The sequence below is a fragment of the Petaurus breviceps genome, unplaced genomic scaffold (assembly GCF_028583685.1).
Source record: "Petaurus breviceps papuanus isolate PSGF00001 unplaced genomic scaffold, PetGlider_PUasm1.0 174, whole genome shotgun sequence".
Lineage (NCBI taxonomy): Eukaryota > Metazoa > Chordata > Mammalia > Diprotodontia > Petauridae > Petaurus > Petaurus breviceps.
Genome location: NW_027185761.1, coordinates 12,629,668 through 12,773,846, shown reverse-complemented (window position 1 = coordinate 12,773,846; position 144,179 = coordinate 12,629,668). Strand labels below are relative to the sequence as shown.

The following is a 144,179-nucleotide window of genomic DNA, read 5'->3' as shown; positions in this document are numbered from 1 at the left end:
CCCTCAACAACCTGGTTTCCACCTACATTTCCAAACTTATTTCTTATTATTCCTCTTCATGTGCTGTCTCTTCTAGCCAAACTGGGCCAGACTTGACCTTCTGTCTCTGTCTTTGCACAGTGCCTGAAATACTCTCCCCCCCCCCCCCCCCCCTCTGCCTGTCAGAATCCCTGGCATACTTCAAGGCTCAGCTCTGGTGCTCCCTCCTAACCAAAGCCTTTCTTCATCCACTTCACTTGCTGATACTCTTTTCTTCCTGAAGTTATTTTTAAAAATTTGTCTATGTGCATATTATAGTTCTCCAGTAGAATATAAACTTTTAGAGGCCAGGCAAGGACTTCTTCATCTTGTCTTTGTATCCTATCTCCAGTACCTAGCACATTGCTTGGCATAATACAAACATCTAATAAATGTTCATGTAATTGAATAGTAGCTGCTTAATAAACATTCTGAATGATTAACAGCTAAGAATTATTCTCTCTGTTTTCAGAGCACTAACAAGGGTTTCCCTTAACACAGCCCTCTCTTATACTCTGAAGGGAACCATGGGTCTGGGCCTGAAATTTATGCAGCTGTCCATAAGAAGCACCTTTGTAATTATAGGACCCAGAGTGGAAAGGAACCTCAGGTCATCTACTGATGTCTTCATTTTATAGATAGGAAAAATGAGACCTAGCAAAATAAAATGACCACCTGTGTAGCAAGTATGAGAGAGAGCGGAGTCTGGAAAAAATGCTGGATTTAAAATCTAAAGCCTGAGTTCAGCCTCAGCCATGACACTTAGAGCTAGCTGTTTGATCAGTCAGTAGTAAGCACTTACCAAGCCCCTCTATTTGCTGGTTATTGTGTTAGGTGCTATGGGATATGAAAACAAAAATGGCAGTCTCTGCTTTCAATAAATGTGTATTTTGTTGGGGGAAATCCATGCACACATATAAAGTACCTATGAAAAGATTCCTGAATCATTTTGGGGCAAGGGGGGAACTTTGGCAGCTGGAGAGATCAGGAAAGATCTCATAAGGGTTGTCACTTGAGCTGAATTTTGAAGGAAGCTAGGTATTCTAACCAGAAGTGAGGAGGGCGTGCACTTCAGGCATGGAGAATGGCCAGTGGAAAGGCGTGGGTGGAGAAGAGCGATGGAGAGCCAAGTGGGAGGTACAGGGAGCCTAGTTTGGCTGGAGCTTAGAGTGCAGGAAGGGAGGTAATGTATAATGAAACTAGAAAGATTGGGTTTAAGTTGTGAAGGGTAATAAAAGACAAATAGACGGTTTTATTCATTTATATTTTATCCTAGAGGCAATAGGGAGCCACTGGAGTTTATTAAGTAGGAGAGTGGCATGATTAAAGAAAAATCTCTCAAGTGGAAAGACAGAGGCCATTGCAATAATCTTTTAGGGACTTGAATGAAGACAAAGGGTTAGATTCGAGACATATCATGGAAATAGAAAGGACAAGATTTGACCACTGGTTAAGTGAGGTGAAGGAGAATGAGGAATCAAAGATAATTCCCATGGAAGCTGCCAGACTCTTCCATGTCTCCAGTGCACCTCTGCCTCTTAAAGTTTTTATCTTCATTCAAGGCTCAGCCCAGGTGCCACCTCCTAAACTAAAGGTGTTAGTACTCTTTCATTGGAATTACCTTACATTACTTTTACTTGTCTGTGTAAGTGCTGTCTCCCTGAAGTAGAAAAGAAGTTCCTCGAGGTCAGAGCCTCTTTTGTCTTTGTCTTTCTCTCCTGTCAGCATAGAGTAGGCCCTTAGTAAATGTTGGTTCAGTTAAAGTCACCACCTCTCTGTGTCTTGTATCCTCATTTACAAAATGGAGGAAAATTGGGGGAATGGGACCAGGACAGCATAGTATGGCAGCTGGATCCCTGGATTTAAAGTCAAAGGACCCAGGTGTGAATCATAGCTCTCCTATTGATATTTTCTCTGTCTTGATTTCTTTTCCTGTTAAATGGGGGGGGGGGGTTGGACTAGATCTCTAAGATCTCTGCCAGATCAAAGTCCTGTAATCCTATTGTGGGGTGTGGGAAACTTTCTAGGGTGATTGTGTAAAATAACATCTGAAAAATCTCTTCTCTAATCAAATTGTTAAAACTACAGTCTGCCTCTCCAGCTGGAGATGAAATTCTAGAATGCAGCAGGCTCAACAGGTAGATATATGGAAGCAGAACTCCAGGAATCAGTACTGGAATAGAGTATGTGGTTTGTTTGTTTATTTGAAATAATCATTCTTCCCTAACTGCTCTGGAACAAGTGACTATAGAACAATGTTTGGGTTGGCTCAGTGCTGGAAGTTTATGATGAGTGTTGGGTGAACATTCAGGTGAGTAGTGAAGTCTATACAGAGAGCTTTTCAGCTGCTGAGACTGAGGGAGACACACACACACACACACACCAGTTAGTGGCCCCCTGACTTTCTCCAGAATAACAGAACAGGTTATATCATTCCTCTAAACAAAACCTTTCAGTGTCTCTCTAGTGCTTATGCTGTCAAGTACAAAGCCCTCTGCTTAGACCTTAAGGCCTTCCAGCTATGACGCTCTATGTTCTGGGTCCTTTCCTATGGTGACATTCTATATCCTAAGGTTCCTTCTAATTTACAACACTCTACAATGCTGCAATTCTAATATGTGTATAAAATAATGTTACCATGATCATTGACTTGAGTGAATCAGTCTGTTCATGTATAAGCCTCAATATAGGTTAAACAGTCAAAAACTTTCAGAATTAGGGCAGCGTTCACTGGACAGTCTGACATGAAGAGGAATGCCTGGCTTTCCTTATTCCCAAGTTTCAAAATATCCTCATACAAGTCTTTGATCTAACTAAATCACTCATTTTGTCATTTAGGTGGTCAATGGATAGAGCACTGGCCCTGGAGTCAGGAAGACTTGAGTTCAAATGTGGCCTCAGATGCTTGCTAACAGTGTGACCCTGGGCAAGTCACTTCATCTCTATTTGCCTTAATCCACTGGAGGAGGAAATGACAAACCTCTCCGATATTTGTGCCAAGAAAACCCCATGGACTCCAGCATCAGTGTGCTATGGTCCTGGGGGTCATGAAGTCAGATGCTACTGAATGACTAAACAACAATTAGGGTAGAGTAGAAAGAAGCCTGCGTTTTTAATGAGGAGTCCCAAATTCAAATTCTGACTGCCACAGAGCTGTAACTAGGAATTCTTGTCCTGTAGGCAAATTTGCTTGTGGGACAGGGATAGACAGTGGGCTTTGGAGTCCAAAGACCTGGGTTAAGAGCCCAGTTCTGCAACATTCTAACTGTGTCATATTGGACAAATTGACTTAATTCCCCATGTCTCAGTTTCCTTATCTGTTAAATGGGAGTACTTGCCTTCCTACTTCACAGGATTATGGGGATCAAATTAGATATACTGGGCACAAATTACTATCTAAATAAGACCTAGTTTGATGCATAAAGGATAAAAGCTCAGCCCACAGTGCCTATTGCCAGATGGCAACTTAGTTTTCTCTAGTGATTTATAGCTTTGATTATTTTCTTCGGTTGTCAATATATTCCCTCCAGATTTATATTTAAAGTATGTTTGAAAGGGAAAAATACACGAATGCAAGAAAAACAATGTATTGACCTAAATAGAAGCTGAGATATGACTGATAATTTGTATTTGAAATGGCATAACTCTCTGGACAGTTAACCAACAATTTTCTATAACCCTTTCCACAATCTGTGGTCTTCTGTACATGAATGAAGAATCTAAAAGTTAACACATTTTAGAGCAAACTGATGAAAAACAAATTGTGTAGCATGTGCTATGTTATTCTTTCCTTGGGTTTAACCCTCCTCCCTCTCCTCTCACCTTGGTGCCCCAAGTAGAATACTTGTCTGAACTTGAACAAAATGTGATCTGGCTGTGTCTGTGAGCTCAGGGAAATGAATCACATGGTCCCCTACCTCTGTTGCTTGAGTTGTGCTCTCAGATTTCTGAAGTACCAGCTGTATATCCTCAGCAAAGCTAATTTTTCTTGCTGAATATGCTTCTGAAATTTTTGCAATCCTATGAGGCTTATGGTCACCAAAGAGTTTACAGATTCCACATATTGGTTCATCATCATTCAGGCACATCTGAGATTGAGAAAAGAAACCACCATCAAATCCTTGATTCAGCTCTGAGTCAGAGCCCATTTCCCCATAAAAGATTCCATCAGTGAATGGGAGACAGAGTAGCCCTGAGACGAGGTTTTCCTCTGTACCATATGCTATGACAGTTAACTGAACAGGAAGTATGGAGGGCTGCCCAGACTTGTGAGGTGGTGGAAAAATCACTGGTTTGGGGATTAGAAGATCAAAGTTTAAGTCCCAGCTTTGCTGCCTACCAGCTAGGAGGCTGTGGGCAAGCTATTTAGCCTCTGTGGGCCTCAGGTTCTTCATATCCATTTTTGAAACAGGGATAGTAATCTCTTGCTGACTATTTGCCTAGGATGTTGTGAGAAAAGCCTTAAGCTTTAAACAGAAATGTCTTGGTTCAGAGCACAGCAAATTTAAGATGGCTGCATCTGCCATTCTATGGGATGGCTATCAGAATATAAGTTTTAGCCACGTACCTTCTCCCACCCCTGTATGTCAGTCTTTGATAATGAGTGTCTAGGGCTCTGTCCATGAATAAATTTCAGGAAGTCCATGAATTTGGATTGGAGTGGGGCAGTCACATAGAGATTTACATTTTTATTTTTACTAACCTTTGGTTTCCGAGTATCACTAGCTTGGTTCAGACATGGAAATTTACAAAGTAATATTAGTTACCTCACAGTTTGTGTATAGCTCTATGGTAAGTTAAAAGAATCTGTAATAGTCTTCCAGGACATTTCTCAATACATCTATTTATCCCATGATCAAAAACCCAAACTGTCTAAGACAAATCAGAGTATCTTGCCATTTTATCCCAGAAGCAATTACACTGAGCACTGCAGATATGCTTGTCAATGGCCGTTACCTTTTAGCCTCAGTCTTACGACATTTTCTACTGTCACTTTGACTCTTTCTTTTATTCTGTGTTGTTCTTATTGACTATGAACTGTTTCTGGTTGAGGTCTTAGATAGAACCAGAGGCAAATTAACAAGGCTCTTTCCAATGTCATATGTTTTGGGCTGAGGGGGTGCTAACTTTGGAATTAACCTCTTTCTTGGTGGAACTTAAGAAAGGTAAACTGAGGTGCAGAATTCTGAGTTTTATCAGTTTATTAGCAGAGCATGAACTTGTTAACAAAGTGGGCCAAATGGTTACCTCAGTTAGGCCAATGACCCAAAGGAGGAGGCACAGCTCCTTTCCATATGCATAGAACAAAGAACAGAACTGGGTAGGTAAGGAAAATAATGTGATTGGTTACATGGCTGGTAGCATCATGGGGGCGAGGACAACACAGTTGGTTGAAAATTGGGAAGGAGAGGCTAGCAACAACTCTCTCCTTCCTTCCTGTGACTAAGAAATCTTTATGTTTGAATCCATCTGTAAGGTTAGAGAGCATGGACTAGACTTCTTTTGATAACAAACCAAACATCCTTGAAGGATAGCTTGGTGGTATAAAGATACTAGACTAGACTCCCTGGTGTCCACTTGTATCCCTTAAGGATAACAGATTTCCTTGAGGCAAGAATAGAACAGTGATTACCAGGAAAGCTGAACTTCTAAACTTAGCACATAGGCAAAGAGACAAAGGAATGTGACTTGAGCAATCATACAAAATGGGGCAGTAATACAGAATTGGATCAATTATAGAATAGAATCAATTATAAAAATGATATAGAACCAATTTAATTTCTTCACCTTAAGAACAATATACCCTAAAATGTGCACAAGGATTTCTGAGTTCCTAGCCACTCAAATGAAAGCCTTTACAATTCAGAATCCTTCTTCTTGCCTGGCGGTTGTAGTTGTTTGGGCACTGTAGAACTCAGTTCTAAGATAAGGATCTAAGAAATTGGGGAAGCCTGAAGATGAGGAGTCATTCCAGAGCAAACAGGTTCCTGATCTCTTCTCCATCCTTTTATCTGCCTACAAGATGTTGCCACAAATTTGGCCTCAGTTTGGTAATCAATGGACACACTCTGCCCTTGTCTTAGGAAATCTTTACATAATGATTAGTGTTATTAAATTTTTGAAGCTAGGATTTAAGTTGATAACAAATTATCCTGAAACATTAGGCCAACCACAACTATTTTCCCTAAGAATGGGGAAATTGTATTACTAAGAGGATATTGGTCGCCCCCAAGGAGGACATTGATAAAAAGAAATTTCTCTGAACTTTCTTCCCTGAAACTGAAATATTTGTAGCAGCACTTTTTTGTGGTAGCAAAGAATTGGAAACTAAGTAGATACCCATTACTTGAGGAATGAATAAACAATTGTGGTACATATGTTACAGACCTGCCAAAGGATTTCAAGTGGCTTGAGAAAAATGTACAGTTGCCACTGCACCCACTCTCCTGTTTGTCACTTGACCCATGGCAACCAGCCATTGTCAGTCTGTCTCTAGTCTAACCTGTCTGCTTCCCAAAGAAGTTTAGCCTCTTTTAATTTTGGCCCCCGTCTACTGCCAAGTTGTACAGGTCTGATATGTTACAATGCCTCAAGAACCAGTGAACATGATGAAAACAGAGAAGCATGGATAGACTTAAATGAACTAATGCAGAGTGAAGTAAAGCCAAGAAAACAATGTACATAGTAACTTCAGCAATGTAAATGGAAAGAACAGAAACAAAATAACTGAAAGTGAATGTTTCAGAATGTAGAAGGGGAAAAAAACCTAGCTTGGCTCCCAAGAACTATGAGAAGATAACTCCCCACTCATTTGCAGAGATGAGAGGTCCATGGGTATGTAACACTGTATGTACTTTCAAACTTTTTTGATGTGTTGATTGGTTTTGCTGATTGTTTTTATCTTCTTCCTCTATTTTCTTTTATTTAAAAAGATATTCTTTGGTTTATATATAATGGTTCTCTGGGGAGGAGGAAAGGGAGAGATAACTGGGAGAAATTTAGTTGATGGGAAAATAACTGGAAGAAATTTAGGTGATGGGAAAATAAATGATATCAATAAAATTTTACTTTTGACAAAAGGAGAAGGGAAATGTGTTTGCTAGCTTGACCTAAGACTTGGAGATCTCAAAAAAGTCTTGGAGATCTCAAATGAGAATCCTACAGTGATCTTTATCACCACAAGCTAAGGCCAGGATTTTTTTTCCTTTTCTTTTTTTGGGTTGATTGTTTATTGTACTGACCCATTTGATTGTTTTCACTCTTGATAATAATTCTACTTTCCTCCAGCAGCCATGGCTAATGGGTTGAGAACTACTATTTTACAACATTTCTATGAGAAAATACATTCCAAATTCTAAGCAACCAATTTACACTTTTTTTTTTTGGAAACATAGAACTGACTACATAACCAAGATTGGAAAAAATCTTATAATTGTCTTCAGGATGGTTGAGAAGTGGTACCTAAACACAACTGTATATGTGGGAATATGTCATGTTAATAATAAGTAATAAAATATATTCTTCTAAAATACACTTTAATAGAAAGCTGTGATTGTGAGGCCAGTTATTTTCCTGTCTTACCCCCCAACCTTACATCTCATAACTGGCCTGTTTCCTGCCCTACCTGCCGCTGACTGGGACAAATTAACTGCTACCATCATGTTGTGGACCATTTGGGGTTGCCATATTAACGAAGCATAATGGACTTGGAGGAAGGAAACTCCAAATTGGAGTCCTCAGTTTCCTACTGGCAAAGTGACCTTAGGTATATTACCCTTTCAGAACCTCACTTTTTCCATGTGTAAAATGGGGATAATCATCTCTATATTATGTACCTCACAGTATTACTATAAACATTAAAACCCTCTGTAAGGGTGGTTTTTTTATGTCTGATAAAGTAGGGCATAGACAAATGACCTGAAACTAGCTGTGTAAAGACTAATTGACAAAGAATTTCTGGCTTAAGGAACAGCTTGATTCTCTCAGACTTCTCTTTCCTTGCCAAGTTATCACTCTAAAGGGCCTTGTACTTACTATGTGTAATGGGAGTCAATCAATTAATCAACAAGATTAATTAAAGCTTAGCATGTGCCAGACACTATACTAAGTGTTAGGAACAGAGGAAAAAAGCAGAGGATTTTGTGATTTCCCCGTTATTACAATAGAACTGCTGTGGCTTCTGCTTTCAGGGAAAAAGGCTGCAGATGGCACTTAGGTGACCAACTTGGGTGGTAGTTTTTAAGTCAGAAACATGAATATTTAGTTACTCACTGCAAGATTGGCAAATGTGACAATGAGAAGACAAATATTTTGCTCAATGATCCATTTTGGCACTTCTGATAGTGTTTCCATTATTATTTCAGGCCCCTTGCCACCATCCATTTTCATTCTGCCTCTTTTCTGCTTACGAGGTTAAAAGTCTACAGGGGTAAGGAACCTCTGTGGCCTTATAGGTCCCTGGGTGTGGCCTTTTGACTGAGTCCAAGTTTTACAGAACAAATCCTCTTAAGGGAATTTGTTCCATGAAGTTTGAATTCAGTCAAAGGGCAGCACTTGAGGACCTAGAGGACATAGGGCCTCAAGGCCACAGGTTCCCCACCTCTAGTCTATAAGGTCCCTAGGTGCAGAGATTGTGCCTTTTTCATCTTTCTATCCCTATCTCCTAGAACCACTGTATTTTCTACTGTGTTAAATATGTATGTGTTGAATTGAATTCCACAATGACTTCCAGTGGCTCATCAGAAAAATACTGGTTTGGGAAGCAAAGAACCTGGGTTTGAATCCTAGTATTGCTTTTCACTACTTGAGTGACCTTGGGCAAATCACTTAACTTACCTGGACCTGTTTCCTCGTCTATAAAATAAAGGGGCTGAACTAGAGGACCTTTTAAGGTTTTTTCCAGTTCTGAATACTAAAACCTGAAAGTCTTCTTTGTAACTTTCCAGGCTGTCCACAATCTAGCCCCTCTCTGCCTTTCCAATCCCACTTTAAAAAAAAAGAGTTTAATGAACAATTTTGAGTACCCACATATGCATAGCATCCTCATGGTGAAGTTTGTGCTTCATTGAGCCAGGGCAGAGTTGGGGGTAGGGGCAAGCCAGGTATGCAGCTGCCTAATACACAACATGTGAAGGAGCTGGGTAAACAATGAGGGACACAATAAAATCGCTTTTTATACATACATATGTTCCTAATGCCAGAAAATTCCTCTCTTTGTGGCATATAGCATTTTTATCTTGTAATAAATCAAGTCATATATGTACAATGATGTCGCCAAGCTTTTAGTGGACAGAAACACAGTGGATGGGGGCAGGGGACCACAATTTTCAAACTTGGCCTGAGGTGTACAAAGCCTTGTACCTGTTCTAAATGAGAATTCCATCTTCTTAATGCTCTCCCAAGCCCTAACATATGCATCATTCCATTTTCACCAATATCTCACTCCTATCGTCATTCTGTTCCCTTCACTTGAATGCACCCCCCCCCAGCTCCTCTGTCTATCTTAAGTCTTGTCCATCAAAAGCCAACTTAAATCTGCCTTCTCCATGAAGCTTTCCCCAACTACTCCAGCTATGCAGACTTCTCTCTTCCTTCTTTGGACAGTTATAGAACTTTATTTTTATCATGCACCTTAGTACTGACATTTTATGTTGTATTATGCTGTGGCCTTATTTATACCCTGAGAGAAAGACAAAGGAAGTACTTGGCAATGGTAATTCCCCAGTAACTACAGTTTGCTCTCTGTTGACTTTTTTACTTTCCTGAAGCAGACTAGAACCTCAGCCATTTATCTTCAACAAAACTGGATAATTTTGCCTCTGCAAGTTGAAAGGATTTAGTTAAACTTTTTATTATGTTTTAATGTATCTTTAGGGGAACCAGAGGGCTCTGATAATTCTGTCTCTTTCTGCCTTCTTCCCTCCTTCCTTTCCTCCCCTTTTCCTTCCTGAGGAGAGAGAGACATCTCCTGCAGAGTAACCAACCACTCACAGACCAATCCCATTGCTGATCAGTACAGAAGCATTTTTTAAGCTTTGGCCACTATGCCTGGCTCTGATCATTATTTGGAAATATTTCTTCAACTTCTTCTAATAGCAAAGCTTTTCAGGTACATTCATTCATTTAATAAATATTTAATCTTATGTAAAGACCTTTTGGTAAATGCCAAACAAGATATAAAGAAATAAAACTTGTCCTCTGCTTTCTAGTATGGGAATGCCTTTCACTGTAGTGTGAGAGTCAGGGTGTGTATAAGAAATCAATATGATAATACAAAGTACTATCTAATAAGTTAGGAAGCCAGGAAGAGAGCTGGAGTAGAAGTCAAAACATCTGCTTTGGTCTCAGTTCTGTCTTGACTAGCTGTGAAACATTGGGCAAGTTATTCACACTCTCTGGGCTTGTTTCCTCATCAGGGAAATGGAAGGTGGCTTGGATGATTCTAGGATCCTGTCCTGTCCTGAAATTTTAAACACTATATTGATAGTCCAGACAATAAAAACTATGGGACTTCAGAGGAAGGACAGGTCACTTCTGACTATGGTGATTGAAGGAAGGGATTAATGGAGGAAGTGATATTCAAACTGGACCTTGAAGGATGGGTAAGATGTACTGGTATTATAAATTGTAAAGAAGAGAACAAAGAATTAGTTTATTTGGGAAAGTACAATCCTCCTATAGTTCCTGGCAAATATTCAGACCACTTTGAATGAGTAAAATTACCGGTTAAAGATTGATTAGTTGGGCAGCTGTGTAAAAGGAAAACGTAAGATGATACCAGATTCATAATTTCTCCATGTTTTTTGCACATTTGAGCGAGCTGGTTTTGCTCCTTGGCATGGATAGTCTCCAGTTCATCTTTAAATTTTTCTAGTATGTTTTCTGCCAGAATGTTCCTCTGCAATCCATTTGTCCCCCTTCCTCTCAAATATATGACCTAAAACACAAAAGGCATCATGAGTTTGCTCTGCTACATCTCTTCTTGCAGAATCAAAATACAGCATTGTAATATAATACCAAGCAAAGGCAACTTCCCAAGGTTCAGAATACCAGCATAGGTGCTCTCCATTTTATTCAGTGACAAATTAAGAACAGAGGGAATCAAAATATGACATCATTCAAAATACAGCATTTACCAAGTGTGATTCAATAATCTCCAAGTACTACCCCACCCCAGGATATTACATTCATTTAATCAATTACAAAGTCCCTCTTCTAAATACTACTCCACCCCTAGGCTGTATCTTCATTTAGTACATCACAAAGCCCCTCTTCTCAAATGGAGATTAGTTTCCAATCATAAGTAAAGTACATTCATTTGTTCAATCATAGAACACAAAAAGGTCAAAAGTTCCCCACCCCTGGATCACAATTGAATCTACCCCAGAGTTACAACAAGTTTAAGCACAGCACTTAATACCCAAATGGAGGTCTTTTCTTCATCTTGACACTGAGGCAAGTTCTCAGCAATCTTTGTTCCTGGGGAGACAGGGCTTAGCAAATCCACAAGATACATTGCCAGTCTCTTCATTAATTCATTCTCTGTCTGCAGAACAGTCCTAGGACCCCTGAAAACATTAGCAAAACCCTCTTCCAGGATTTCTATAAACATACAACAAGAAAATCCTTCTTCAGGGCTTCAGAACCAACAGCAAGGTTCCAACACTTCTGCAACAACAGCACTGTCCTTCACCAGTGGACAGAATTCACTCTCTGTCTGCAGAACTGTCTCAAGAGCTCTGAACCAACAGAAAGGTTCCCAAACTTCTGCAACAACAGCACTGTCTTTCACCAATGGACAAATCTGGCAAAAACAACATCAAAACAGACAAAGTACCAGCATAACAGCCATGTCTCCTCAGTCTTTGGCAGCTCTGGGTGGCAGGTCTCAAAAGTCCTGGGCAATTCAAAGTGGCCCTCAGCAATCCTCTCAGTCTCTCTCTGCCTCCAAAAGAGTGCTGCTTCCAAAAAGTTCTTCTGCCTCTCTCTTGTGTCTCTCCAAATTTATGTCACCAGCTCCTCCCAGTTCAGCCTTCTCTTTTCACATCAACAAGTCCATCCCACAAGTGGGATTAACAAGCTCTGGGTTTTAACACAAAAAACCAAGCCAACACAGGGGAATCTTTAAATTACATTACTATTACAAGTATACACAAGATAGAAGAATATACCTCCATTCTACATCCAGTAGACTGCCTAAAAGATTTTTTTCTTGCTTTTTGGAGGGAAATTGGGGTTAAATAACTGCTTAAAAGATTTTAGAAAACAAATGTGGTTGAAAATCTCTTCTTCCAAAATTATACATCACAACACTGTTGCATACTTCCCTCCAATGACTCTATTTTATCAGCTGCTGAGAAGGTGATGTAGTGTAGAGATTGACCACCAACCTAGGGCTCAAAATACCTGTGGAATTTGATTCAGTCCTGCTTCTCACTATGTGACCATGCTTTGGTCGAGTTGCCTCCCCTATCTTGGCTTCCACTTTCTACTTTAACATGAGTAGGTTGGGCCAGATGATTTCTAAGGTCTTTTCCAGCTCTATCATCCTAAAAGTCTTTGAACACTTGGTGCCATGAGCTATGTGGTGTTTGCTACCTATGTGTTAAGTGATGCCTCTTTTTATTTGTCCTTAAAAAGAACCATACCTTTTAAGGTCATGTGAGGACCATTAGCTGTACTATGTAAGACTGAGTGAATACAGCAATACTCATCCTGTTCAAACACTTTATAATTTGTAAATATAAAAAATGGTCCTCCTCAATTCCTGTCTATCTAGTCTGCTGAAAACGGTTTTCTTCCCATTCCATTTCTACTGTATCTTCATTTTCTGAGCTCCAGTCCTATATTGATTGACAGCTGGATATTTCTGTAAGATGGTTAAAAAGAAGGCAGAGAAATTTACCAGAGTAGAGAGATGGAAGAGTTTGGTGAGGAGATTGTGGCCAGAGTTTGAGAACTAAAAAATGATGTAGTTTTATGACTGTGCCAACAGATAAGTGGAGTAGAGATGCAGGTGCCTAGAGTTCAATCAACAGTGACTACTATGTGACAGACACTAAGCAAGATACTTTGAGAAATTATGATGCCAGAGTGTCAAATAGAGAATTATTTTTCATTTGGTAGGGAGAATAAAAATTAAGTATTTATTGAATGAATGAAGCATTTATTAAGTACAGGAGCCCAGGAAATGGAGAGATGGAGACTAGTTGTCCTAAAAAGGAGGAGGGAGGCCTATGAATAAGCAATAGAGTTATCTCCTACAACTCTGCCTTGAAGGTTTTCTTGGCTGAATATTAATAGCATGTATTGGGTCATTCTAGGAGATAGGTGTGACAATGTAAATGTTCTGGAAATTTCCATCAGGATTTAGGGAAATAGAGATTCCACTGAAAACATAATTTTGCATTATATATTTTTTCATTTGGAAAACCAAATTTCTCACCTTCATTGCCATACACAATTTAATTTCCAAACTCCATCCCCAACCTCTGCAGCCCTAACTCCTTATCTCCAACATTCCAGTGTGAAACTATTTTCCAAATCCTTATAAAGTAGGGAAAGAAAAAGGAGTTAGTAGGCACAGAGACCCATGACTGCTCTCATCTTTCTACAAAGGTGTGGCTGATGGAAATTATTGGTCTCAGCATGACTCAGTATGCTCAGTCTTTTACACCCACTCTCTGTTTAGGTTAGAGGAGAGAACATTGTACTCAGGGGCCTGTTAACTACACATCTGGGTACTTAATAAACCACCACTCACAGAGCTACTTCCTCCAAGTACCACACCTCCACTTCAGTAGGAATATTTTAGTACAAATAATTTGGTGACATTTTTTGTTTTCTGGAAACTTTATGAAAAGACCAATAGTAAATTTATTTTCTTGGACTTCTCATCATATTAAATATGAGTGAGAAGATTAGCTTGAAGTTAAAAGTAGTTAAGGGAAAGGTTAATCTTACTTTCCTGCAGACTGGACAGCAAAACTGCCCATTCACATGGGTGCAATTCTGGCAGAGAAGGATCTGCTCCAGGCACTGTTTGCAGAAGTTGTGAGAACAGGAAAGGACAAGGACAGGTGGGGTGAACAAATCCAAACACACTGGACAGGAGAGTACCTTCCCCAAAGCCTCCATGACACACCTAGAAGTCAATTGTCTCTACCAAGCAGCCCTGTCATGATCTTGGGTTCTAGAATGGGGTTGGAATACATCTCCATGGAGAGTGGGAGCAACAGTGTGACAGCCAGACTATATACCAAAGCTTGAAGTCTAGAAGAGCTTCTCAGACTTACCTGGGAAGTCAGAACTTTCCTTTTCCTTCCTGATATTCCGTATGAGTGGAACCCCAACCCAACCTCCCATTTCTTAGGTATATATACCTGCTAGTTAGGTGTATATATGTAAAAAAAAATCAGGTCTGCATTTTCTCCCTCCCTTCTCACTCAGAAACAAGAAAAACAAAACTAGTTTTGAACATAATACAGTCAAGCAAAACAAATTCTTCCATTGACTGTCCATTCCCCACCTCCTTGCAATATCTCAGTCTGTACTCTGAATTGATGAGTTCTCTATCTGGAGGTGGGTAGCATGTTTTATCAGGAGTCCTCTAGAATTGTGGTTGGTCATTATGTTGATCAGAACTTCCCAGTCATTCAAAGTTTTAACCTTTACAATATTTCTGTTGTATAAATTGTTCTTGTTTTGCTCACTTCATTCTGAATCAATTCATATAAATCTTCTCAGCTTTCTCTGAAACATCCCCTTTATCATTCCTTACAGCACAGTAGAATCCATCATATCCAAATACCACAGTTTATTCAGTTCTTTGATATATCTGGGGTATAAACCTAGTAAAAGTATCAATGGGTTAAAGGTTATGCATAGTTTAATAGCTTTTTGGGAATAGTTCTAAATTACTTTTTTTTAAAGAAAATGTGTTCTTTATCCAAGCAAAACTTGCTAATCTTGAAGACAGGATGTGTGGAGACAATTTAAGGATTATAGGTCTCTCAGAAGAATACAAGTAAAAAAATTTGAACACCATGATGCAGAAAATAACATAAGAAAACTGCCCAGAACTTCTGAATACAGAAAATTCAATCCCAAAGGAAAGAATTCATAGATCTCAAAAACAAACAAAAACCTACAAGACTATAAACTCCAAAACACAAAATTCATTTCAGAAACAAGTTCTTCAAGGAATCAGGAGAAAAAAACGTTAAATAAAAAAGAAAGGAAATTAAGATAACAAAAGACTATTTTTTGCCCACAAGAAAACACAGGGGAGTTAAAGAACATATTTGTAAGAGCAATGGAGCTCAGGATGAAGCCTGAAAAACTGAATGCTGAGAAATTTTAATGACCTAGGGTTGACCCCAAAGAAGATGACATCAAATATTCCACCTCCATTCCTGGCCTGATTTCTTTACAGAGTAGGGTAACATAGGTATGGGGTGCTGCATATAACATTTTTAGAATATGTTTAATTTTGTAGAACATTTTTGTTTCTTCTCTTTGATTATAAGGGATGGCTTCCCGAAAGAAGGTGGAGAAATGAAATATCTTTTGTTTTTACATAATCAAAAAGTCAGTCTGAGTTAGATTTACACCACAGTGAATCTCATTATAAGGGATGCAAACATCATTCAGCACTTGGTACAGAGCTGTAAAAGTAATGGAATTTTTTTTAATTTCAGGACATTTTATTTTATTTTTTTTCTCCATTTTTCAAATGCTTCATTAACTTCTGATTTACATCATTCATTTCTGCCAGATTTTGAGTTGCAAATTTTCTCCCTGTTTTTCCCCTACTCACCACCCCCAAAATAGCATTCCCACAGGATATCCCCTCCTCTAATCTGCTTTCTCCCATATTTTCTCTAATACCCCTTTCGACTTTTCCAGTAGGGCATGGTGGATCTCTATGCCTCAGTGCCTGTATATCTCATTTCCCAATTACAGGTAAAATAGTATTAAAAATAGTGTGTGTATTTAAACATTTGATTTTAAAACTTTGAATTCCAGATTCATTCCCTTCCTCCTTTGTCACCCACCCTTACTGGGAAGATAAGCAGTTTAGTATAGGTTGTACATGTGTAGCTAATGCAAAATAATAACATAGTAGATGTATTGTAAAAGACTGCCTATATTTCCCTCCCTCCCATCCCACCTCCCACTTGTTCTATTCTCTACTTTGATCCCATCCCTTTTCAAAAGTGGGTGCTTCCAACTTCCCTCACCTCCAGCCTGCCCTCCCTTCCATGCTCCCCCCCTCATCCCCTTCCCCCCTTTTCTCCTGTAGGGTGAGATACACTATTTAGTGTGTATTTCATTCTCTCCCCAAGACAAATTCAATGAGAATAAGGTTGACCCATTCCCTTTTGCCTTCCTATTCTTCCCTTCCATTGTAACCATTTTCTCTTGTCTCTTCTTTATGAGATAGTTTACCCCATTCTGTCTCTCCCCATCTCTCATTATATTCCTCTCTCACCTCTTAATTTCACCTCTTAAGCATCATCCCTTCCTGTTAGATTGGTCCTGTGCCCTCTATCTATGTATACCTGTAAACATATATACACACATTCACATATGTATTCATATGCCCATATACCCTCATATATAGACATATATTTCTATTCCCTTCAACTATTTTCATACTGACAAAAGTTTCATCCATTACAATTATTGTTTTTCCATGTAGGAATGTTAATAGTTCAACTTTGATAAGTTCCTTAAATTTCCTTTCCCTGTTTACCTTCTCATGCTTCTCTTGCTTCTTGTATCTGAATGTCAAATTTTCTATTCAACTCTTGTGTTTTCAGCAAGAATGCTTGAAAGTCTTCTATTCCACTGAATGACCATATTTTCCCCTGAAACATGATATTCAGTTTTGCTGGGTAGGTGATTCTTGGTTTTAATCCCAGCTTCTTTGACCTCCAGAATATCATATTCCAAGCCCTTCGATCCCTCAGTGTAGAAGCTGCCAAATCCTGGGTTATCCTGATTGTGTTTCCACAATATTCAAATTGTTTCTTCCTGGCTGCTTGTAATATTTTCTCCTTAATCTAGGAATTCCAGAACCTGGCTATAATATTCCTAGGGGTTTTCTTTTTGGGATCTTTTTCAGGGATCAGTGGATTCTTTGAAGCTCTATTTTGTCCTCTGGTTCTAAAACATCAGGGCAGTTTTCTTTGAGAACTTCCTGGAGGATGATTTCTAGGTTCTTACTTTGATCATGGCTTTCAGGTAGTCCAATAATTTTTAAATTATCTCTCCTGGATCTATTTTCCAGGTCAGTGGTTTTTCCCCATGAGATATTTCACCTTGTCTTCTATTCTTTCATTTGTTTGGATCTGTTTAACAGCATCTTGATTTCTCATGAAGTCATTAGCTTCCATTTGCTCCAATCTAATTCTGAAGCAATGATTCTCCTCATTGACTTTTGATAGTCTTTTTCCATCTGGCAAATTGGGCTTTTAAGGCATTCTTCTTCTCATTGCCTTTTTGAGCCTCTTTTGCCATTTGAGTTAGTCTATTTTTTAAAGTGTTATTTTCCTCAGTCAGGCTGTTGACTCTCACTTCATAATTTTCTTGCATTGTTCTCATTTCTCTTCCCAATTTTTCCTCCACTTCTCTTATCTGCTTCTTAAGGTCCTCTATGACCTGTAACCAGCTCATATTTTCCTTTGAAGCTTTTGGTGCAGGAGTTCTGACTTCACTGTCTTCCTCCTGTTTCATGCTTTGCTCCTTTTTGTCCCCCCAAAAGAGTGTAATTTTGGAATCTTCTATCTGCTTTGTTTCCTTTGCCTGGTCATGTTGCCCTGCAGTCATTTGACCTCTGGGTTTTTTGCCACAGTAGGACTCTGCCACCAGACAGGGGAGCTTTCGTCCCAAATGCTGGGGTTTTCTCAGCTACCAGAGGTATTAGATGGGTGCCCTCTCTGAGGTCTCCACATGCTGGCTGGACACATGCCCCAGGGCCTCCACCCTAGACTGCAGTCCAGATCCAAGTAGGTTAAAGCAAGAGTGATTACCCCTCAGACTGGTCGCTTGGTCCCCCTACAGTCTGCAGGCCAGGAGCTGAAGCTGCCACATGGCACTGGCTGGCTGTGCCAGGCTTCTCAGCAGCTTCTCTCCCTGGGGGAAAAAGCTGATGGACTCCCACTTACTGGGTCCCAAAGTCCAGACTGCACTGACCTCTCACTTTGTCCTTTGCATCTATATGTTGATAATTCTGGAAATGGCCACAGCCGCTGCTGATCTGGAGTCTCTCCTGCCGTCGACTGGTCAGGCCCACCCTGGGACTAAAACCTCCGGCTCACGCAGTCCTGGTCTCAGCTCCCAGAGCGCTGCACTGGCTGATTCCTGCCGGCCTGCTGGGCTGTCCTCAGCTGGAGGTTAGCTTCTCTGTGTCATTTTGTGGGTTCTGCAGCTCCAAAGTTTGTTCAGATTCCCCTTTTTACATTGATTGGGGAAGGTGGAATCTGGAAGCTGGAGGTGCTCAGAGGTTGTGCTTCTACTCCAAATTACTTTTCACAGTGCCTATACCAGTTTACAGTTTCAGGAACAGTGAATTAAAGTACTTGTTTTCCCACAGCCCCTCCAGCATTTGTCACTTTCCAATTTTGTCAATTTTGATGAATATGAGGTAGTACCTCAGAGTTGTCTAAATGTATATTTCTTGAATTATTAGTGATTTAAAGCATTTTTATATGGCTATCGATAACTTGGATTTCTTCCTTTGATATTTGCCTATTTATGTTCTTTGACTATTTGTCAATTTGGGAATGTCTCTAATTCTTATAAATTTGAATCAGTTCCCTAAATATCTTCAAAATGCAACTTTTATCAGAGATATTTGCTGGAAAGATTTTTTTTCAGTATTGATTTTTAAATAGTATTATCTTTTTTTCTATGTTCATAGGAGGGAGGACAAAAGGAGCAGAACATTACCATACATCCACTGAGTGATTTTTTAAAAAGTTTATTGAATTATATTTGAATCTAAACCACCTAATTAAAATGATAGACATATCTTAAAAGATGGTTAGTGAAGTAGAAACCATGTGGCAGGAGAATCAGCTGAGGAAGCTGGGGATATTTAGCTGAAAAAGTGAACATTTGGGAATAGGGGGGCAAAGCATGCTCATGGTCACCACCTTCAAATCACTAAACCGGGGATTCTTCACAGTTTCATTGTCATAGATCTCTTTGGCAATATGGTGAAACCCATGGACCCCTTCTCAGAATAAGATTTCTGAATACATAAAATTAAATACATAGGGTTACAAAGGAAATAGTTCCCAAAATGTTTGAACGAAAAACATATTTAAAGACTCCAGGTTAAGAACCCCCTTGATTAAAGAGTTATCATATGGAAAAGGATGAAACTTATTCTTCTCTGTTCTAGACATCAGAACTAGAACCAATGGTTAGAAATCAAAGGGAGGAAGATTTTTTGATTAAGTGAACATTTATTGAACACTTACTATGTTCCAGGAAGGACTTTCTGAGTTGTTGAAAAAATATTATGGATGATTTTCAAAGATGGCAAGTTTCCCATCACAGAAGAGCTTCAAGTGAAAAGCTTAATGACTGTCAGGAACTTTGTAGATGGCATTCATACTTTGCCTGTGGGTGAGGCTGAGGCTCGTACTGTAAAATCTTATGATTCTATAAAATACAAATGGGACTTTTTCTTTGTATTTTAACCCAAACCTTCTCTTTTAAGGTAGTAGCTTTTGATTTTGAATTATATGTGGTTTTTTTCTCCATCTTTCTCTTACTTTTCACCCTACCGTGATAAACTTTTTCCTCACTTGTCCCATTTCTTATCCCATTTCTGATGTATTTCTCTAGCTCTATTATATCTATATAACATTGTGTCTTCTTGTAAGTGACTCAGATATCCACAAGAAACTTCCATGAGCACATTCTTTGTCCTTACTAATTTGCACATTTAAATTATATTTTCATCACAACCTTTCTCTCAAGTTCCAAGAACTTTTAAAATTGCATGTCATTAATCTTCTCAGATTCCAGTGGATAACAGCTCTCTCTGGTCTCTTTCATATTACCTGTGTACAGAAAGGTAAAGGCTTTTCAGGTGGGTGTTTGCAACCTGAAGAAGTGATAAGATCTCACAGATATAGCTTGTTCATGATCAAGGAGGTAGTTGAATTTACTCTATTCCTCCCCTCCCCCACAACTAAAGGTCTTCAAACAAAATCTAGATGATCACTTTCCAGGCATGTTGAAGAAGGAAGCCTTTTTTCAGGCATGGGTTGGAATAGATGATAACTGAGATGCCTTCCAGCACTGAAATTCCATGATTCTGTGAAGATAGGAGTAAAGGTGATGCATTTCAAGAAGTTCTTACAAATTGCTTCCTTTCCCCTAAGCCAGTGTAGAAAAATATATGCCAAAGGGATACCTCTTGAATATAAAAGTTTCCCATTAATCAATTAAAAATATGAAAATAATGATCATCTTTCTCATCCTATCTAGTTTCATGAACCCTGGCTTATGTGGCTATGCAGAGAAAGGATTTGGCTTATTTGTGTGGATTAAAGGAAGTTTATCATCTCTTGCTTAATATTTCACCAAAGTATCATTTCACATTTCCTTATTAGAGGGTTCATTTGATCCAAGGGAATTTCTCACAAGCCATAACTGTTCAGTATACTTTTTCCTCCTTCAGTCAAGAACTGTGATTTTATTGGGGGAACTCTTTGTGGACATCAATTCAGATAGGCAACTCCTCCATAATTTATAGTCTCATAGACTTGGAACACCAAGACATTAAGCAATTTGTTCACAATTATACACCAATATATCTCAGAGGCAGGACTGGACCCCATGTGTTCCTAGATCCAAGGCTGGCCCTCTAATGATTATACTACACTATTAGCTATTATATCATATCTTACCTTTTTATGTCTAAGAATTTGTGTAACCTCCAATAAGAGTGTGTCTTTAAAAAAAAATTAAGTCAAATGAGTTGAAAGCCTTTTAATAAAACTATAAGCTAAAATCTAAATTTTTGTGCCTTATAATTAGCAGTTACCAAAAGTCACTTGCCAAATAAAGATATCCTTGAATAAAAATAAGCATGTGGTTTATTATGTGACTGTGACCAACAAATTTCTTTTTAACCTTTAAATATAGAAAACAAACATCTGGTGAATTATTTTGTATTTTGAATGGGTGGTGGCCAAAAAAATACAAGCATTAGTCAGAAGCTAGGAAAAAATGTTTTACTTCTAACGAGTAATATTTAGAGACAGAATTGAGGAGGATATTTAGTGGCATCTGCAAAAGAACAGATTTTTTTCTTCTTGTACACAGCATCTTAAATTCTCAGCAGCAAATAAGAAAATCTTGATATTTAATACTAGTCCAAGACCACTTAAAGATACTTTAGTTTGCCGTGTGACCTTGGGCAAGTCACTTAACCCCAATTGTCCTGCCCTCCCCCCTCCAAAAAGCAAAAAAAAAAAAAAAAACTTTGGTTCATAATGTAACATATAGAGTTAGTTGATGTTTAGAAAAGAAAGACTGTTGTAAAAAAATTTTGCATCTAGATTTCCTTAGACTAAATCTAAATACTCGATGAGGAAAGATTGTAAAACTTTCAATAGATATGCCAATCCATTTCTCTACTGAAAACAACATGTAAGAAATGCACTTAGAAAATTAGTGAAATTTCTCAGGACACCCTTTCATGGTGTTTTAATTCTCTTCATGCTAATTGAAGAGCTGAACCAGTGAACAAATCTTTGAACCAATCCATCATTCCTAAGATATTTGATTTTAGATTGAACTTGTTCATTTCTGATCTCAGACTGCCTTTCTTCTGCTGACAATACTTTTAATATAACCAATTGGAATTCAGAGCTGTCTCTAGTTGTCTAGCCTAGGTCAATCTAAAGCTACTTATTTCAGCATTTGGACTATTTTTGCAATAAGCTTCACTTATATGGAACATTGTAAATAACCACATGGCTTTTCTAGAGGCTCCATAAGAGCATGGAGATCCCTGTATTACCTAAACTTTGCATAGTCCCTTCTAATCTAGCACAGTGCTTTATGCCTAGTAGGCCCTTAAATATTTGCTGAATTGTTGAAGCAAAAAGGTCCTGAGCAGCCATATCCATGTTGATTTATTTTTTCAAGGCCAAGACCTCTGGTTCTCACTAAGAATCTATTGACTCTGCTTTGGACAAAATTCTAATCAGTTTGGTAATGTGGTTGCCAAATTTAGAGATTGGAAGTATTGTACCAGAATTGGGTTGGGAGCAAGATAGGAGGAAAAGGAAAAAGACACTGGTCACGGAAGCGAATAGAATACCCAACAAAAAGCAAAAAGAAGGAGCAGCTAGGTGGCACCGTGAATAGAGCACTGACCCTGTAATCAGGAGGACCTGAGTGCAAATCTGGCCTCAGACCCTTGACACACTAGCTGTGTGACCTTGGGCAAGTCACTTAACCCCAAATGCCCTGCCTTTCCCTCTCTAAAAAAAAACAAAAACAAAAACAGAAGAACTTAAAAAATATAGTAGCCTGGGGCTATTTAGTGTAAGGACAAAGAACCAGCCCCACAATCACAGTAAAAAACTAATGTCCACAATGGTGACCCCAAAGGTACCAAGGTCAAAAACAGATTTACCTCAGCCATTAGCAAAGGAAGAGAAGTAAATATGTTGTCTTGATACTGGGCCCAGAAGATTCCCATCATCTGAACATACTCACTGTTGTTTTGTTGGCATGTGTTTTCTTGAAGGGCACATAAAAGCAGAGAGGTTAACAGTTTGTAGGTAGCTCTAAGTAGTTATATCTTCTTGGAATTTTCTCCCCATTTTAGCCACTTCCAAATCCTACAGATGCAACGGTCATTGTTGGATGTCTGTTCTGTACTGATTGAGACATGTGTTTAAGCCCAGGACTCTAGTCCCGGGGAATTGGGGGTGGGGGTGGGGAGGGAAATCACCTTGAGGCTTAGAGTCAACAGGCAAAGACCATCTAGGCAGTGTTTTCAGGGATTAAGTGATACCTGCAGGCCTAGGGAAGCTATATATAGGTTTCTGAACTGGGCCTACTTCCAAAACTTATGTGATAGATTTTGTGATAGGTTTCAGAAGGAATGTGATAGATTTTAGAAACAGTTCTACTACTAATGGTTAAACTGCCATATGTTCCAGTTATCTGGAAAAATATCTTTATGCAATGCAATTTAACAAGCTTTTATTAAGCACCTACTATGAAGGTGGTAGAGATACAAAGATGAAACCAAAATAGTCCCAGCCTACTGTCAAGGATCTTACAAGTATTCAACAAGTTCACAGAAAAATAAATACAAGGTAATTTAGAAGGTTGTGCTATTAACAATTAGAGGGATAAGGAAAGGCTTTGTGTAAAGTGGCTGTTCAGGACCTTTCTGTTTCAAGGCTTGAGCTGAACATTGAAGGAAACTTGGGATTTTAAGAGGTGAGGAGGGAGTACATCTGAGGTACAGAAATGGGAGATGGCGTGTTGTTGAGTTCAAGAAACAGCTAATGGACCAGGTTGACTGGAACTAGAATGTGATAAAGTTAATCATATGAAATAAATCTTAAAAAGTGGAGAGTTTTAATAACAATTGTGGACTTTTTTTTAATCTTAGAGGTAATAAGGATCCACTAAAACCTTTTGGTTCCTTATACATTACAAGCACAGCAGTGGGAGAATGTCTGTGGAAATGAGTTGGATTACACAAAACCAGTTTATTTGACTAGTACAAAGAAGCACAGGAAACATATGTTCTAATCTGTGTCTTAAAAATATTGGTTTGGCAACTTTTGTGGCTGATGATTTGGAGAAAGGAGAGAAAATCAGTGATCCTAATTAGGTGGCTATTGCATTAGTCCAGGCAAGGAATGATGAATGAGGGTAATAGTTGTAGAAGATAATTTACAAAATTTGGCAATTGACTAGATTGAGGGAGGGGCTAGTTAAAAACAAGGATGAATGGAATGATGAGAATAATTAGGGAAGTTTGAAAGAGGTTGGGTTTGGGGAGGAAACAATTAAAGTTCAATTCTATAGATGTTTGAAATGGCTGGTGGGATGTCCACATGGAGGTGTCTTTCAGGCAACTGGAATAGGGGGACTAGAGTTTAAGAAAGAGATAAGGGCTGAATATATAGATTTGGGAGTCATTGAGGTAGCAGTGATAATTGAGTCCATGAAAGTAATGAGACCACTGAGAGACTGTATATAGAAGGATTAAGAGAACCCTAAGTAACATCCATTCTTGATGAAAAGATGGGATGATGACCCAGCAAAAGAGACAAAGAAGCAGTCAGATCATAGATTCAGAACTTTAGAGCTAGAGGGACCTACTTCAACCCCCTTATTTTATATTTGAGGAAACTGAGGTCATGGGGGGGAGTAAATAGCAAAGTGGTAATTCAAAACTAGGTTCTTCAACTCCAAACCCGTGGTCTTTCTACTGCAGGAAGACCAAGAAGAGAATATGGTCATGTCATGGAAGCCAAAGGAAGAGAGTATCCAATACGATCCTGACATTGCTAGTAAACAAGGTGCTTGTGCAAAATTAACCAGACCAATAGTAATTAGGTGAGTGCTTGTTTAATTATTCTTTGATATCTTGCTATAATTCATGGAATTATAGATTCTAAAAGCTGGATGGGACCTCAGAGGCCATTTAATGCAAACTTTACCTTACCTTGGATATGAGGTTCTCCCGGAACCCCCCAACCTTGTAGGTGTTAGATATATACTTATTTGTGTACATTCCCACCAAGTAGAATATAAATTCTTTGCAAGTAAAGATGCTTCATTTTTGTCATCTCTGGGACCTAGCACAGTGTCTTACATGGAGTATGTGCTCAATAATGTTGAATTGAATTTATTCCTCAACAAGTGGTCATTAAAGTACTTTGGAGAGGGGGAAGTATTACTTCATGAGGTAGTCACTGGTCCACTTTTGGATGGCTCTAATTGTTAGGAAATGTTCTTCATAATGAGATGAAATTTCCCCCTCCAAAACTTCTGTTCGTTATTCCTTTCTGACCTCTGGGGTAAGCAGAACAAGCTTAACCCCTATTCTATATGTCAACTACTCAAATACTGGAAAACAGCCATTATATCTACTCTAAGTCTTACCTCACCCGAGATAAATATCCCTATATCATTTATCCACATGGACCCCTTTGACAGTGACTGAAACCTATGGACCCTTCTCAGAATGATGTTTGAAATGCATGAAATAAAATATGTAACATTATAAAGGAAACCAGTTATTGGGAAATACAATTACCAGGATTTTTTTTTTTGAAAGCTCATGGGTCCCAGGTTTAAACCTGATTTATCCAATCTTCATATGCCCTAGGGTCCAGTCCTTTCACCCTCCTCCTCTGGAAACACTACAGCTTGTCAAATGCAACATTATTTGACTACTCCGGGTGTGATCTGAGTAGGTACATTGGGTAAATAAACTGATTTTGTGACATCCAATTCATTATCATATATACTCTCCCACTGCTGTGCTTATAATGTTTAAAGAGTCAATTTGGTCAAATGGGAAATTCTATTCAGAAATTTCTCTCCTGCTTGATCAGCATTAGGAGTTCACTAAGCCAGCCAGTCATGATCTTCCACAAACATGGCATGGACCCAGGTAAAACACATTGTATGAAAGGGTGGATTGGGCTTCTCGATGATCACCAGAAAGATACCAGTTATGTCCTGGTGAAGCCAGTCCAGTAGAGGTCCCTGAACTGTGCCTTGACTGGTTTTTAAATCTGACCAGTCTGAAACTGGCTCCATCTCCAGATCCAGACACCCTGGTCTGGGAGACAAACATAAAGCCGCCCCCCCTCCCCCAACCCCTACCCCACGGCAAAAAGAAAGGACTACCTAAGAGCTTCCTGGCTTATGGAGACAGGATAGCTGACTTATTAGATTATAAACTCCTTGAGGGTAGGAACACTATCATATTCATCTTTGTATCTATCACAAAGTTGATATTAAATAGATACTAAATGAATTATTGGGCTACTCTTTTTCAAGAGTAGGGTCTTTATCAAGACTTGTTTTACAACCCTTCTATTTTGTGGGTACATGTATAATAGGGACTTTTTGAATTATACCTACCCCAACCAAAATACTTACTGATTTCAATGAGTAAAATGAAATGCCAAATGATTGACTTGCCCACTGCAGTTTTGCTTTATTTTTTTTAAGAGAATGGCAAAGCAGTGCAACCAACATTCAGTGAAATTTAAACCCTAAATGGAAAAACACTAACATGTGCTAACCAGACTATATCAAACAAATAAAACAGAACAGAACCCACAATTTTATATACTTTCATGAGAGCAGTTGTCACAGAGTCAGCAAAGTTTTATCAAGTACTGATCGTGCTGGACTATTTCAATCAGTACACATTTATTAAGTGCCTATTATGTATTAATCACTGTGTTAAGGGGAGGGGGATACAAAAAGGCAAAAGACCACCCCTGCCCTCAAGGTGCTTACAATCTAATGGTGGAGTCAAACATATACAAAGAATTATATACAAAGCAAGCTATATACAGTATAAATAGGAAATAACAGAGGGAAGGCACTGGAGTTGAGGGGTCGGAAAGGGCTTCCTGGAGGAGGTAGGATTTTAGTTGGCTTAAAGACACCAGAAAAAAATGCCTGGAGAGGAGAAATGGAGTGTCTTCTTTGGGAAACAGCCAGGAGACCAATGTCACTGGAGAAAAGAATTTGGGTCAGGGAATAAGTTTTAAGACTAGAAAGGCAGGAGGGATCTAGGTTATGAAGAGCTGTGAATGTCAAACCGAGCATTCTGTATTTAATTCTGGAAGTGATAGAAAGCCACTGGAGTCTATTGAGTAGGGGAGTGACATGGTTGTATCTGTGCTTTAGGAAACTCACTTTAGTGGCTGAATGGAGGATGGGTTGGAGTGGGAGAGACTTGAGTTAGGATGACCCTTCAGCAGGCTATTGCAATCCTCCAGGTATGAAGTGATTATGGGACTGCAGTATCCAAGGAGAGAAGGGGGTGTATTCAAGAGATGTTGCAAAGGTGCAATTGAGAAACCTTGACAACAGCTTGAATATGGGGGAATGGGGTGTGAGAAGATAGTGAGGAATCCAGGATTAATATTAGGTTGCAAGTCTGAGGGACTGGGAGGATGATGATGATGCCCTCTGTAGTAATAGAGAAGGTAAGAGGGGGGAAGTGTTTAGGGAGAAATAACATGAGTTCCACTTTGGACATATTGAATTTAAGATGCCTACTGGACATCCAGTGTGAGCTGTCTAAATGGCAATTGGGAGATGCAAGATTGGAGGTCAGCAGAGTTTGGGGCAGGATAGGTAGATTTAAGAATCATCAGCATAAAGATGGTGATTATATCCATGGGAACAGAGATCACCAGGTAGAGTAGCATAGAATAGAGAAGCTGGCCCAGCTCAGAATCTTGAGGGGCACGGACGGTTAGAGAGTGATCTGGAAATGGATTCCAGCAAAGGAGAATGAGGAGTAGTCAAATAGGTAGGAGAACCAGGGAACTGTGGTGTTTTGAAATCTAGAGAGAAGAAAAGGAGGGAGTGATTAAAAGTGTCAAAGGTTGCAGAATGAGAACTGAGAAAAAGCCATTGGATTTGGCAGCTAAGAGATTATTAGTAACTTTGGAGAAAACAGTTTTGGAGGAATGATAAGGTTGGAAGCTGGACTGTAATGGGTTAAGAGAGAGGAAAGTGCAGATGACCTGTTGTAAATAGCCTTTTTGAGGAGATACAGGATGATAGTTAATGGGGGTGGAAAGATCAATTGAGGGTGTTTTTTTTTTTTCAGGATCAGGGGAGGCATGCTGGACGTTTGTAGGCAGTAGGAAATGAGGCTGCAGAGAGGGAAAGATTGAAAACAAATTAAAGAGTGGGGATGACCTAGGGGGCAATCTGTTGTTGATAAGCAGAGGAAGAAGGGAGAAGGGGGGATCTCTCAGTGAAGGGCCTCGATTTTTTTTCTGTGAAATATGAGGTGAGGTCTCAGGGAGAGGGAGGGTAGAGGAGTCATGAGAGCCTTGAGAAGAAATGAAAAGGTTTGAAAGAGCTGGTGTAGAGAGGGGGATAGTGAGTTTATAAGGGAGGTGTAATAGGATTTTGTTAACAGCAGTGAAGACCCAGTTCACACTGTATAGCAAAAATTTGTTGTGGATCTTCTCAGAACTGTTGCATGATTTTCTCCACCTTTTAAAAGCAGCACAGTGTAACTAGCTAGACTGGCAGATTGGAGGAATGCCAAAGATATAGTTTACTTAAATTTTGGCAAAGCATTTGACAGAATGCCTCATATTATTCTTGTGGAAAAGATAGATATGGACTGGATAATAATACAATTATGTGGATTCAGTCCTGGTTGAATGGGTAAACTCAGAGTAGTCCACTCACATTTTCATGTCAAACTGGAATGAGGACTAGTGGAGTGCCACAATTACCTGTGCTTGACCCTGTGCCTTTAAGTTTTTAAAAAACTAATGCCATGGATAAAAGCACACTTGGTATGCTTATCAAATGTGCAAATGACAGTACTGGGAATGATAGCTGATACACTGGATGACAGAGGTAGGCTCCAAAGAATCTAGTTTGATGAAATTTAATAGGGTTGAGTTTTACATTTTGGTTCAGAAACTCAACTTTGCAAATAAAAGTTGAGGGAAGTGTGTTGAGGTAGCAGTCCATCTGAAAAGAGCATTCGGGGGCTTTAGTGAACTGGAAGATCAGTAAGGTGAAGCTGATGCCAAAAAAGAAAACGCAACCTTGGCCTGCATTGGGAGGCCTGTATTCCAGGAAGGTACTCCAGTGCATTCTGCTGTAGTCATTCCCCATTCAGTCCTGTTTTCAGTTCTGGGTGCCAAGGTTTAAGAAGACAACAATCATCTTGAGAGAGTCTAGAAGAGGGCAGGACTGTGAAGGGTCCAGGGTCCAATTCGGGTTAAATTAACTGGGGCTATTTAGCTTGAAAGACTGGAGGGGACTGGATAGCTGCTATATTCAAGTACTGGAAGGAGTGTCTCATGAAATGGGGATTAGACAATTTTCTGTTTAGTTCCAGAGGGCAGAGAACAACAGGGTAGAAGTGGCAAAAAGGAAAATTTAGGCTAGATATAAGGAAAAACTTCCTACCAATTAGAGCTATTCAAAAGTAGAATGGAATTCACCACTAGAAGTGGTAAGCTACTCTTCACTGGAGGTCCTTAGGATAGCCGCTTGTGGGGTGTGTTAAAGTGGGAGCTGTTTGGGTAGTGTTTAGCCTAAGTGACCTCTTCCAGCTTTCAAACTCAGTGATTCTATAATTAGGGTTATCCAAAAATAGATTGAACTGCCTTAATGGGGAGTGGGTTTCTTCTCATTGGAGAATTTCTGGCAAAAGCTGATCAATTGTCAGGTATCTTGCAGAGAAGGGATTCTCTTTCAGGTTTGGACTAAATGACTACTTAAGAACTCTTTCAACTCTGAAATTCTTTGACTCTGTGACTCCCTAATAGGAACTATCAGTTACAATACCTTGTGTTGGCATATTCTTTGTAAAGAAATTGTTGTGGAGTTTGTATAAAATAATTCTTCCCTCCTCGGATTCCCTGAGTAAATCATCTTTCCTAAAAGAAAGCATTTAATTAAGAGAGAATGCTAGTAGAATAGAGCACAAGATAATGGTTTTCTATTGCTATGTAAATTCCAAAGGATATATGAAACTCTCATTTTTAATGAAAGGTATCTTATGACACTATTCTCTTAGAGGGACTCTTTTTATAGCTCTCTAAAATGGCTGAAACAGATTCAATCATGTTGTTTTAATGGATGTTAGCATAGTAGAAAGAAGGTTGACCACTGGACCTTTATGAATAATCACTCCATTGTGATTGCTTATAAATCAGTCTTATTGTGTGTATTTCAGCTAATCAGAGATCAGCTCATCCATAAAAGCACAATTAAAATATAATGCAGCACTGTGAATAGGAAAGCTTATGATAGGCTGAATTCTTCTCCTGCCATTTTTTATCAGTAAATAATGGTCAGCCATCTAGCACTGTGTCTACTTAACTTCCTTCTACTACAGAGCTAATCTGCCAATTTCCCGATAAAGCATTAAGGACATTTACACTACATTCTTGGGCTTATCTGCATTCAAAATTTATTATTGCTAGCTAATTTGGAACAGACACAAAAAAGGTCCTGTGTGTATGCTCTCATTTTGAATGAACTCCTTACCTATGCTTTTTCACTCAGAGCTGTTTGGGTATGATGGCACAGAGAGAGATTGTGAGGAAGTTGAAGGTACAGAGGGCAGACTGTTTGCAAAATACTCACAAAGCTCTCAGTGAGTTTAAAAGAAGATGGCAATGTACAACTCAAGAGAAAAATATCTTAAAACAACTTAGAACTAGTCTGAAATAGAATAGGACCAGAGCTTATCTATAAGCATTCTCCACTTCGAAGAAAATGGAGAAATTGTGCCCAAATTGGCTTGTGGTATCTGTCTAAAAGAACGAAAAGCTTCATCCTTTATAGTGAATCTAATCCAAAACATACACACTATTTCTCAAGGCTAGTCTAGTAAATGGGCTTAAGATAGGACTAAAAATATCAGCAGAGTTGTTAGTGCTTTTGAGCTAAATTAATAGGCAGAGATAAGCAGTCATTGGATGGATTCTTGATTTTGATGTTTAAAATAGCGGTGGTTTGTTAACTGAGGGCAACAGCAAATTCTAGAACTACAGCTCGATAATCAAGAACAGCAAAAGGAGGACAGAAAGTTCTATCAGTTACAGCAAAAGCAACATATGCTGAAGGCCTTTGCAAACAAAGTACAAGCAAAGTTTCCCCCTTTGGTCAGAAAACAGGACATTTCCAGATTCAGTGTAGTATAATGGGGGTGATTCAACATGATGGAAGAACCCTAGTTCTATAATCTCTCTGCTGCTTTTTACCAGTATGAACCCGGGCAAATCACTTAACCTATCTGGCCTCAGTTTCCTCATTTGTAAAGTAAGATGTCTGTACTAGATAATCTTTAACATCCCTTCCAGTTGGAAACTTTATGGTCTGATGACTCCTAAAACATTATAGTTACTCCCCCTCTCCCCCCCCCACTCCCACTTTACAGATGAGGACATTGAGGCCCATGAGGGGAAGCGACTTTAGGCAAAGACACACAGCAAGCTGGTGCAAGGGCTGAGAGGAGAGCTCAACCCTACCTAGTCTTGGATCCAAGAAGAAAGCTTATTTAGATGGTGGGTAAACAATATTGTCTCTATGTTGATACTGAAGATAATCAGTTTTTAACAAGGTACAGTTAAGACCGTGGATGTTTACATCATCTTGGATAATTTTTTTTAACCCCAAATCATTATTTGTTCCCTTTAAGAACATTTTATCATCTCTTCTCCCTCCCCTACCATGGGCTTACCAGTGTCATCATGATGCTCATTGTGATAGGAAAGAGCAGACTAAAAAAGTACACTGCTACTATTTGGGGTTCTATTTTCCATTTTTATTAAAATTAATACAATATTCAACTACAGCCTGATTTCTTTTAGCTAGTCATTTCACTCAGGTCCTTGGCATATACTAATTTACATGACTGGTTTACATCTACTTTTTGACCACAGAATACTATAATAGCATCAGGAATATACCATATTTGCTCTTCAAATTGAAATTAATATTGTGTTTGTAAATTATCAATTTGTCAAATGAATCATGGGTGTCATTTGCCCATATAGAGAGAGCACAGGGCTTACAATATTTGCATAAAAATGTATTCTTCTATAATCTTATTGTAACTTTGACTAAAACAGAGGTTATTTTTGGTTGTTCATCCCACCCCCCAAAACTCAGGCACTTGAAAATGAGGAATTTCAGGAATGACTTGGTCTATAGGAATGGAAGAAAATCCAGTTTATTACAAATTACTGGAATGTCCCCTCAAACAACTGAGTTAGTAATGTGGAAAATTACCATTATTTCTTAGCTTGCTAAATTTGTAATATAAAAGTGGAGGGGCATTTCAACTACTGTAATTCAATCAAGCTTTCCCTGAAATTATCTTTATTTTAAGATAGGTGGTGCCATCTCCCCACCTTTCCTTGGAGTTTTTCAGTAAATATCAACAAAATAAGGGGGTGAAGCTAGTTTCTCCTGGAAGCAACTTCAACTCTTGTCTTCATTACTATGACTACTATTAAAATGCCATTCCTATAATTGACAGTTTGCTAGGAACTAGAGCAAGAAGTCAACTTATCCTACATAACATCTCTCAGCTGGTAAATGAAAAACACAGTCTCTTTGGACCAAATTTAATCTATTATAATCCTGAGATGATAGAAACTCATCTTAATAGGGTAAACTTCTGGAACTAAATGGTCCTGATGAGACAAGGTCCAGAGCCCCAGAACTAGAAATGAGATAGAAGACAGTGAGGATAAGATAAGAGAGCTTTGCTGCTAAATCCATTGAGTATCTCTGCCTAATATTCTCAGTCCCATTATCATCTCAGCCTGTTACCTCCTGTCAGGAGATAGGGAAATTTCCCTAATGGCACGGGGGGTTTGTAGATGGAACTCTACATGAGGCTGAGTAACCATACCTGTTACCAATTCCTAGAACAAAAAAGTCTTTAATATCTGTTCATGCCCTTACTCTACAGGACAGAATATACTGGGGCCAGTATAGGGCACTGAAAGATGCCTCTAGGATTCCATAATCCCATGAGAAATTCCTGAACCACAGTTTCCTTTACTGTGAAAAATGCTTTCAACGGTCATGGGCCCACACATTTTATGAAAGCTTGGTCTATCTCTTAGGAAAATCAGTCAGTCCCTCATTCTATTTTCTTATTAAAGATAATTTGAAGATAAGCTTGTAGCTATTTGGCTAAGCAGTTACCCAGTACAGAGGAAATAAGGCTTTAGGTCCTGAGAATGGATACTGCCTTCCTGGGATGGCAAAGGCTGGTGTGCTGCAAAGTTCATCCATGGCCCTGACAAATAAAGCAGATCTACTTTTCCCAAATACAAAATTACCAAATCAAGTTACATTCAGTCTTTTAACATCAAATTACTTATGTTGAAAAAATATACCTTGAAATATTTTGCCATATTAAAAACAAAAAAAAACTCAAACAAATAAAAAATCCTTTAAAAATCTTGCAACAGAAACATCTGTAGTCACAAATATAAAACAACATTTCAAGACACTTGGTGACTTATTTAAGTTATATGTCAGGAAGGAATGGCTATATAGTGTTGTTTTACTATTAAAGTATCTATTTCTTAAACTCCAAAGATGCTTTAGTCATCAAGACAACTGTTTCGGAAAGTAGAGTCAGTTATCCACCACAATGTAAAACAGAAAAACATTAATGTAAACATCATGTACTTCAAATGTTAATACAAAAATATCAGCTCAATTCACTAAATAAAAGGAAAATGGCACTGACTTGATGGCAATTGTTCAAACACAAAAACAAAGCTTGTGGATATATTTTTTTTCAGAATCAATAAATAGCGTCAAAATAATATCACACAATACAAAATGATACCACTTTAAATGAAATGCCACAGTAAAATCACACACACACAAAAAAAACCCAGCTCTTAAGAACTTCAACATATTCACATATGAACATAAATGTTATCAGGGTCTTCAGGTTAGGTTAAAATAAACATTGAAGGAAGAAAAAGCAGCTGATTAAATACATCCTTCTTGGGATCCACAGAAGACCCCCCAACATAGAACTGTAAACATTAAGACGTGTGTTCTGATCCTTCTTTTGTAATCTTTCTTTTTTCTTCTAATGCGTGCTTAAATATTTTTTTCAGGGTGTGGTAAACCACTGGTCCATTTTCAGAATCAAAATTAATCTGGTAACAAAGAAAAACTATATTAATAGAGCTCATTTATAAAATATTTTCTTATTAAGGTCAACGAAAGGAACAAAGTACATTTTGCCTCTAAATTATTTGAAGAGATGGAGAAAATGCTTTCCTAATCTATGTTCAGACCTCACACAAAATTATATACAATTCTCATAAAATATAAACAGAATGAATTTCAGATTCAGTTTTTTTGGTTATTTAAAAAAAATTGTATCTGTGATCTTCATTGGAGGAGGGAGCTTTGGGCAAGGAGCTCCTTGCAAAAATGCAAATCAATTATCACAGACTCCGTAACAGTTACTCAGGATACGCCTTGAGGCACCCCAAAGTGAAGTGACTTGGTCAGTGTCCCACAACTAGTCTGTGACAATTTGGATGGGAATCTTCACACACTTGTTTTAAATCAAGAACTATACCAGACTAGGTCTCTTAAAACAGCAAACATTTGGGTGAAAACTCAAAAATACCATCTAATATATTTAGTACCCTGCAGACAGCAGAGAAATAAATATAACTGAATGTATAGGTAATTGTTTATAGATTATGAATCAAGCATTATGTACTTTTCCTTAAGCTTAAATATTCCTAATGAAATAAAAGTTAGCTCTTAACAATAAGAACTTGTTTCCTGAATAAGATACTCTACCTCTTCTCTCTAGGCATAGGTCCTATCCTGGCTGGCCCCATGTGTGGGCCCTCTCCTTCCTCCACTTAGCTCCTCTCTACCTCTGGGCTTCCCTGAAGTCTCCTTTCTACAGGAAGCCTTTCTAGTACCTCTTACTTCTCTCTCATGATTATTTCCAATTTATTCAGTAAAAAGCTCACTCATATAGAGTAACTTGCACGTTGCCTCCCCTGTTAGATTGGGAGCTCCTCAGACTGTCTTTTATCTTTCTTTGTATATCTAGCACTTAGCACAGTGCCTAGCACAGAGCAAGCACTTAAATTTATTGACTACTATTGATCATGTTGGCAAAGTCCATCTTCTTCCTCTCTACCTTCCCTTGTATTATCATTCAGTTTTCATTCAATCTGGTTCTGTTTGCCATTATGATATAAAACATAACTTTCCAAGTATAATAGGAAATCTGAAAGTCTTCTACAGTTTAAATACGAATAGATTTACATAATGTTAGAGCTGGAAGGAATTTTGGAGATAAGCTAAACTAATACAACCTCCTAAGTTTACAGATAAGGAAGCTCAGATCCAGATACCTTTAGTGATTTTCCCAGAGTTATTCAGTTACTTCTAACAACTGAGGGACACAGATGTTTGGTAAAATTTTCCATTTTTAACACAAATTATTTTTACAAATTAATAAATAAATGTATAGTTCTTGAAAGAATGGCTTGTATTTCTCCAGATGCATGTATGTATTAATTTAATACACATCCCCCAAATATATTATGTTTAGAATCCATCTACCATAGAAACACCATGAGTTTCCTTTCTTTAAAATATTTTCAATATCAACCACTGGGGGGCACCAGATAATTTAACTGAAATTTTTTTTCCCTTTTAATTCTGAGACTTTCCCCTCAGAGTAGTTGAAACAGCCTCCTCCCCCTTCAAACATAGAAAGGATCTGTATGGAAAATAAATAATATTTATTTTTTATTAAGATTTTCCAGGCCAAAACACAGTACTGCCTAATCAATGTTGAACATGAAATATTTAAAAATAGTTTCTTGTTTTAATCCAAGGCAGAACAGACTCAACAAGATTCTTTGACTTCTGCTGAGCACACTACTTTCAACATATTTTTAAAACTCTAAACATTCAATTGCTTCTCTCTTAAACTAAAAAATAAACTCTTCTAAAGTTCTCTTTTAATAAACCCTATCATTACCCCCAAGGTTTTCCTAATATCAGTTACCCATTCTTTGGCCAAAATTATATTAATTTTGACTACAAATTTTAAACACAGTTCCTTCAAAGTGAATATAACTAATGACAAATTTCTAAATTTCAGTTCAAAGACCCTGTTATCCATCTAATATGAGCTGAATAAAACTGAATTATTTGACAGGGAGTAAAGGGAGTGTTATTTACCTTGGTGAAAGATTTAATGGCATGGGCAAGGAAGGCGTCTTCTACATCAGCTGGAATGGTCTGCAAATTCACTACACAGTGCAAGATACAAAGAATAGTCTGGTGTTGCCCCTGTTTAGAAAAAAATAAATATAAGTTGTTTCAAAATCTTCTGCAAGAAACAAATCATTAGGTGCAGAGATATAAATAAGACTGAAACCAAATCTTATCTTCCAAAATTATTCAAATAAGTCATGAGTGCTATCTAGCTAGCATTATATGTCTTTAAGGTTTGCGATGTACTTTACATATTAACCTTTTATCTTTACAACAACTCTGTGAGGCAGGTGGGTTATTATCCTCATTATACATATGAGGAAACAGAGGCTGAAAGATGTTAAGTGATTTGTTCAAGGTCACATAGATAGTAAGGGTTTGATGCTAGATTTGAGGTAGGTCTTCCTGATGTCAGGTCTAGTACTCTTATCAGTTCTTCCACCCAATTGTCTATATTAAATACACATTAGTATTTTTCAATGTAATTTGAAGAGTATGTAATACCAGTTTGATCAATAATGAGTTGTATATTGTATAAAAATTCCAAAAGAATATGAAGATAAAAAACCATCCCATAGAATATGCCCGAGGGGGTGGAGTCAAGACTGTGGAGTAGAAACAGGACTTCCACAGGGCTCCAGCTCTCACCTCCTCCAATCCATGTAAAAAAGGTGACTCTGAAGAAATTTTGGAGTTACAGAACCCACAAAATGACACAGAGAAGCTAACCTCCCACTAAGGACAGCCCGGCAGCAAGCAGCCAGCACACTCTGGGAGTCTACCCTGGCCCTGAGTGAGCCAGAGGTTTTAGCCTCAGGGCCGCCTGACCAGCCCCTGGCTGGAGGGACTTCAGATCACCAGCAGCTGTGGCAGTTTCCAGAATTATCAACACATAGATGCTAAGGAAACAGTGAGAGGTCAGTGTAGTGTGGACTTTGGGATCCAGTAGTTGGGAGTGCGGTCGGCCTCTATCCCTGGGGTGAGAAGAGGCTGAGGCACCACAACCGTGCAGCTGCCCCCACATGGCAGCTTCAGCTCCTGGCCTGCAGACTGTAGGGGGACCAAGCATCCAGTCTGAGGGGTAATCCCTCTTGCTTTACCTGGATATGGATTGCAGTCTAGGATAGAGGTCCTGGGGTGTGTGTCCAGCTTGCCAGAGTGTGTGGAGGCTTCAGAGAGGGCACCCAACTAATACCTTCAGCAGCTAAGAAAACCCCAGCATTTGGTACAAAGCTCCCCTGTCTGGTAGCAGAGCCCTACTATGGCAAAAAGCCCAAAAGTCAAGGAATAGAGTGGCAACATGAGCAAATGAGGGAAGCAAAGTAAACAGAGCAACTCAACTTTGCACTCCTATTTTGGGGACAAAAAGGATCAAAGCATGGAACAGGAAGAAGACAGTGAAGTCAGAACTCCTGCACCAAAAGCTTCCAAGAAAAATATGAGCTGGTTATAGGCCATAGAGGACCTTAAGAAGGATTTTGAAAATCAAATAAGAGAAGTGGAAGGAAAATTGGGAAGAGAAATGAGAACGATGCAAGAAAATTATGAAATGAGAGTCAACAGCCTGACTGAGGAAAATAACACCTTAAAAAATAGACTAACTCAAATGGCAAAAGAGGCTCAAAAAGGCAATGAGGAGAAGAATGCTTTAAAAAGCCCAATTTGCCAGATGGAAAAAGACTATCAAAAGTCAATGAGGAGAATCATTGCTTCAGAATTAGATTGGTGCAAATGGAAGCTAGTGACTTTATGAGAAATCAAGATACTATTAAACAGATCCAAACAAATGAAAGAATAGAAGGCAATGTGAAATATCTCATGGGAAAAACCTGAAAAATAGATCCAGGAGAGATAATTTAAAAATTATTGGACTACCTGAAAGCCATGATCAAAGTAAGAACCTAGAAATCATCCTTCAAGAAATTCTCAAGGAAAACTGCCCTGATGTTTTAGAACCAGAGGGCAAAATAGAGGTTGAAAGAATCCACTGATCACCTCCTGAAAAAGATCCCCAAAATAAAACTTCTATGAATATTATAGTCAGGTTCTGGAATTCCCAGATCAAGGAGAAAATATTACAAGCAGCCAGGAAGAAACAATTTGAATATTGTGGAAACACAATCAGGATAACCCAGGATCTGGCAGCTTCTGCACTGAGGAATCGAAGGACTTGGAATAAGATATTCTGGAGGTCAAAGGAGCTGGGATTAAAACCAAGAGTCACCTACCCAGCAAAACTATCATATTTCGGGGGAAAATATAGTTATTCAGTGGAATAAAGGACTTTCAAGCATTCTTGGTGAAAAAACCAGAGTTGAATAGAAAATTTGACATTCAGATACAAGAAGCAAGAGAAGCATGAGAAGATAAACAAGGAAAAGAAGTCATAAGGAACTTATCAAAGTTGAACTATTTACATCCAAACAATAATTGTAACTTATGAAACTTTTCTCAGTATGAGAACAATTGAAGGGAATAGAAATGTGTGTGTGTGTGTATATATATATATATATATATATATATATATACACACACATACATACATATATACACACACATACACATATATATGTCTATATATGAGGGTATATGGGCATATGAATACATATGTGAATATGTGTATATATGTTTACAGGTATACATAGATAGAGGGCACAGGACCAATCTAACAGGAAGGGATGATACTTAAAAAAGGTGAAATAAAGAGGTGAGAGAGGAATATAATGAGAGGAGAAGGAGAGACAGAATGGGGTAAACTATCTCATACAGAAGAGGCAAGGAAAATGGTTATAATGGAGGGGAAGAACAGGAAGGCAAAAGGGAATGGGTCAACCTTATTCTTACTGAATTTGACTTAGGGAGGGATTGACATACACACTAAATAGGGTATCTCACCCTACAGGAGAGTAGGGGGGAAGGGGATGAGAGGGGTGATGATGGAAGGGAGGGCAGGCTGGGGGGAAGGAAAGTTGGAAGCACCCACTTTTGAAAAGGGACGGGATCAAAGTAGAGAATAGAACAAGTGGGAGGTGGGATAGGATGGAGGGAAATACAGTCTTTTACAATATATCCACTATGGAAATGTTTTGCATAGCTACACATGTACAACCTATACTGAATTGCTTATCTTTCCAATAAGGGTGGGTGACAAGGGAGGAAGGGAATGAATCTGGAATTCAAAGTTTTAAAATCAAATGTTTAAAAAATATATATATAAATATATATACTATTATTATTAATATTATTTTACATGTAACTGGTAAATAAGACACTGGGGCATAGAGGTCCACCGTGCCCTACTGGAAAGTAAGAGGGGGTATGGGAGAAGATATGGGAGAGAACACACTGGAGGAGGGGATATCCAGTAGTATCGCTATTTTGGGGTGGTAGGTAGGGGAAAAATGGGGAGAAAATTTGTAACTCAAAATCTTGTGGAAATGAATGATGTAAACTAGAAGTTAATAAAGTATTGGATTTAAAAAAAAATATGCCCTAAATAGTTCTGGAGTGGTGGAGGGAGGAGTATTCACTTTTGTCTTTCTGTTCTGCGTGCTTGGCATGTGCTGCCTTACACAGAGTAGGTGCTTAATATGTTTATTGAATTGCACTGAATTTTAAGCGTTTTTCCATATTCTCATTTTTTCCCATTCTCACTTTTCCTGGGCATAATTGTTTCAATTAAGCTATTATTAGTGGATGGTAAACCATACTAAAATTTGATATAGCCCTCATAATTAATCAGTTAGTCAACAAACATATATGAAGTACCTGTGTGATGAAATCAGGTGCTATGATTAGAAAAGAAAGGAATAAGAAGAAGACGGGAGAAATGGGTTAAGAAGGAAAGAAACAGTCCTTGTCCCTCAGGGAAATTATAATTTACTTGAGGGAAGAGTATATGCCCAATAAACAACCAAAGGCTGGAGTCAATAGTTTGTGGGAGATGCTATCAAAGGGATGCTTGTTCAGGTACTGGTATTATCTGAGGGCCTCTGAGGTCCATTCTAGCTCTAGGATTCTGTGAGTAACACTTGTCAGAGAAATGAACACAAGTGCCACATTACCTTTTCTAGTAAGGAAAGTGCTTCTGAGGCATCAGCACAGTTGTTGACTAACAGCTCGACATCCTCTTTGGTTATAACAGGTTCCTTTAGTTGTTCTACCCAGGACCACATCAAGCCACACAGTATGAAAGGATCTCTTTCTCCACATATTCTTTCCCAAGCCCCATCTCGAGAATTCAGTTCTTTCTAAAAATGAAAAAAAGGAGGGAAAAGGTAAAAGAAAATGGCACTATTTGACTCAAGTTTAATAATCTGTGTATTTGGATCTCTAATAGGAATTCTGGAGCCTGGAGCCAAGTCAGAAAATGAAAGGCACCCTTCAAATCAACTTTTTAAGACAAACTCAAATAAATGAATGGGTAGGAGGGACCTCAGCCCTTACAACATAAAGTTCCTGTAGTGGGATACAAATTGGGAGACCCTAACAGTGGATGCCATGGACTGGAACTGTGGGGCACCTGTAATGATCCACAGAGGGAGGGAGGAGAAGGAGAAGCAAGCTGGGAAGGAGCTCAGCTGAGAGGCAGCCATAGGGAGGAAAACAAGGGTACCATGTGGTTCCTTCTTATTTTAACGAATTCTTCTTGCTAAGTAGGTGATAAACTCAACTGTTTCTACCTAGGTGCTTTTAGTACCCTCTAAATTTCATGCCCTAGGGTTAAGCCCAAAGGTCACAGACCCCAAATCATAGTTCTGTCAATAGTCTTTGTTATTCTGATATTTGTTGTTCCTTCTGTATTTTAACCCAGGAAAGTAACAAATTTCTCATAATGGAATTCATACTGAAGAAGTATTAAAAATTCAGAAAGTTTGTGTAAATTACAGTGGAATTTATGAAATAGCTTTTGAGTCTGAATAAAAATAACAACAGCTTACATTTATGAAGTGTTTCAATGTGTCAACTAACAATGCTTTGGAAGCAAGTGCAGCAGATCTTTGTCTACTAAAAATTTTTTTTAGAATCATAATGTAATCATGTAGAACATGATGAAAAACCATGCTGTATTCTCGTAGGAAGAAAACAACTTGAAGACCTTGACAAAAACTACATAAATTTGGAAATAACCAAAATGTGAGGCTTTATACCTTACTTAATTTGGGAGCTATGAGTGGGGGTAGGGAATGGAAGGGATCACATAAGAAATAAGTGATATACAAACTTCAATAAATTTTTGAGAGCATCCAAATATATGTTTTAGTAAATAAAATGAAGCCTTACAGTACTGGGGTCTTATTTAATTACTCTCAAGCTTTCCAATCATTTTTATTCATTTGCAATTATTTAGCCTAACATATTCAGAACTACATAGGTAGTGAGAAATCTAGCCTAGTTAGTAAACCAGAGATAAAATATCAATTTCCAAAGAATCAAATCAACTAAAAGGATCCAATGGTTATTTCTAATCTTGGCAAATTGAGTACAATACTGATATATTCTGAAATCTTTCGAAATAGAACTAGATTTGTATTAGGTAAAAGTATATTATTAAATCTATAAAAAAAAACAACAACCTGTCAAACACCTTGACCTTTAAAAACAAAACAAAACAAAAAACATTGTTGTTCTTTGGAAGTACTTTTTTAAAATATCACAGTAAAATAAATAACATTAAGTCATCCTTTGAACAGAAGTGACTTCTCTGTCTTACTGTCCTTTGGTTCAAGAAAAGACAAATTAGATCCTAAGGCAAAGGAAACAGAAATACCCCAAACAGATCTTCAGTGGGGTGTCAATACCATGTAGCCTTGTTTGTGAAAAGTCTTTCCATAATTGTTCCCAAACCCTAAATCTCTCTGGTTTCATGGTGTCACCTAAAGAAATAATGAGCAATGAGGTTAAGGAAAAAAAAATATGGGAGTTCTAGGTGACACCACAGTTTAACAGAGAGAAATAGGAAATAAAGATGACTCTATACCTAAACACTTAAATGCTTAATCTGTTAAGATGGTTGGTTATTCATAGAACCAAAGAAATTGCCCTTCTAATGAATAAAGAAAGCTTCACTTCGGCAAGTGCTTTCTCCCCCATCAGTTTTATGAGTTCTAATTTAATTACTAATGTGTCTTGATGAGGCCACACACTGAGGTCATGTCTATTTATTTCTGAAGTCTAGGTATATAAAATGATACTGACACTTTCATGCTAAATGATGGATAGGTACTTAGTACAGTGCCTTGCACAGAGTAAGCACTATGTTCTACCTACTTATCTACTTAGCAATTTTAAGATGGTTTTTTATATTAACTACATAGGAACCAAAAAGGAATTTTGCTCTGATGCTAAATTTATAGCATATAGGTAAGAAATAAGATAAAAATACCTGCCACATTTCCACCTTCTGTTTTATTTCTGCCTCCTCTATAAATTCATTCAAATTTGCCAGGGCTTTTGCTGCCAACACTCTTCGTGCTTCAATACTCAGTGGCATTGCTTGTGGTGGGACATTACATTCTTGGTTTTCAGGTCTGACAAAGCATTCTGGCCCGGGAGCAGAGTCACAGTTCTGAGGGACACAGTAATTCCCACCACAAGCCAGGGGGTCTTGTTCCCAATTACTGCTCGGGTCATACCTACAGTGGTCAGCTTTCTGGGGCAGGCTGCTTGGTGCCCTGGGTGTATTTGCAATCTTGGCAGTGACTGACTCCCCAGTGCTGTGCACACCTGAAAAACCAGAAGAAAAGGTTCTACTCCTCTGGATTTCCTTTGGAATCTTTCTACTATGGAAATGTGGTGTCCCCTCATCTCTGGAGCCTTCTAGACCACTACACTTAGGCGGATGCCAGAAAGAAAATGTATTGCGGACTAAAGCTTCTTTGCTGATGTCCAGCGGAGGCGATGGCTGGGTGCAAGCAGGGCTCACGTGCTGCTGCTGCTGCTGCTTGAGGTTACAGCACAGGAGGACCTGGGTAGGCACTGTCCATGGCGTCTCTCCCTGCTCCAAAAGAAACTCAGCTCGTTTTAAGTCTGAGTCACTGTAGCTGAGCCTTCTTTTCAGATGAGTCAGAGGCTGAAGGCATTCAACATTCCGCCTCTTCCAAAGAGGATCAAATTCATGTTCACTGGAGAAAACAGCATCCTGGTTCTCAAAAGCTACTGTCACTGCTGAGGGAGTGAATGGAAGGGATGCGTCATTCACATGTCTCATTAACTCTTTATCCAGCTGCATTGTGACCATCTCTGAAACCGTCTTCTCAATTTCAGCAGAGAGATCAGGTACCTTTAAAAGGTCCTCCTTTGCCACTTGTCTGTTTTCAGCTAAGTCCAACAGCAGTTTGCAAACCAGATGAATAATTTTTGGCACGTGCTTTAGAAGTCGAGCTTCATAACCATGAAGCAAATGACGCTGGCGAATTAAGTACTGTGATAAAGTAACAGCATGTGCTTTGGGCTCACAGCAAGAAAATACATTGCGGAGAGGAATCAAAAACTGAGTGAACTCCCTCACACATAATAACTGGCCTCTTGTTTGTATCGAATTTGGCCTTTTTGCCCGAACAAAAATAATCGCTTGATCTGCAGTCATTCTTGTGGCAAAAACTAAATAACAAGCTATTAAAACACCTAAAAAAGTGAAGGGAGAGGATTATTAACATGTGAAAACTTAACTATCATTTACTGTGTTTTGTTGATTTAAAATTTAAATAATATATTCAAAGAGATTGATGTATATGAACATTTCAAGGATAATTTAGAGTTATAATTATAACTATATGTGTAATATGTAATGATAACTAGATACATGTAGTTACAAATTTTGGCCTTTTACCAGCAACATCCAATAATAAGGGTTGATATGACTGGCAACTAAGAAAACCACTGGGCAATAATGTTTAGATTCTTCCTTATCTTCTCATTTTTCCCCCTAGAAGCAGGAGAGATTTATCTTTCTCATCTGATTTAGACTTCTGCTCTTGTTTCTTGGGGTCTTTAGTTCCAGTGTCTCTTCTTTAGGGTTCCACGATCCTGTTTTCCTGATAAAAATTCTATGCCTTGGGTCGCTAGGTGGCGCAGTGAATAGAGTGCCAGCTCTGGAGTCAGGAGGACCCGAGTTCAAATCTGGCCTCAGACACAACACTTACTAACTCCAATTGCCCTGCCCTCCCCACTTCAAAAAGCAAATAAATAAATAAATAAATGGAATTCTATGCCTCTCCTTTCCTGCCCTTTCCACTTCACTGGGGGTGTTCAGACATTCCACTTTCTAATCCTTCCCACGCTTATCAGTTCTTTTGAATTAGTCACATTCCCAACCCACTTCCTTCACTGACCATTAAGCAATATTGTGCTTGTCCCCATTTTTCTTCTTTTTGGATCAGCACATTGCTCCAGTTTTCTGAATACATTTCTCTCAAAAACATGCATGTTTCTTGACCCCACATAATTCTAACACTATACTATAAGAGAGGCAACAAAGTACTGTGGTTCCTAATGTTCTATGAACCTGTTTTAACTCTTTGAGACAACCTTTACAATAGGAAAGACCTGTGAATACACAAACCTTTTATATCCTGTGCCAAAATATATATGGTTAAAGCTAACTGCCATGGATCCGACCAATGTAGGCCGTCAGACTAGCTGTTTCTCCAGTGGGCATGGTTATGAGTGGTGCCTATTTCATACCCCAGTAAGGTCAGACTATAATGCAAATGTTCTCATTTCTCTCTGTTACCAGGTGGTTCTAAAGTATTTTTAAGTAAAATTATTGGTTCTTGGAGTAACAGCATCCCATAAACAAAATCCTCATTCCCAGAAAAGACCATAGGGCTATGAAGAAAGCATTTATAAGGGAAGGTATGTTTTAAAAGGGGACTGTTACAATGAAACATAAACTTTTCATATACCAGAGAAGGTGAAGAAGCTCTTCTTTATAGGAAGAAATAGTTAGTGATTTAGCTTACTCTAGACCTAAAGTCCTTTATCGCAAAAAGCAAGCTCTTAAGCCAAGTCATTTAAAGACATCATCAGATTCATTCTTATGAAAGCATTTACTCTAGTCATTTGCAGAGCGAGAATGTCAGGCAGTTTGCTTTTCAGATAAAAGACAGCTGTCATGAGGGAGTTTTATGAGTCCTCAAAGAAGTCCCAAAGTTCCAGAATTTTTGGAGAGTAAGATTATATTGGCTACATCAAACATCATCAAATCACCTTTTAGGCAAAATGTAGTAAAAGTTTAGAAGCATTCTTAAAGAATATTTATTTTCTATACTTAGAAGACATAACAGTGATAGCTATATGGATATATACGACTCACTGACACAAATTTACCTGTTCGACCAAGCCCAGCATGACAATGAATAGCTACTTTCCCTTCCTGTAAGGCAAATGTCATCACCTTCACCATATCTAAGATGGTGGTTAGAGATGCTACACCATAGTCCTTCCATCCAAAATTGTAGAAGTAAACTAAAAAAAAAGAAAGGAAAAAAAATCAACTTGTAAGAAAGAATGCTTATAAAGATTTCTGATGAAAATGAGTTAAATCAGGAAAAGTATGATCCTGAGGTTCAGTCTGATTAAATTTGTACTTAAAATATATGTTGTTCTTTTATAGTAAAAATCAAGGAATTATAGAGGTGGAATGGACTTAATAGCGCATCTAAGCCAAATCCCTTACTAAATATGCTGCTGAAAATGTTGATAGTTTTTTTTGTCTTGCTTAAGACATGTCCTATTGCAATTCCAAAGGACTCATGATAGAAAATGCTATCCACATCAAGAGAAAGAAACCATGGAGTCTGAATGCAGTTTGAGGCATACTATCTTTTTTTACTCTGTGTGTGTGTGTGTGTGTGTGTGTGTGTGTGTGTGTGTGTGTGTTTTCCTTTTGGTCTGTTTCTTCTTTCACAACATGACTAATACGGAAATGTTTTATGTGATTGCACATATATAACCTGTATCAAACTGCTTACTGTTTTAGGGAGGTGGGAGGGGAAGGAGGAAGAAAAGCTTGGAACTCAAAAAAATTTTTAAATGAATGTCAAAAATTTTCTTTACATGTAATTGGAAAAAATAAAATATTATTTAAAAAAAAGACATGTCCCATTGAAACTCTGTTGGAATAACTTAGGGAAAGGTAGAACTATGAATTTAATAAGTGAAGTGATTCATACAAAAATTAGTAAGCCGGAGGTAGAAAATGTTCTATGCTGTCTCTCCATGAAAACAGAAGAGGCTAATAAAGACCCCCCCAGTATAAATCTGGGCAGCCAGCTGGTGCCGAGCCCAGAGTTAGGAAGACTCATCTTCCTGAGTTCAAATCTTTCCTCAGACATTACTGGCTATGTGACCCTGGGCAAATCATTTAACCATGCTTGCCTTAATTTCCTATCTGTAAAATGAGCTGGAGAAGGAAATGGCAAACCACTCCAGGATTTCTACCAAGAAAATCCCAAATGGAGTCATGAAGTGTTGGACATGACTGAAATGACTGAACAACAAAGTATAAATCTAGATTTTATTTCTACTTGAAGCACATCTTTTTAAAAAAGATGAAGTAGTTTTACATGCAAACCTTCAAGACCTTGCACTTTTGAGCGTACATTTCTGCCAGTTTTAAGCAGCACACTTTCTAGTTCTCTGAGTAAAACAAAATAAATGACTTTATGATAATTATGGTTGTTGATTTAATGAGTTTAGCCTAAAGAAATCTCTCATATAAAAATGAGCTTGGGCTCCCTACAGCAGCACCTCTAAAGACAGAAGCATTTATTTTCATTTTTTCATGAAATCTTGTGTACAAGTAGCATTTTCCAAGTTTCTCTTAATTGAGGAACATAACTGCAAAGATTCTGTAAACATTATATTTGCTAATTAATGAAGAAAATCAGCAGGAATGAACTTACTGCCAGCTTCCATGAAAGCTTCAGGGAGGTAAGTGAAGCCACTTTCTGGTTCTAGCGTGTTCCCACAGCTTGCATGCTCTCCGGGTCGCTGAAGGTTAATTATTGTTTTTATGCCATAGCTTATGGAGAAAAGAAAGTCATTATATTGTGATCTGGTATTTTTTTCAGCCCTTATTTATACCTTAACATCAGTAAACACTTGCAGCTTTAATTTCTTGTTTGTTTGAAATGAAACTCCTAATTGCCTATTGTAGAAATGAGAACATCTTTTTCATCTGATATCAAAAGTGATGTTGGTGGCAAATTAAGGGACCTGAATTTATGAGCACTGAGGTCATTTACCTTTGAAACTGTTCGATGATGTTGTACTTTTCTATTAGCTCAGTTGATGGTCGAGCCATTGCAAGTATGTTATCTGTGACCCTGGAGAGGCAGAAGGAAGATATGTATTAAATGCAGAGAACCCACAAATTTTATGGCTGAAAGGGGCCCCAGAGATATAAGATAACCCCCTCATTTTTCAAGCTTCCCCCTCTCTCTAATACCAGGCAAGAATCTACCTACACAAATCTGGTTTCAGTTTTATGTAATGACTAGAAAAGGACAAAATGTACCCAGATCTTAAGTTTTAGCTTCATAATACCCTGGGGAAAAGAGAACAACTTCAGAAATCTTTCCTATAATCAAAGCTTTAAAGGCAGAAGGGACCTTGGAGGTGGTCGGTGCTTCTTAGAGAGGTGAGCGGAGCAGCTTCCTGAATCCAGCTCCAGAGCTCTGGCCACTCTACCAAGCTGCCTCTCATGTCTCGCCATCTTATTCATGGTTAAATATCAGAGACAGCAGTGGAATAAAATTCAATATATGAGAACACAAATTTACAGCACAGTTAAGATAGGGAACAGATACATAGTTTGCAAAAGATTCTTTGCCTTATGAATGATTCAGCATAAGAATCCTTGAAGGAGAATGTTCTTGCAGTTAATTTATAACTCTTTAGTAATGCAGCTAATGCATAGAGCAAGGTGTGATTACCCAGCTTACTCTCTACATACATATCTGTTACCTCACAAGAGCAGTATCAGTAATTATGTCACTTACAAAGAGTAAAAAGCACTGCCAGCTCTGCCAACATGTCTAGATCTGTTCAGGTATGACAAGAGCTGACATTTCAGTGGCACTTTACAAAGATGATTTCATTTGATCCTAACAACACTTCTCTAAGGTAGGTAATGAAATGATCTCCAGTTTATAAACAAGGAAGCTGCAGCTCAGAGAAATTAAGTAAATGACAAAGCCAGAACCTGACTCCAAGACCTCTGACTTTAATCAAATTCTCTCTCCATTAGATCAAACCATCTTCAATACACAGGAATAGGACAATTCCTTGAACTTGGTAATTAGAGTAATGTCAAATAAAAGTCATTATTTCAAAGGTTAAAACATGAACTTAGGACAGATACCTAAAGATTTTACTGCAGTCTTGTCTAGACATTGGTAATATTACTAATAATTTCAGAAACAAAGTGCAATGACCTAACTAGTAGCTGTTAGCATCTCTAAGAACTTAATTTAAAGATTTTATGCTTTAAAAATACAATCGCTGTTATGGTTATGTTAATGCATTCATGCTGCTTTTTCAATGACAGCTTTGGGAAAACCTGCCCACCACATTACCAGGAAGAATAAATCCCTCTGATGGCTTGTTCCTGATCACTCCAGCGTGCTGGATTCTCATACTTGCAGGCTCGACCACCACATGCCATTGAACATGCCACATGTCCAGGAATAACATGTCGTAAACGTTCCCCAACTTTAGTATATTTTGGTGTTGGACGTCGTGAACTTCCTATAAAACCAGCAAGAGAAAATATCACATCATGATAATACCTAAAAGATTCATATGTTAGCTCACCAAATGACATAGCAAAATGGAAAAAAAAAAGACTTTGATTTTATTTCCACATTTAAGACAGCCAGCTGTGGCTTAATTATGTTCCCTTCAACTAGAATGTATGGCATTCTTTTTATTAAAGGGCTTTTACCTACAATACTAATTACCATAACCTCATTTGGACTGCCATTTAAAGAAAAATTTTTTAAAGTTAGAAGTTTCACAAGAAATTGAGCTCAGTTCAGGAAATATAATTAGTAATAAAGTCTATAAAAATGCTATAAACTGTTCCATCACTTTCTCATAAATCCTTTTAAAATATTTACATAAAAGACAACAGGAATTACTCAAAGCTAAAATTTTAACAGTACCTAAGCATAGCATGCAAACTGAAATAACAAGGGTGTTAGTAATCTAAAAGAAAAAAGCTTTACTTTTTCTTTCAGGGAAAGTTGGATTTATTTCTGCACTGCTGACAGAGGATATAGCCACCATAACGCGATGAGAAGAAGAAGAAAGCACTTCTATAACTGAATTCCGCCGTCTCTGGTGCAAACGAAGCAAAGGATCAGAAGTGGAGTGCCTTCGACCTTGGAAAAAAGTGCTCAGAAAATTCACAGCTGAGAGTCTCCTAGGTGAACCCTGCATTGTCTCCCTTGCTATGGTCAGATCACACTGTTGGAGCAAGTGTACATGAAACCAACTTGCTGAATGATGAAGTTACAGAGAGATATGTGCATCATTCCGTATGATCTAATAGTGATTCAGGATAGGCTGACTGGTTTCCATAGTGACAAACAATGAAACCACTTATTCCCATTAGCTCTGTGGAAGCAAAATCCTATATGAATGGATTTAGTTTTGGACAAACTGTTCAAATGCTGATAAGAATAATTTGTATTTCAAACTGAATGTGCACAAGTTAGGATTACTTTGTTTTGCTTCTTGCACACATTGAAAAGATCTGATAATAAGTAAAATACAGATGACGGCTAGAGGGCCACACACAAATTAGTAGAGGTGGAGGGGACATTCAAGATTATCAAATCCATGCTACCATTTTACAGATGAAGAAACTATGGCCCTGAAAGGTAAGAGAACTTGCCCAGGGTCACCGAAGTCAGGTGTCAGGGCTGGGATTCTGAGCCTCAGTACTGTAAAGAATTTAGAAATCATGTAACATATACTTTTTCTAAATTTCACATTTAGCATATTTATGTAAATATACATATATTTTTCCCTTTTCTTCAAACCATCTGTCTTTCCCTTATTTTAGGACATGCTGGAGAACCACTTTTCTGCTGAGTCTTTGAAAAGAATAAAGAAGAATCCACTAGAATACAATACAATACAATATACTAAAAGACCTGGCCCACTAACTCATAGATCATTGGTAAGGATGACAGGATATAGTTTTAGAGCTATAGGGAACCTTAGAAATCATTTAATTCAGCCTCCTAATTTTATAGATGAGGACCAGTGAGGCCCAGACACTTATCTCTGGTTAAGTGACTTATCCAAGGTCACAAAAGGAAGTAGCATCACAGAAACCTGGTTTCTCTAACTCCAAATCCAACACTCTTTCCACTGTGCCCCACAATGATCAATAATGGTATTTCCTTGAGCTCCTCACTCAGCAGTCTGACTCTGATAAACATGTATTATGGTTGGAATCTCAAAGGTTGTAAATATAGGCAATAGAGACTCAGTTATTACTATTTTTTTTCCTTTTCAGAAAACAAAAAAGATAATTTTTGTTTTTGCCATGATGGTAATAGTATGGTCAAATATGCAAAATAATTTTTTTTGCATTTTGCCACTGAAACTGAGAAAGATACTTAACTAATACCTTCTTGATTTAGACAGGCACATTTCCAAAAGTCCGCCATGGATTACATTTTTAGGAACTACGTGAGGGGGAAGCTAAAAACTTGAGAACTCTAAGATGAGAAAGATGTAATGAAAGAAAAAAAAATTACAACCACCACTGAATGAAGTCCTTGGCTTTTTCTTCAAAGGATCCCAGAGCTAGATGGGACTTACTTAAGTCACCTATAATCAACCCATGTATGACTAGGACTCCTTATAACATTTCTAATGAATATTCAACCAGCTTCTAGTTAAGAACTTAAGTGCTGGGAAACCTATAACTTTTTTTTTTTTTTGCTTTTTGGAGGGCAATTGGGGTTAAGTGACTTGCCAAAGGTCACATGGCTAGTTTTTGTGTTAAGTGTCTGAGGCTGGATTTGAACTCAGGTCCTCCTAATTCCAGGGCCAGTGCTCTATTCACTGCACCACCTAGCCACCCCTGAAACCTATTGCTTCTTGTAGTAAAAAATGGGATCATAGATTTAGCGGACCTTCAATTGTCATTCTAGTGAAACTCCTCATTTTACAGATGAGGGGGCTCAGAGAGGTTGTGATATAACCTCAAGGTTATACAAACACAGGTATAGTAAGTAGCAAAATTGTGATTTAAACCAAGGTCCTCTGACTCCATTCTTTCCAGCTTACCACACTGCCTCTCAATAAGGTTGCATTCTATTTTCCAACATAAAAGTTCTAGGATATATTATCCATTATTTGCTTCTAGACACACTGAGGAACTCTCCACATCCCCTTCCTCTAAAAAAGCAAAGATAAGGAGTCCATTTGAATACAAAAGGATGTGTAGAATAGTTTAGACTGTGCAGTTACAGATTATTCACTTTTGATTAACCAAGAAACATAGTTCTTTGACAAAGCCCTTAAGGAAGCCAGCTGAAAACACATGGATCAGGGAGGGTGCTTTTTTCCTTAAATTAAGCAGCTTTCACTTATAGTGTCCAAGTTAACACATTATAGTACTCTATGGTAACAGATTATGACCTGAAAGAGGCACTACTCCATCTCCCCACCTGTTCAGGACACAAGATGAATAAGATATGACCTCCCCATCCTCAAAGAACTTACAGTCTAGGAGTGGAGATAAGTTTGTACACTAATAGTTACCATACAAGGAAGTATAGAAGATTCAGAGAAAGTGAAAAAAGGAGTTCAGGAGAGGTAGCTACTGTTTCTGATAAGCTGGCTGAATCAAATTCCTTTATGGCAAAAATATTTTTATTAACTATCCTCCATTATTCACTATGCCTTCCCTCTGACACTACCCCCAATTTATCCTGTCTATATCTTGTCTGTACAGAGGTGGTTACATGCTGTATTCTCCCCATCAGACTGTGAGCACCTTGACATCAGGGACTATCTTTTGCCTTACTCTGTATCCTCAGAACTCAGCCCAGTGCTTGGCAGATGGTAAGAACTTAATAATGTTTGCTGTCTGATTCCACAAGCACTCCAGAATGTCATTCCAGCAAAGAAGATGGGTTTTTGAAGGCTATGACAGTGGACCATAAGCCCTACTAGGTTCTACCAAGCTGGAAAGGCTTCAAGTCCTGTTCCAGTGAATGACTGTCCAAGACTAGGTAGTTTAATTTGGAAAAATTCATTGCCATAAAGTTGAACACTAGGTGATGAATCATTTTAACCAAAATGACTCATGACAAGAGATTGATTAAAAGTGTCCCCATGCAACATTGTTCTACTTCTACTGTGATGGTGGCAGAGTATCAGAGAAGGGGGTAGAGAGGCTAAGAATCAGTTTTTAGACTGTCTAAAAACATTCCTCTAAATTCTGGCACTCTAATTTGTCCAACAGCCAAGAAATGGGTAAACTAGCTAAGGAAGTGGATCATTTTCATATTGAAAATATTGCTTTAAATGAAGCCAGGATATAGAAAGTAGCAACTAAATGGAAAAATAGTTCATAGGTTCTTCTATTAAAGACAAATAAAGGAATTGGTCTAATCATATGCCCAAATGAAAAACAAATATTTCACAGGATACTTGGCTCATCTCTCCTTACAGTACTCAAAATGAATGCTAGCAAACAGACCACAATGCAGCTGGTGAAGATGAGGAATCTTATGAATAAATTCACAAGACCCTCTAAGTCAATATTTACCTTGATATTCAGGGATTTCAGTGTGAAGACTAACACAGTATATCAACAATAGTTATTAAGTGATTATTATGTGCCAGGCATTGTGATAAACACTGAGGACACAAAGAATGACAAAAACACCGTTCTTGACTTTAAGGAACTCACATTCTAACGAGGGAAGACAGCATGAAAATAATTATGCAATAAGATACATACTGAGGAGAGGACAGAGAAAAATAGGTTAAGATATGGTTTATATGGGTTCTTTCCCTCTGTTCAGGAACTCCTTGAGATTATAGGCTTTAAGTATTACAGGATCAAATCTCCACTGCTAGATAAATACCCTGAAGGAGTCAATGACAAAAAGAATAATTCCATAGAACACAACAATGCTTATGGCAGCACTCAAAAAAAAATTTTTTAGGCAATCAGGGTTAAGTGACTTCTCCAGGGTCACACAGCTATTAAGTGTCTGAGGTCATATTTGAACTCAGATCCTCCTGACTCCAAGATCCACTTTTAATAGTTTGTACAACTAATAGTTACCATACAAGGAAGCATGGAAGATTCAGAGAAAGTGAAAAAAGGAGTTCAGGAGAGGTAGCTACTGTTTCTGATAAGCTGGCTGAATCAAATTCTTTTATGGCAAAAATATTTTTATTAACTATCCTCCATTATTCACTATGCCTTCCCTCTGACACTACATGACAAAAGATGCCCATTAATTTCGGAATGGCTAAACAAGTAGGAGTAAATGAATGTAAAAGAATATTACTCTCCTATAAGAAAGGGTAAATACGATGAATACAGAGAAGCCAGGGGAAAACATAGAAACTGATACCTAATGATGTAAGCAGAACAGGGAAGTCAATTTTGTAGTGATTATGACAATGTAAACAGAAAACACAATGGGAAGAAAATAATAAAAAATGAATGCTGTGACTAAGCGTGCTTGAAAAGGAGGGATATGAGAAGGTACCACCTCTCTCTTCTTTGTAAAGGCAGGGCACTATGGCTGTGGACTGATGCACACACTGTCAGACTTCAGATATGAGTTAGTTTTATTGAAACTAGATTTTGTTTTGTTTTGTTTTTACTCTTTTATGCTTTGTTACAAAAAATTGCTCTGGAAGGAGGGAGAGTTATACTGAGAAATGAAGGGGATATAAAAATAAAAGAGGGGCGGCTAGGTGGCCCAGTGAATAGGGCACCCGCCCTGGAGTCAGAAGACCCTGAGTTCAAATCTGGCCTCAGACACTTAACACAAAAACTAGCCATGTGACCTTGGGCAAGTCACTTAACCCCAACTGCCCTACCTTCCCCCCTCCAAAAAAAAATGATATAAAAATAAAGGATATAAATAAAAATTATGTTAAAAATATAAAACCTAGTGTCCAGAATGGAATGCAACCTGCTGGATGTGGTGCAAGCAGGACAGGGGTCAGAAGGACTATCATGTCTCTTGCTTGGTGTGTAAGTCTTCTCAATCCAGCTTAAGACCTTCAGCATTGTAGGTGCTTCCTCTATTCATGGCCAAGAATTACACATGACAAGAGTATGGGGATGGCTATCAGTCTGTGGGAGGATCTGCACAAGTGGTGGGAATGCTCACACAGATAAGATCATGCAGGGACTACATTATCAGCACCATCTGCCCACCTATGAACTATACATTTCTGAAGCATAATATCCTGTAAAACTCACTCACATTACTTCCCAGGGGTTATTTCCTATTTCTAAGAATAACATAAATACTACCCTGTGCTTTCTTGCTCCTTTTCAGTCTTCTTTCAGATGCTTTGTGGTTAATTTTGTGACGTTACATGCCCGTGCTCTTTCATGAGAAATCCGGCGCAAGATTATTCTGCGTGGATGCTAATGGTGAATACATCAGAGTTTTGTACATACTAACTTCAATTTAAATTAGAATCTCAAAAGAGAGCATACTTACAGTATGCTTAGACAAATAGCAGTTATTTCATTGCTATTTAACTGTATTACAGTGAGATGTTTTTGAATCAAGAAATAATTTTGCAAAGACTTGACTTTTTCTTTTCTTTTTTTCAAATTAGAGGAAGTTATGCAGTAATCCTATTTTTAGGGTAATACCTTAACAAGATTAACAACAGAAAATAACTAATTGTACAAAAATGTTCGTGGAGGTATTATTTGTAATAGTAAAAAAAAAAAAACAACTGGAAACAAACCATGTACCCAACAAGTGGGGAATAGGGTAGTATTGTGGATAGGATGCTGACCTGAGAGTCAGGAAGACTTGGGGTCAAATTTTACCTTGAATAATAATAATGATATCCAACATATTACTTCATTTGATCCTCACAACAACCTGGGAGACAGATGCTATTACTATCCCTATTTTGCAGATTAAGAAACTGAGGCAAACAGGATTAAGTGACTTGCTCAGGGCCACATAGCTAGTAAGCGTCTGAGGCTGGATTTGAACTCAGGGCCTTTATACTCTTGGCCAAATGCCCTATCTTCTGTACCACCTAGACACGTAATAGCTGTACAACAACCCTGGGAAAGTTTCTTAACCTGTTTAGGGTTCCAGCTTCTCATCTATAAAATGAGGTTAGCATCACTCACCTCTAAGGCCCTTGGACTAGTATATATGAATTTAATATTATTTCATTGTGAGGAGCCCTTCTTAACCTGCTGCTTCCTCCCTTTCCAGCCTTATTATACCTTACCCTTGACCTTGTATTTGTCCATCCAGACACTAGCTTCTTGGCTGTTCCACTAACAAGACACTCCATCTCTTGGTTCTGGGCATTCTCTCTGGCTGTCCATTGAGCTTGGATCACTCTCCCCCCTCCACCCCAACTACTGACCTCCCTGGCTTCCTATAAGTCCTACCTCCTACAGGAAGCCTTCCTTAGCCTCTCAATTCCAGGACCTTCCTTCTATTAACTATCTCCTATTTATCCCATACATAGCTTGTTTGTACATATTTGTATATTGTACAATAACACAAAAATGGGACAGAGACTGAATTCAAATTTGGCCCACTAGACACACTCCTTTCTTGAGGGACACAGAATAAAGAAGGAACACATAAGGGTATAGTCCATAAATTGGAGAAAAAACTCTGAATAGACTAAAAGGAAAGAAAAATAAGGAAGAGAATAAAGCAAAGGAACATTTCTTGGAAAAGTGCATTGTAAAAGGAGGTCATTTAAGAAGCTAGAGACAAAGTAGGAAGGAAAATGTTGGACTTTTTAAATTTGTATGGATAGTGAAAGAGAAGGGCCAAAGAGAGAAAGAAATAGATAAATAAAAAGAATTGGAAATGAACAATTTAAGTAAATTCAAGGAACTTAGGGTATTGCAGTTAAATTGAGAGGTAGGGAGTCTTTGGAAATAGATTAGCATAAGTAATGTAAGCAAAACAAACTGCAGTGACAAAGTCCTGGCTTAAAAAAGAAAGAGGATAAAAATCAATATAAAAGGGGCAGCTAGGTGGTGCAGTGAATAGAGCACTGACCCTGGAGTCAGGAGGACCTGAGTTCAAATCTGGATTAAGACATTTAACACTTACTAGCCGTGTGACCTTGGGCAAGTCACTTAACTCCAACTGCCCTGCCTTCCCCCCTACCAAAAAGAAAAAAAAAATCAATACAAAAGAAATAAAGGAGGGAAACCAAAAGTCTAATAATCATAACCTTACATTTTAATGTGTTTAACATTCTAACAAAATATAAGAGAATAGCACAATGCATAAACACATCCCAGCAATTTACTTTCTACAGGAACCAAGGGTCAGGACTCCCACTAGAAATGGGCACAGATCCAGCAGCAGACAGAACCTTTGACCATCTAATCTAACCTCTTTTGAGAGATGAGGAAAGTGCAGCCCAGAGAAGAGAAATGAATTGCCCTGAGGTCACACATGTAACATGGTTAGAAGCTAAAACCAGGTTTGCAGCCTCCAAAATCATCATTTGCTTTTCTCTTTCAATCTTTTTTTTTGGGGGGGGGGGAGAGCAATTAGGGTTAAGTGACTTGCCCAAGGTCACACGGCTAGTTTTTGTGTTAAGTGTCTGAGGCCAGATTTGAATTCAGGTTCTCCTGACTCCAGGGCCAGTGCTCTATTCACTGCTTCTCCTTCAATCTTATGAATTTTCATTCAGCTCTCACTACAGCTTGGATTCCTTCAAAGAAACCCTGAACATCTGTACCACTGAGAGGGATACTTCAAAAGTGCCATTTGCTGTGGGAGACACTTGTTGTAGGTACCTGAGGTTTAACCATCTTTGTTTCCTGGCAGAGAAAATAAGCCAGGGTCAGCTCCAGGGAAAAAAGAGGGCAGGACCACGAGAGGCCACAAGTTTGGAAATGGGAAAAAGTCATCCTTTTGGTAGATGACAAGAGCTGAGGCTCTTATCCAAGGAAAGCTGAAGAGGAATAGCAGACTAGGTGGCAAGGGAACAATAAAATGGCTGTTACTAACTGCCTTGACATTCGTAAGATTAGACCAAAACGTTAAGAGAATATCAGTGAACGTGACCTTACTTAAGAAGTAGAACCAATGAGTAAGAACTGACAGTGAGTATGATGTGATTATAATGCATGGCATGCATTATAAACAGTGTTTGAACTATGGGAAAACATATGGTAAAGAACAAGGAATTTTGGTATAAAGGTGAGATAAGCATCTCCAGGGTTGATGTAGGAACCAGGTACAGTGGATAAGACTGCTGGACCTGGAGTCAGGAAGATGCATTCAAATCTAGCCTTGTATATGTACTGGCAGTGTAGCCCTGGCCAAGTCACTTAATTTCAGTCTGTCTCAGTTCCCTCATTTGTGAAATGGGGATAATAACAGCACCTACCTTGCAGGTCATTCTGTGAATAAAATGAGATAATAAAGAGCTATAGGCATGGCTGCTATTGTTATGTGGGGTGGCCTGAAGCCAAGAGAATAATGTCAGACCCAATGTACAGCATAAAGACTCTTGGATATGAAGTTAGAGGACTTGGTCAAAGCCTTGCTCTTCCATTCACCACTTGTGTGACTTTGGGAAGTCTGTCTCTCTCTCGAGGTTCAGGGTCCTCATGTATGAAATCAAAGTGTTGGACTAGATGACCTCTAGGGTCCCTTCTAGGGCTAAATCAAAATCTCTTTTGCCTTAGACAGTATTAACTATTTAGAAAATCCTAGCATTCTAGGAATAATAGGCTAGAACAGAAAAGTTAGAAAATTTCTGGGCTTTAGTTTCCCAATTAAATGATTTCTAAGGTCCCTTCCAATTCTAAGGCTCATGGCTTGCTGAGAAAATTATTATATATTCTCTACAATTCAATTCAGAGTGATAGTGGACAAAGCAGAGACCCCGGGGCCAAGTGCAAGTGGGAACCTGGAGAGAGTGAGCCTGGGGTGGTAGACGTCAAGAGCCTTCTTCCTGAGAAAGGATCCCAGTAGTGGGGGAAGGTGACAAAAGCATGAATAAGAAATTTGGCAAGAGTGGGGTTAGAGAGCTGTTAAATGTGGGGGATGCTTGAAAAGAGACACTTCCCAGTGAATAATAAGGAAATTGGGGGCTGAGTCATGTACAGGCATTTGATTAGAGGGGAAAATGCATAATTTTACTCTTAGAGGAAGATACAGGAAGCAGATATTGTTACTAAATTTCTTTCTCAAAGGCCATCTTTTCTATTTAGTATTTCAAGACAGAAGTTATAATGGAAGTAAGAGGTAGATTAAAGAAAAACAAATATTAAGGTACAACTTAAGATATGGCTGAATGGGTCTTCTCTTTTATTTTTATTTTATTCAGGCTGATTTCTTTCTTTGAAACTCCTATAGCCTATACACCAAAAATAACAAAGAATGAATTAAAGAAACATTACCTTTCATGCTTGTATATACACTATTGTTCACAGAGGAGTAGTAAAGTTGCTCATTTTGCGACAAGACTCCTGTAGCCATTGTAGTTCCTGTTGAAATAACAGCAATTTGTGTTTTGATTTCTTTTTTATTTACTGAAGATTACTGTTTACTAATTGTATAGAAAATACCTAAAAACATGGCAAATAAAATTGTAGCTTCATGCTGACATACAACAATTTCTACCATGGTCTCTGTTTGTCCAACAGCCATAAGTAAGGCAGGACAAATGGGTCTTTACCCTAGATCTCAAAATTTGGGACCCTTTTGTAGGGAGAAACAACTCTTAGCACCTAGTAAAAGAATAATTTTTCAAATAAATTACTACATGGTACTTGTTCCCCCCCCCAACCACACCCCAAGTGAGCTCCTTCTCATTCCCTCCTTTAGCAGTAGACTCATGTTCCCCTAGGGTTTCCTATCTCTACCAGGTCAGTGCCCCAAGTTTCTATCTTCTCGGAAAGGATGGCATCCCAGGGTCTCTTCCAATGGAGATTTGTGTCTTGCTCTCTCCACCTCAACAGAGCAATTGAAGTAGTTTTTTTTTTTTAAGGTAAATTAAGAGCATATTTCGTATTACTTGCCCCAGTTACATTTTTTAGCTACTTGTTCTAGGAGCAAAAATTGATAGTAAAAACTCTGTTCTCCAGGGTAGGTAGAGTCAAGATGTAAGAGACACAGAAAAAGGTACAGCCCAGGCTCCCCATCTTCACCATTTTTTCTACAAAGAGCTAGAAGATGCACCAAATTGAATCCTGGTTAGGAAATTCAAGAAAAAAAAAATCAGTGAGTCATTATTCCAGTGCTGTTCCATAAGAAGACAAACAAATAGGTCTGTGGCATTGGAGACAAAGTCTGACCAGGAACATGCTGTACAGAGCATCCAAGTGCCCAGAGACTGAAAAGAAGACTAGAATATGTTCTGGGGCAAGAAGAAGTCCCAGGGGACCCCTAAACTAGTGCAAGACATGGGAAAGGATGTGTCTGGCAACTCAATTGCTCACTACCTAGTTCTGGGTCACAGTTCCCAGGCAGAATAAGGAGGGGGCCAGAGCCTAAGGGTGGCAGAGAGGAACAGTTGAGATCTCTGGCCTTAGCTATGGACTGGGTGAGGAACAAATTCACAAGCAAAAAGTAGCTATGTGGTTCTGATCCCAGGAGCAGAACAGCAACTCAGTTCTAGTGGCTGAAGTCTACAGTGAAATAATCAAGACAAGATTCCTGAACTAAAGGGGAACCTGTGGTTCTGTGGCTTTCAGCCTACAGAGCCTCCCAGCAGGCTAATTGTGGCTGAGTCTAGCAGCAGTCTATTGAAACTTCTGACCAGGGGAAAGTAAAGGTCTTGCTGAGACCCAAACCCAGGTCAGGGGCTTATAGAAGCTCAAACCAGGAGGGCAATGAGCAGATTTCATCACAGATCACATCACTTTGGGAGCACTGAAAGCTTGCAGGTTTCCTAGCCTGAGCTATCCCTAAAAGCTTGGTATAACAAATATCCAATAGACCCAAGAAAGCAGCAGAAGGACCCAAGGGTCTCGAGAGAAGTTCAGCTCAGACATTCCCTCTGGAAGTATAAAGAGCCCAGTTCTAACATAAAGTCCAAAATCAAGGAACAGGTTAGAAAAATAAACACATAAAAAAGTATTTCACCATAAAGAGTTATTATGATGAAAGGGAAGCTTAAGAAACAAATCCAGAAGAAAATGACTGTAAAATATTTAAAAGTAAAACCTCAAAGAAAAATATAACTTGTGCGCGAGTCCAAACAGAATTCCTAGAAGTGACAAAGTGAAGCTTAAAAAAAAAAAGAGATAAAGAACTATTTTAAAAACCAAGTGAGAACAGAAGAGGAAAAACTGGGAAAAGAAGTCAGGGAAAGGGAAAAAAGATAGAAAGAGAATAAACAGCTTGGAACAAGAGGTTCAAAACTTACTAAAGAAAATAATTCCCTGAAAACTAGAATTGACCAAATAAAAGCTAATAATTCTATGAGACATCAAGAAATGTCAAATCAAGGGGTAGCCAGGTGGCTCAATGAGCACCAGCCCCAGAGTCGGGATGACCTGGGATTGAATCCGGGCTCTGATACTTAGCACCACACCCAGAAATAACTGGCCGTGTAACCTTGAGCAAGTTACTTAACCCCAATTGCTTTAAAAAAAAATGTCAAATCAAAGTTGAAAGACTAAAAAAAGAAAAAATATATATAAAGCATCTCCTAAGAATTAACCTGGAAAACAGATAAAGAGACAGAATCACTAGGTCACATGAAAGCCATTGTCAAAAAGAGAATACTAGATCTATTTCAAGAAATTATAAGATTGTCCAGATCTCTTACACTAGAAGACAAAGGAGATATAAAAGGAAACCTCAAAATGAAAACTTCCAGGAATGTTTTAGATAAAATTCAGAGCTCCCATGTCAATGAAAAAAATACTGCAAACAATTAGGAAGGACAATTTAAGTATACAAGATTTAGCAGCTACCAGTATAAAGACATGTAGAGCTTAGAATCTGATATTCCAGAAGGCAGAAGAACTTATTATAACCAAGAATATCTTACTTAGCAAAACTGAGATAACTATATAGGAGGGAAATGTTAAAGTAAACAAAAGAAAAATTAAGTGGATTTTTAATGAAATAGAGGACTTCCAAGCATTTCTGATGAAAAGCCAGAGCAGAGAATTTGGCATAACACAAGAATCAAGACAAAGATAAAAAGATTAACCTGAGCAAAAGACTAAACAAGGATTACATGTTTATATGGAGAGCTAATGTATGTATAATCAGGTGTCAGTCTAACTAGACAGAGGGCCTGAAGTGAGTCTCCTTATGTTGTGATGATCTTAAAAGAAGAATGGGAAAGAATGGGGAAGAGGAATACATTGGGACTGGGGAAAAGGAAAGAGAAAGAATGAGCAAAATTATATTATGCGATAAAAACAGTATTGTAAAAAAAAAATCTTTGAAAGACACAGGAGCTCTGACTGACACAATGACTAAATACAATTACAGATGATTAAAGATGAAACAAGCTACCCACTTCTGAACAGAGAAGTGGTAGATTCATAGTGCAGATTGATGTATATATATAGATATAGATAGATATATAGATATATTCCCCCCCACTTTGGATGTGGCCTATGTGGGAATTTGTTTTCCTTGACTATACATGTTTGTAGCAGATTTTTTTGGTCTTGCTTTTTCAATGGGAAGGAGGAGAAAGGAAGGTGGGAGGGAGAGAATTTGAACCTAAAAATAAAATTGAATTTTAAAAATCTCCCAACTTTTGAGTATTTTCACTCACTGTTGCCCATGCCTTGAATTTCTCTCTCCTCATTTCCACCTCCTAGACTCCCTGGCTTCCTTCAAGGCTCAGCTGAAGTCCCACCTTCTGCAAGAAGCCTTTTCCCAGATTTCTTTAATCTTACTGCCACTTTCCTCTGACATTATCCCCAAATTATTCTGAATATAGCTTGTTTGCATGTTGTCTTCCCCATCAGACTACAAGCTCCTTGAAAGCAGAGTTTGTCTCCCTCCCCCCCCCCTTTCTTTGTATCCCCAGCACTAAAAATAGTGCCTGGCACATACTCAGTGGTTAATAAATGCTAAATGATCAATCAATAAACACTTATTAAGTACCTACTATGTGCCAGGCACAGTGCTAAGCACTGGGGATATAAAAAGATGCAAAAGATAGACTCTGTCCTTAAGGAGCTCACAGTCTCATGGGGGAGATAACATGCAAACAGATATATACAGGACCAGTTACATACAAGAGAAATAGGAAGTAATTAACAGAAGGAAGATTTTAGAATTAAGAGAGATTGGGGAAGGCTTCCAGTAAAAGAGATTTTATTTGGGACTTAGGGGAAGCTAAGGAGGTCTGTAGGTAGAGTGGAAGAGGGAGAGCATTGCAAGCTTGGGGCACAGGCAGAGAAAATGCCAATGTCACTGGATCAGAGTATGTGTTGGGGAGTGAGGTATAAGAAGACTGAAAAGGCAGGAACAGATGAGGTTATGAAGGGCTTTGAATGACAAGAGTATTTTGTATCTCATCCTAGAAGCAATTAGGGAGCCACTGAGTAGGGAAGTGACACAGTCAGACCTGAGGTTTAGGAAAATCATTTTGGTGGCTGAATGGATGATAGATTGGCAAGGGAAGAGACTTGGGGCAGGCTTAATGACTTCTAATGATATAATGTTAAACTGTATTGGATACCACAGAAAATAAGACAATAACAAAAGCCCTTGGAACTTTCATTTCAATAGATTTCTCTAACTGTAGTCAAGGTAAGGTCTTACTGCCTTCTGCCTGGGTTGCTGAAACAGTTTTCTTAGTATTCCCAGCTTGCATTTCTAACCATTCCAATCTTTTTTTTTTCTTTTTGTCTTTATTAATTTTTTTGTTTACTTTTAGTTTACAAGATTCAGTTTCCCAGTTCTTTGAGTTTCAAATTTTCTTCCCCTCCCTCCTTCCTCCCCCCATGGCAGCATACAATCAAATATAGCATCTGCAGATAGTTTCACATTAGACATTGGTCAGGTTATAAAGAAGGATTGTATCGGGTGGGATGAACAATGGGAAAAAGGAAACAAAACCAAACAAGAAAAAGAAAGAGAGCACGTAGTTTGCTTCAATCTGAATTCAAACTCTGTTCTTTCTAGTTCTTTCTCTGTCCATCATGAGTCTTTTGGAGTTTACTTATAGCCCTGCATTTCTGAGAAGAGTCCAGTCTATCAAAGTTGGTCACACATATGTTGTGTCTGTAATTGCATACAAATTTTTCCTGGTTCTGCTCTTCTCACTCAGCATCAGTTCGTATAAGCCTCTCCAGGTAAATATGAAGTCCATCTGCTCTTCGTTTCTTATGGCGCAATAGTATTCTATTACATTCATATACCATAACTTGTTCAGCCATTCCCCAATTGATGGGCATCCCCTTAATTTCCAATTTTTTGCCACCACAAAAAGAGCTGCTATAATTATTTTTGTACATATGGGTCCTCCTCCCACTTCTATGATCTCTTTGGGATACAACGCTAGAAGTGGTATTGCTGGGTCAAAGGATATGAAGTTATTTATAGCCCTTTGGGCATAGTTCCAGATTGCTCTCCAGAATGGTTGGATCAGTTTACAACTCCACCAGCAATGTGTTAGTGTTCCAATTTTTCCACATCCTCTCCAGCATTTATCATTTTCCTGTTTTGTAACCATTCCAATCTAATCTACATACAAATTCAGAATTTTCTACTTCAAGCACTATTTTCATTATATGATATTTATTTATAGTGACTTCTTGTTGTCTGCTGAATAACTCATTCATTCATGCACAGAGCCACCAAATACCTACTGTGAATATGGTCAAGGTACTGTACCAGAAAACTGTCTCAAATCTGAACTTATAAACATAGCTTTAAAAGGTTTTCCCCCTTTACAAATCTAACTTCTCTTTCTTTTAAGACAAATCCTGTCTTTTGCCCTTCTCTACATCAATGTCGACTCTTTGATACTTCAATGAATCCCTCATTTCATATAAGTCCAGCCTCTCCATGCTTTATTATCCTGTGAAATTCTCTTTATCCTCCTGAAAATTCTCTATGATTTACATGTTTAGAAACCTTCCTCTCTCTCTCTCTCTTTTTTTAATTTTAAAAACAAAAATAATTTACCTCTTCTAGACAAACTTTTACAAGTCACAATGATTCTTTATTTCTCTGTCAGCATACATGCTAACCGTAGTGGAAAAAAGCATTTGATTGGGACTTAGGAGATTTGAGTTCTAGCTATAGATCTATTACCAACTAACTCCTGGTTAACACACTTGCTTCTCTGGGAGTCAAGTTCTCTCTTCTATGAAATGAAGTTGAACTAGCTGTTTAAGATACCTTCCAACTCTTAACACTCTAAAATACTCAAATATGTTTTCAATTGAAATAAAATACATTTTACAGTTAAATTTCAATTAAATTGAAAATCAAATCCTAGTCAATTAAGCAGAAGGAAATGAATTGTGACGGTCAGAGACTGAATTTGGGGAGGAAAAAACTGGGAGGGCTTCAGGAAATACACTGAAAGAAGAGAAAAAGGAGAAGGGCTTAAACTGGAGGACTTGAGTGAAATGACTTGATGGGGATTAACAAAGGTAAAAGATTTAAGGAAAAGGACTTAAGATAAAAGAAGAGAAAGTATGGAAAAATTCAAAGAGGAGCAAAAGGAAGAGAAATAGGAGAAGGTAGTAAGATAACTAAGGGATGATAGGACAAGTTTAAAAGTCAAGGTGAAATAAAAGGTTAGTAAGAGAAAGGAAATGAAGTTGAGTGTAGATTTCAAGGTAGAAGTAGAGTGACAGTCATTCTAGAGTTGACTCCCACAAATAGTGTACCATAGTAGTGGTCCAAGGAAGATATTAGTAAAAAAAAAAAAAAGACAAGGACAGAAGATCTTACTTTCAGCTAAATATGAAGAATAGGGAAATGTTGTCATGACTTGAACAGAATGTATGACAGGGGTCTCTGGTGCAGATATCTATGCTTGGCCCTATGCTATCTAAAATTTTTACTAATTACTTCAATTAAAAAAAAGAATGCCTTTTAAATTTATAGATCAAATAAAGCTGGCAGTAACAGCTAACACATTGGATAAATTACATTCTAAAAAAGATAGTGACAGGCTAGAACACTAGTTTGGATCTAATAAGATGAAATGTAACAGGGATAAATATAAGATTGTATATTAAAGTTAAAAAATTAGCTTCACAAATACAGACTGAGGAAAGTGTAGCAGTTCCCTTGAAAAGGATCTAATGATTTCAGGGGACTGAAAACTCAATGTGAGTCAATTGTGCTGTAGCAGTCAAGAAAGCTAATTTAATCTCAGGCAACATTAAAACAGGTATAATGTTCAAGACTAAGAAGAAAATAATTGGACCACACTGGGAGCATTATGATCAGTTCTAGGTACCATATTTTAGAAAGGACATTGATAAGCCAGAAAGCATCAAGAGGAGAAAAACTAGGAAGACAAAGGGTCTCTATTTCATGCCGCTGGAAGAAAAGTAGTGTTGAAGAAATAGAAGAATAAATTGTTTTTAAATATTTGAAGAATTATTGTGTAGAAGACTTGTCCCTAGAGGGAAGAACCAGATTCTTGACAACAAGTCATGTGAGGACTGGCTAAAGGAATTGGGTATGTTTAACTTGGAAAAGAGAAGTCTCAGGTAGGACAAGATAGGTGATTTCTAGTACCTGAAATTAGTCATCATGTGGAAGAAGAATTAGACATTCCATTTGGTCCCAGAGGATAGAACCAGAAACAATAGGTTTAAGTTTCAAAAGGGTAAATTACGGCAGGATGCGAGGAAAAACTTGCTAACAAACTTACCAATGGTGAAATGGGCTGATTCTAGAGCTGTGGGTTAGTTTTCATTGGAGATTTTCAAGTAGAGGCTAGATGACCAATGATTGGGCATGACAGAGAAGAGATTCTTTCTGGGCATGGGTTGAACTGGATTGCTACTGAGCTCCCTTCTAGCTCTCTAATTCTGAGATTTTGAGACTTTGGCAAGGACCATCTTGACACTTTGGATACTCTCAAGAAAACAAACATAACCCCCTTCAAAAAGTTGAGATCCAACATTCTACAATTTGTTTTGGCATAAATATATCAGGGAAATAAGTAATCCTAGAATTTTATATACTAAGGTATTATTTTTAATAAGACAAGAACATAGAAACCAAAGATGCTTGAGTTCAGAAACATGATAATTAGATATCATAAAAGTTAGACATCACAGTGTACTATTTATTCATAACTACAAATTCCTTCCTTTACAAAACTACAATTTATGGTTTTACAGTTTGTCATGGTCTGTTCCAGATGTTCTGATACTTAAGAGACTTTTTCCAAGTCATATCAGCCAGTAATATAAAAGCTGTATGCCTTTGTTATACGTTGGGACTAGCTCACAATCAGGATGCCATAAGGCATGAAGACACCCAGTAGTTAGGACATGAATGGAACAGAGAAAAAGGGAGAAATGATCAGGATAGACGACATATTAGGCTTCAATTATGGTTTTGGTGAAATATATAAAATAACCATACATTCATTGAATGAAGAACTGTTTATTTCTACATTGTCAGGATTTCAAAAGGAATGGGCCCTATTCTGAACTCCACACAATCTTTTTGGCTGTTGGCAAAATGCTAAGACATCAAATTGTACCTTCCAGGGAGGCCTCTTCTAATTTAATCTAAAGAGAGAAAGAAGATCCTGCCCCTAACATAAGATGGTAAATGTGTTTGGGGAAAATTTCAAACCCCAATAAAGTATAATCAAGAGGCATGCCTAATGATGAAAAACTTGCATATGACTGACCCAAGATTAATCCATAGAAAGTACCAAGAAGATTAACCTCATAATTGAGAGTGGTCTCTCCATCCTTGTAAATAAAACTGACTCAGAAGTATAATGTCACGCTCTGTCTGAATTTATCTATGTCTTCCTTTGTATATGACTTCTACTGATATCAGTATACTTCAGCCTCAGGACACAAGGACAGAAAGCAAAATTCTGCTGATAAAGGAAAAGCCATAAAGCCAGGAATTTGTATTAATGAGTAGGAAAGATGTTCCTACTACCATTCGTGATGTATACATACCATTCAACAATCTCTCTAGCCATTTAAGGGGATTTCCATCCCCAGCTCTGACAAATTATTAGCAAGGCTAAAGGATCGAACCCCAGGATACTTTTTATTTTCCCCCAATATTCCCACGTTCCTCTCTGTCATAAGTGAGGAACACTTCATTCTATCAACAAAGAAGCATTTGCCAAGCATGTACTTTGATTAGGTGCTAGGGATGTGAGCAAAAAAGGCAGGAAGTCTTGCCCTCAAAGAGCTTACATTCTGCTAGAGAGATAAAACATGTTCACAGAGATGTAAATAAAGGATATATTCAAAATAAATACTCGATGTTGGGAGAGCAGGGTACTAGCACTGAGGGAATTAAGAAGGGCTTCTTGAAGAAGTTCTTGAGTTGAGACTTGAGGGAAGCCACAGATCTAAAAGGTGGAGGTGAGGAAGAAGACCATTCCAGGCATAGCGAATCCTGTGTGAAGCTATTGAGGAGGGAGATAGGATCTATCATATGGGCCTGACCAAAACACAGGGTACATGAAGGGGGGGGGGGAAGGTATAATATAATCAGTTTGAAAAGTGAGGTGGGGGCAGATTGTAAGGACTTTTAGGTGTGAAACTAGGAAGTTTATATAGTCTGTTCTAGACGCAATAGTGAGTGAAGCTTCTGGAGCAGGGGTCCTTCATGCTCACACCTAGGCTTTAGAAGCATCAATTTAAAGGCATGTGGAAGATGAAGTGGTGAGGGGAGAGGCAGGATGCAGGAAGTCCACGTAAGAGACTGAGAGGCAAGGAGGGCCTGGCTAGGTAAGCCACATTTCAGTCTGTCTCTGCTTGCCATTCCCCTTCGCTGTAATCTCTGAGTCCCCTCTAAATTGCTTCTCTACATTCTAGCCTTCCCTGAAAGCCCCACCAAAATCCCACTTTCTCTTTGAAATGTGCCTTCACTAGTCCAACCAATCTCTCCTGAACTCCTTACAGCATTTGCTGACTGTACTCCTGATTTGGGGGCAGCTAGGTGGCGCCACAGGGCTTAGCATGTTGGTACTGGCAGGAAGACTCATATTCCTGAGCTCAAACCCAGCCTCAGTCATTTACTAGCTGGTATGACTCTGCACAAGTCACTTAACCCTGTTTTCCTCAGTTTCCTCACCTGTAAAATGAGCTGGAGAAAGAAATGGCAAACCACTCCAGTATCTTTGCCAACAAAATCACAAATGGAGTCAAGAAGACACAGATATGACTGAAAAGCCTGAACAACAACACTGATTTGGTTTCCTCACTTTCCTTGGGGGAAAAATCTAACTCTGGACATCTTCATTGGATGTACCCCATGCTGGACTCTCCCCCTCTTCATCTGCCTCAGGGATTCACTGACTTCCTCAAAGAACTAGCTAAAATCCCACCAACTCCAAGAAGTCTTTTCTAAAAGCCATTAATGGCAGTGCTTTCCCTTAACTGATTATCCCCAATAGCCATCTTGTTTGTCCATGGTGGTTTGCATGTGGTGGCCCGCCCTTAGACGGAGAGCTCCTTTGCTTTTTACCCTTCTTCACATCCTCACTGCTCACCCAGTGCCTGGAAGAACAGTAGACACTTACCATATGCTTGCTGACTTGATTTAAAGTTGATGTAAGGAAAACTACTCATTAAAGAACTGAAGTTGTCTCTCTAGTAGATATCTGTAATGGTCAGAAATCCAGCACATTTTCCACATGTTTTATCTGTTACATCACCAAGTAATATGTCCAATTTACCTCTTTTGGTGTCATAAAACTGTCTGTGTCACTACACTAGTCACTTTAGTTGGCCATTTTATTTTTTTTTACGTACCACATGGTTCTTTTACTGAAATACTATTTTACTAAGCCCTACTCTAAAACCTACATTGTGGTGCAGAAGAAATCCTACTTTCTCAAAGATTATGCCAGAAGAATGGAAGCTCTGAAAGGTCATGCCTTGCTAGGAAGGCTTTGCACATAGTACTGACTGTGTCATTTGAAAACCAATCTTGGTGCAGAGAGCATCATTACCAGAAGGCTCACTGGCAGCTGATCTCTATCTATAAATACACATGTACATCTATATGTATATGTATTATGTCCACAAATTGTCTATTGAGATGAAGAATGAGTTGTGAGTAAAATACTGATCTCATTTGAATCAGGAATGCCCATGGAAGTTGTAACATTTTTTAAAATGTAGACCACTTTTTCTTTTATTATGTTTTCCCTCAAAAACTGTACACTGTTCATTAGCATGTATCTCATGGAGACCATTAATTCACAGAATTTGTAAGGGGCTTCTAAATTATCTAAGAGTCTAGCTTGGGTGACCCCTCCAGCTGGTTCCAGCTCTAAAACTTGGTGCCTTTAACATGTCCTTCAAAGAGGGCTCATTACAATCTGATTAGGGAAAGAATCTATACCAACTGAGTTGGATATATAAATATAATCATCTTTAAAGTGGCTGTATTTGGGGTTCCAGTTTGCTAAATTTCTATTATTTTCAGGAAAGAAATATCCTTAGAAGTTCTCTAAGACTAATCTTTTTTTTCTAAACTTAACAGGAAACATTAATTCAATTCGCATTTATTTAGGTGCCTACTCTGTACAGGGTACTGTGCTTGAAATGAGGAGGATTTAAAGACAACACAAAACAGTCCCTTCCCTCCAGGAGTCTGCACTCCTCCAAGAGGAGTATGTAAATAAGTACAGCACAGTAAGAATAAGTAAGCAGTGTATGGAAAACTAAAGAGGGAAAGGATGTCTTGGGAGGGGGCAGTCAGAAACAGTTTGGTGGAGAAGGTTAGCACCTGCCCTCAGCCATGAAGGAAGGTCACTGGAGGTGGAGAGGAGTCTGGAGTATCCCAGGCACAGGAGACAATGCCTATGAATGCATGGAGAAAGAAGGTAAGTCAAGAAACAACTGTCAGAGCAATCTGACAGGAACATCAAAGTTCGTGGCATGAGTACTATGAAATAAAGCTAGGAAGGTAGATGGGAGCTATACTGTAGAGACCCCCAAGTGCCAAGGCAAGTTTACATGTTATCCTAGGGGAAGACTATTTTGGCAACCACGGGAAGTGTAAACTGGAGAAGGGAAGGGATGGAAGGAGGACTCTAAAGTAGCCCATATGAGAAGCGAGAAGGGTTTGCAAGACAATGGCTATGTGTACAGAGAGAAGAGGCCTACTGGGGAAGATTCCATGGAGACAAAATCAGTCAAGCAGACGTGGCAATAAATCACATCCATCACATTGTGACTCTCCCCCCAGCTCTCAGTGATTATACATCTCTATATCATATAAATCTCTATGATTGTACATTTAGTAAGATTTTGAAGACAGAGTCTGAACCCAGGTCTCTCACTGACTTCAAGCCTGGCACTTTCCACAACATTAGGATGACAATGAATACAGATGTTATGCTTATTGGAAATTGCATTTCCCCATGTAATGTTAAAAATATTTGAATTTAGAGACAGACCTTAATGTATTTTATATAAAAATAGACAATCAAGTATAAGCATCCTTCATACTTCTGGTACTTGTTCCTCTTCATTTTCATCTTAAAAGGTATCTCCTGAGATTGACTGAATGTTTAACAGCATGCTAGGAAAATCTGCTGGTAATTAGCTATTTCACTTAGGGCTCCTCATGAAGATTTACTGGAAATAGATTGTCTTCATTTATACACTAAATTAACTTTAAAGCTGCTAGATTGCTGAGTAAAAAAGAGATAGATCACTGCCATAAAACCAGTCATTCTTAGCATATACAAATCAATTATTTAATATGACTTCCTGTTTCAAATTACAAAAATTCTTTTTCACTGTAAACTGCATTTCAATTTTGTCTTTTTAAGCCCATTATTTTAAGCCCATTTAAGCTCATTTAAGATTAGTCATAAGCTCATTAATTGGGACCTAATATTCTCAAGTAATTGTACTTTGAACATTACTCATACTGTGAAGTTCAAAATAATAGGGAGGAAGATAAGACACATTCATTGTTAAAATTATAAATGATGTAATGCCCTGTAAGAAGACATAAGCCCTATCAGCCTAGAGGTTTACTTCAAAGAAGAAATCAGGCTCTGGGGTAGACTGAGGAATTACAAAAGCCTTAAATTATACAAACAAAAACACCTGTAGTTAGAGGAGGATGCAGATGATGCTAATAAAAAAATTATCATACTAGTACAGGACTTTAGAATTGACAAAATATTTTCTCATCCATTATCCCATTTGATCACGATGGAAAGAGAATGACATTTCAGTGGATTTATTAAGGATCTTGTGCAACCCAATGATTTCACATTCTAAACCTGGGGAAATTTTCGTCAAGTCTTAGACTGTATAATTTTCTAAGCTCAGGGTTGTTTAGGAACTTCTTATTAGGGTGAATATATTAAAAATGGAGAGTGCAGGGAGGCAGAGCTGATAAAATTCAGCCAAGCACTCCAAAATTTCCCTCCAAACAACCCTAAGTAACATCTCAAATCAAATTCTAAAGTGGCAGAACCGACAAAAAGTTGAGTGAAACGATTTTCCATCCCAAGACAATTTAGGAGGTCAGAAGGAAAGATCTATCTGACCAAGGTGGTGTTGGGTCCTGGAAGTGCAGGCCATACCTCGGGGGCTGCTACATTACCTTCAGCAGCAGCTTTAGGAGCTCTCAGGGCACTGACTGTGAGGGGTTTGGACCTACTGGTCTGAAGAAGATGGTGGGGAACCCTTTGCTGGAGCTGGGCTCAGGACCGTTACATAGCCCATACATAATTCCTGGTCACTGTTCCAGGGCCAACAGGAGTGCACTTGCAGTGCAGGGAGCAGGGACCCAGGTTGTGGTTACAGGGAAGAGAGGAGTGCCAGTGGTTGCTCATGGCAGAGTAAGGCCCCTGGTTTCAATTCCAAGACAGAGGTGAGCACTAGCAACTGTGGCTGTAGGTAGGCAAGGGAACTAGTCATAGTCCCAGGACCAGAAGGGCTAGCACTGGTGGCTAGAGGGGAATGAGGGCAAAGACTAGAGCACAGACCAGGAGATGAGTTACCATAACTCTCCCTAAATCATAACACCTTGGAAGAACCAAAAACCTTTAGACTTCCAGAGTTAACCCTGAAAACAGGAACAAGAAAGGTCTGAAGTTGGGACAGTGTCCCCCTCCACCCTGGGAACAGAGCCCAACTGTAACACAAAGTTAAAAATCGAGAAAAAGGCTAGAAAAATGAGCAAACAACAAAGAACCTGGCCATACCAATTACTATGGTAACAGGGAAGATCAAGACACAAACCCAGAAAACTATGTCAAAACAGCTACACAAGTAAAACCTCAAAAAAAAAAAAGTGAACTGGATACAGACCCAACAATAATTCCTGTTAGAGCTTTAAAAGGATTTTAAAAATCAAATAAGAGAGACACAGAAAAAATTGGGAAAAGAAAAGAGAGTGTTACAAGAAAATTTTGAAAAGAGAATCAACAGCGTGGTAAAAGAGGCACAAAAATCCATGGAACAGAAAACCTTGAAAAACAGAATTAACCAAATTGAAAAAGGGGTACAAAAGCTTACTGAAGAAAATAATTCTTTAAAAATTAGAATTGGGCAACTGGAAGCTAATGAATACACAAGATACCAAGAAACAATAAAACACCTGTTAAATATTGCCTCATTTGATCCTCACAATAACCCTGTGATGTAGGTGCTAGTGTTATCCCTATTTTACACTTGAGAAAAATCAGGCAGATAGTGATTTAATGATTTTCTCAAGGTACTCAGCTAGTAAGTGTCTGAGGATGAATTTGAACCCAGTTTTTCCTGACTCCAGGCCCAGTGCCCTATGCTACCTCTGGGTATATAAGGGATATAAGTGATCACAAAACAAAAAACAAAAAGATAATTTAGATGACTTGAAAATGAAAATTTTGCACTAACAATGCAATTCTATGAAGACAGGCACAGGAATACATTCCTAGTGGAGACTGTAAATTGGTTCCTCAATTTTGTAAAATAATATGGAATTTTAAAAAGAAAGTGACTAAAATGTCCATACTCTTTGACCCAAAGATTCTACTGCTAGGTATATGTGTGTGCGTAGACACAAATACATCCACATCCACACCCACACCCGAACACATATATATGTGGTCCTAAACATTTTATTTTATGCATTTAAAAACATTATTCTAAGAAGAGATGCATAGGCTTTATCAGATGGCCAAAGGGGCCCATGAAACAAACAAATCAAAAAAAGAGGTGAAGATCTCTTAGACTAGAAGATGTCTAAGATCTCTTCTAGCTCTAGATTTATGATCTTAGGAACACATCTCACAAGTGGATGGATGTTAACTTTTGCTCAAAGACCAAGAGTGAAGGGGAGCCCAATGGTTAGCATTAATGAAGTAAACTAAGGTTTGCAAAATGTTTTTATGAACTTACTACTTCTTTTAGAACGAACAAGCTGCACCTATGGAACTCTGTCTTTTTGTGGCTCCTTGAACACTGAACGTGCCCTTCTGCTGTCATCTTTGCCAATCTTCTTCGTCTGAGGTAAGACCTCATATTTGTGCATACATTTCCTATACTATTAATGATATGACCTGATAGTTCTTGTAGCTGCTAATAATTTGCATTTCTCCTTTGGAGAAGTACAAGCTATTATTTACGACCAACTGGTTGCAATTAATTAAATCTGTAACATGCATTATTTTTCATTTGTACCCTCAGAAAGTCACTTAAAATGTTTTGAAATTTGAGATCATTATATGAGTTTATCAAAAGGCATCCAAAAAATCTTACTTTTTTTTTAAACAAAAAAAATGGAAATATCAAAAGGGCTATAAAAGACCAAAAGGGACAGTCAATTCCACTGTCTCATCAATTTCTGAACAAAAATCTTTAAACTTTTCTCACTAAAACCATTTCCTAAAAAAACAAACAAAAAAAACCCCCCAAATAATTTACTTATTATTTTCTATTGTATGACATTACCTAAAAATTCAGGAGTGGGGAACCTTCGGGCCTTGAGGCCACATGTGGCCCTCTAAGTCCTCGGGTATGCCCTTTGACTAATCCAGACTTTACAGAACAAATCCCCTTAATAAAAAGATTTGTTCTGTAAAACTTGGACTCAGTCCAAAGGCTGAACCCAAGGACTTAGAAGGCTACATGTGGCCTTGAGGCCGCAGGTTTCCCACCCCTGAAAATTAAAGATGAAACAGATGTCAATGCCATGGTGGTGGGGGGGGGGAGGCAGGGAACTAAATCACTCCAGCCATTTTTCATTTTGCTGTTGCTGCTCCACTCTCCAAATCATACTCCCAGAGGTCATGCCTGGGAGGGGCTATGCCCCTCACTTCTGTACTCTCTGGGGCCAAACATCCACCATCCTCCTGGTCATTTTTTTTGGCTTTGCTACTTCTAGGTACCCTCTTACCTCCTCCCCAGCTTCCACCAACCTCTGAGAATTATAATCAAATCGTCACCACAATCACTTCTGGAAAGGGCATGTGAATGGACTGGTCTGTCGTTCCATTCACCATCTTTGTAACTTCCCAGACCAACATTTCCTTCCATGGTCACCATATATGTTGTCTCCCACATTAAGCAACTTGAGGGTAGCAGTTGTCTTGGTTTTGCATTTGCATTTTGGCACTCCGAATCACACAGTAAGCACTTAAAAGATGCTCTTTGTTAAGTCATTCATTAAAGGCAGTATGAAGATAATAATAATTATTACTGTTATTAACAAAGTATGATCCAGTCATTGTCCTCGAGGGAGCAAAAGACAAGACAAACATGTGATGTTAAAGACAATAACAGTGTCATTAAATAACAACATAAGACAATAGCAAAAAAATATATAAAGCAGTATAACATTAATACAAAGTTAACCTGTTTTTAATTGAACAAGATAGTATTATTAGAACCTCATTTTGCTCCTCCTGAGTAGAATTTGTAAGGTGAAAATAATTGACAGAGATGATCAATTTTAGAGCTAGAAAAAACCTTACGAATTATCTATCCAACTCCTTCATTTTACAGATGAGAAAACTGATAGCAAAGGTTAAATAACTTGCCCAAGGTTAATATAGTGAATAAATGGCCACATCAAGTATTGAACCTGGGGGTGGCTAGGTGGTGCAGTGAATAGAGCACCGGCCCTAGAGTCAGGAGGACCTGAGTTCAAATTCAGCCTTGGACACTTAACACTTACTAGCTATGTGACCTTGGGCAAGTCACTTGACCCCAACTGCCCTGCCTTCCCCCTCCCAAAAAGCAAAAAAAAAAAAAAAGAATTGAACCTGGCTTGACTCCTTGATTTGAATTTGGTGTTTTGTTTTTTTTCCACAATGCTGCCAACCATCAAAGACACACCTTTGGTTGGACTTATCATTTATCTGAATTCCAAACCCAAACAATCATAGAATTTGAGAACTGGAAGGGACCCAATCCACACATGAAAGAATGCCCACTGAGCATTCTGGACAAGTGGGCGGTCAGGCTCTGCTTAAAGACCTTCAAGGAGAAAACCCACTGCTTCCGGAGGCAGTGCAGATCTAATTGTTAGGAAGTCTCTCCTGATCCAAGTTTCTTCTATCTCTCTTCAGTATCTTATTCAGTACAGCCATAAGAGAGCACAGCACAGCACAGCACTAAAACAAGCAAAGAAGTCACTGTGTGATCTCTGGAAATTAACTATTGCCCTTGAAATACATAGTGCAATAAATGGCAGGGCTAAGGGAGGGGGGGGGGGCGGATGTTCCCATGACACCAAATGTAAAGGGCATTAAAACTAGAGAACTTGTAGTCCTCCAGCAGTACAGAAACAAGAGAGCTTAATAACATCTACTTATCAAGAATAACCAGTTAAAATAGGAAACCAGATGGCAAGCACACTGATGTGAGATGATTGCCATACCTTACTCTGACCCAACCCCTTACCCCAGCCCCTGCCACAATGGAGGCCTGACTTCATGCTGTGCTGCAGACACAAAAATTCTTAGTTTCTTTTCTTTTTTTTTTTTAACTGTTCTGCCAGGGGATAGACAAATATTTTCCTTAGTAACAGTATATAGCTCGAGTTAATAGCAGACAAATGAGCTCCTCTTAGAGAAGATTTTACTGCCCTCCTCAGTACAGAAAAAGATCAATTTACTAGTTCCTTCACATCAGGCAATCTAGAGATTACAGATAGATTTATGTTTTTTTTAAAGTTCCTGAAAACAACTCCCATTTTTTGGTGTTACATTTCCACTCTAGGAAGTTATAACAATTAAATACACCCAAAAGGGTATGCTGCTAAGGTGAGATAAGTGCAGCACCAGCTAACCAAGCCTGAGCCTTAGGCTCTAGGCACAGGAAACAGCTTGAGAGTTACAAGTAAGAGAATGAGGAAGGCAAGAAGGAAGGAATCATGGCATCTCAACAACTAGAAAGGACCTTGGAAATTCTCCATCTGGACTGACAAAGAAACACATTAACAGTTTAAGGACTCTGGGTTCTCTAAGGGTTGGAGTTTGCTGCCCTCCTCCTCTCCTTTAGTAGTGTCTTTCGTGAGGTTCTGAGGCAGTAAAAATGGCCATTACTTGGTGGTCAAATTTTCTGTCAATTAACCTCTTAGAACTAAGTAAGACTTCCATAAGTAAGGAATTTGAGACAGACATTTTTCCGGCTTGGTCAGACATACTGGAGTTTTTATAGAGGTCGTATCAGGTCATGATGAGGCATCTGAGTTGGCTTTAAAAGAGAATAGCAGCTCTTCAACTAAAGTCTAAGCCATCCTTTGTAAATTCATCAAAAGAACTATATCCTCCAAAGGTGGACTGTGGGCCTCAAACAACTCCACTTATTTCTATAACAATAATAATCTGACATATAGAGTGTAAATTCCTTGAAAGCAGTAAGTTTGTATGTATGTGCAAACACTGCTTAATAAAAAATTTTTATATTTAATTATTTTATGGTTTACAAAGAGTTTTTAGTATCTCATCTTGATTCTCACAACAACACTGTTACAGGAGATAACTAAAAGTCATTATTTATGTTTGACAGGGGAAAAGAAACTCAGATGACTTGCCATGGTCAGATAATATCAAAGACAGAATCAGAATTCAGGTTTCTCTTGACGTTGTCTCTCCAGTATACCATGCAGCTGCCTCAACCTTGTAACAGCTGAAGATTTACAAAGTTCCTAACCCACCATCACCACCTAAAGGAGGTGCAGAAAACATTGTCCCTAGCTTCTAAGTAAAGCAACTGAGAAGTGTGAGAATAATCTATCCCTGGAGATGCAATGAGTGAAGGAGATCACTTCTTTAGTAGACTAGTTATACCACTGTTCATAAATAGGAGAGTTCTTTTATTGTAAGCACAGGAAGCGCTCTTAAAATGTGCTAATATCAAGTCTTTGGGAAAACTTGTAAATTTTGCTTCAGTGAAAGAACATGTAAGACATTAGAAAGCATCCAATCTTCTAAAAGAAAATTTGAAAGAATATCTTAAGAATGATTACTTTCATAAATTATTTCCACAATACAAACTGATATATTACATTTTGTAAGGCTATCTTCAGTTCACAATAAAAATATATTACAATGCTATTTTAAATCTTAACCAGGATCAGCAGCAGCTGTGGCCATTTCCATATTTATCAACACATAGATGCGAAGGACAAAGTGAGAGGTCAGTGCAGTCTGGACTTTGGGACCCAGTAAGTGGGAGTGCGTGGCTTTTGCCCCCAGGGTGAGAAGCTGCTGAGCTGCTAGCACAGCCAGCCAGCGCCACTTGCAGCTTCAGCTCCTGGCCTGCAGGGTGTAGGGGGACCAAGCACCGATCTGAGGGGTAATCGCTCTTGCTTTAACCTTCTTGGATCTGGATTGCAGTCTAGGGTGGAGGTCCTGAGGCATGTGTCCAGCTTGCCAGAGCATGTGGATACCTCAGAGAGGGCACCTATCTAACACTTCTGGCAGCTAAGAAAACCCCAGCGTTTGGGACGAAAGCTCCCCTGTCTGGTGGCAGAGTCCTAGTGTGGCAAAAAGCCCAGGGGTCAAGTGACTGAGGGGCAACATGACCAGGCAAAGGAAACAAAGCAGATAGAAGATTCCAACATTAGACTCCTATTTTGGGGACAAAAAGGAGCAAAGCATGGAACAGGAGGAAGACAGTGAAGTCAGAACTCCTGCACCAAAAGCTTCTAAGGAAAATACAAGCTGGTTACAGGCCATAGAGGACCTTAAGAAGCAGATAAGAGAAGTGGAGGAAAAATTGGGAAGAGAAATGAGAACGATGCAAGAAATTACGAAATGAGAGTCAACAGCCTGACGGAGGAAAATAACACCTTAAAAAACAGACTAACTCAAATGGCAAAAGAGGCTCAAAAAGGCAATGAGGAGAAGAATGCCTTAAAAAGCCCAATTTGCCAGATGGAAAAAGAGTCTCAAAAGTTCAATGAGGAGAATCATTGCTTCAGAATTAGATTGGAGCAAATGGAAGTTAATGACTTTATGAGAAATCAAGATGCTATTAAACAGATCCAAACAAATGAAAGAATAGAAGGCAATGTGAAATATCTCATGGGAAAAACCACTGACCTGGAAAATAGATCCAGGAGAGATAATTTAAAAATTATTGGACTACCTGAAAGTCATGATCAAAGTAAGAACCTAGAAATCATCCTCCAGGAAGTTCTCAAAGAAAACTGCCCTGATGTTTTAGAACAAGAGGGCAAAATAGAGGTTGAAAGAATCCACTGATCACTTCCTGAAAAAGATCCCAAAAAGAGAACTCCTAGGAATATTATAGCCAGGTTCCGAAATTCCCAGATTAAGGAGAGAATATTACAAGCAGCCAGGAAGAAACAATTTGATTATTGTAGAAACACAATCAGGATAACCCAGGATCTGGCAGCTTCTGCACTGAGGAATCGAAGGGCTTGGAATAAGATATTCTGGAGGTCAAAGGAGATGGGATCAAAACCAAGAGTCACCTACCCAGCAAAACTGAGTATCATGTTTCAGGGGAAAATATGGTCATTCAGTGGAATGGAGACCTTTCAAGCATTCTTGGTGAAAAAACCAGAGTTGAATAGAAAATTTGACATTCAGATACAAGAAGCAAGAGAAGCATGAGAAGGTAAACAGGGAAAAGAAATCATAAGGAACTTATCAAAGTTGAACTATTAACATTCCTACATGGAAAAACAATAATTGTAACTGATGAAACTTTTCTCAGTAGTTGAAGGGAGTAGAAATATATATGTCTATATGGGCATATGAACACATGTGAATGTGTGTATATATGTTTACAGGTATACGTAGATAGAGGGCACAGGACCAATTTAACAGCAAGGGATGATACTTAAAAGGTGAAATTAAGAGGTGAGAGAGGAATATAATGAGAGGAGATGGGGAGAGACAGAATGAAGTAAACTATCTCATATAGAAGAGGCAAGGGAAAATGGTTACAATGGAGGGGAAGAATAGGAAGGCAAAAGGTAATGGGTCAACCTTATTCCCATTGAATTGGGTTTGAGGAGGGAATGAAATACACACTAAACAGGGTATCTCACCCTCCAGGAGAGTAGGGGGGGAAGGGGATGAGAGGGGGAATGATGGAAGGGAGGGCAGGCTGGGGGGGAGGGAAGTTGGGAGCACCCACTTTTGAAAAGGGATGGGATCAAAGTAGAGAACAGAAAAAGTGGGAGGTGGGATAGGAGGGAGGGAAATATAGTCAGTCTTTTACAATATATCTACTATGTTATTGTTTTGCATTAGCCACACATGTACAACCTATACTGAACTGCTTATCTTCCCAGTAAGGGTGGCTGACAAGGGAGGAAGGGAATGAATCTGGAATTCAAAGTTTTAAAATCAAATACTCAAATATATATATATATATGTATATATATATATATATTATTAATACTATTTCACATGTAATTGGGAAATAAGATATACAGGCACTGGGGCACAGAGATCCACTGGAAAAGTTGAAAGGGGTATGGAAGAAAATATGGGAGAGAGAGCAGACTGGAGGAGGGGATATCCTGTGGGACCACTAGTTTGGGGCAGTGGGTAGGGGAAAAACAAGGAGAAAATTTGTAACTCAAAATCTGGTGGAAATGAATGATGTAAATCAGAAGTTAATAAAGCATTTTAAAAAATTAAAAAAAAATCTTAACCAGATATCCAAAATATCACCATCTCAAAGAGTTACATTATTTTAAAAAGATTTAGAAAATGAATACACAATTATAATGGGTGTATTTTGCAACAATTACATTTCTGGCTTAGAACACCAAACTTACTGACCTTTATCTTAAGTCTTTTCTAGATTCTTCTCCCCTAGTTGACAGCAAAAGGAAAAATAAAAAGCAATATTCATCTACATCACAGTAATGCCAGTGAGGAGTACAATTATAAAAGAGGGGCACATAAAAGCTAGGGTTGATATTACATTTGTACCTTTCTTTTGTGCTATAATAGTAATACATCTCATTGGAGGGAGGACAAATACAACTGAATCAAACAATTCACCGAGTGAGGTACTCAAGTGGAACAAAAGGATACAGAACTCAACAGAAAAGAAGGTGTGGTTTAAGGTGGTAAACAGGTGTAGTTTAAGGTGGCTCAGTATTAAATTGTACTCTAGGGCAGGCACCATCTCAGCATTACATTTCTCACTATTTTCACCACTATCATTTCAAATATGGATTCCAACTGATATTTAGATCACTGCCCATATGATATTGTGAAAAACTAATTTGAACTGGCAAGTTGCTCAAGTAAAAGCACTGATGCTCCCTCCCATCAGTCTAACACTGAATAATGCATTCAGAGTTCAATTTTTTCATATTTAAAAACTTAAATTTGCCATTTTGCTCTATATTTAGTACAACTTAAATCCAATAAACACTCTCATATGAAGAGTGTTAATTGGCCTCTGAGGTCCCTTCCAACTGTAAATCTCTTTTCTACATTATTGTAATACACATAGTAATTAGAGTAAAATTGTGCCATCCATTTGCTATAGTTTAATTTTGATAAGTAATCCATTTCTACTTCCTGTACCTTACCTGTTTATCCAGGAAAAATAAAAAAGGACAGGTTGTAGCCATGGGCTTTATGTGAAAAAATAGCTTTACAGCAATGAACTGAGAACTAATTCCTTTAATTTTTAACCCAGTAATTATAATGAGCTCCTCCAGATTACTGATGCAAGTCCAATTCATTTTTCCCCATACCCACACCCATTTCCCATAAGGCTAGATGGATTATTACCACATAAACAGCTTTAAAAAAAATCTGATCCAAATTAAGGAGATTCTGAGAAGCAGACCCAAGAGTTTATCAGAGAATACCCATTCCTCTCAAATTTTCACCTCATTTCCTCATTAATTTAACTAGCTTTTGCTTGAAATATATTAAAAAAGGAACATATCTAGCTAAAAACTAAATTAAAAATTTCTTGCTAAATTGGAGCTTTAAAAAATGTTTTCTGTACCAATGATTTCTGTTTTTAATGTATCAAAAAAAAATTCACCCACTCTAAGGGGAATCTTTACCATAGATACATGGGTGGTTTGACTTTATGAAAGCAATTAACATATTGAAAACAAGGGTTGGCTAGGTGGTGCAGTGAATAGAGCACTGACCTTGGAGTCAGGAGGACCAGAGTGCAAATCCGGCCTCAGACACTTAACACTTACTAGCTGTGTGACCTTGGGCAAGTCACTTAACCCCAATTGCCCTACCTTCCCCCACCAAAAAAAAAACCAACCCAAAACCACATATTGAAAACAAAATCAGCCAAAACCACATGATTATATAAATGCAAAAAAAGTTATTAAAAACCCTGAAAAGCCCTGACTTCTGGGTCATGGACCCAAAAGATGGAGGACTAGATACTTTCTCCAATCTTTATGACCTCTCAAACCTTTCCAAAATAGGAATTATGTACAAGAGATAAAACATTCAGTTCCTATCTCCATAGTTTAAGAGACCAAGAAACTAATAGTAGAAAAGACTAATGCTCATCCTGCTGTAACCTCTAATATTCTCAGCACATCTACCCCCATTGGCTACCATGCTTTGGAAGGACTACACAAACCAACTCAGTGGGCTTGTAACAGAACTCAACTCTGTCCCCACATCCTCCCTGTACTTGGAAAAACCAAAAGGCAGAAGCTTGCTTTGGCTGGAACTGCAGCTAAGCTATGCTGCAAAGTAGCTCAACCTGAGAACAGAGGAACAGAGGGAACTGCGGTAGGGCACCAATGTGTGTGAACCTCAACTAAGTCTGAGGGAAAAGGCCCAGCATGAAGCTAGTTCTGTCCCCCTAGAAATAATGTGAGGCAGAGACTGAGGTCAGTAGTAAAGTGAATTCTCCAGCATGAGAGGAAACTAAGAAAACTCTGAGATTCAGCCCCCCAAGGTAACTACCATCAAAGGGAAAGGAGTCAGAAAGTGAATAACAGGGGAAAATAATGAAAAAAGATTAAATTATTAAAGATATCAGGAGGAAGAAAACTTTTAAAGACCTTGAGCATAAGCAGATAAACCAACAATAAATAAACTCAAAACCAATTCTGAGCTTTTAATTAACACCAAATAAATTAGCAAAGATGTCAAAAAATGGAAATAGTCAATGTTTCAGGGGCTGTGGAGAGATAAGCATACTAATTTACTACTGGTGAAGCTGGGAATTGATGGAAAGTAACTTGAAATTATATCAAGGACTTGACTAAAAGTCCATATTCCTTAAGATCTCATTTCTGGGCATATACCCCCAAGAAGTTCAAAGATAGAAAGTAAGAACCCATAGAAATTTAAAAAAAAATTGATAGCTGTACTCTTTGTAGAAGCCAAGAACAAGGAACAGAGATGACCATTGCTTGGGAATGGCTAAACAAAATGTTGCAAATGAATTTAATGGACTATTACAGCAGCATAATAAACAATGAATATAAGAATACAGAAGTAGTATGAGAAAAATTATATGAACCAGTGTAAAATAAAATAATCAGAACCAGGAAAAACACAATATGTAATGACAACAGTGGAAATGGAAAGGGAAAAAAAGGGAAACAATTATGACCAAATTTGGCGCTAAAAACAAATCACCAATGTACCTCCTACTCTTTTTTTTTTGTACAAGCGAAGGATCATGGGCATGAAACCCCTATACACTATCATGATTGTTTAATGTGTTGGTTGGTTAGTTTTGCTGAATTGCTTTCTATCCCCGCCCCTCCTATTTTTATTCTTTGTTGACAAGGGAAGGTTCAATGAGTATGGGTGGGTAAAGATTATATTCAGAAATGAAAATGATATAAAAACAAAAGATAACAATAAAAATTTTAAATCTAAAAAATATAGGAAAAGCCCATCCCTACCTTTCTATATCACAATGTATTGTATAGCATGTATGACCATTTATAATATTTAGAACAAATTAGAAAGTGATAATATTTATAGGATTAAAGCTAATAAAATTAGATTACTATTCTTCAGCACAAGTAAGTAAACAAGTGAGTAAAAATATACGCTGTTCTTGTCATTACTATTTGTGGGTACTCACTCCATTTCTAAGGAAGTTGTATCTCTATCCAACTTCCTCTTCTTTAGTCATCCCAGGACTTCCCAACCTGGCTTCTCTAGACTGGATGACTATTTGTTTTCCTGTCTGGGTGAAGCTTTAATACCAATGTGCCTTCAATTTAATTCAGTGCGATTCAATAAGCCTTCTCTTGACCACATATTTAATACTACACAATTATATGTATAAATGTCTTACGTTATTTACTTTGTATATATTCATACTAAGGGCAGGAACTATTTCATCTTTTTGTCTTTGTATTCCCAGGGACCTAGCACAATACCTGACACATAAAGACCGGATCTTTGGTTTCTTTGGTATAAAGAATTCTCAGGTGAGGAAAGCCCTTCTACTAATGTGGTTTATATTGTGACTGAGTCTCTTTATTTCTACCAGGCTAGGAGTGCATTGGCCAATCCTGGCCACCAACCCATTGCTGATGTATACGGATGCTTTAACCTGCTTCATTCCTGATCATACCATTAGTAAATAATTTGACATTATCTCCTTATCTTTATCCTCTCTTAAAATTTGGTATTTATTTTTACTTTTATTCTACCAGTTAATGGTCTGACTGGAATTGAACAACAGATTCTGAAATGATGAATATGTTGCTAAACAGTCACTTTTTATGTTAACATTGTCATATGCCAATTTCATTTTTCAATAATGTTATTTGGGGCTTACCACATTAGGCACCTTTTAATTTTGCCTTTAATAAAGACATTTATGATATATAGTGATACAGCTTCTAGAAAGAAATTTTAGGTTTCTTCCATTCCTTGATCACAAACCATGTTTTCCACATTGTGTTGTTTTCCTTTCCTTCCCCAGGTCCACTTTCAAAGTGAAGTCACTAAGCATTAAGACCTGACAATTCGGAAGATCTTTTTTGAATTTTTCATAGAATTTCTCCACTTTTTCATCCTTTGCAAGTAGCAGTTATCTTCAAAGTGGTCTGTTTGCTTCATGAGCATTGAAAAGCACGACAATCAAATATCCTATAATGAAGCTGAAGCCATTGCTTCAGATCCCAGGGAAATCATTGTGTAGTTGGGAGGTGACCTCAGAGGTAAGGTGCTAGCGGTACTAGAATTAAGGGCACTTAAAAAGATATCTTACAGAAGGAAGGATTTCAGCACAGTCTTGAAATAAAACGGGGAAGCTAGAAGGTAGAAGCAATGAAAGAGAGTATTCTAGGCATAGACTGCTAATGAAAAGGCACTGTCAAGAGATCAGTGTCTTATGCCCAGATCAGCAAGGAGGCTGGTGTAGTTGTTTCATAAAGTATATGGAAGGGAGTAAAGTATAAGACTAGAAAGGTAAGCAGGACCCAGGTTGGTAAAGACTTTAAATCCCAAACAGAGGAAATAATATTTGATTCTGGAGATAATGGAGAGCCAGTCTGGCTCACTGAACTAGGGGAATGACGTGGTCAGACCTGAGCTTTAAGAAAAATCACTTGAGCAACTTAGTGTGTAATGGATAGATCCCCAACTATATAATAATTTCCCTGAGTCCTGGGCAGTCTTAAATTTCATTTTATCTTCCTATATTGGCTAAGACTTAGTATACACATAAATGAAACTATATAACGTTAATTAAACAAAAAGGTCACAGAAATTTTTAAGTTAGAGACATATAGTCCCCTTCATTTTGCAACAAGCAAACACTGGTAGTACCACAGGTCTAGATCCCACATTTTCTGGCTTCCATGCAGGGTTCTTTCCACTATATTATGGAATCAAAGGGTGAACCAAAGACTTAAAAACAAAGCAAACCACACAATCACTTCAGTCTGTGTTCAAAATAAGAGAGCAATTGTTTTTAAGCACATTTTTCATACTTGTCCACCCTTCTCCAGCCTCAGACATACTTTCTCCTCCCTAGCACTGTTAAAGATATCCCTAATCAGTTTGGAAGAATTACTAGAATATATTAATAAAATAATGAATTTACAATAAATAAACTTACAAATAAAAAAATGGAGAAATCTGAACACTTGGATAAAGTGAATAAGTTTATAACTAAATAGAGTACATTAAGCTTTATATGCATAGAAAGAGTGATTCTACTATTCTATGAATGGTGAGACCACCCCCATGTCTTAAAGGTCAAGTCTGATAATCAGGCCAAAACCCTGAAATGGCTTTACAGAAAAAAACAATTCAATGGCAGGCACATTCCTACTTCTATTTATTTGAGAAGAACAAATGGAAACTAAATGACCCTTTAAGGAATACTCTAAAATATAAATTGAGTTAAAGTTAAATTTTGACATCTCAAGCAAAAACTGTTAGGAGAAAAGCAATATGATTTTTATAAAGGGGAATAAATTCTTGCCAATTTATTAGGTTCTTTGAAGGTGGTGGATAATTTTGTGAAATAAGAAGAACCAGTGAACATTATTTGAGCCTTCAAGATTCCTTTCATATGTTTCTATATAAAAGATAGTTTTTAAAAAAAAAAAAAGCATTACCAAGCAATGTAATTATAGAAAATGTTTTACAATAGATAGAGAATTGTCTTATGGACAAAAAACTTTTTTTTAAGATGTGAAATAAAACATTTATGAGTAAAGAAAAGATAATACTGAAGTTCTATGGGAATTGGTATTGGGACTGGTTTTATCTAACAGTCTTGGAAACTATCTAAAAGGCGATACTTCCAAAATGTTTATTAAGCATCTACTATATAAAAAGCACCATGCTAGTTCCTGGGAGGAAAACACTCAAAACGTCCCTGCCCTCAAAGAGCTTATAGTTTAATGTGATATATGCATAAATAACTATAATGCAAATAAGAAGTACCTATGAGAGGTCAAAGTACATGACAGATTTTAACACTGTTCAGTTATTGTCATAACTTCTTGCCAGCTATATTAAGAAGGACTTCATGAAGGAGTTGGCATCTGATTTGGGTTTTGAAGTGAGGAAGATTTCTACAAGATAGAAATATAAGTCTTTGTTCCAGGCAAGTGATAAAGAGGTAATAGAGATAACTCCTTCTCAAGGTTTAAAATAACCTTTTCTAGTTAGAAAAATCCCAAGTTTTAATTAATGGTAAATAATAATAATAAAACAAAAAATACATGTTGGAATAGGATGAGGTAGATATAATCCCTATTCCCCTGTTGGCTACTGGAGTTGTATCAAGGATGCTTTTGGTCAGCATAAAGGATGAACTTCCATCCCAACACCTTCATTCAGCTACAAAAAGCAGTTATTTTATTCATCTGTGCCCTGGTCAATAGAAGAGTAAATATAAAACAGTAATAGTAGGACAGCAATTTGTTCAATGACCATTCCTTTCCAAATCCCATACAAAAATATAATGCGATAATGAAACTAATAAATTCAGATTTATATTTTCCTCATAATAATCTGAGACATAAGTGGCATGCATGTCTTTATTCTTATTCTGCAGATGAAGAAAATGAAGCTTTGAAACAGGTGCTCCTGGGCCCTTCCTCTTTTCTGTTATGTTATGCTATACTATGCTCTTCAGATTATTTTACACTAAGGTACTTACGTGGGCAGAAAATAGCAATGAATTTATGAACTGAATAGAAATTTAAGATCTGGAAGGAAGATCTAAGACAAGCTCACACTGCATTCCTGAAAGATGGTCAGCTAGTCTCTGCTTGAACATTCCCAGGGACAGCTCTACATTTTGCAAAATAGCCTGACCCACTGATCAAAGGCCCTACATGCCATAATGTGCTTCTTTAGATTTAGTTATTCTTTCTCCTTTTTATTCCAGTGCTGGTCACTGCTCTGATTGTGTCATTTTTCTGCTCAAAAACCCTCAATCTTGCCCATTACCTACCAAATAAAATACAAACTCCTGATCCTGGCGTTCAAAGCTCTCCGTAATCTGACTTCAAACTACCATCCTAACCTTGTCTCCTATCATTCCCTTTTCTATAGTCTTGAGTTCTTGACAAACTGGATTACTCACAGGCTCCCTTTCTCAACCGGCCTTCTCTGGTCCATCTTCTCCCACAGTCACTCATGCATAAAATACCAGGTAGTGTGAGGGGAACCAGAGTACTAACAACTGGAGCGCAGGCACAAAGGAGGGAGGAAAACCATCAAAAGTCTCCTATAGAAGGTGCAACTTGAGCTGAGCCTAACAGGAAGATAAATTTTAGGCGACAGAATTAAAGATAATTCAATACCTTCTTTGACTCTTCCTCACACTTCTGCCCTCTGGAACTATATGGAATAAGGCTTTTCCTTCAGATATAAAGAAGAGGAGCACACATAGGGGTATAGCTGCAGAAGCACAGGTCAAAGGTACCCAATGGCATGATGGAAGTTGAAAATAATTCACTTAGTTCATGTTATCAGGAAAGTCTAAGAGACTTCCCACAGATAGAAGTGGTGAATAAGATTAGTCCGGATTAAGGGGCCCTTTCATGTGGAGCTAGGTATGGCTGTTTACATATTTTAAAAGTTGCAAATGTGTAGATTAATCTCTGGGCAAGTTGTCCAGAACAGTCTCAGTCTCTGTCTGTTTCTGTCTCTTTCTCTCTCCTGAGTCTCCCTATCTCACTCAGACTGGAATACATGGACCACTCATCAAAGCCTGACCCCATTACTGTTTGGCACAAGAACTTTGACCTGTTCATGAGGGATCACCATACTGGTGTTGGACTTAGGGTAGATATCTGATTGGTTCAGCTACTCGGTTCTCTATATATTTTAGAAAGGAGGCCTTTATTAGAGACACTGCCTATAAAAATTGTCTCCCAGCTTTCTGCTTCCCTTCTAATCTTGACTGCATTGGTTTTGTTTGTGCAAAAACTTTCACTGAAGCAATTTCCTCAAAGAACAGGTCTGATCATATCACCTCCCTGCCCTACCCCAAATGCCCACCCCTGCCACTGCTCCAATAAACTTCAGTGGTTCCCTACTACCTCCAGGATCAAATACAAAATGCTGTTTGCCTTTCAAAGTCCTTCATAACCTAACTCCCACCTCCTCCAGTCTTCTTACACCTTAATTTCCACCACATACTCTTTGAATCACTGACACTGGCCTACACTGGGCTGTTTAACATGAAAAAAACACTCCATCTTTCAGCTCCAGGCATTTTCTCTGGCTGGCATTCATGTCTGGAATGTTCTCCCTCCTCCTCTCTGACTATTGACCTCCCAGGCTTCATTTAAGTTCCAACTAAAATTCTACCTCCTTGTGGGAAGCTTTTCCCAACCTCTCAATTTCATTGCCTTCCCTCTGTTAATTGTTTCCTATTTATCTTGTATATATAAGCTTCTTGAGGGCAGGCATGGTCTTTTGCCCCTTTTTGTATTCCCAGCATTTAGCACAGTGTCTGTTATATAGTAGTGACTTAATAAATGTTTACTGATTGATTAACTAACAGCAATAGGGTCAATCTGGCTAGATTAAATAATTCAGGAAGACAAGTAATATACATACATACATATACATATATACACACATATATACATGTATGTATGTATGTATGCACGGAGGATGGCTTAGGAGACTGGTTAGGAGGCCACTGCAATAGTACAGACTGGAGGTGATATGAGACTGAATGAAGAGGGTGGCTATGTGAGCAGAGGGAAAGAGATAGATATGAGAGATGCTGCTGAGGTAGAAACAGCAAGATCTAAGAACTGTCTAAGTGGGGGTGAGGGAGAATGAGGAGTCAAGGATGGTACCAAAGTTGTACTTGGAAGAATGGTAGTACCCTCAACAGAGCCTGGAAGAGGGTTGGGTTTTAGGGAAAATATAACAAGTTCAATTTTGGACTTGTTGAGTTTGAGACATCTATGAGACATCTAATTTGAAATGTCCAACAGGAAATTGGTACTATAGACCTGGAGCTCAGCAGAGAGACTTGAGGCTAGATATAAAGGTTTAGCAATCAGACACATATACATAGTAATCCTATTGGGACTGATTGGAGATCACCAAGTGAAAGAATGTACAGTAAGAGAAATGAGAAGGGGCAGCCAGGTAGCACAGCGAGTAAGAGCACCGGCCCCACTGTCAGGATGACCTAGTGATTGAATCCAGGCTCAGACACTTAGCACCCACCCAGAAACACCTGGCCGTGTAACCTTGAGAAAGTTACTTAACCCCAATTGCTTTAAAAATAATAATAATAATAAAAGAGAAATGAGAAGAGGTTCCAGAAGAGAATCTGGGGGGGGGGGGGGGGGTTTACCCACAGTTAGGGGCCACGATAGAGATAAGGGTCTAGTAAAGTAGCCAAAGAAGCCATGGTCAAACAGGTAGGAAGAATCAGGAGAGAATGGCGTCAAGAAAACCTAGAGAAGAGAGAGTATTTAGGATGATGGTGATCAACAAGTATTAACTGCTGTAGAGAAGTCAGGGATGAGGAATAAGAAAAGATGAACAGAACAGTGACAATGTAAAAGATCTCTGGTAACTTTGGAGAGAGCAGTTTAAGTTGAGTGATGAGGTTGGAAGCCATATTGAAAAAGGGTTCAGAAGTGAAAAAGAGGAAATAGAGACAATGTTAGGCAACTTTTTTTCCAAGAAATTTGGTTGAATAGAGGTATAGGACAAAAACTTTGAGAACACTGGAACAAAAAGAAATAATTCATAATTCTTTTATGAATTATGTAGCATTTCTGGCCCGCCTCCTCCCTCCACAAAATATTCCCTGGTATCACTTTTCTGAAACAGAACAATGAGTTGTATGGAATGAATTTATATGATTCAGGTATAAATCAATCACTGTAAAATCAGTCTGTTTTTATGGATATCATGAATAAAATTAGGCATGTTAATACTTCAAGTATAGTTGAAATTAATTAAGTTAAACTTAATTATCATTATTTTAAAAACATTAAAAAACATATAAACATTATAGCAGGGTCAGTACAAATTAAATTCTAAAAATGTGATAAAAATATGTCTACTATCAGAAAAATGTACTATATTTGTCCTCATATTTTCACTAATAAAATCCCCATTTGTATTAAGACCATCAGAACACAATAGGAAACATGAGTTCCATTCATAATGATTCACTGCCTTGTACAAGGGAACACAGATCTCAGTTACATAGCAGGTCAGTCTGTTCTGGAGAATCAATAATTGCCACACAAATTTTCTTTTTTTCCCCAACCAGAAGGGACAATAAAATACTCAGGTAAATGAGATTTTAAATGGGCCTCACCAGAGATGCACTTTCAATCCTGAGGGGAAATATAAAGGCACTAAGAAAAAAAATTTCTTTCCCACCTGAAAGACCTCTCTCTGGCCATACTCTCTCTGCCTTATATGACTTCATAAACTCCAGTTTCTAAGACTCTAGCTCCTTAACAAAATCTTTTCCAATTAGTTAGAATATGGCATATTCCCCAAAAGCCCATGGTCTGATCATATGGTCTCATATAGGTGCTTAATAAATGCTTATTTCCTCCTTTCCTTCCTCCTAGATACCACAAATATGTTATGGAAACTAACTACAGATGATAAAAATGTTAGATATTTGATTTTGTTACAGGTCAACAGTGTTATGTTAATCAACTTCAATAATGTCCTTTGAGCTATAAGCTTCCAAGGCAGAATGTCTGTTTAATATTTAGTTTAGCACAACGTGTAGGTTGAGGTTTATTTTCATTTTGCTTTTAAAATTCAGTATTATTACCATAAATATATAGCTGAAGTTGTAGTCAAGCGCCCTGGGTAATATTTCTGATTCCACTCTAACAGAGTGGATAGAGCTCTGGATTTGGAGTCACAAAAGACCTGAGTTTTAATCCTGCCTCAGATACTTCCTCTGTGACCCTGGGAAAGTAATATAACCACCCTGTGCCTCAGTTTCCTCATCTGTAAAAATGGAGATAATAATAGCACCCACCTCACAGTGTTTTTGTGAGGGGCAAATGAATTAACATATGCAAAGTGTGTGAAGTGCATTGCAAACCTTTAAAGCACTATGTTATGATTATTATTATTATTAACCCTGGGAGTATGACTTACCGCATTGGAATAGTAACTTGATAAGAAAGACCTCTATTAAGAATGCCAAACTTTTTTTTTTATGTCTAGACCTATGATTTTATTGGCATAAGGAATTCCCTGCAAAAACCACAATAAAAACTGTCAACTAATGCAGATCAGCAACTGCCCTACAATTTAAAATCTTTAAGAGTTGTGTCCTTTATCCAGGCTAAACACAATTTATAATCCAACTAGCTTTGTCTCTTATAAAATAAGGATGCTATTATTTCTCATTAGATATTGTTGATAAACACATTCCTGGAGGCTAAGATAAAATGTAACCACTCTACAGAGTCTGTCCTGACCACCCACAAACAAAAGACCAAGGGGATGAACAATTATCTGTTGCCCAGATAATGACATGCATTTGAATAGAAAACCTATGTTTCTTTTCCATCAGCATTTACATCAGTAGGAAGAGACAGTATAGTTGGAAAATGAATCAGGCCCAAAGTTGAATAGGAGAACAGGCTAGACTGCCTTTAGGAGATGCAAAGCCCTTTTAATAACCCTGAGGTTTCCTTGAAACAAAGGCCTATTTTTTAATACCACCATTCTACTTGTGTTGCTATATGGCAGTGAGATGTAATGTTCTGTCCCTTTCATTTTTCATATGGAGAAATTTAGTGCTAAAAAGAGGAGGAAGCATTAAAAAATCAGTTTTATGTAAAGGAAAAGATTTAAGTCATTTCTTAAAGCATTTGAGATATTGATGCTGCATAGATTAACATTTTGATGCCTAAAACGAGCAGGAAATGAATCTTGGTTTAATAAAAACTATTTTTAAAAAGTTTAAAAATTATTAGAAACATATTTCAAATGAGTTTTGAGCAGTTTTGTATAGAAAATGAACTGTGGCATAAATACAAACTAAAATTACCTTTAGATAATGTAGGATAATGCCTTGTTTAGGGCATCTAGGTGGCACAGTGTGTTGGCCTTAGAATCAGAAAGACTCATCTTCACGAATCTGAATCCAGTCTCAGACACTAACTAGCTGTGTGACCCTGGGCAAATGACTTCATTCTGCCTCAGTTCCTCATCTGTAAAATGAGGCGGAGAAGGAAATGGCAAAACATTCCAGTATCTTTGCCAAGAAAACCCTAAAAGAGGGTCATGAAGAGTCAAACACAACTTACCACCACCAACAATGCCTTGTTTATATGTGAACAGTTTAATGGCTAAAAAGGGCTAAAAAACAGCTTTTATTTATTAAAAGTTGGAAAGATATAAGAGAAAAAATAGTTCAATGACACAAAATGAGATGGAGGACCACTTTTAGAACCTTAGAGTTGCAAGGTCTCATTAGTCTTAGTTCAATTATATATAATTGTTTTATAATTCAAGAGGGTAATACTAAAAAAAAGAAAATTTAAGTATTTTAACACTAAGTTATGATTTTTAAAAGACTATCATTTTGTAGAGGAAATTGGAGAAGTTATCACTTTGTAAGTAAAAGAGGAGTCACTGCAAGCCAGGAGGTCCTGATTCAGGCTATCGAAAGGTAAAGGAAATATAAGAGACAGACTGAAGAAACACAAACTTTGCCAGAATTGTTTAAACGGGCCAGGGATAGGGTAGTCAGCTGACAGAAATCTTCAGCTGAGTGATTCCTGATTGGTTGGATAGAAGTTTAACTTCCCTGGACAAGAGGCTCAGGTCCAGATAGGGCTCTTTCAGCATATCCTAGAATTTAAGAGACGATGCTATGCTTCTCTTTGCCGCCCCCTCTAATTTGAGAGGGAAAAGCAGAAAGCGAGAGGTACTTTTCTGGCACTGGGTGGATGAAAAGCTGGATAGACTGATCTGCCTTGCCCAGAGTCAACTTGGACTGTCAGGTGTGAACTGTGTTCTAACTGGCCAATGTAGCATTGATGTCAGTGAATAACAGCTGTATAATCATATTGCTGCAAGGGAATTGCTATTCCAATTAAGAGGCAACACTTTCTAAATGGCAAGAGGGTAAATTGAAAGAATCTATAAAAGATACAGTTTAGTGTAGAAAGGAGAATTTGCTCAGTGGGAGAGCAATGAGGTACCAAATACAAGTAGTTAGCAGAGATGTGGTTTTATGTAGTATAGATATTTCTAACTGGGTCAAAGATGTCAACAGCTGAGTCTAGAGTTGTGAATTATCCAGAGAACATGGATTTTCTTTCCTCAAGTTCTTTCCTGCCAAATACCCACTCTCCCACACCGTTCCTGGGTGTATTGGTGGGAGAGTGCAGCCCAAGATTTATGTGGATTGTGATGTATTTGTTATTTATGCACTGGCTTTAAAATGTGAGTAATTCGATATTACTATTTTCTTATTAGGTAAATGTCTTGTTTTTACAATCTAAAAGTGTTATTATAGTGGTTTGTAAATTCAAACTCATCGATGGAGGTCTTAAGAGCGAGTATATTCTCTTTAAATCAGGTCACTCCTAGATCTTTGAGTGAAACTGTGTGGTGGTTATCTATCTCTGTAAGTCTAGACCTGCCTGTGTGTGACTAGGTCTAGAGAGAGTGAACCCACCCAGAGAGTGTCTATATACCCCACTCAAGGGTTCCACATTAAGGTAAACTTTAGGCCATCACACCTGCAATTACAGAAACATAGAATACAACCATCTTCCAAGAATATTACATAAAGAACAATGGAGAAGTACATGATAGGTGTACGTAGGCTACAATATATAGCCAATAAAGAACTTCAAAGAATAGAAATAAAAGATACCATCAAGCAAACATATAGATAGAGAAGATGGCTGGCCACATGGCAAAGGTGAAGTATGGATGATAGATGGATAGTCAGACTGTTACACTGGTACTCTTCACATAAGGAGAATGCAAAACAAAGAACACCCCCAGCATATTAGGGTTAATCCTTTCTGTTGAATTTATGGGAGGACATGAACAAACATTTCACAGAAGGGGCAGGCATGGATAGGTTGTAATTTGCATAAAACAGTTGAGATTACAGATCCTTTTGGGTAAGAGAAAATGTGCTAAACTTTAGGTGACCCAAATATGAATCCAAAAACAAGTGCTTCGGCAAAGGAAACCTTACGGCTTTTTATTAACAGTTTTCTCTCGTGAGTAATTTCAAAGACTCTGTCTGTCGAGAAATCCTCCCGTTGACTTAAGAAAGAAAAGTACCTTAGAAAACATAAGTAGTAGAATAGAAATCCTTAGAAGATACTAGTTGAAAACAAAACCTTAGTAATTCTACAATAATTTAAAAGGTTATGAGCGTTTATACTTTTAAAATCCAAATAGAGTCATGACTAAAATGTTGCCATTGCTATTTTTGCAAGTCTGAATTTGTTAATTATCTGTAGCATTAGCCAGATGATTTGTTATTCAGCACTAGAACACCATTCTTTGTGTTTTGATAGATCTAATCATTTGCGTCACATAAAGAAATGGTTCTCTAAATGAGCTCATTGTACACCAGGGAATACACATTCCCCAATCATGGAGTAAAGAAACTTTTCCCAATGGCTCTTTTCTCATACTTTCTATTCCCACTGGGCATATGCCCAAAGGAAAGAAATTGCCCAACATTTCTACGCACAACTCTAAAAAATGCACACAAAGCAGTTAACATTTAGAGAAGGGAATACACATTTATTGTTTACTATATACCAGGAACTGTGCTAAGCATATAATATTTCATTTGATCCTTACAACAATCCTATGAGGTAGGTGCTATTATTACCCCATTTCACAAATGAGGAAACTGAAATAGACAGGTTAAATGACTTGCCCAGGGTCATCTTGCTAGTAGGTGTGAGGCTGTTTTTGAACTCAGGTCTTCTTGACTCCAAGTCTCTAAGTCTCTATTTAACGCACTGTTAAAAATGTTAAACAATTCAGAACCAAGTCCAAATCTCTGCAATAATCCAGTAAAAATTCACTTCCAGGGCAAGGACTTAGCTTTTTAATCTGATTATTGTATTTCTATCAGGCGCTTCACAAATGTTCATTTCTGATAGACACATAATAAATGTTCAATAAACATCTGTAGAATTGAACTGAGGAGGAAAAGATCCTAAGATTAAGTTATGACTCATATAGTGTAAAGGGCTGATAATCCTATTTTGATTTTTAAAGGTATGAATTTAAAACAAGTTAGCCATTTAATAATCACAAGTCCCAGACGTTATTATGTTTGCATATGTTAGAGCATAAGCTCCATGGGTGCAAGGACTCTTTAGTTTTTGTCTCTGTAACTCCAGTACACAGTATAGTGCCTTGCACAAAGCAAGGACTTTTTAGTATTTTTAAAAAATATATTCTAATCTTTTTTCTTTTTTTTCCACTATCTGGAACAAAAATGGAATCTGTAGCCTGAATTACTTTTGCACATGTTTTTACAGACTGCAGTGACACCTATGGTGACAATGAAACTGTCAAGAAAATCTTAAAAATAAAGCAGTGACCTAATAGTCAAACTTCTTAGTAAAACAGTAAAAAAATTACAGAGTACTGGGGGCCACTGGAAAAAGGCAATATAATTTCTCACCACTGTACCAGTTTTCTTTTGACTAATGTAAATTTTTAGGGTCAATCCTTTAATTTTAAATCAATTCATTCATTTACAGAATGAACATTTATGAAGCTCCTCCTCTGTGAAGACATCTGTGATAAACATTAGAGAAGATCTAAGTTTGTATATGACACAAAGTCCCTTACCTGGCTAATATGGAATAAGACAAAAACACAGCAAACAAGACTATGCTGCGTGATAAGAACATTGAAGAATTGTGAAACGAAATCATACGTGCGGTCAGTCTGTCAGCCAACAATCACTTATTGCTATTGTTCAGTGTTTCAGTGGTGTCCTCCCATTTGTGACCCCATTTGGGGTTTTCTTGGCAGAGACACTGGAGTGGTTTGCCATTTTCTTCTCCAGTTCACTTTACAGATGAGGAAACTGAGACAAACAGGACTGAGTGATTTGCTCAGGGTCACACAGCTAGCGAGGGAACTCAGGCAGACAAATCCCTGATTCTAGGCCAGTTGCTCTATCCACGGTGCCATCTAGTTGCTGTTTTTATTAATCACTATATTCCAGGCACTGTGCTAAGCACTGCTGACACAAAGAAAGGCAGAAATGTTTTTCCCACCTTCAAGCAGTTCGCATTCTAAAAGAGGAGACAACATGTAAATAACTAGGTACTAACAGACATATACAGTGTAAGTAGAAGGTAATCTGAAAGGGAGAGGAAGGCTAGAGTATAGGCACTAGGAAAGGTCTCCTGAAGGTTAGATTTTGTTTTTTGCTTTTTGGAGGGCAATTGGGGTTAAATGACTTGCCCAAAGTCACACAGCTAGTGTGTCAAGTGTCTGAGGTTGGATTTGAACTCAGGTCCTCCTGACTCCAGGGCCAGTGCTCTATTCACCGTGCCACCTAGCCATCCCGAAGATTAGATTTGAAGCAGGAATTCAGGGTTAGTTCAATATTAGGAAAACTCTAAATATAACAGATCATAATAACAAAAATTAAAATCACAGGATTATATTAATAGATGAAGAAAAAGGTTTTAGCAAAATGCTATCCCCTTTCTATTTAAAAAACAACAGCAAGGGGTCGCTAGGTGGCAGTGTGAATAGAGCCACAGGCCCTGGAGTCAGGAGGACCTGAATTCAAATCCAGCCTCAGACAAGACACACTTACTAGTTGTCTGACCTTGGGCAAGTCACTTAACTCCAATTGCCCTGCCTTCCCCCCTCCAAAAAAAAAACCAAACAAACAAACCAACAGCAAAAAGCATAGGAACAAATGGACCTTTCTTTAATATAGTAAATAGAATCTATCTAAAACACAGAACCAACAACATATAAAATGAAAAATGCTACAGGCTTTCCCATTAAGATTGGGGCTAAAAGGAAGAATGTCCATTATCATCTCCATTATTTGATATGGTACTAGAAATGCTAGCTATAGTAGTAATACAAATTTTAAAAAAGGAATTTAGGAAATGAGCACAGGAAAATAAAATTTTCACTTTTTCCAGACGCTACAATGATCTAAAGCAGAGGTATCAAACACATGGCCAGAGACTGTAATACTCCTGAGCACAGCCTGAACCAGATTAAAATGTAACTAGGAAATAATTAACAAACAATAAACAGATAAACAACATAGACGTTGTTTTCTAAATTAATATCCAGAGCACAGGGATATTTTGACTACATATATGTTTGAATATGTGTGTATGTATATATCTTTAAATTTTCAATGTACAAATTGTTTCCCTCCCAGTGGAATGTAAATTACTTGAAGGGAATGATTTATTTTCATCTAGTAGGAATGATATATTTTTTATTGAATAACAAACAACAACATTTATATAGCACCTCCTGTGTGCCAGGCATTGTGCTATGTACTTTACAAATATTATCTCATTTGACCTTCACACAACAACCCTTGGAGGGAGGTACTATAATTTCCCCCATTTTATAGTTGAGGAAACTGAGGTAAACAGAAGCCAAGTACTTACCCAGGGTCACAAAGCTAGTAAATGTCTGAGTAAATGTCATGGATTTGAACTTAGATATTCCAAGTCTGTTACCACCTAACACATCATCTAGCATGAAGTATAGACTTAATCAGTCTTTTATTTAGTTGAGTAGTTTTTCTGTATTATAAAGGAGATTTATCCCCCCAGATATGATTGTGCATAATAACAGAAAAATATTAAGAAAGAAAAGATGGAAGAAAACGAAATGATCAAAAATGAATAGGGAGAACTGACAACAAATGAAGAATAAAGAAACTTGTCAGAACCTATTATACACCAGCAAAGTAAAAAATTTAAGTGACATAGATATTTAAAAATATACAGGTTAACAAATGAGAAAGAGATTTTTTTAAGTCTCAGAATCATCAATTGAACAAATAAGTGTTGAATTTTAAAAGTGAACTCACAAAGAGGAAAAACCAGTCCAGATGGACTTTACAGCAAACATATTAAATACTGAAGTAATAATTACTGCCGTCTCATATTAAACAAATTATTTGCAAAGACAGATAGAAGGCATTTACCAAACCACTTCTACGGGACAAATAAGGTCACTCAAAACAGTTACAAAAAGTCCTAAGAAAACTATAAGCCAATATCAATAAGAAATATTTGCATAAAAATATCCATTGAATGTTAACAAAGATGCTCCAACAGCATATTATAAGACAATTGCTACGAAAAAATTGGTTTTATACCAGGAACACAGATCAGAAGAGTTGAAGGAGCTGCTTGAGTTCATTTGCTAAAAGTGAAGAAAGAATGCTTAAAGGTCTGGCTGGTTAACCAAGGTTAATGGCTCTCACTGAGCTTTCAGAAATTTCACAAGGGAAAATGGAATGATGTGGAATGAGGCCACATGGCTATAACATCTGGGTTTTTATCCTGTACATATCAAGGCCATTTACCACACTTATATCACAGATGGGTGGAGCATTTCAGAAGAGGTGTCAAGGAATGACAGAATTTGTTATTTAGATTAAATCTGGGTCCTTTGCCAGAATTTGGATAATAGATAAGAAAGTAGAATCTGGATGCCATGTGCTAAGAGGAGAAGACCAGAACATCAGTTTGTTTGCCGATGTAGGGCAGAAGATATAAAGTTGGAAGAAAGTTTGTGAAAAAACAGCAGCAAAGATGGTTGGCTTGCCAGAAGTCTACTTTTACTTTTTACTCCAGTAGTAAGATAGTTTTGCCCAGATAGAATTAACAGAGCTCAACTAATACTGACATCCTGATATTCTGACAGAAAACTATGTCCTCAAAAAGGGTTAGAACTATGTGAACAAATAAAAGTAAATCTGACATTTCTTCTGAGCCACCAGAGAATTCTTATTGCAGGGAATCCATATAAGGGTAATAAATATGGCAATGCATTAAGCAATAGCTCATCCTTTAAAAGCTATAAGAAGATTTGGACTCACTGAATCACAAAGGTTTAAGAGGTCATACAGTCCATCCAATATGCTGTAAGGTTCCTATGTTCCCAACATCTAGTGCAGATGCTCAGTAAATGCTTGTGGAATTTGGTTGATCCTATATACTATATGAAAATTAATTCCAATGTATAAAATTAAAACACATACACACACATGCAATGAACTTTAACTGTGTTTTATTTCTTTGAATAGAAAGTAATAGAAAATGGAGTGCCTGTTAGCGCAGGCTGCGGTGTAAAAATGGCTAAGTCTAAGAACCATACCACTCACAACCAATCACGAAAATGGCACAGAAATGGCATCAAGAAACCTAGGTCACAGAGATACAAGTCTCTGAAAGGGGTTGACCCCAAGCTTCTGAGAAACATGTGCTTTGCCAAGAAACACAATAAGAAGGGGCTGAAGAAGATGCAGATCAACAACGCCAAAGCCATCAAGGCCCGAGCACCAAGGCCTCCAAAGCCAAGCTCCTCAGGCACAAGATCCCCAAGGCCAGCGCCCGGTGTGCTGGCCACAAGATGGCTACCAAGCATCCAGGTCCTAGGATCGGCATCAAACGTCCAAGGCTCCAGGATCACAAAGTCTGACTCTAAGGTTACTAGAACCACTGACCCCAAGTCTACCAAGCCCACTGACCCCAAGCCTGCCAAGTCTGCTGACAAGGTCAGTAAGTCAGATCCCAAGGCTACCAAATCTGGCCCCAAGGCCACCAAATCTGATGCTAAGGCCACCAAGTCTGACCCGAAGGTCGCCAAGTCTGATTCCAAGGCTGCCAAGTCCGATCCCAAGGCAGCCAAGTCTGATTCTAAGGCTGCTAAGCCTGCCGAGTACAAACCCAAAGATGCTGGGGCTAAAGCTGCTGGTCCTAAGCCTTCAAAATAAATGCTTCAGAACAGAAGGACTTGTTTAAAGCTAAAACTCCCTTTTTTCCGAGCCAGGGTATGATTATTCACTATTTCGTACAAATAAAGAAAATGGTGAGTCATAAAAAAAAAAAAGAAAGAAAGTAAAAGAAAATTAGAAAATCCTTCCTACCTGGAACTTTTCATATAGGGAAAATTCAGATATTCCGACTTGTAAAGTTAATTATCAAGAAGGTTATTATTCAAAGGTTTATTTTTGTTTTAGTAAGAAAAAGATTATACATGATCTGTAAAAATTCCTAGGTACCTCACAAGCACAAGGATTTGCTTTGAGATACCGTGGCAAGTTTGTTGAATGTTGCTATTCCTGGTTCAAATGTAAAACTAAATACCTCTTTCAAATTACCAGATAAACCAGGTATCAGGTCTGCACTGGCTGTATCAACTTGAAATGATCCACTGGGGCATGTAAAAGTAAGGCTTTGTTTGCCTGGAATAATCATTTCTGCCTCTTCCAGAGCTGTTTTCAGTCTGTATTTCTCTAGTTCCATGAATCATACAGAGAGGATTCAGAAGAGAAAGATCTGTCCTAGAGGCTGCAACTTGGTCATCCCCAACACAAAACAAAGAGATTATGTGTTTTTTTTTTTTTTATGGAAGGCTAGTGTTGTCCTCATGATTTCAGTTGTTACCCAAGAAGGTACAGGTTAAAATCATGAACTTGACTTCTCATGTAAAAGAAAATTATATTAGGTTTTAAAATTCCATGGAAAACTAGAGCATCTGTGGGACCAATCATTGAAGCAACTAGATACCAAGATAAACATTGGAGGTTTATGAAACTCTACAACAGAATCCATCTTAATATTTTATATTATTTCCATGACTTCAAGATGTGAATGATTTTAGCATTTAGAAAAAAAAATTCACCTACTTTTGGATTTTAGGTTGCATTATGAAATCCAAAGTTCATTTCATTTATGCAATATTATAGATTGGGAGCTGATCGTTCTGTAAATTACTAACATTAAAATGACCAAGATTTCTGCACTCTAACACTAGGTCTCTGTGCCTGATGATGTGCAACAAACAATGATTAATCACTTGTAATTCGGAACTTAGATCATCTTATATAAATATCAAGGACTCTCTCCTAAACCTTAAGAGTTATTTAAAAAAAAACCAAAGGTAGAATTACATGCCAAAATAATCAACTGAAAAGTATTTATTCAATGACTATTAATGCTCAGCATTGTGCTAGATACTGCAGGGGATATGATACTTTATTTTCCATGTAAGAGTACTTTATATTAGGTTTTTAAATTCCATGGAAAACTATACCATCTGTGGGACCAATTAGATACCAAGATAAACATCTGAGGTTGAAGTCTCTGACTTCAAGGAGTTTTTAAGTCGAGGGGAATAAAACTAACACACACACATATAACAATTATCAAATAATATATCATATAACTTAAGCACTAAATTGTGTAATACAGAAGTTCAGGAAAGGCGTGACTGAGAAAAAAAGAACTTGAATTGGGGCTTTAAAAAATGGAAGTGATTTATATAGACAGGAGAAAAGACATTCTGGGAAAAAGGTACAACATTAAATGGGTTCGTAGTCACAGAGCAGTTATTAAGCAAGGGCCACAGGCTGCATGTAGGAATTAACGATGGAAAATCAATAAAAACATGAAGTGCCTACTATGTGCTAGACACTGTATTAAGCACTGGAAAAGGTGGGACAAATCAAGGAGAAACTTAAAAGTAGGTAATGAGTTTATAAGATAGAGAAATAAGCTACATTCCCAGACTTTTGTGTGACTTTCAGGTATAAGAATATAAAGATCCGTTCCAAAACAAACAACATTTGTTTTTAACCTGTGAGACTAAACCAACTATATGACCTTAAACAAACTGTTTACCCTTTTTGAGCCTCAGTTTCCTTAGCTATAAAAAAAAAGACTGGACTGGATGATCTCTAAGATCTAGCTCCAAAATTCTGATTCTAAATATCATTCAAGTGATAGATTTAAAAATTGCTATTATATAATTTTTGAAAGACTATGTATAGTTAAAAGTTACTTCTTTTCCAAATGTTTTGTGAGAAAAGTCATACTTTGGGGTTCTCAGTATTCCAAGAATTCTGAGGCATTTCTACAGTATTTATCTAGACTACCACATTTAATTTCTATTCCTAAGAAGTGGCTGAGTGATATAGTGGAGAGCATGCTGGACTTAGAATCAGGAAGACTGGAGTTTAAATCTTTCCCAAGATTCCCTTGAACTTTTTGTGAGTCAGAGCTAATTTAATGTTAGTAAGAGCTTTTGTCTTTTAAAGCAGAGAGAGGGAACTGGAACTCAGTGCTGATATTTTTAGGTAGATACTTTAGTTTGCTAAGATAGTTATCAGAACTTTTTTAACAGGTACAATAAGAAATGGTTGATCACCCCACTTTTGCTGCTATAGTTTAATGGAAGACATTCTTTATATGGAGTACTACTAGAAAGATCAAGTTACTCCATTATTAATTTTTTTTTAAAAATTACTAATTGCTATAAACTGGCAAAGCAGATCCTAAAATATTTCCCAAGATTTTCTTTCATCTCAATGGGGACATATGTATGTATGCATTCTAAGTGTAGAATGCCAACACATATACACACACATACACAAACACACACATATTTAAAATAACATAACTTATTTGCTCCAAGTGCTTCTAGTACTTATACATCTGATCCCTAAAGAGCCCAGGGAAGTAGGCAGAAGGGGATATTCTTAATCCCATTTCATATGGAGAAAATGAAAAAAAAGAATCTTCTTCTACCACATCTCTGATAGGCGTAACAATCCAGCCTTAGCTTGAACTCTTCTAAAAACAGAGTTACAGTGGAAAACATGCTGGACTGGGAGTCAGAATGACTAATCAGGCCAAGTCTTGCCTCTGACACTTTGCTGTCTGGACATCCCGGGCAAATCACTTAACCTCTTTCAGCCTGGGTTTCTACCATCTGTAAAATAGTAATAATAGCATCTAATGAAGAGTTGTGAATATCAAATGATACAACATATGCAAAGTGCTTTGTAAAACTTAAAACTACATAAATATATTTAAGCTCCATGAGGGCAGGGACCATCTCACTTTTGTACTTGTATCCCCATTGTTTAGCACAGTAAAGTCAAGTCAAATACATTTTATCAGGTGCCTAAATATGTGTCAAGCATTTTGCTAAGTGCTAGGGTTGCAAAGAAAAGAAAAACCACTTCCTGTCCTCCAGGAGCTCACACCTACAAACAAACATGATATTTACAATGCCTGGTACTCTATGAATTCCTGCCTAATAAAGCTTCTTAGCTCATCGGCAAATACTTGTTACTGTTATAATCAAACAACACGCTCATGTTCCCAATTTAATAGTCAGGATCACATCTAAAATTTTATAGTGATTGTTACCTGAGTTTTCTTTCATTTCCTTTCATTACCATTCGGATCATACAAAATAGATCAGATTCACAGAATTTAGATTTTTTTTTCCTATGGAATAGTACTGAAATAAAAAATTTCAAATAGAAATCTTAAGCAGGGAAGTTTTTATTCAAAAGATAATCCTTTAAAAGAAAGTATCTCTGGGGTACCACTAATCCTTTTAGGTTTGTTTTCTTTCCTGAGCTCAACTTAGGGGATGCCTCCACCAGAAAGCCTTTCCTGATTCCTTCAGTAGTTAGTGCCCTTTGCTCTTGAAATAATTTTCTACTGTTTTGTATTTCTCTACCAATCTCAATGCTACACTCCATTATAGTATAAGCTCCTTTAGAGCAAGGGTTTTTATCTTTATTTCCCAAAGAGCCTTGACTAAAATAGATAATAAATGACCATTGAATTGTCAGTGAAAATCAAAAAAATTCATTTGAACTTTCCTGTTCTGTCCCATATCAGCTAAACCTTTCCACATCTGAAATTCTCTTATCTGGAAGCAATTAGATAATTACATTATGATGAGAATGATTTAAAAAATCATAGTGTTTTAAGGACCCAAATGTACAAAAAATATTTATAGCAGCTCTTCTTGTGGTGGCAAAGAACTGGAAACTGGGGTGATGCCCTTTAACTAGGGAACAGCTGAACAAGTTGTGATATGTGAATGCAATTGAATACTATTGTTGTATAAGAAATAATGAGTAAGAGGATTTCCCAAAACCTGGAAAGAATTATATGAACTGATGCTGAGTGAACAGAACCAGGAAAACACTGTACACAGTAACAGCAACTTTGTTTGATGACCAGTTATGATGGACTTAGCTCTTCTCAACAATGCAAAGATCTAAGACAACTCCAAAAGACTCATGAAAGAAAATGTTATTCACATCCAGAGAAAGAACTACAGAGTTTGAATACAGATTGAAACATACTATTTTCATATGTTTTTTCTTCTGGTTTTCCCCTTTTGTTCTGATTTCTTCTTTCACAACAAAACTAACATGGAAATATGATTAATATGATTGTACATGTATAACCTATATCAGACTGCTTGCTGTCTTGGGGAAGGAGGAAGAAAAATCTGGATCTTAAAGTCAAAAGTGAATACTGAAAACTATCTTTACATGTAATTGAAAAAATAAAATACTATTAAGTGGAAAAGAAAAAAATCGGTGTTTTTTTGGTATTGCTACTTTCAGAGTAAGATTCTATGTCAAACTTACTGAAGTGTTATAGGCAATCTGATCTCCCAAAGAAGGTCAAATATTAATTAAGCACCTACTATCTATAAACATCTAAAACTAACTTCATATATATTTTGCCTTCCATGGAAACTAATCAACAGCACCTTTCTTACTTTGCTGAGAAATAAATATGCATAACTTATTTTTCTACCACATCACTTGTTAATGTCCTGTTTCAGCTCTGGGTTTTTGAAAGTGTATCTTGATGCTCCAGCAGATTGGGGCCAAGCTGGAAGCAGCTGCCTTGATGGATTGTAGTTGGAGAGCTAGCTTAGGCAACTTTCAAAAAACCAAATCTGTGATGATTTTTTTGATGGTGGGGGGAAGGGTGGGGAAGAGACTACATAAACTCACAAAAACCTTTTCCTTACTTCTGGGCCATTTGGACAAGGTCACATTGGTAGTGAGACAGGGTTAGAAAGTCTTTTCCCAACAAACATAAAAATGCTATGTTTTCTATGTACAAAACATAGTAATAAAATTTTAGAGCACAAGTTCTCAGGAGTCTAACTCAATCTTCTAATTAATGTAGGAATTCCCTCTTCAACATTCTTTGACAAATGACATCCAGCTACAACATGGAAACTTCAGAGGTGGGGCACTCACTACCCCACTGCTGTTGTCTTGCTCTGATTGCAGATATTCTCTGAAATAACAGTTTTGGCCATCACTCTAGTTTTGCCCTATAGAATCTACATAGAACATTCTCTTCCCTCTTCTATGTAACAACCTCTCAAATAATTGAAGATTGTTATTAGAATAGAGATGAGCTATCTCATCAGTTCTTTATATGACATAGTTCCTAGATCTTTTCCCACCTTGTTAGAAAAAAAAAATTACACTTTTCCAAAGATGGCAAAGTCCCTTTTGATGAAGGCTACTAACAATAATATATAGTTGTTTAAGGTTTGCAAAGCACTTATCAGATGTTATCTCATCTGATCCTTGACAGTGGTTACATGGATCGCCCATAACGGGAGTTTGTAAGATTCAGAGGCTGTGGCTACAACACACTTTGTTACTGGAAGAGTTGAATGTAAGGCTGGATAATCATTTGTCAAGGATGTGGTTAAGGAAGATTCTTTACTTTCTCCATGTGAAATGGGAGTAAGAAGATCCACCTCCACCTACTTCACTGGGCTATTTTGAGATTAGATGTACAAATACTAGAAGCACTTGGGGAGAAAAAGCCAGGATGTAAATTTTAAAAAATGTATTAGACCACTAGAGAGGAAAGGAAATCTTGTTTGTTATGAGGGTTTTGTTTTTAGTTCTTTTTTATTATTCACTGGGGAGTTTGAACTGGAAAGAGAGATATTGTTTATAAAAAAATAAATAAAATGGGCAGATAGGTAGCCCAGTGGATAGAGCATCACCTGGAGTTAGAGATACCTAAATTTAAATCCAGCCTCAGACACCATCTACTAGCTGGGTAATCCTGAGCAAGTCGTTTGACCCTGTTTGCCTAAGTTTCCTCATTTGTAAAACGAGCTGGAGAAGGAAATGGCAAACTACTCTGGTATCTTTTCCAAGAAAACCTTAAATGGGATAGAGAAGACTCACCCAGGACTCAACAAAAACAAATGAATAAATAAAATGCCAAAATGTATCACATAAATGTAAAGGAAAGAGAATCTTGGTAAAAGATTTTGGGACCTGTAATTGCTTAGCAGATCTGCTACAGTATTTTTGAAAAATTCTTAACTATCAGAGGATGGCCTCACTACAAACAACAAATACTCCCTCCTATTAAGCATTAGCAGCAAAAAGAGTTCGAACTCATATGTCAATCGCCCAATAAGTATTTATTAATATCTTACTATGTATGTGCCAGGTTCTGTGATAAGCTCTGAGGATATAAAGACAAAAGACAGTCTCTATAAGGATTTCACATATTATAAGTATAAAAATAAATAAGTTAGGGGGAGATAACACGCAAACAACTATACAAACTGTATATAGGACAAATAGGAAACAATCAACAAGGGAATACCTTAGAATCTTTAAGAGGGACTAGAATTAAAAGGAATTAAGAAAGACTTCTTTAAACAAAAAAAAAATCTTTTTCATTGTACAAAAAAGTTCTGATGCCATAGTAAACCAAGGTGACTACCTAAAAGCATCCCCACTCAGCTAGGTGTGCACCTCCAGGAGGGGGGTCAATCCACACAGGGAAGGGCTTTTCTGTACTTCTGCACCACCATTCGATCGATCAGTAAACAAGGGGATCACACTGCTAAACAAAACATCCCCGCCAAGTTCTAGCTCCCTCAAAGACAAATCAAAGCTCTTACTAAAATTACTCCCGAGATTAGCCCGGATTCACTGGTTTGCTATCGGGCGAGCATCGCTTCAACGACTAGATGCGTTTATTAATCACTGTTTTTAAACGAGCAGTGGGTGCTTTTCCTGCCTCGGAGCAGACCCCCCCGGAAGTCTGGGGTCCGGGCAGGGGTCTCCCCCTCCCCCCCTCCGCCCTGAGGCAGCAGCAGGCAAGCCCCCCTGGGGTTCTGTGAGCGATCCCCACCCGCCCCGGGGAAAGGAGGACGGGAGGAGCTGTCCCTGCTGATCTCCGCCTGCGGAAAGCAGGCTATCGAGACTGCGCGGGGGAGGAGGTTCGGGAGGGGGGGAGTCTCCAGCCAGGCCCCGCCCCCCTGCCTCGCTCGGTAGATAGTCAGTCCCCTCCCCCTCCCTCCTCCACGCTCCCCCCCCCTCCTCCTCCTCCTCCCCTCCCTCTCGCCCCTCCCTCCTTGTCCTCGCGCTCTGGGTCGGCCAACTGACGGTACGCACCGTCCCCGCCCCGGGCCTCGCGCTCGCTCCGCTCCGCTCCCCTCCCCTCCCCCCGAGGGGCGCGGCCGAACTAACTGCCGGGGTGACTGACGGATAGACTGGAGACGGACTGACTCACCCGCCCGGCCTCAACTGGGCTACATAGGGCAGGGCCGCCACCGGCGAGGCGCCGCCGCCTCCTCCTCTTCCTCTGTCTCCGCCGTCACCGCCGCCGCCCGGAGGCTCAACCACCCGCGCCCGCATTTGAAGCTAGGTCCCCGCCGGTCCTGGGCCCGCCTCCCCCTCTCCTCTTCTCCCTCCTCCCTTCGGGGCCCGAGGCCGGGAGCAAAGCCGCCTGGCCGGTGTGGTGACGTAATTTGTGGCCAATCAGGATGCCGTTGCTTGTCACGTGACACCATCTGGCCAATGGCCAGCTGCAGCCGAGCCCGTGATTTTTCGTTGTTTTCAAACTGCATGGGGTCGAAATCAGAGGGTCTTCGATTTCCAACTTTACACACGGGGAAACTGGATTTGCCCGAGGGCACACTCCTCGTAAGGTGGCAGAGTCCGGATTGGAACCAGATAGTCGTGCCCCAAATCCCGCCCTTCTTTCCTCGGCGCGGGTTGGCCGGGGTCCTTTCGCTGTGCTTTGCGGCGTCCGTGATTGTGTCCGAACCATGAATGGACACACTGCTGGCTCAGGAAGGGTTTTTGCCTCTCCTTGGATCATCCCCAGCACTTTGCCCTGGATCGGGCACTAAGTAGGCGCATAATTAAAGCTTGTCCACCTCTAGCCTGGGTCGGTAGAGTGTATTTAAGTGTAAATGTATGTTAATATGTGCCTCTGCAGCTAATGAGACCGTGAGGGGCTTCCTGCGTCTGCACGTGGTCAGACAGGACCCGCCCATCCCCCACCCGTACCCACCATACCCCCGTCTCGCCCACCTGGGGGGCGCTTCTTTCCACATTAAAGAGTCCAGATCTACTGAGCCACGGCCCCCTGGTGAGACGATTCCACGGGACCTCGCCTGGGGCTCTGGGCAAAAATTGTGACGTTTGTCTAAATAATGTTAGGGGTGGGGGGACGGTGGGTGCAATAGGGACAATGTTATCAATGGACAGCGAACCAGACCGCGTTAGAGCACAGCACTTCTGTTAGTGTCCCCAGATGTGTCGGCTTCATGTTCAGGCTGTTCTGGGGTCTGCAGCCACTCAAAACCATAGCTTGTGAGACCTAGAGGATGTGTCTGTTTGTTTTTTAAAAGAAAAAGTCAATAAGCACCTTTAGGGTGTGTAATCAGGGCTAAGTGCTGGGGATACAAAGAAAAAAGTGAAAACGTCCCATCCTCTGGAATGATAGCCTATGCAAGGGCAGCTAGGTGGAGCAATGGATAGAACACAAGGCCTGGAATCAGGAAGATTCATCTCTCTAAATTCAGATTTGGTCTCTGACACTCACTAGTTGTATGACCCTGGGCACGTCACTAAACCCTGTTTGCCTCAGTTCCTCATCTGTAAAATGTATTGGAGAAGGAACCCACTCCATTGTCTCTGTCAAGAAAACCCCAAATGGGGCTGGTTAAGAATAGTTGGATGAGATTGAATAGCAAGTATATGCAAAATAGATTAGGAGAAGTTGGCAGCTAGAGGGAGACAGGAAAGGCTTCATGTAGAAGGTGATGTTAGAGCCACATGTGGAAGGGATCTCTCTCCCTATATCCAAAATTGCCCCATGTAAATAAAAACTCCATTTGCTTAGTTCTGTGTTCCCATTAGAGCAATCAAATTTTATACATTACCTTGTTCTCAAACACTTGACCCATTAGACTTAATCCCCCACCTCCCAACGAATATTTGTGTCCCTCTACTTTGTTAATCCAAATAATTCTCTGCCTGAGCAAGCTCTTTTTAAGTACTAGTGATTTCTTGTGCTCCTTGCCTATACCAGATAGTAACACTCTCCCCACCCTCCCTAATGCATTACTATTGGGAATAAAATATATTGCTATTGTTTAGATGTATTCAGTCATACACCATTTATTATCTATAGAAGTAGCTCTCTACCATGAACTTATCTTACTAACACCAAGCCTAGAGCTTTTTATTTTTGTAACCCTGGTGTTAGAGACTCTCTCCAGACACAAAGGTCACTGGACTTTTCGGACCTCTCATTTCTTTGGATCATTGCTCCCACCCAGGTGACTCTTGGGAACTTTAGCATTTGGCACTCTCTCAGAAAGCTACCTTCTGCCATTACAAGCACTCAGATGCACAGGCTCAAGACAAAATACATTTACAAATTAAGGAGCCAGAAATGTTCCCTGTTTTGGTGCCCCAAGATTCAAAAGGCCATGCTCCATCCTCTACAGATCTGCATAGATCTATGTATGCCTGGGTCAAGGGGAAGGACAGGAGTTACTCATGCACATTCCAGGTCCTCTTGGCAGCTTTGTCCTGTCTTACATTGCCATCTTGCCTACAGTTGCTGCTCTCTCATGTGGTACATCATCATTTGGCTACAGTGCTCCACCCTAAAAGCTACCCTGTTGCCTCTTCCAGTAGGCATAGTTCTCTCCCTGATGCTTTTTGTTTAGCTCAGTTTCACTGCTCCCCATAGTTCAATTCTTCCCCAGCAGATTGTATTTGTTACCTTTGCCTTAGGGGACCAGCTGGCGCCTTGCAGGCAACATAAAGCTCTTTCAAATCTTGGATCCAGAGTACCTCCAGTCCTTAGAAATCTGTTTTGTTATATTCAGGACCTATGGTCCCTGCCCTTCTCCTCCAAGGGTTTCACTCAGGACACCATGGGAATGTTCCTTAACTTGCTCTGCTCGACCAAGTCTCTATGATTTACTCTCAGGCAAGTTAAAATAAGCTAGTTACTTTTGCCTCCTCCCTTTGTACCCAGGTGAAGTGGCTTCTGCTAAGTCATCACCTCCCCTTGAGACCTTGGGTTCAGAGAATGTCTTCCCCGCCCCTCTCCACCCCTTGTCTTACATTCACTGGTCTTCTCTTGGATAGCTGAGTTGATTTATGCAAATTACCTCTGAGCAGCTTGGAAAAAAATCCAAAAGGGAATGAGGAGGGGGCTGAACTGGTTGCTTCCATTAACAATTCATAGGTCAAGCACCAGTGACTCAGACGTGGGCCAGCAAACCTGCCCCAAGGATAAAAGTGTTCTCACTACATTTCATAACCTTATAATATGATAACAATGTTTGCCTTGTTCTTGGTCAAATGAAATAACATGTAAAGCACTCTGCAAACCTAAAAACATTATATAAATGCTAGCTATTATTGTCCCAAAATATTAAATTATGAAGCAGTTTTGCCTAGTCTTGAATCTAAAACATTGCATTTTAGTGCTGGAAGGCACCTTAAGGATATGTTCAAATTCATTTTATAGGTGGGGAAAGTGAAGGTCAGGTAAATGAAGGGATTTCTTCAGGGTCCTGAAGTAAGTTAGTGACCAGATAGAGAACTAGACTCTAGTAGTGTGGTATAGTAGAAAGAGGACCCAGGTTCAAATTCCAACTCTAAAGCTTAAACTCTTTGAGCCTCAGTTTCCTCAACTGTAAAATGGGTGTGGGAGGAATTGGACTAGAGGTCTCTTCTATGATCCTGTGAGCCTGGGTCTTCTTATTCTCAGTTTAATGTTCAACTGGCACCTTAAATCAAGTAGCTTCAAACTAATCTCAATGGTAAAATTTGGTAGTCAGGAAGTATTTACTGACCACTCTGGCTCCTGTTTCATTTCCAAAATTTTCAGGGTTTTAGAATTGTTGTGTCATAATGTTGTGAGATACAATCCATTGAAAAAAAAAGTCAGTTATAAATGCTGTTAGCAGGATTTTACTGGACAAGTCTCTAATCTGAGAATAATGAAAAAGCAGGCCAAGAGACAGTGTGCCAGTAATCAGGTAGTCGTTTAATTAATTACTTTCATTATGAGGAACAGATTTTCAAATCAGGAATTCTCCTGATCAGATTTCCACCTTGCTGAAGTGAAGACAGAGATTATGTATGTAAATCACAAGTGAGAAAGGAAGGGGGAAGGTGGATTACAAATAATCGTTCAGGGGGCCAGAGCAGTTTCCCATGACAGACCCACAAATGGAAGACAATACAACAATTCTGGAGGCCTGTGGGGGCAATATTGCTTGGGGGTCCTTGGGGGTCATTACTTGGTGGGTCACAGGACCAGAGTTCTGGGACAGGAACAGGTTCTACAATCTTTGATTCGATTCACTTAAGGTACAAAAGCAGAAGGATGCCATTGTTTGTGAGCCTTGTTGAAGTTTGATCAGTTCAAGCTGTGAGTCTGACTCACAAGCTGGAAAAGGCAATTCTGAAAAATCTAATCTGTTAGTATATTCATTACACATATATCGATTATTATAAAAATTATAATTCCACAATATTTTTTTGTATTTGTAACTGACTCCTTTTAATGAAACTGTATGATCATGAGTGCTGAGTTTCTTAGTTTGGTTTTAATTTTTATAAGTGAACTTCTTAAACTAAAGAAAGGCAGAAGCAAAAATCTTTTATCTGATAAATACTTTGTTCTTAGTGAAGTTGGGATGAACAGATTCAAAGTATCTTCTTTTTTACTCAATTCTCCAAAGTGCTTTCTTTTTCTGTAATATCTTTTTTGCCTAAAACTTCATCAAAATTCATCATTTCCACTGTAATCACATCCTGAGATGCTGTAAGAGGACTTTCGAGTGATATAATTTATGGGGTGGGGGCGGCAGTGGGGGAGGATTAAATTTGCATGATTGGCCTTGAAACTAGCACCGAGGGCTCTAAAAACACTGGAGCTCTTACCCTTCATCTCTTCACACAAAGCAATTACTTCTGGAAGATATACTGTTGAGAGCCAAGGCTCCTAAGGCTGTAGGAAGCTTTTATTAAGGCTGTACATTAGGGATCCCCATAATAGATAAAGAATGAAGCTGAGTTCTTATTTGACTGATATGTGTCAGTCTAGTCTGAGCTATTCTGTCCTGCTTTAGGGCAGACAAATTCAGAGAGAAACCAGCTAAAATTCTGACAAAGGAAAGCCACAGTGACTTACTGGCTCCTTCATTTCCCTCTTCTGTGATCCTGATAGACAGCATTTGGTAAGCTGAAGAAGACCCTTTGCCCCACCAATGTCTTAACCTTTGACCAGATGGAGAAGAAATAGCCCAACTCTGTTAAAGGTAGCACAAATTCAAATCACAAGCTATTCTTAGGGATTCACAAATACTATGAAGTTCTAGATGTGGAAAAGGAGGAAAGACAGTTTTGGACAGTACTTTCTCCTGCAAGATCCATTTGCTGTGTATTTGTGTGTGTGTGTTTTCAGTTGTTTCAGTCATATCTGACTTTGTGACCCCATTTAAGGTTTTCTTGGCAAAGATACGGCAGTGGTTTGCCATTTCCTTCTCCAGCTCATTTTACAGATGAGGAAACTGAGGCATATGGGGTTAAGTGACTCACCTGGAGTCACATGGCTAATAAGTATCTGAGGCTGGATTTGAACTCAGGAAGATGAATCCTCCTGACTCCAGGCTTGGTGCTCTATCCTCAGCCATCTAGCTGCCCTTCACCTAGATACATTCCAAGATTTTTGTCAGCTCAGATCCTTTAACCTTGGCAATAATTCATTTTGGCAAATTGTTACCAATGTCTCTATGTGTATGTCTCTCCCAAATGTGTGTGCGCGTGCATACACACACACACACACACAAAACACATATACAGAGCCTTCTTATAAACAGGGATATGCTGTATTGGTACAAATATAGACCATACTTTACTTTTCCTCCCAATCTGACTTGTCTTAAATCTGAATGTTGCCCTTACAGTAATCATTGCCATTTTTCACTGTTCAACAATTCCATTCTGTTCAACTGACATTTATAAAGTACCTGTCAGAACTGTAACTAGGAATGTTTTGACCCTGAGCAAAAATAGTTGAGTATGTTGTGTGGTAGGGAGTATGGAGAGAATAATTTGTCCAAGATCACACCCATTAGTAACGGCGGAGGTGGTTCTGAATCCAGATCCTTCAACTTCCAAGATATTGCTCTTTCTGTTATGCCACATTGCCTTATTTTATGTACACGGACATGAGCCTCACTGAGTAGTAAAATGGTGGAGCCAGAATGCAGGTGTCTGATGGTCTGTCCTGTAGAAAAGAGATCAGCCTTGTTCTGCTTACCCCTAGAGGGCAGAACACAAATCGATGGTAAAAAGAAAAGAAAAGCAGATTCAGAATTGAGGTGAGGAAAACATTTTCTCACAATTAGAGCTATCCAGAGGTGGCATGAGCTGTCTGGGCACATAGTGGGTGTCCCCTCACTGGAGGTCCTCAAGCCGAGCTAGATTGACGTACAAGCAGGACTACATGGTTCCTGAGCTCACTTCCAACTCTAACACTATGATCTTCATACCATGATGCATTGAAGAAAGAGTTTAACAGAGAAACAAGATGGAAACTTTTAAAGAGGGATAGGAGAAGTGATTCTAGAAGTGGTGGTTGGAAATAGGGGTGGGTAAAAGAGAGAGGCAGTGTTGATAGAATAGCTGAAGTCATTGTGTGGGAGAAAAGGCAGGCTGAGGCTTGGCTCCATGGTAATGAGGAGGGAGCAGAACTCTATGGCACCTGTAGTCTGGTGTGTGAGGGTGGGAACTTAACTCTAATAAATCCGAAGAACCCCCAATCATATAAAGGAAGCACACCTCCAGGAAGAAAATGGATGAGATAATCTTTGCAAGGCTTACTGGACTGTTCCTGGATTTGGAAGCATTTCGAAATTCTTGTTCATCTGAAGGCACAAATAAAAAAGAAGACAGATGACAGTGACCCAGAAAGTATTCCTAAAATCTCCCAGACACAAATAGTGCAGAAGGATAAAGTGAGAGGATCAGTGAGAAACAGGAGACCTAAATGATACTCTCTCTCAACATGCCCTGTTCTCTAGTTTCATAATCCCTTAGCTCTTTCCATCAAATTCAAGTCTTGAGAGTAGTAGAGAGAGCATTTTATCCTAAGCTTATTCACAGATACCGAATCACTTGTATCCTCAAGGTTTGTAGTATTAATTATGGGAAGGAAGGGAAAAAGGAAAAAGAATCTTTAAATCATTTCAACAAATGGGAGTGGCAGGCAGGATGAACAGGATAGAGAAGATGTTTCACAAGCTTTAATTAAATCTCATGTTTTTTCCTCTTTGTGTCTCCCAAAGTTTGGGGGTACAAGTGAGCCTTAAAATTGCTCCATTTTTTCCCCTTTGGCCCTAGTAGGTTTAAGAGCTAGGCCTATGGTTAACCCAGTGGAGTTACTAAACATATAAGGAAGGAGATAGGCATCTGAGAGAAATCCTACCCAACTTTGGTGAGTTGGCTTCTCATTCTCTGATGATAAAAACCTAACCTTCTCTGGTACTTACTTTGGTTCTAATTTGCCCCTCTGCCTGAGCAAGCAGATGAAATTCATTAGCTATTTCTCCTCATGACCACATTGTAAATTAGCAAGCAATCTGTCAACATTCATTCATCCATTAGACATATATTTATTACCTACTTTATAAAGAATTTAATATCCAATTCTAATTGCTGGATGGAGATTCAAAGATATATTGAGACAAGCTTTTTTTTTTAAAGCATTATACAAATGTGAGCAAATAATATTAAGACAGTTCTTACTCTCACAATTTAAAATCTAGTAGGATGGGGCAGCTCAGTGGCTGGGCGAACAGAACACTGACCCTGGAGTCAGGAGGACCTGAGTTCAAATCCGGCCCCATACATTTAACACTTACTAGCCATGTGACCTTAGGCAAGTCACTTAACCCCAAATGCCCTGCCTTCCCCCCTCCAAAAAGCTAAGTAAATAAATAAAATCCAATAGGCAAGGTAATATATGTAACATGATATTAATAGCTGACATTTATGTAACACTGTAATGTTTAAGACTTCCCCACAATCTGACTCCAATTTGCCATTCCACCCTTGTCTCACTGGCCATTTTTACATGATTAGCATTCCAGCCAGACTGGACTAATAACTTCCTCCAACTGAACAGTATGTCTTCCACCTCTGCATTTGCACATGCTGTTCCTTCTGCCCAACATGCATTTCCTCTTCATCTCTGCCTCTTAGAATCTTTATCTTCTTTTCATGGCTCAGCTCAGGTGCCACTTCCTTCATGGAGCCTCCCCAACTCCCTCAAGTTGTTATAACTTTGAGAAAGTACATCTTTTTACTAGCGTATATACTGTTTCCCTCCCAGAAAATGCATACTCCTTGAGCACCTAGAGCATTGTTGAATTTATTGATGAGTTTACAAAATTATGTATGTGTACATCTGTATGCACATATGACTTCATTGAACCCTAATGGCACCATGTAGGGTGTTGGATGTGTTATTGTGCCCATTTTACAGATAGGAAAATGTAGGCTCAGGGAGGGGACGTGACTACACAGTCCCAGCAGGTAGGATTTAAACTCTGCTCTCTCCTGTCTTGAAGGTCAGTATTGTTTCTACTCTTCCCACACTGCTTTCTAATAGACAAATAATTATAATACAAATTCAAACACAACCTTGGGCAATTTGCTTCAGCTTTCTGGGCTGTTTGTACTAGAGTTAAGACTAGATGATCAGAGGCCTCATGAGATTTAGAGTTGGGAGGGGCCTTAGAAATCATCTAGTCCAACTGCCTTCTTTTTCAGATGAGACAGCTGAGGCCCACAGTCCCACAGGTAGTCAAGGGCAGAGCCAGAATTATAACGCAGGTCCTCTGATTTCAAATACATTGCTTTATTTTCTAGTCCACCAAACTACCTCTCCTGTCTAAGGTCTTTTCCACATCTGAAATCCTGTTATTCCCTAAGTTACTTTGAGTGGGTATTTATCACAGAGCAATGCCCAGGCTGTAAAAGAGCAAGACCATCTGAATGAGAACTTTCTGGCCTACCTGAATCTTTGGAGATCCAGCTCCCTACAGAAGAGACAGAAGAGTGATTGGCTGCTCACTTCCTGTGCAGCACTATTTCTGGAGACTTTTTCAGCAACATTACAAGCCAGCTTGGAATTTCCAGAGTCTGTTAGAGTTGGCACACTTAGCTCTCCCCAGAGCCAAGACATATGCTTTGGAGTCCTCAGAAAAGCTAAAATTCAGGCAAAAGTAGCTTTCTCCTACGTGGAGCCAAATTTAATTAAAAGCCTGATCTGACTTCCTGGCTGTCTACACCAATGTGATCCTGACATGTATGTCAGATTCTCCATAGGGCAGGCGCACCTCCCAAATCCTCTATGTACAACTCTTAGCCCAGTGGCAGGGATTGTTAGAACCTTGGAGACCTTAGAAGGAATCTTCAAGATAAAAATGAACTTTCTGAAGAAGCAGTTGCCCAAACATCTCCTCTAATACTCTATAACAGAAGTATTCGGTGCCTCATAAAGTAGTTATTTCCATTTCTAGACAGCTCTAATTATCAGGAAATTCTTCCTTAGACTGAGCCAGTCCACCTCATTGAATCTAATTCTGCCCTCTTGTAGTTTCCATCTCCACAGAAGTTCACTCATCTCTCCCCTTTTCTCTGTTAACATAGCAACCACCCTATTTCAAGTTCCAATTACCTCTGGGCTGACCTATTATAATAGTCTCTCACCTCCTCCCAGACCTATCCTATGCAATTCATCTTTCACACAACTGCTGCATTCATATTCCTAATGCACAGGCCTGACCATGTCAGTTTTCCTGCTCACAAAGCTCCAATGGCCAACTTCCTTTTGCTCTGGAATAAAATACAAGCTCCTCTGTTTGACTTTTAAAATTCTTCCTAGCTTGAGGCTAGCTTGCCTTGTCAGCCTTAGGACATATATTTCCCCATCATGCACTCTGGGGCACAGCATCCCACCTGCCATCTCTATGCCTTTGCATGGGTTAACCCCTCCCTAGCTTGGCCTGGAATACCCTCCCTGATTATCTCTGTTCTTAGAACCCCTAAACTCTACTTCAGCTGAAGCACCACCTCCTACATAAGGATTTTCTCTATTCATGCCCCTCCCATCTGTTACTGACTTCCCCATCAAGATTATATCCTATTTAGCAGAATGGCATGGTGATTGTGAATTGTCCTTGAAGCCAAGAAGGCCTAGATTCAAATCCTGCCTCTGACATATCAGCTGTATGACCTTGGGCAAGTCCCTTAAATTTTCTTTCTCTAGGCAGCTTTCTAAGACTATACCTTGCAAAAAAGGTGCTAATTTGCGTTGGTAAAGGGAGTTTCCCCACTTGAAGTTTCTTGTACCAGTGACATCACAGGCCTAGTCTCTATACTTTGTATTTCTTTATTTGTGTAGATGTGTTTGATAGATTAGCTCTTTGTGTGTAAGCTCTTTGGAATCAGGAACTGTTTGATTTTTTTTTTTTTTTACTTTATATACTTGGTGCCTAGTTCATGTTGTTATTGTTAAATTGTTTTAATTGTGTCTGACTGTTCCTGACCTCATCTGGGGTTTTCTTGGCAAAGATACTGGAGTGGTTTGCCATTTGCGTTTCCAGCTCACTTTACAGATGAGGAAACTGAGGCAAATAGGGTTAAGTGACTTCCCCAGAGTCAGACCCCTAGTCAGTGTCTGAGACCAGATGAGTCTTCCTGATTTCAGGCCCACTGCTCCGTCCCTGACCACCTTGCTGCCCCAGTACCCAGTAGGTGACTTATATGGCCTTGTTACTTGATTGATAGAGATTTAGTTTAGTTTCCACATGACATCCTTTCAAACTTTTGGATATAGTTCTGATGTTTCACCAAGTCTTCTCTTATCCAGGCTAACATCCCCAGTTCCTTCAAACATTTCTCGTATTACAGTTTTCAGTCTTCTCATAGTCCTCATTCTCCTTAGTACACACTCCTATTTGTTAATGTCTTTCTTAAAATGTGGTACTCCAAACAGAGTGCAGTCTAGGTTATACCAGTTATAGAATACAGCAAACACTCTCAGTGAAACCAAAGATCAAATCGACTTAAGAGGCTGAGTTGATAAGGTTCTGAAATGGAGTAAGATCTGGGTTCAAATTCCATTTCTGATACATACTGCCTGTGTGACCTGAAGCAAGTCATTCTCTGGACCTTCCTCATTTATAAATGAGGGGATTGGATCTGAGAGCCTACAAGACCCCTGCCAGTTCTAAATCTATGATCCTACGAGCCTTGTTGGCAACCAGAAGAGAGTGTTGAAACACAATAAACTTGCAATCAAATAAAGCTTTAGTAGCTTTCAAAAGGTGCTAATACTGGAGATACTCCCTCTGAATAGTAAGAGGACTCAGTGAACAGGTATTAGGGGAAATGTTCCCTGTATTGCATCCTAGAGAAGAGAGAAGGGAATAAGCATTTGTATAGTGTGACAGGCACATGCTAAGTGCTTCACAGTTATCTCATTTGATCCTCATAACAGCCCTGCAAGGTATGTAGTTATTATCACCCTTTACAGCTGAGGCAAGCAGAGGTTAAATGACTCACCCAAGGTCATACAGATATTAAGTGTCTGAGGCCAATTTTGATCTCAGATATTACAGGAAGGAAACTTTTGTTTAGCTTTCAACTCTGAATCTAGAAAGAAGAAGGAGAGTTTGTAAGCCATCAGAAAGTAGATGTTCTACCTTATCCAGTAGCAAGGGAGGCTGTGCCTCAGATGCCAGCTACAATGTTGATTGAATTTTTCACTGGGAGTTGGAGGTGGGTTAAGGGGCCAGGTGGCAAGATGCTTAGTGTCTGGGCTTACTTTGCTTATGGAGGTGGTTGGTTTATTACCCATCTTAGGCAGCAGAACAGTTCTGTGTCAGGACCCTGCTCTTATGTTAATTTGATTATCACTCTCTGGTTCCATGGAGGAGGGTATAAATTCTTTCATTCTGTCTTGGGCTAGACGGGGAACCAACCTCATTTTACAGATAGAAAAACTGAGGCTGAGAGTGAGGAAGTGACTTGTCCAGGTACATACAGGTAGTAGAACTTGGATTACAATCTAGGCCAGGTCTCCACTCTCTTTTTTACTATTATCAATGTCAGTAAAAGTTCAGTTTTCCAATATTTGACTAATCATTTATAAAGATTACCAGCAAATAGAAGATAACACACATATTTACATTAGAAGAATTTTCTTAGAATCGTCACGTTTTAGAGCTAAAAGAGATTTAAGAGATGATCAAGTCACACAACTTGGGTCTAAATCCCAGCTCTTCTGCCTGTGACCTGTGTGACCTGGGGTGTGCCATTCCACTTTTGGGGGAGTTGAAGTAGATAATCTCTAAGGTCCTTCAAACTTTAAATTTTATCATCATGACCACATGTACTATATCAACAAGTTAAATGATATTTATAAAATGTTTTTAAGATGCTATGTCTTAGAAGAATGTAGAATGCTTGAAAATAATCAGACAAATTAATTACTTGGAATGTCACATTTTGGTATTTGGGGGAATTTGGTAATCGAAATTTGTGCCACCTTGTGGCAGCTAAGTTATATACAAATTCTGTCTTTAATCCTTTTAGAAACTGAGAAAGATTCTAGCACGATGTATACAGGAGGTATTTACATTTTTTTTTGGTTGAATGAATTAATCATTGAATGATATTTGCAAAACAGGGCATGTACCCTGTTTGAGTCTTTCAATATGCTTCCAGCTAAAGACACTATGTATCAAAATAGTATTCTCACAGATGTTCTGTCTTTAAATTTTTTTTTCTTTTACTTGAAAGGAGTAACAGAGAGTAAGGGTAAGGAACAAGAAGAGCATTATTCTTCCTTTTTCTGATTTTGGTAGAATTGAGTGGAGGTGGAGTACTAAATAGTTATCTACACAAACATGCACTTGGAAAAATGCAGAAACTCATCCAATGATCTGAGTGTTTTGTCTACAGTTTAAATGTCCAGAAATTTAAAAACATCTGGGTTTTTACATCATTTTTCATCTCCATGTTTGACATTATATAGACAGCCAAAAAAGGGTTTTTGAATTTTGTAAAGATATGCTATACAGCCCCTCCTGTATGATGAGGGACAATTCTCATTAGTAATTGGTACTCCATCCATTTGGACTTCTACTTCAGTACAGACAGAATGGGGTTAAGTTACAGTAAAAGGAATTTAGGTTAGAGTTGTGCAATATGAGAGTATATTATCAGGGAGTTTTGCTTTCAGGAGAATTTTTAAAGAATTAAAATTTTTTGAAAGGAGATGAACTTAGTAAAGTTTCTATCCCTGTGACTCAGTGATCTCATTATAACTCTGTAAGGAAAGGGGTTATCTATCATGGGAGGGCTTTGGGAGATGACAGATGTGTCAGATTGAATTATTCTTATTTTTGAGGTATTGGGAACAACATCTGATCCTGACGCTTTTCTTGTTTTCCAGTTATTCAGGAGAGGCAGATACCTATTAGTTCAATAATGGGGTAACAATATGACTGGAGTCCACATCACCATACAGTCACTTTAGTCTTCCTCCACTGCCTCGTTGTGGCATGAGGATGTGATTCTTACTTCTTTTAAGGTCATACCTGTGGAGTATTAGCTCTGAAAAGTTGCACCTAGAAAGGTTTCAAATATGGACCCAGAACATGTCTTATTGAAAACTACCCTAGTCAGTTTTGGAGAAGCTCATCACCAAGTTGACTGTAAGGTGTGTAATTTTTTTCTTCACAACAATTCTTAAAGACCATCTGCTAAAGTCTCTTTGGCTTTCAAGTGCTGCTATAAATATTTAGGCTTATTTGGGATCTTTTTTTAAAAAAGCATTCATTTTTAGGGACTATGCCTGGCTATGGGATCTCTGGATCAAAGTTTATGGACACATTAGTTACTTTTTAAAGAAAGCGTAATTCCAGACTGCTTTTCCAGAATAGCTAGACTAATTTGCAACTTCACCAACAGTGTTAAAGTTCTTGTCTTTTTATGACCCCATAACATTGACTTTTCCCATATTTTGTCATTTTTGCCAATTTGTTGAGTGTGAGGTGAAACTGAAGAGTTGTTTCGTCTTATTATTAGTGATTTTGGAACAACCTATCTTATGGTTGCTAATAGTTTATAATTCTTTTGAGAACTGTTTGTTCATATCACTTGACCACTTTTTCACTGGGGAGTGCTCCTGTTCTTGTATATTATACACACCTACATATACCCCCCCACATATATGTGTGTGTGTATATATACACACATACATATACACATATGCTATCAGTGCTTATCTGAAATAGTTTGATGCAAATATTCCCCTTCCCCTCCCCCCATCAATGGCTTCCCTTCTTATGCTGGTTAGAAAGGTTTTGTTAGCACAAAGACTTTTCAATTTCATGTAATTAAAATAATCTGTTTTATCTTTTGTGATTGCCTCCATTTTATATTGGGTTAAGAATTTACTCCCTAGGGGTGGCTAGGTGGGGCAGTGAATAGAGCTCCAGCCCGGGAGTCAGGAGGACCTGAGTTCAAATCTGACCTCAGACACTTAACACTTACTGGCCGAGTGACCTTGGACAAGTCACTTAACACCAATTGCCCTGCCTTCCCCCCTCCAAAAAGAAAAAAATAATTTACTCCCTATCCACAGTCTGGTTCTCTTAGAATTTTTTTTAATGATTTGATCTTTAATATTTGGGTCACATATGCATTTTTAGTTTATTGTAGCACATGATATTGGTCTACACTTAATTTTGGCCAAACCTCTTTCCAGTTTTACCATCAATTCTTGTCAAATAGAGAGTTCTTCTCTAAGTAATTCATGTTCTAGGGTTTAGCAAATACTGGGTTAAGGATTTGAATAATTTCTGATTCTTCCCTTTCTAGTCTGTTCCACTAACCTACTTTTAAAGCCCCTTAAACCTAAACTATGATCTCACAGCAGCCATTCCTGGGTCTTTTCCAGCTAAACTCTTAGACCTTCATAGGACAGTAATAGGGAAGATTGAAGATATAGAGCAGGGGTTTGCAAACTACATCCTTAGTGCCAAGTAGTATTTTAAAATGTTAAAAAATATTTTTATCCTGCAAACCATAAAAAACCAGGTGACAAGCCAGATTTGACCCTTGGACCATGGTTTGGTCTCTGATGTAGAGTGTCCTGCTGTACTGGACAAGTGACAATTCTTCCAATTACTTTATGAAAGATGTAAGTATAGTATATCTCTACAAAACATGTAGGGGTTAGGCCTCTGTGGGTTTGGTGAAAAGGACTGCCCATACTTGGGCTATATCAGTGTGAGTTTGAAGTTCCTTCAGGAAGGAGTAGATGTCAGCAAGAAACAGGACACGATGGCTCTTATATGGCCAACCTGGAGAAAAGTTGTGGTGTGTCAACATCAAGTGATCAAAAAGAAGTTAATAGTGACAGGAAGCATCAAAAGAATGTTAAGTCCTTGTTCAGAATAGATTCAGAACTATTCAGCTTTGATGATTTGAGGTAGAAGCTCACTGTGAGGACTGATGTGTTCTCATTGCATAAGTGGATGTGGACGTGGGAGAGGGGGTGCACCTAAGCAGCTGTACTGAAAATCTACCTCTACAACCTCTGAACTTTTTAAAATTAGATTTTTTTAAATCAATGAAATCTGCTTTTCTCCCACCTACCAAACCCCTCCCCACAGTGACAGGAAAATAAAGTAAAACAAAACTTCTATTATAAACATGCATTGTTGAGCAAAACAAATCCACACACTAGGCAAAACAAAACAAAACAAAACAACAAAACCACATCTCAATCTGAACTCAGAGTCCATGCCCTCTGTGTTAGGTGGTGGGTGGGTATAGGGGTATTCAGGGGAGACTAGCACTTCTGGGCTGCTTTCCACCTTTGGTGTCCATCTGATTCACTCAGTTCTTACTTGTGGCTCCAAGAAGCTGTGGCAGGCACAGTGTCAACACCTGAATAAAACTGTTTTGGCAGAAAGGTGGAGGGTAATTGAGGGTTCTTAAAGCCACCAGTGAGTTAGGAGGGTGTCTATTCCAAGCATGTGAAGACTTCCCCCAGTAGAATGGGAAGATGACAACAATTTGTCCCCAGAGCCATGAAGGGCACTGAAGGAGGCACTGTGGCACCCTTAGAACTTGGTCAGACATCAAAGACAACAGTCATCCACTGCATCCTGAGATATCTCCAGTTGACTTGACTTTTGTCTTGTCACTGGATTATAACTCTGGAAGAGTGTATGAGGCCAACAACTTCAAGCAACTGTGCCCCAGTTAAATCCAATTTATGCTCGTATCAAAAGATATCACCCATACAATTTTACCATTTTTATTACCTCAAAGTCCTGTGGTGACAGGCATGTGACAAAACAGCAGGTGCAGATACACTGGGAGCTGTAGTGACAACCTTACCCACAGGCAGCCCAGGCCATGGGGTCGTTTTCTCACTGGACTGAAGCAGAATTGGGATTTGACAGCCCCTTGGTGTCTGAGCAGCCTTTTTTAAGGACCATACTGCTTATTTTCTGGCATGAGGAAGTAGCTAGAAAAGGTGCCCTAAAAATTGTCTGATTCACCCAACCCTGACCTGCTCACCGTGAAAGGTCAGGATCCCTCCCTATGGTTGAAGCACAAAAACATGTGAAAAAAGTTTTGTGAAGATGATTCCACTCACCATCGGTATAGGGAACATATGCAGGCTTATGGACAACATGAAATCCTGTAGACCTGAAAGACAAACAGTTGTTGTTGCAAGAGAACCCAGCAAGTATTGCATCTGAATAGCAGCCGTAAGTGAAACAAGGGGGGAAAATGAAGACCAGCTTATAGAAGTCGAAGCTGGATACACCTTCTTCTGGAGTGACTGAAGCAATGGGGAGTGCTGTGAAGCTGGCATAGATTTTTACAATCAAAACTAATCTAGTTGATAGGCTTGTATGCTTCCCCAGTGATTGCCACTTGTAGGAAAGCACTATACCACCATCATTAGTGCATATGCTCCCATGATGAAGAACCATGATGAAGTCAAAGAAAAATGTTTTGAAGACCTGGAGACCCTCATCATCAATGTGCCAAAAGAGGACAAGCTTATTCTAAGTGACTTTAATGTCCGAGTAGGCATAGACTATCGGACATGGCAGAGTCTTTGGGAAGAATGGAGTCAGAAACAGCAACAGTTAATGATCACTTCTAAAGACTTGTATGTCTCATGACCTCATCACCAACACTATCTTCTCTTTACCTAAATGCAATAAAACTTTGTGGATGCACCCTCACAGCAAACATTGGTGTTTAATAGACTATGTCATTGTAAGAAGAGACAGGATGTGAAGGTGACAAAAGAGATGTGTGATAAAGAACGTTAGACTGATAATAGACTTATCCTTTTCAAACTAAACATTTACATTCAACAAAAACAGCAGCCCCAAAGGAAAGATGACTACCAGAAGACAATGTCAGCAGATTAGAGTGCTTCTCTGAGAGTGAACAGTTCATTGCTAACTCCAGAGAAGCCAACACATGGTTGGCAGCAGTAGAACAGAAAAGGAGTGGGCAGCTTTCAGAGATTGGTGTATTACATCACATTTACTCATCTAGGCCAGAACACTCATGTACATCAAGATTGGTTTGATGAAAATTATATGCAAATGAAATTCAGAAGTGGCTAAATGAAAAACAAGAACTCCACAGGGTTTACTAGCAGGATAGTTTGTCTCTATGAAGGCAGTATTTAGCTCCATCAGAAGTAAAGTGCAAGCAAAACTTAGAGAGATGCAGGAATCTTGGCTCAGTATGAAGGCAGACAAAATCCAATTTTATACTGATAGTAACAGTCCAGAGTGTTTTTATGATGCCCTGATGGCTATTTATGGGCCTAAGACCTATGGTGCATCTCAACTACTCAGTGCTAATGAAGGCACATTGATTAGTGAAAGGACATGATCCTGAAGAGAACACTTCCATAGTGTTTTCAACAGACCATCATCCGTTATGCTGAAGTCATTGATTGTATACCTCAGATTGAAGTTAATCCCTCTATAGCCAAACTTCCAACTGAAGAGGTTTTGAATACCATTAGGCTTTTGGGTGGCAAAGAGCCTGGTGCTTATTCTATTCCAGCTGAGATTTTCAAGGAGGTCCACTGCTCATACAAAAGCTGGTTGAAATTTTCTGGCAAGAAGTTTCCCCCCACGAGTTCAAGGATGCTTCCATTGTCCATCTCTATAAAGGAAAACAGACTGTCCTGTGATAATCATAAAGGGGTCTTTCTCTTAGTCATTGCTGGCAAGATTCTTGCCAGAGTTCTCCTTAATAGGATGATCCTTCATCTGGAAGATGAGCCATTATGACTTCAGAAAGAGTTAAGGAGTGGTTGATATAGTGTTTGCTGGCAGACAACTCTAGGAGAAATAGGAGCAGAACAGAGGTCTGTATACAACATTTGTCAATCTGACCAAGGCCTTTGATTAGTCATGAGGGCTTGTGGAAAATTTTGTCAAGATTTGGTCATCTGGAGAAGTCAGTTTCATAATGGTATGCTTGCATGCGTTCTGGATAATAAACGATGCTCTCACACTTTCCCAGTCATCAATGGAGTGAAGCAAGACTGTGTGCTTGCTCCCATGCTTTTCAGCACAATGTTTTCAGCAGTGCTGTCAGATGCCTTCAACAAGAACAAAAATGGCATCAAGGTCAGCTATTGCATTGAAAGTAAATTATTTAACTTGAAAAGGCTATAAGCCTGAACTAAAGTAGAGGGAGAGTTGGTGCATGATTTTTTTTTTTGTTTGCAGATGATTTGTGAGCTCAATGCAGCCTGTGAGGCTGAGATGCAGCAAAGTGCAAGTGATTCTTTACTGCCTGTACCAATTTCAGCCTAACATCAACACCAAAACAAGAGAGGTTCTCCACCAGTCAGCACCACACCATCCATATGTGAAACCATTGGTTACAGCAAATGGAGAAATTTTGAATGCTGTGGATAAATTCACTTTCCTTGGCAGTACTTGGCAGTACAATATTTGCCAAGCATGTACACATAGATGATGAGGTTTATGCATGCATTGCCAGAGCTAGCTCAGTGTTTGGGAGTCTCTGAAGGAAAGTGTGGGAGAGAAGAGGTATTAGACTGCCTACCAAACTGAAGGTCTACAGAGATGTTGTGCTGACCTCATTGTCATATGCCTGTGAAACCTGGATAATCTATCAGTGCCATGCCAAAAAACCAAATTGCTTCCATTTGAATTGTTTTAGGAAGATTCTGAAGAACACCTGGCAAGATAAGGTTCCAGACATTGAGGTCCTTCGTCAAGTTGAACCACCAAGCATTCTAAAGGACCTATGATGAAAACCATTATTCGCCTCCAGAGAAAGAACTGGTGGAATCTGAATTCAGATAGAAGCATACTGCCTTTTTTTAAACTTTATTTTTCTTGGATCTCTTGTTTTCCTTCACAACATGACTAATATGGAAATAATTTGCATGATTGCAAATGTATAACCTTTATTAAATTGCTTGCCTTTTCAATGGGTGAGGAGGGGAAAGAATTTGGAAATCACTATTGTAAAAAACAAAAAATACCCCCAAAAAGTTAAAAATAGTTTTTACATGTAATTGGAAAATGAAATAAAATATTGAAACTTTGAAAAATAGCTAATATATATATAGCACTTTATGGTTCGTAAAGAACTTTACACATATTATCATGTTTGATCCTCCCATTTGATCCCTGGAAGTAGGAGCACTATCATTATTCACATTTTATAGATGAGGAGACTTGAGACTAAAGGGTGGTTATGTGACTTTTACAGGGTCACAGAGCTTGTGTCTAGGGCAGGATTCAAATTTGTGTCTTCCTAACTTCAAGCCCAGCACCCTATCCAATACATTGCTTACCTACTTCCCCTGTCATGACATGTTGTCAATTTTGCACCCTTAGTTTCATCAGATCTATTGGCCTGTAGTCCTGCTCCTGAGCTGCCTGATGATCCAGGCCGACTCACTATTCTCAGCCCCACTGACCTGTCAAACATGAGTTTGTGAATGGCCCAAGTTGGCTATTTCTTTGAACAGTCACTAAATCTCTTCCTGAGAGACCTCCAGTAGCTGGAGTATTATGCAGGAAAGAATTGACCTCTGACCCTCCAGTAGGTACCAACATCAGGAATAATCTCCTGAGAAATTATCTAGTCCTAATTACTCCCTGTGCTACTTGTGGATGGATCCTTCTTTTTAGAACTTGGATTAATTTCCATTACTTGTTTCCTTCTACTCATCCGGGAATCCAGTCAACACCCTAGTGGTTGCAATGTGTTGTTATTGCGGGGCTCTAACTATTCTCTAGAGCAATTTTGTAAACTGGCATACTGTCCATTATTTCAACCACTTTGTGCAGGGTGATTTTCCATTGATCCCTATTCTGTGTGTTCATTATGTAGTAAGATATCTTACTGGAGTTCTTGAGAGTGAACTCAGTTTGTTCTTATCAGTGTTGTTAAGAGTTGAGGGCATAGCTACATAGTAATTATCCTTTAGCTGATGGATCAGGCAAGAGGCAAACTTGTTGTGATTCATTGCCATCTTCTAAGATGCCCAAGCAGAAGTCAGCCAGCAAAGGTGGCTCTTGATCAAACATCAACAGGTATCAGGTAAAATCTAGCCTCATTATTATTTTTTTTAAACATCCAGACAGCAATTTATTTAGCAATGCTTGCAGTTGTAGAAACAAGTTGAGTACAAGGCTTTTGGTCTGCATGAGGACCCAGAACCTTGGTTTCTACACAATATACAGTTAAAGGAGTAAAAATAACTAAGATGTAGGGATGGAGCCAGTTTGTTCCTTATTGGTGGAGAGGATCTGGAGATCCTGAGGTGAGAGTGAGGTAGTCATGTGACTTTCTCATGTTCAGGTGATATATAAGAAAAAACTTTACAAAATGACAGATAAAGGCAAAATGGAGTTACTCATGCTGTTTTTAATAAAACATTTTCCCCTTTGATCCTGAGGTTCTAGCCTCCAGGATCACTTATTTAAACACTTTCTCTTTTAGAGATTTCTGGAGATAAGGATAGTCTGCCTTAAATGGGGTGAGAGGCTCCAAGAGAGCAAACAGAGTCATAATTTCCTATATCCTGAAAGAGACAAACCTTGTTAGTGAGCTCACCATGGACTAATTTGAGAAGGGAACTTTGCATGTCAAAGTAACCATGAAAATTCAGCAAACATAAACACCATGAAACAAAAAGCTGAAGCAATACAGTAATGATCATTAATATTAAATAACATCAAGTTATTGTAAGCATTATAGATAGGCACTAGAAATGTCACATGATGGTTTTATTGAGAGGCATCTATGGACAGTGAATAGGATATTAGACTTGAAGTCAAGAAAACCTGAATTCAAATCCTACTTCAGCCATTTACCTGCTATGTGACTCTGGGTTAAGTCAGTGAATGCCTCTCATCCTCAGTGACCTCATTTATAAATGGGGATAATAGCACCTACCTCACAGGATTATTGTGAGAGTCAAATGCAATGACATGTGTGATACCTTGAAGATATTGAAGTGCTATATAAATGCTAGTTTCCATCATCATCATTATCAGACTCCAAGGTCCATGGCATGTTTCATAATGTACAGTGAAAATGCTTAGGCTACAGGTATCCTGGAGGGTGGAAAGGTATAGTGCTGGATTTCTTGACTGTTGCAAAAAATCATACCTCCTTAATTATCTTGCTCTTTAATTTATATCATAGGCAAGATTAATCCTTGCAGGGGAGGATTCTCTTCTGCACAGAGAAATACTTCTCCCACAACACTTTGGCAACTATAGAAGCTTTCTGGTTCCTGTTTGGGTATGCCGGCATCTACCATATGAAATGATCTGTCATCACTAGGATATTGCTCATATTTTTTTTTTCTATCTCCTTTAAGGAATGCAAAGGCTCCACAGAGAAGATCCAACTGTTTGCTGGTACTTATACTCTCCAAGTATGCAATATGAGTTGGCAGCACTTTCCTTTGAGCACATTTAGCACAAGTCTCACACTTCTGACTTAGCATATTCTTCTGTGAGACAAAGAATCCTTAAGCTAGTATCCTGTCTTTGAGATCAATGTGTTTTGTTTGTTTGGAGATCGGGTTTTCTTTTAATATTACTGATTTTACCTTCTTTTCTTACAGATTGTCCTTCATTCCCATCTATTTGTATTTATAATCAGTTATTCTCTCTTTTGTTTCTTTGGTGAGACTTGCCACCTTAGATTAAAACTTTTCTATTCTGCTAATTAAATCTGCTGTAGGCTACAAATTCTGTGTTTTGTGCTCCTCCTTTCTCTTTTAAACTACTCAGGAAAATCCTGCTGTGGTTCCGTGTTCTCTTGGGAGTCCACAGGTTCCTCTGCCTCCTCAGGTATTGAATCATTTTCCTTTGTCATGCAATATTTATTCACAGAGAAGTCACACTTCTAATGGACATCTGCTGTCATTTTGTGACAGGAAAATCTATTTCTGACCAGCTCTATAATTCTCTCTTGACTCAAGTATTCAAAATGATCATGTAATGATGTCATGGTCATTGAGTAAAATGACTTAGGTAGTACCAAAAGCTCATTGTTATTACCTGTGGGATCAGTTACAGTCTGGTATAATATCCCTTTGAATAATTCACATTTCTTCTATTCTTTCAATGGCAAGGTGCCCTCTGGAGAATGAAATTTGAATTTCAAAGGATTGCACTTTGCTTCTTAGGCTGTATCATTCCTTGAAGTTCTTCATCATGCAGTTACACATGACTATTACATCATCCAAGGACAACTAAGGTAAGAAGGATCACTACAACATAACAAAGTTCACTTCCACTGATGACATTTCTCTGGCAATTTTCTCAGTGTCTTACCTATAATCCTATATGATGCTGGCCTGCCTCCTTATATACCACAAATTACCCTTTTGTGGGTATCAAGTAGATATCAGATATATGTTCCCTTATAGGATAGTATATTTTCATCTATGTTAGTTTTCCTGGGTAAAGAGTTCACATTATACTTATAGACTTACCGTTATCCATCTCCAGTAGATGATATCCAACTTTTTGCTTGTCAGAATATACTGGTAGATTGTTATCAGTCCATTTTGTTTATTGAGATCTATCTGCATAGTCTGAGACCCTACTAATGACAGATCCCTTCAAAGTCAAGAATTTTAATTTGTATGTGGGACAAGTCTTATCGTCATTAAATTCTCTGTAGGCAAATAAGATAGATTTCTTATGGTCAACTGATATAAGATTGTTCCCAAGTCTTCCATGTTAGTATCAGTGTGTAAGACAATGTTTTCTTAGATTGTAATAAGCCAACGTGGTCTTTAAAAATCAATGTATACATACTTCTTGTTCCAAGGATCTCTAAGTAGTGCCAAAAGTGTAAGGTCAGATTATACATTCTTGCCCTTTGTAATGGTAATGGGAATTTGAAGATCTTCCCTGCCCCCAATAGACTGAAAGTAATCACATGGAGCCTGTGGTGGGAGGTGTTTGCTGAACAGGTGAAACAGGCAGGGTGGAGGGAGCATGGCCCATAGGAAGCTGGGAGTCAGAGCAGTTAGAGCTACAGGGAGGAAAGGACCACACCAAGGGAGACAGCTAGGCTTGTGAGTGTTGGTTTGTGGGAAGGCTAAAGGATGGTGTGGCTCTCTGCTTCACTGTGGTGTATTAACTTCTGTGTTGCTAAGATGAATTTGGTCTCCTGGTGTTGGAATTTGGTCTTCTGGTGTCTGAATAAATGTTTTGCTTCTATTTTCTATATGGAGAATCTTTTATATTTCGCGATTGAGAACTATGCCAGCATATTTACAATTACTGTTCATGCTGTGAATATTGTGTTGGTGCTACACCCTTCTGCTTTCATTTGTCCTAATATGTACCCATGACTAAGATCATTGAAAAGTTTATTAATCCTGGTATAGTTCTTCACAGATTTTTGATAATAACTCTCAAAAATTCTCTGAACATAGAGTAATAAGTGTTTCTTTCTTAGGGTTCTCACTCCCTACTAATATACTGTGATTTAAGAGAGGGTCTGAGAAATTGACCTGCCAATTGACAGCTTCAGACTAGGATTTTACATCTGGTACTTTCATTATCATTCAAATTATTCATAATTTCTCATACCCTCCCAAAGGCAATGAGATTATCCATGTACACCAGTACCTCTAGTTAGTTCATATCTCTACCTCCCTTCTTCATAAGATGCTGAAATATGACAGTGCCCTCCAAATTCCTTAGATAATATGCTTAAAATAGTTGTATCCTGATGGGCAAATGAAAACTATCTTCTCACCTTCCCCTGCCATGGGAATTAGATAGTACCAAGCATGCAGCTCTACTATTTAAAATTACCAACTGCTTAGCAAACAATCCAGGGCATCTTGAACTCATAGCACAAAATCCTATTCCATTGTAGTTCCCTTGCTGAATGTCCAAAAGTCTAAACATTTCTGTGTACATTCTTCATTCTACTATGGACAAGGCATATGGACTACTGAACTCTGATAAAATTGATGTTTAGCAGATACTTTAGGTGATTTCTGAGATTTTTTCATCTCAGAAAAATGTGATCTTCTGAGAATGCTCTTGAAAAGGTCAGGAGGGTTTTCAGAAGAAGAAATACAAGCTATCATTAGTCATATTTTAAAATGTTCCAAATTGCTAGTAATTACAGACACTCAAATGAAATATCAGAGACAAAACCAACTCTTTGACAAAAAAGGAAAATGTCAACTGTTGGAAAGGTTGTGGGGTAAAAACCAGGTACATTAAAGCACTATTGGTAAAGCTATAGACTAGTCTAGAAATTCTGGAGAGCAATTTGGAACTATGTCCCCCCCAAAGTTATTAAACTGTGCATAGCCTTTGACCCAGAGTTACCACTACTAGGTCTGCCCACCCCACAAAGAGATCAAAGAAATAGGAAAGGGACTCATGTACAAAAATATTTATAGTAACTTTTCTTTCAGTGGCAAAGAAAGTGGTACTGAACAAATTATGACATATGAATGTGATGAATACAATTGTACTGTAAGATATAATGAAGGGGATAGTTTCAGAGAAACCTGAGAAGAATTGTATGAACTGATGCAGAGTGAAGTGAGCAAAACCAGGAGAACAATTTATACAATAACAATAATATTGTAAAGACATAGAAACTCTGGGCAATGCAATGACCAACCACAATTTCAGGAGATTCATAATGAAATATGCTATCCACCAACTGCTGTTGTTGCTGTCCTTTGTTCTAGAAGAAGACCAAAATGACATCATTACATTAGGGTCAAGGTACAGTGTTTCTGACTGTGGCTCATCAGACCAGTATGAGTTCAGAAGACTCTACCACAGGTTGGGCACAAGTGGTCCATGTGAACATTTGGAGTTATATCTTTTACATTTGCACTTCTTTTGAGCTACTACAATTCTGCTTCCCTCAGAGAGCATAGCACCTTCTTTGATGTGGGCACACCATGCTGGGCAGACCTTTGCCAGTGTTTTCCATGTCTTGAAATCAATTCCAAAGTTCTTTAGAGAGACCTTGAGAGTATCCTTGTATCACTTCTTCTGACCTCCATGTGAGCCCTTGCCTTGTGTATATTCTCCATAAAAGACTCTTTTTGGTTAACATACTTGTTTGGCATTTGAACAGTGTGGCCAGCCCATTGGAGTTGCCCACTCTGCAATAGAGTTTGAATACTTAGCAGTTCAGCTCGAAGAAGGACCCCAGCATCTGGAATCTTATCTTGCCAGGTGTTCTTCAGAATCTTCCTAAAATAATTCAAATAGAAACAATTTAGTTTCTTAGCATGGCACTGATAGATTATCCAGGTTTCACAGGCATATGACAATGAGGTCAGCACAACATCTCTGTAGACCTTCAGTTTGGTAGGTAGTCTAATACCTCTTCTCTTCCACACTTTCCTTCAGAGTCTCCCAAACACTGAGTCAGCTCTGGCAATGCATGCATAAACCTCATCATCTATGTGTACATGCCTGGCAAGTATACTGCCAAGGAAAGTGAATTTATCCACAGCATTCAAATTTTCTCCATTTGCTGTAACCAATGGTTCCACATATGAATGGTGTAGTGCTGACTGGTGGAGAACCTCTCTTGTCTTGGTGTTAATTGTTAGTTTGAAATTAGCACAAACAGTAGAGAATCATTTGTGCTTTCCTGCATCTCAGTTTCACAGACTGCATTGAGTGCACAATTGTCTGCAAACAAAAAAGTCATGCACCAACTCTCCTTCTACTTTAGTTCAGGCTTATAGCCTTTTCAAGTTAAATAATTTTCTTTCAATGCAATAGCTGACCTTGATGCCATTTTTGTTCTTGTTGAAGGCATGTGACAACACTGCTAAAAACAATGTGCTGAAAAGCATGGGAGCAAGCACACAGTCTTGCTTCATTCCATTGGTGACTGGGAAAGTGTGAGAGCATCATCTATTATCCAGAACCTGTTCAAGCATACCATCATGAAACTGGCTTCTCCAGATGACCAAATCTTGACAAAATTTTCCACAAGCCCTCGTGACTGACAGTACCAAAGGCCTTGATCAAGTCGATGAACAGTTGTGTACAGACCTCAGTTCTGCTCTTATAAGTTGTAATGGTAATGTAATTTTGAATTTGAAGATCCCTTTGTGTTGGCAAAAGTAGCAGGTACTTAGCTCTTAGTAACTGATCAAGACTCCTGTTTCCTGTTACTGATGTAACAGGAAGGGGTTGGCTGAAACAGGCTATGTGTATATAAGGAAAAGCCCCAGAGAGGCACAGTCAGAATTTCCTTGAGAGCAAGATCTGGTGGCAGAACAGCTCCAGGAGAATGGAGAACTGAGTCCTGAGAACTTGTGGTGGTGGAGCTTCTTCTGAACAGGATCCTAGGAGCCCAGAGCCAGGAGCCAGGAGCCCAGGTGACTGAAGCATGACCAGGATGCTGAGACTTTGTTTGTGGCTTGGTTGAGCCTTGAATTCACTGGAGCAGAAATGGTGGAGGATCTGACATGGACCAGACCCTGTGAACTTCAGTGTGGAGCAGGACCTGCCCAGACAGCTAGTCAAGGAACTGGGAGCTGTATGCCATTGAACCCAGGTGACAGTCTGGTGAATCCAGGTAGAATCTAGGACGATGGAAGGGGATCCAGGGAATCTGAGAATAGGCCCCAAGTCAAGATGCAAAGACCTCTCCCTGGGTACTGAGTAATTATGGAATTATAGTTTACTAGTGTCCTAAGGGGTGGAGAGTTTTGTGATATTGTGATATGATACTTAGTAAGACTTTGCTGAATAAGAGACTGATTTGTACTTTGAGTACTTTGAGATATTGTTACTGATAAGTGACTGATTGAGTTAATCAAGACTTTGCCCCAAGAGTGGAAGACTTTGACACTACTGATAAGTGACTGATTGAGTTAACTTAAGAGTGACTATTTTACTTTGAGACTATGTTGTCAATATTATATTGTGATTTTCTGTGATAAGTTGTAATATTGTGAATGCTGTACCTTGATTTCCTGTGGATGTTTTTCTTTTGTCATGGAATAGAGTGATCACTATACTGTGTAATCAGAACCTTAAAAGCTGTTCACAGTAGTATTCTTCTGGAAAGCTTTTGTGCATGGCATTACATAAGTTTGACTCAGTTCTCTATTTATTTGAGAGATAAGACCTTTATCAGAGAAACTTTCTATAAAAAAATTTTTCCCTGGTTTTTGCTTTCCTTCTAATCTGGGCTACATTAGTTTTGTTTGTACAAAACATTTTTAATTTAATGTACTTAAAGTCATTCATTTTACATTCTGTAATACACTCTATCTCTTGTTTGATAATAAATTCTTCCCTTATCTATAGATCGGACAGGCAAACCATTTCATGCTTCCCTAATTTGCTTATGGTATCACCCTTTATGTCTGAATCATACCCATTTTGATTTTGTCTTCATATGTGTTATGAGATGTTGGTCTACACCTAGTTTCTGCCAAACTGCTTCCCAGTTTTCTAAGCAGTTTTTGTCAAACCAAAGTTTGGATTAGCTGTTGTTACTGATAATTTGTGACCAAGTTATATTGTGATATTGAATGTATAATTGGCAAGGCAGGTGCTTATATGATAGCTATTGTTGAAGGGCATATAGTATATATTTTATGTGGAACCACAACAAATGGTTCCATGTGTTGTGTTCAGTGTGTGTGTGTACATCATTATGTTTCTGCATATGACCTTTGTATTTATCTATAGAATATAACCCTATTATATAATGCAATGATTTATGTATTGAATGAGATGTATGATCTCTAGTATACAATTTTGTTATATACATATTATTGATTCTGTGATATGTGAAATGTGATATATACTCTGTTTCTGCATGTGTGGCTGCTTACTACATACTTCTCTCATGTGAATGGGCTATATATATTTATACATATACAAGTGTGTGTACATATCACACATATACACCATGTACACACATGTGTATTATAGTATGTAGTTAAGTCAGTGAATAAACATGCATTTATTAGATGCTTACTATGTGCCAAGTCCTGTGTTAAGCATTGGGGATAGAAAGAAAGTTTTAAAAAAAAGCCCTTCCTTCAAAGATCTTACATTCTAAAGGCAGAGACAACGTGCAAATAAATAGGTGCATACATTACTTTCCAAATTAGACGGAAGGTAATCTTAGAAGGGAGAACGCTACCATCTGGATGTATCAGGAAAAGCTTCTTGCAGAGGATGAGATTAGATCTCAATCTTAAAGGAATCTAAGATGTCGAAGTGAGAAGGCTGAGCATGACAGGCATGTGGGACAGGCAGTGCAAATGAACAGAGAAGGCTGAGTTGTCAGGTGTGAGGAACATCAAGAGGGAGATTGTAAATAGAAAAGAAGGAGGGGGAAAGGTCATAAAGAGCTTTAAAATCCAAGTGGAGAAGTTTATATTTGATCCTGGGGGTCATAGAGGAGCCACTGGAGCTCACTGATATTGGAATGACACAGTCAGATCAAAGCTTTAGAAAAATCTCCTTGGCGGCTGAGTGAAGGATGGGTTGAAGTTGAGAGAGACTTGAGACAGGGAGACCAGTCAGAAGCTCTTGAGATATTGTTTAGGAGAGTAGTGATGAGGTCCTGAAGTCAGGGGCCACCTGTGAGTGAAGATCAGGGGATGTATAGGAGAGATCTAGGTTATATTCTAGCTCATATATAATATGTATGTGTATTTGCAATATGTATTTATATATTGCATGTGTATTTTAGTGTAGCCAGGGTAATTTACAGGGATGGCAAATATACATACAGCTTTCCTCCAGAGATTCTTAGCGCCTGGGGCCATGGACTTTTACTAGATAAACATAGAATGGTGGGGCTTTTGAAAGGAACAATTAGAAAAGAAATAAAAGAGGGCTGGAACTGTGTGATACTGCTACTAGAACATGTAGCAGTAGCTATGTATGCTCCATTCTGCTCTGGGTTTTATCTCCTTCCTTCTTATCCCAGTCATCCATTGGATGGATACTGATGCATCCTAGTTACAGTAGGAAGTCTTGTGGCTACTGCTGATACTTGGCCTACAGAGCCCATGCTCCTCTACACTCTGGGCAAATGACACTGTTGTGCAACAGCAAAGGTCTTGAGTCCACTGAGTTCTTGGTAAAGTGGCCATGGCTTCTTAACAATGAGGACTTGCTCCTCCTATGGTAATAGCCAGTTTGGTATTCCTGTGTTTCCAGTTTCTCTAGGTTAACTTTGGGGACAGGACCAGGCCACAGGGCCCAAAGGAAATTTGACTCTTAACCCTTCAATTCTGGGGTTGGGGAAAGACAAGGTAGTTTCCTTGAGCCATAGGAACTAGGAGAATTTATTGCTAAAATATTTCCTTGATTTAGTGGTACTTTCTATGTTAAATAAATAGTTGGATTGAGTAACCTCCAGGTTACTCAAGTAACCTTCCAGCTCTACATCTATGCTTCTATGATCTGTGATTCTATGGAATTTTAATAATTTGTTAGCTACGGTTGATCTCAGAAAAGGATAAGGAATTACCAGGAGGTGAGAATGAAAAGAGCCAAAGAGCCTGGGAGTTAAAGGGGTATACCCCCCTGTTGCATTTGAGGGGGCAACGTGTAATGCTGGTTTTCTCTTTTCCTTTTTATATGTATTCTTGGTAATCTAGAATTTGTAAAGTATCTCATGCTATTATTATAGAAAATAGGGAGAGATGCATAAATAGATTTTAAACTGGTTGAATGTCCATCCTCAAAGAGTAGTCATTTATGGTTCCATATCAACTTGGAAAAAGATTTCCAGTGACTTATCACAAGGATTTCTTGACTTCATGTTATTTAACATTTTTTATCAGTAATATGGATGAAAGGATAATTGGTATCTTTTTTCAAATTTCAGATAGCACAAAGCTGGCTATGGGGAAGAAAAGATAGCTAACATACAAGATGATGACAGAATCAGGATCTACAAAGATCTTGACAAGCCAGAGCAGTGGACTAAATCTAACAAGGTGATATTCAATAGGGAAAAATGCAAAGTTTTAACCATGGGTTCAGGAAATCAACTGCAGAAATACAAAATGAGAGGCACATGACTGACGATATAGCAGTTTATCTGAAAAATAATTGGGGGGTTTTGTGGATTGCATGCTCGGTGGGAGTCAACAGCAAGATATAGCATCTAAAAACTTAGGTATTTTAAGAAAGGCATAGCCTTCAGATATAGGGAGGTGATGATCTCACTATCTGCCCTGGTCAGACCACAACTGGAATAGGCATGTTTTAAAAAGGATTTTAGAAAACTGGAGAACATTCAGACAAAGGTGAGCAACCAAGATAATGATGGGTCTTCGGTCTATGCCATCTGAGGACAGATGGAAGGAACTGGGAATTTTTAGCCTGGAGAAGAGCAGGCTCAGGGGGATGTTAACAACTGCCTAAAAATATGTGAAAGCTTGTCGTATAAAAGAGGAATTAAACTTGTTCTGTTTGGTCCTAGAGGGAAAAACTGGGAGCAATGGGGAGAAGTTGCAAAAAAAAATCTTAGACTTTCTGTAAGGAAAAATATCTCAATAATTAGAACTGATCAATAATGAAATGGGTTGCCTCGAGAGATGAATCGCTCCTGCCTAGAGAAATTCAGGTGAAGGCTGGATAACCACTTGTTGGATATAGACTAGGCTAGATGGCCTTGTGTTCCCTTCCAACTGGGAAATTCTGTTTCTAAGTCAGGTAGATGGCATAGAGTGGAATGGGCACTATAAAGAGCACCAAAATATAGTGGCAGTGACAGTGGCAGTGGCGGGAGAGGGGAGACAGATAGTAAGAGTTCAGTTGAAGCAAATATCCTGATAAACCAAACCATTTCAGAGACCCAAGAGGTCCAGAAAACAGTACCTTCATAATAGAAAGGTTTTTCACATTTTTTTAAGGGGAAAAGAGTTATTCCTTGGAGAGGAAACATTTATGTTCCCCCATGCCTGGCATTTTCTATTGGCAGTAGAGTTTTTTGGGTTTTTCTGTCTTTAAGTCAAACACTGCACCTTGATCCTTTTTCAAAGGGTCATCCATACCACATTAGGATATATTCATTTTTTTTAAAAAGCAATTGGGGTTAAGTAACTTGCTCAAGGTTACACGGCCAGTTATTTCTGGGTGTGGTGCTAAGTATCAGAGCCCGGATTCAATCCCTAGGTCATCCCAACACTGGGGCCAGTGCTTTTACTCGCTGTGCTACCTGGACGCCTCTGGATATATTCATTTTTGTAGGGTTTCATTCTTCAGGAAAGTTTAAAAAGCTGTGAAAGGCAAAAGTCAATCAGGGGAGCTGATTTTTGGGAAAGGCAGTCTACCAGCCAGGTCTGGATCCTTCGCATAGGAAATCCCTGATGGAAAACAAAATCAGATGGGATCATAAAGATCACATCATCCTACCTCAAACAACATAGCAACCCCTGAAAAGTAACAAAACCTATAATCTCTGATTTAGGGTGTTCATGTCTTTCCACATGGGTCACTGTGGCAGAAAGAACAGTCTCTTTTCCACAAAATAGGTGACCCAGGGAAAAATGGAAACCAATGCCCATATTCTCTCTGATCTTGGACAAGCAAAGGTGCCTACAAATGGAGCTTGCCAAGTAAAGTCGTGGGCATGCATTTTTTAAAACTTGGAAAATGTCGTTTCCTCTTTAGAGAAAAGTCCTCAGATAAAAGCAAAATAAGACCCAATTAACAAGTAGCTTTGTTGTTTAATTCATATCTTAACTAATTAATGTTGATTGGTGCTTTGAAATAACCAGATGAAAGGCCCCAGAAGGGCAATGAGAATCCATTCATTCCTTCTTCCTGAAGTTTCCGGTCCTGTGATGCTGCTCCTGGCTGGGCATTTGGGTAAAAATGTACATCCCCAAAACTCCTTTGAAAAAAGAATCTGGGTGTTATAATTGAGTTAAGAGATGGGAAAACCCAGAAAGCACAAATACCAACATAACATTGGATGATTGATTGAAAAAAGAAGTTTTTGCCAAAGGTTTAAATTTTCCTTGATTTTGAAAAAAAAATTCCATTGTCAAATTTTTGTTGAAAATGATAAGATTTCCAAGATTAGCCCTTCATATATTTCTACTCATGGTTCCCTCTCCAAAACTGACTTATAAAATTATGCTATAGGAAGCATAATTATCAATAGTATTGGCCTCAGATTCTTACTCTTGTAAAACAGGGAGGGAGGGCCTCCTTAAGTGTTTTCTAAGGCCCTTTCCACTACTGGTGTCCTATGGCTACACCAACATATGATGATTTAGATACCTGAAGACTAAGGATGTGTAGTTAAGTACAATTTTCACAAGTTAGGAACAAGATGCATTTATGCTTCCAGAGCTTTTTTTTTTTCATATGAGAAAAAACTTGATTGGATGCTTCTTGTTAATTTTTTATCTAGATGTTGATAGGTATGTGCAATGTGCCCATTTTCTTTTTTTTTTAAGTGATTGGGGTTAAGTAACTTGCTCAAGGTTACACAGCCAGTTATTTCTGGGTGTGGTACTAAGTATCTGAGCCCAGATTTGATCCCCAGGTCATCCCGACACTGGAGCTGGTGCTCTTACTTGCTGAATCACCTGGACACTCCTATGTGCCCATTTTCTAGGCTAAATCTCAAAGCAGTTAGGATGGAATAGATCCTGGGTGGTATCTTTTCCTGCAGAAATTAGAAATAAGTAAATAATTTTAATAGCATAGCTAGTATTTATGTTGCATTTTCCAGTTTGCAAAATGCCTGGAAATTCATTATCTCCTTTGAACCTCATAATGACCTTGTGAGATAGGGGTTATCATTATCCCCATTTTACAGTTGAGGAAACTGAGGCAGACAGTAACTTGCCCAGGGTCATACAACATATGTTTTCTTCCATCTCATATTCAAAGGATTTCTAAGTACCAAAGAATGTGAAGCTACTGCTTCAGGAGAGCCAGAGTTTCTTCCTGGCTTTTTTCAGAGTGAGACTACCAGGAAAGCTCTGAGCTACCCCTTAAAAGGCACCAAGTGGCAGAAAACCTAAGTCAGTGTAATTCATTGCTTTTTGGAGGCAATCTTGACTGTAGGGTCATCCTGGTCACTGTCCTGCCATACTTTTAGCTTCTCCAGTTTTGTCAAAAACAAATCTGTCTGATTCATTGCAACCCAGCTAGAGTTCTTAATGGTGACTTCCTCCACCCCATCTGGCTTTCGAACAAGGAGTCTGGTTCATTCCCATTGATGTTCCAATTTATCCTCCTGAGCCATCTTTGCCCTGTCCCAAGTTCTGAATTCTAAGTAACAACCTCCAATCCCCCTGATCAAGTGCTTGCCCAATTCCCGACTCTAAACCTCCAGCCTCAACATCTGTCCACTTGGCCAAACTTCCTTTTGCTTATTCACTCATAACATCTACCAGCTAGATCTTGTCCATCCCGAACTTGGCAAGCAAAACCACAGGACATATCCCATTTAATCTAAGTCAAGCTGTAGCCTGATCAGGCAACACCTGGCTTGCCCTCTTTTGGCCTGTGACTGAAATCCATAAAGCTGTGAAAGTCAGCATGTGTCTTTTTTTTTTTTTTTAGCAATTGGGGTTAAGTAACTTGCTCAAGGTTACACAGCCAGTTATTTCTGGGTGTGGTGGTGCTAAGTGTCTGAGCCCAGATTCGATCCCCAGGTCATCCCAACACTGGGGCCAGTGCTCTTACTCGCTGAGCCACCTGGCTGCCCCTAGCATGTGCCTTAATTGAATGACAAGAGACATCTTAGGAGTCAGAAGAACGAGGTTCATACTCTACAGCTGAGACTTACTACCTGAATAACCAATAGCTTAGCCTCCCTGGGCTTTGGTTTCTTCATCTATAAAATAAAGGGATTAAATCCGATAACTTCAGAGTTCCCTTTTAGATCTAGATAAAAGATCCTAATTTATCTTAAGTCTTAACAGTAAACAAACTATCCTTTGATTTCAAAATTTTAAATGAACATGACCCACCAAAGTGGATGTTATCTATCAGCTGCGGGGTAAAAAAAAATCTTTCATTGCCCTGTGGCTGACTTGCCAGTGTGGCTCTCTAAACCTGTCTGTGAGAGCCCTTAAGCAGCAAATGGGGTCAGTCTCCAGGCCTGTTATCAACTTATCCAGGAATTGTCAGAGCTCAAGTGCCACTGAAATATCCTCTTTGGCAACTAGGTGGCATAGTACCTAGAACACTGGACCTGGAGCCACCAAGGCAGGACTTTGAATCCTGACTCAGAGACTTCACCAGCTAGTTGTATTATACTGCAAGTCACTTCACCTTTCTTCAGCCTCAGTCTCCTCCTCTATAAAATGGGGATAGAAGTGACACCCACCTCATTGGGTTGTTGTAACAAAGTAAAGTGTTTTGTAAACCTTAATACTGAGGTCAATGCATACTGCTGCTGTTGTTGCTGCTGCTACTACAACCACTCCTCTACTACTACTATTGGTTAAGTTGTGTTAGTTGGGTCCGACTCTTCCTGACCCCATTTGGGCTTTTCTTGGCAGAGATACTGGAATGGTTTGCCATTTCCTTCTCTAGCTCATTTTACGGATGAGGAAACTGAGGCAAACAAGGTGAAGTGACTTGCCCAGGGTCACACACAGCCAGTAAGGCCAGATTGGAACTCATGAGGATGAATCTTCCTGATTCTAGACTCAGTGCTCCATCCACTGTGACACCTAACTGCCCAATCCTCCTCCTCTTCCTCTTTTCATTATGATTAGGATTATTACCCATGATCACTTCCATACCATAATGAGGTGTGAGAATAGGACTTTGATGTTCGTGTAGTAGCACTTTAAGATTTGCAAAATGCTTTGCTGATATGATTTCATTTGATCCTTACAACAACCTTGTGTGGTAGGTGCTTTAGCTAGTACTTCATACCAGAGGAACCTTGTATTTTTTTCTTGATAGGATAATTAGACCATTGAGGGTGATGCTGTAGCTGTGAATGCTTAGATTTCAATGGAATAATTGGCAAAATCTTTCATGATTTCTTTGTGGGCAAATGGAGAGAAATAAGGGCCAACTGTGATATAGTTAGGCAGATTTGCACCTAGATGAATGACTAGACCCAAAGAGAAATTATTAATAATGTCAGCTGGTCCCTAGTGGAGAACCCCAGGAATCTTTGGTTGGTCCTGTGCTGTGCAACATTTTCATCAATAGCCTGGATTAAGGTATAGATTGTATTTTGGTCAAATTTCAAATGATATAAAACTTGGAGGCATAGCTAACACACTGGATGACAGAGTATGGATTCAATTGCCTTGCTAGAAAGTTAGGCCAAATCAAGACAGATGAAATTT

At 38.6% G+C, this 144,179-nt stretch overlaps 1 protein-coding gene and 1 pseudogene across 4 annotated transcripts; one reads left to right on the top strand and one right to left on the bottom strand.

The window, feature by feature from the left end:
• Nucleotides 1-31,566: 31,566 nt before the first annotated feature.
• On the bottom strand, nucleotides 31,567-108,591 carry PTPDC1 (protein tyrosine phosphatase domain containing 1). 4 transcript variants are annotated; one of them, XM_069083759.1, is made up of 10 exons: nucleotides 108,453-108,591; nucleotides 58,715-58,801; nucleotides 48,645-48,816; nucleotides 47,313-47,393; nucleotides 46,971-47,089; nucleotides 45,394-45,531; nucleotides 42,449-43,689; nucleotides 40,128-40,313; nucleotides 36,028-36,138; nucleotides 31,567-33,959 (listed from the first exon to the last, which is right to left on the bottom strand). In XM_069083759.1, exons 2-10 carry the CDS (start codon nucleotides 58,791-58,793, stop codon nucleotides 33,843-33,845), a joined length of 2,244 nt encoding a protein of 747 aa, XP_068939860.1. In that variant the 5' UTR covers nucleotides 58,794-58,801; nucleotides 108,453-108,591; the 3' UTR covers nucleotides 31,567-33,842. The 4 variants fall into 4 exon arrangements, with proteins under 4 accessions (XP_068939860.1, XP_068939861.1, XP_068939862.1 ...); XM_069083760.1 differs by lacking the exon at nucleotides 108,453-108,591 and adding an exon at nucleotides 49,296-49,407 and having other exon boundaries at nucleotides 58,715-58,738; XM_069083761.1 differs by lacking the exon at nucleotides 58,715-58,801 and having other exon boundaries at nucleotides 108,453-108,590.
• Nucleotides 100,193-100,834, top strand: LOC138158333 (large ribosomal subunit protein eL29 pseudogene; annotated as a pseudogene).
• Nucleotides 108,592-144,179: the final 35,588 nt, after the last annotated feature.

Bases quoted from the DNA above. Each gene is read 5' to 3' on its own strand.
- PTPDC1 (XM_069083758.1), bottom strand. From the start codon at position 49,509: ATGCAGGGTTCACCTAGGAGACTCTCAGCTGTGAATTTTCTGAGCACT. The intron at 48,817-49,295 runs GTAAAGCTTTTT...CTGGTTTTATAG, and splicing joins AACTTTCCCTGAAAGAAAAA to GAAGTTCACGACGTCCAACA. The intron at 40,314-42,448 runs GTATTTTTATCT...TTTCATTTTTAG, and splicing joins AGAAGGTGGAAATGTGGCAG to AAAGAACTGAATTCTCGAGA.